Raw genomic sequence first — 124,165 nt, 5'->3', positions numbered from 1 at the left:
GAGAGATCAGCTCCTGTCAGCTGTGAGACATGAGTGCACTGGTGACTGGTGGGAGGGGTAGGAGTGTGTTTTCTTTCGAATTACCCTTCCCACTCCCTTTTCTCGTGGGGTACCTATGATAGAGTCCTGCTGTTAGCAGGGTACTTGCACAAAATTTCTAACCCTCTTGACTCAGAGCCTGATCTTTAGCTGTAACCTCTAATTTTGAGTCTGAGGTTAATGACTACTTGCTTACACATAAGAAACGAGCAGTGTAAGTGCTAGCATCTTGAACAGGTAAAACGAATGTTGTGACTAAGTTTGTGGTTAGATTGCAACAGTGCAAAGGATTGTCTTTCCAACATACGCCATGCTGTTCCCTTTCATTTTACGTTTGTATCTAACTTAAAGATAAGACCTAAATGAAAAATGAAGCATTTCAATAGGAATATTGAGTGCATGCATTTTTTTATGTGCGTTAAATGATAAATGTTGGTAACTTTTTTAATCCAAATGACTCAGAATGAAGCATATTGCTTATATAAATTATTGACATCCAAAGTCCATTTCTTTCAGAGGCGTTTGCTCTTGTTTTGCATAAAATCAGCAATACAAGCACCAATGAAACTTCCCAAAAGACCCACCAATGTTAATCTGTAAAATGGTGGACTTGGTGTTTTTTCCACTAGTCAGTCCACTTTAAGAAAAACATATGTAATTATGCTGCACACTTCTTATAGCATGTATGTATAAGTGATAACATATAAAAAAATACTTTTGAATCATACAGATTTTCAAATTTATTGACTTTGCCAGACTTGCATTTGAATTGTGAAAGTTAAAACTGGCATACTCTTTATTTTGTAGCTCCAGGTACAAATACTTTCTGTCAAATATTAATTTATATTTAAAATCTGAAAATAAAGCTTTGAAGTCTTATGATGACAGCATTTTTACCCATTTTTCCTTTTCCTATCACCCGTTGGCAAAATGGATAGTCATGATTTTTTGCATACAGGGGAACTTAGTCTTCCCCTTTGTTTACAGCATACAGGTTAACTTGAATGTGTAACTATTGCAATAATACTAAGATTAATTAAACTGTTCAGTATTCCTATCTGCTCCCCTGGTACTTGCTGTAAATGCAAAACAATTTGTATCTCTAATACAGCACTGTACATAGCGAGAAGCAATGTAACTTGCCAATACTTCTACCTTGACATAATTGTCAAGGAACGCCCCATGTGTAGAGCAAACTTCAGGTGCAGTTTTGTCAATACACCCATTGGAGTTATATTCACATTGGCTTGTTTAGAGGATTCTGTGGCTGGCAGATAAAGAAACTGAAGGATTACAGTTTGAAAACTCAAATATAGTGAATGAGACCTTTAAGAATAATATAATAATAAGATTTTGATTTAAATTTTATAATTCTGTGTTGGTGTTTTTCTTCTGTGGTGGTTTTACCTTGATGGGCAGCCAAACTCCACCACAATCGCTCCCTCCTCACTCCCCTCCTTGGAAGAAGAGGGGAGAAGGAAGTATGCTGGAAAGGAAGAAAAAAAAATCTCACAGGTTGAGATGAGGATATTTTAATTAAAGGGAAAAAGAAGGGGAAGGAGGGGGAACAAGCAAGGCTGCGCAGAAGTACAGAGGAAAAAAAATATTTCTACTTCCCATCAGTAAGTGATGTTTGGCCACATCCGGGAAGAAGGGCCTCAATACACGTAGCAGTTGTTCGGGAGGACAGACCTCTTCATAACAAGAGCCCGTTCTGCCCAACTCCTTCCCCTTTCCCACCCTTTATTGCTAAGTGTGACACCACGAGGTAAGGAGTGTCCCTTGGTTAGTTTAGATCAGCTGCCCTGGGGATGTCCCCTCCCCACCCCTTGCCCACCTCCTGCTGGCTCGAGGGGGTTTGGAGGGTGGCTGGTTGCTGTGCCAGTGCTGCTCAGTAAGAGACACAAGGCTGGTGCCATGACTGCTCCAGATAGAGGTGCAGGCAGAGCAGCTACAGGGAAAGTTAACTCCATCCCAGCCAGACCCAATGCACCTTCTCAGACCGGTATTTTGACACAAGGTATGTTGCATTGCCTTCCTCTAACTTAATCGTACTGGAAAATAAAATTTCAGTCATTATACATATTTCCGGTCATTGTCTTGCACATACATTCCAAAAGCTGCTTGCTGAAGTAAACATTTTGAACCTGTACCCAAAATAACACCAGGTTAGTAAACTCACACACCTTTTCCTTCTAGGAGCAGATGTACTTTGGACAGACAGATGAATTGCATCACTAAGAATTCAAGTGGCTATTTTCTTTCATTCTTTACGTACCTTAGCAGAGGAGACAGAGTTGCATCACTTTCTCCAGTACTTTTCCGTAGGATAATGCATCTAATTTTAATTTTCCTTATCCCAATCCTCCTTACTGCTAAAGGTTTTACACATCAAAACCTTTGTCTGTCTTGGGCAAAAAACAGGCAGAAGCTAGCTGGAACCTTTGACCACAGCTCCCACTACTTGCAAGCGTTCCTTTACTCAGTCCATAAAAAGGCAGCGTTTAAAAGGGAGTTGTGGAGACTTGAAGAGGCCACAGGTGAATTGCCCGCTGGTACAACTCAGAGTTTTGCCTAATTAAGAGCAATAGGCATCTCACATACATTTATTTCTTAATTGTACTAATTGGCAGAAATACCAGGATATTAACCTATGTGTGGAGACAGAAGGCCCTGAAAATTATTGCTAATACAAGTCTGCACATCTTCATAATGACTTAGGCTTTAACATGTTTTTTTATCAAGGTGATAAGGTCACTATGAAATTTGTCTGTCTTCCAGCTGCTCAAGTTGATGGCTGCCATTGGTAAGCACTAGTGTGTATAACTATGGGTGCTGTAAAGAATCAAAAGTTATATTTTCACATAGCATGACTTCCTCCCAAATGCAACCCACTCATTCACTGCCTATATTGTCCATTACCACCACTCAGATTTCAAACATGCAATGCTACTTCAGTACCTGTACTTTTTTGTTTTACTTCTCTCATAATATTCCCAATGATTTCTTACCTAAACAGCAAAAAATTCTGTCCAGATTAATTTTTCATCATTCTGTGAATATATCTCATAAAACTCATTCCCAAGTCTTTGCACTTCCTGTTTGTTAGTATAGTAATAATAATGAGCTGTATTTGTGTTTAATTAAAAACACAAGCAGTATTTTCTCCACTAGGCTGCATTTAGAACACTTTCCTGAGATACCGTGTGATCTTATTAGTGGATCTTCATGCCTTTCTACCACAAGCTACCGTTTCTGTTTCATATTATCAGGAAAGATCTTTGTGGTCTGGAAATCACAGTGTGGTAGGTACTCTGCGGCATTTTGGTACTAAGTGAAGTTATACCATCAGAGTTCTGTCTTCTAAACGCTTCAGGTTTGTTTGCTTTTCATTTAATTTAAATCCTTTAAACAATTCTTTTCTTTTTTTTCTTTTTCATTTAGGTTCTTTTTCATTGGTTGACCACAAATAAGAAGCTGCTTCGAGTGCATTGATTAACCTATTTTCAGGTAAGTGGCTAAAACGTTATGTATGCAATATCAAATATTGACAAAACAGCAAAGTTTAGTTAACCATTGACTCTGTACCTGACAGGATCACAGCATAATAATTCATCATATTACCTTTCAGAGAATATCAGAAAATCAGAATTTCAGAGAATATCAGAATATTACCTTTCAGAGAACTCAGCATGGTGTATCTGTAGTAAATGCATCTCCTGAATATATTAGAAATAACACAGAATTTTTCAGGCAGGACTGAAGTGTCACTGGAGAAAGTCAACATGAAACTTATAGCCATTAAACTACTGCATTTTATAGTTACTAATGCCAACTAACACTTCCATCTGGTTTAACTGATTTGATGAAGTCAGATTTTGGCAGCGTGAGCAGAAGGCTAATAAAGGTCGAGTATTGGTACTAAGTGACTCACTTTGAAACAATGCTGTTGAGTTCATAATTCAAGTAATTGAAGTAATGAATGGGATGTGATCAAGCTTGCTGACTAGATCAATAGAAGTGTGGTTTTACATATACAGTGAGTCAGATGATGCAGCCTAATGGAATACAGCATTCCTGGGATGTTGAAAACAGCGCAGTTGAAACTCGCTAGTGAATGGTTCAACAGAACACAAAAATCATTAGCAACTTTGAAAGAGCTTAGGTGGGGTGTTATAGAAAGCTGAAAAAATTGAGCTGATCTCATACTGTAATGAATATGGTTATCTATGTGCACAATTATTTTTATCATAAACTCAGAAATAATGATAGAAACATCTATTGTGCCCAAAAGTGTAATTTGGTCATAATCTCACCTGTGATCTCTCAATAGACCACATCTTCAGTTTGCGTGTATATCTCTGAAAAGAGCTGGGAATATTTTAAGATTGTGTTGGAGAATTGCCAGTACTCCTTGGATAAGTTATTTTAAGTTAGCTGTATTTGCTACCAACTTTTTAGTCTGTTACTCCTAGCCAGATTTTTTTCTAAAGCTTTCTAGCTTTGATTACCATGTACCAGATTTCATTGCACTTTTTGTGCCTTAAGAAAACAAAACAAAACCAACCAACCAACCAAACAAACAAACAAACAAAACCACACACACAACACACACAAAACCTTCTCTAGTCATGAAGGTAATGTCTAGATCAGAAGCAAGTGAATGATTAGGCTTCTGGGTAATGTCTGCATCTGGTCAGGTACAACCATGTGGTTAGAACATGCTCCTGATGATCTTGAAATCCTGTAACATAACCTGGTAATACTTATCACAGTTAAATGACTTTTGAAAGAAACTTCCCTAGCAATTTGCTGTCTTCCTTCTTCCTCATCTTTTGTTCTCCACTACAGCTATAAGAAAAAAATAAAGGCTTTGTATATTTTCTGGTGCTCATTGTTTTGGAATCTGTCTCAATTGGCAGTAAAAGTTCTTGTTTTCTTATCAAGGTTCATTGTATAACTATTTTAAAAAAGTAAAGTAAATGCATTTCAAGGGTGTGCCTCAATTTGGTATGTATCTGAGGAGCATAAAAAAGGTCCAACTCCATCTGCGTCTTCAGATTCTCTTTTTAAAAAAATAGCGCAGTGCAAGATTGTATTTTACCTGCATCAGTTTCTTACTCTTAAATGTATAAAGAGCTTCAAATATCAACTAGCTTTTTGGCAGTCCATTATGACAGTAATTTAATAGCAGCCAAATTTAATTCAGGTTATTTGATGTCTTCATTTTTCTCATTTCAAAGTATTAGTGCCTTCAGTTGTAGGTTCATGTACCATGGGTGTACCCCAAAATTGTATTCAGTTACTGTGCCTAAAGTTCATAATCTATTTTCAAATGACTTACTCATAAAGTAGATTAACTTAGTTTCTATAGGTAGAAAGCAATATACAATCTTGTTTTTTTAATGATATTAATGTGTGTAGTCTAAAGGCACTCCATATTTCTGTATCCTACTTGACAGGTCCTCCCAATAAGAACTCACTGCATATAATGCCATGCCTCGCCTAATCTACAGTCTTTGAAAGGATTGATTTTTGAAAATAGGTTGTTATTAAAACTTACAAGATCAGAAGCTGGCAATACAGAAGGATGGGTGAATGAAACGGAGAGAGCAAACTAGAATCAAGGATGCTTTTCTGGGAGAGGAATTATGAGCTGAAGACCTCCTTTCACACATATGCAACCTACATTAGTATCAAATGGCATCATTTTTGAAAATGAGGATTGTATTCATGAGATGTTACTTAACTAGTATAGTCAAGAAATCTGTTCAGCTCTTCAAACATTTATTGTGAGGTTCTTTATTGTGGTTCTTTAACCTTAAATTTGTGTACATGGCAAAAATAGGAGAGGAATTGCTTTTTAAATTCTCTACTAAAAAACTTAGTACTCCAGAAAATTACTTGAATATTCTGTGAAAGCTAGGGATAATATGCAATGAGAATGTTTGTTGTATTGCACAGTGCTCACTGTATAGTTATGGCTATCAGCACAGCATTCCTTTCTGCCCACTCCCATTACACTATAAGAACAAAAGAACAATTGTGCTGGGACAGAGCCTACCTAACTCAGCATCCTGTCCTTGGCAAATGCTAAAAGACAATACCTAAAAATAAATAAATAAATAAAGTACTATAAATGGTATTTTTTTTGCAAAGTATTCTTATACTTTGCAAAAAGAATAAGTGACACTGATTTTGTATTTAGTAACCCATTGTGGATTTCTCTATCTAGAAAATTTGCAGAGTTGCCCTGCAGAATGACCTTAATACACTGGCTAGGTATTGTAACAGCACATAAAATCTCACCCCCATCATATGTCTTTATACTGAATTTTAACTTCAGCTGCAAGATACTGAGTGCTAATATGTCCTAATACTTGCTGCTGGGTGCTATGCAAGAGTCATGCCCGAAAAATTGTAGAGACTAACTGGCTATTGACATGGCACTGAGGTAGCACGTGAACTGAGTTTTTAGTCATGCTCACTACATAATACCCAGCAGTACCTTAAGCAAGGTAATCAATAATCAAGAATTTTCTTATCTAGCCCAGTCTCCAAAGAAGGGATGTGTGTAATAAGATTGGCTTCAGAAAGTGTTTTTCAGTATGTGCTACTGTAAATACAAGGTAAGTGACAAGATCTGCATGCACAATATTAAAATTTTAAAACAGTCCTTTGTTGCCGGTAGAGCTTTGTGATTGTGTGTGGAGTTCAAAAGAAAGTTCACTTCTGAAGATACTATTTTTATTGTGGGAATTTCAGTGTACCTTAAGAACATAATTATTATTCCTGATCTTCATCTATATCAAAGTGGTTTTCTAGATAACTGTACCTGTGCTGCAGGATGCCTTAAAGCTGAGTCTAAGACTTTGCATTTCACTTAACTTCTCCGGGGGGGGGGGGGGGGGGTGGACTTTTAGAAAGCCTGAGGATACATTTGATGCTTGTGTGATGGTAGATTGCTACAGAACAGCAGCAGTTGTTTTGCATCTTGATGTAGCATCTTGATAGATACAGGATGACTATATACCTTTGAAAATGTGGAAGATGGGAAGTCATTTTTAAAATGTATAAATAAACCTGACTCCCCTTCCATCATAGCATACTATCTGTCCATGTGAAAAAAAAATAAAAATAAAATATATATATATATATATATATATATTATATCTGGTATGGAGAGAGGGGAGGAAAACAACAACAACAACTCAGCTCTGCATCATGCAGCTTTTATTCCATTGTTTGCCCTGGAGTACATCCTTAGAGATAAACTACAAAATGAACTGTGTTCATATCTTTTAGGTTAAGAGCACCATAATGCAGAATGCTTCCTTATGTCATGTAAACAGAAGCATAAAGCATTTTTTTTTAAATGTAGTACTACAGCATATTGTTATTTAGAATTACCATGTACATGCTTGCTACTATTAAAAGAGAGAAATCCAGATCTAGCAGTCTTTTGGGACTTCTTTGTAAGTTGTGACTACACAAAGGCTCCAGAATTTTTCTGTCTTGGCATTGGTGACTCAGTGAACCTTGCACACTGTGAAAGTTTAGGAGAATGCTGCTAGAAAGAGAGGCACTCCTAAAGTGACCATGGGGCTATGGGAAACGGTGTGCTAAAGGTATAGCCAGTTACACCAATTCGGAATGATGTTCTTCATCTTCCATGAACTTGTAAAGGCAGTTGAAATTCTGTAAGGCAGAATGAATCACACTGACTTGTGCTGGTACAAATTTGGTGGTCTCATTTTGCCCTAGCATATAAAATATATGCCTAATTAAAGTCTATAGTTCTTTAAGCTTCTGCAGGATGCTTTTCCTAACCGTTTGGCTTTGATGGAGGTGTTTAATCAACATGAAGACCCCATAAAGACCATCTACCCTATTCTGGGTGCGTTGGTCCCTGAGTAAGCTTGATGTTTGACTGTCGATAATCTTGGCAGCTGTACCCTTGATCAAAACCAGTAAGATGTAGGTGAGGATTGAGGACTGCGAACAGTCGCAGGGGGAACGTGAGTGCCAGGGGGCAGCAGGCACGGGGCACTGCCCTTCTTTGGGGCTTTCTGCGCCATTTCACCCCAGCCTGAGGTACAGCGGTCGACCCCTGTGGAGCTGTAGGGCTCTGTGATATAGGACTCGAGCGTCGGATTCTGTGATATAGGACTGAAGTGTAGGACTCTGTGACACGCACGTATCACAGTACATGACTCTGTGGGACGTCTCGGGGAGCAGGCAGCGGGTGTGTGACGGGCACTGCCGCAGCTCAGCCTCCTGACGCCGCTTATTCCCTCGCAGATATGCGAGGCGGCGCAACGCTCCGCCCCGCGGCCGGGGCAGATTCCTGTCGCATTCCTCTTGCGCACACGCTAATTCACCGCCCTCTGCGCCTGCGTTTGTGCTTGTACGTGTCAGGCCGCCTGCGGAGGCCGTCCGCGGGGCCGCTCCCCGGTCAGGGCCAGGACCCGGACCCAGCCCCGTCCCCGCCGCCTCCCTCAGGCGGACAACGGCGCCCAGCACACAACGGCCTCCATGCGCATGCGCACCTCCCCCTCTCCCGGCGGAGCGGCGCAGGCCCCCTGGCGCCTGCGCGGCAGCGCCGCGTCCACCCGCTGCCTGCGCGCATGCGCGGCGGCGAGGGGCGGCGGGGCCGTGTGAGGGAGGCGGCGGCTGCTGCTTCCTCCCCCCCCCCCGTCCTCCTCCTCCTCCTCCTCCTCCTCCGCCCTCGCCACTCGGCGCCTGGGGCCGGGCCGCGCTCGCCGGGGGCGGCGGGATGATGATGGCGTACTTCGCCGAGAGCTTCTGGGTACGGCGGCGGTGGGGGGCGCGGGGTGCCGCGGGGGTGCCCCCCTCAGGCTGTGTGTGTGGGGGGGGGGGCGGTGTGTGGGGGTGGAGGGGGGGCGGGGGGGACGGACGGGCATGGGGAGCGGCGATCCCGGGGCCAGCGGCGATCCCGGGGCTCGTTTCCGAGCCGGGCAGGACGGGTCCGGGTGGCTGCGGCGGCGTTGGGGCTCGCTGTGCTGCCTCCGTGCGCTGCCTGCCCGGCGGGCGAGCTCCCCGGGACACGCACACGCAGACACGCACAGACACCGAAAAAAGAGGGAGAAAATACCTCGGTCCTCCCCGTCTTCCTGCTCCTGCACAAACAATGGTGATCCCTAACGCCCAGGGAAGGCTGCTTTCCCAAATGCGACGCGCTGGTACTCCAGGGCGTAAGCCCTGGTTTCGTGTTTTGTCTGCAGCCCTGCTGCCTTTTTTTTTTTTTTTCTTTCTTTCTTGCTTTCTCCTTCGCTTTGGCTCTTTTTTTTGTTGTTTGTTTGTTTTTTTCGACAGAACGGTAAAATCGGGTGAAAGGAGCCTAGGTTTGCTCCTCGCATGGTGTGTGGAGAGGCTGAAGTTCTGCCATGGGAGACGAATATTAAACTAACACCCGAAACCTTTTAATCTTTAAAAATAAATAAATAAATGTTTAAGTTAACGTAAAAAGTCAAATTTTCTTTTCAAACCTGATATCTCCTCCTACGAGTAAACTGAAATACAAGCTTTTATCCAGCAACCTCAACTGAAATAAAATATTTTTTTCCATTTCACTGCGTTAAGTACTATAACTTTTAACTTTTTAAACTTTTGGCTGCGTGCTTATCTGTGGCTAATTTCGGTAGTAAGTCAGTAATTTTGTTAAATCGATGAAGATAGAGGGCCATTCTTCTATGTTGTTTCCCTCTGTGCCTACAAAAGTGCTACCAGCAAATATGAGGCAGTGGACGTCTACCCAACACTTCCCACTCCCCCTTTGTGCCCTGCAAAGTCCCTGTCTTACAGCTCGCAGGCCAAACTCCAACCGTGGGTTTAGAAACGGGTGCCAAGAAAAGGAGTTTTTCTTCTGTTGGCGCAGGTATTTTTTTCCTGCCTCCAAAAATGACGTCGAGTAGGACAGGAAGCGTGTTCTTCTCACTTATCTTGCAGTGGTGGCAATGACAGTATACAGGGTCTTAAACTGGCAAAATTTTATGAGAAACCTTTGTAATACCATGGACAGAGTTTTGTTTTGTGTAAAAGTAAAATACAAAGTGATGAGGATGGCCACCTCCTTGCTGATGTGGGCAAATATCTTTCTAGAAAAACTAGTGGCTACACATATGTATAATTTTTAACATCAGAAAGTATGTCCTCAAAAAAAAGCGTAGGTTTTTGCGTTTTGAGTGATGAGGCTTGTCTGGCTTTTCAGAATGGGTTATTGTTCAGAACTGTTACCACAAGGCTTTGGAGGATTCAGGGTACCATCTATATCTGCTTAGAAATGTGGGGAGAAGGCTGAGATGGAAATTAGAAGATTGCTGTTGAAATTCGCTGACAGTGTGATGACTGAAAAAAACAAAGATAGGTCTGTAAATTGAAAGAAAAATGGTATTGCATTGAACTTTGGAAGAAGTGTCGTCTATTTCTTGCTTTTGCCATCGCCTTCTAGGTAACACAGGGCACAATATTCTACTTTTCTGTTCGTCCTTTCTGTCCTGTTCGTCACCTATGGAATGGGGTTAATTATACTTCCTAAAGCGCTAATGTGGAATAAATCCAAAACATTATAATTAATACTTAATTGCATTATGTATATGCTGCCATCGATTCACAGCTGAAATGGCACATTGGAAATGGAACTCTGGGTCTTGTGCTTTGGAAGACCCCCTCCCTGCTTCATAACCTGCAATAATTGGTAGGGAAAGGCCTAAGAAACTTGAGGGTTTTACATGATTTATTTGGTAAAGAGGGGTGGCATGAATATATGTGCGCTTCTTACATACTGTTTAGGCTGCTGTGTTCTAAGAAGTTCTTATTGGTGTTCTTCTGTAGATGAAACAAATTTTAGCTTCTTTACTGTAATAGCCTTGAAGCTTATTAGGCTTCCACATTGTACTGCTTTTAAAAGAAACTGGATAGTTGGAATTTATTTATTTTTTTTTTTGGTAGGGAACATAAGAAAAAATTACTTTCTCTGTGGTATTTTTGGGCCTGTCATTTGTTGACTGCTTCTAAGAGGTCATTACAAGATTATTTTCAGGACACGAAGTTGAAGTTTAGAGGCCTGTACTGTCACTTGGAAAATGTAGGGGTATGCTGGTAGAGTGTGGTGCTCCTGAGCTTTTCAAAGTCAGTATCATATAGGTTTGTTTTTTGTGTGTGTGTGATTTATTGGTGTGTTTGTTGGTTTTTTTTTTTTTCATTTGTTTGTGGTATCAGAAATTATGAATGAGTAATGCAGACTATAAATGGCTTTGATTCTTATGACTGAGTTTCAGGCATTCAAGTCACATGGCCAAACATTCCCCTCTCCTAATTAGGATGTTGTCATAAAACTTGGGTGCTCGCTGCTATGTATGTGCTATATCAAAACAATGATGTAATTTAAAGGGAACACTTTCCTAAGTTATTTCCATTATAAATAACTAGGTTTTGTCACTTTGAATACACTCATGCCAGTACAGTAGAAAAAAATAGCATTCATTATCATTACTTACTGTTTTCCTAGCAATGCTTAGGAAGTGTTGCATAAGCTTTGACATAAGTTTGGTTTTAAATTGCCTGGTGCAAGCGATACCCCCATTAATTGTAAGTCTATTAAACTGTTTCAAGTCAACCAAAATAAGCCACTTCTAAGCCAGTCGGTATACATCTGTAAATTGTTTTAGATTAATTTGATTAAACTGATTGAAGTTTTATGCATAGCTGAAGCTGGTCTCTGCAGTGGTGCGTGTGTTAAGCGTTGGGGAAGTTCTGTGGCATAAAAATGCACGTTTAAGTCAGCTTTGACAATTTCTTTCTGTTTTATCTTTTTAATTGCTTATGATACATGTAGCCTTTGAGAAGGGCTGCGAGGAAGGTTCCTTTCTTCTCAGGGACTTTTGCAACATGTAAGGGCTGGCTGTATCCGGGGCTGGTAATCTCAGCTTTGTGAAGAGGCTTGCTCTAATAAATCTAAGACATATTCTCTTACGCACTTACGGGCTATGATTGACACCGAGACTTGTCGCGCTTCCATCTGGAGGCCCATTCATATGTTTATGCAGTACAACTCTTCAGCTTGGCGTGCAGATGGATGCTCAGTTTTCAGGAGAGCTGTTGTGCAATGTTTGTTCAGTCCCCTCCCTCTTCATGTACTTGTTTAGCATGAGTTGGCAATTTTCCATCTTCTTGTCCCCCAAATATTTTTTATTACCTAGATGTAGAGGAAAAAACATCCTTCCTCCATTGTATGCCTGGAGCTTCTATGGAGCTGATCTGTATTTAATTTACTGAAACTGGAAGAATGAAATTTAAATTTCCAGGTTGCTTTGTGTTCAAACTTCTCAAAACTTTCAGAACAGAGGAAGATACTTTGCCTGTCTAAACGTCAGGTGACTACTTTTTGGGTGTTTCCATGCACTCAGTTCTGTGTAGCTCTTTCAGACACTCAGTGATCCAAAATTACAGCTTTCAAAAGTGTAACACCATCACATGCATCAGAGGAGTATTTTCGTGTAGACTATGTCCACTAGATTAAGCAGTTGCCTTAGTGGAATGCAGGAAACATTACTTACTTGCAACTGCAGTAAGCAGTAACTGATTAAACAAAAGCACAACAATGTATATCAGAGCATCTAAAATTCATTTAAATTTACCTGAGGTTAGCTGGGCTTCTGTAGCTTTATTTCTTTAAAGTCATACTTCCTTATGAGTTCACGAAAAGAAGTCCACAGTACAAACGGACAAGCCATAGCAGACAGTGTACATCTAAGTTTGTGGATGAAGAGCAAGGTTTTTTTGGTTAATTTTTCATTTTAGGGTGAGGGGAATGAACAGCCAGTCTCCAATGCACTCAAATATGTAAATTAGTTGTTAAAATAAAGTATTTTGTAACCTGTTTAACTTGTATCTTATGGCTGAAAGGTTGTAAAAGTTGCGTCTAGTTCCAGCTAATGCTTTATTTCACCCCAGTTGAGGGAGTTGTGCTTCTCCCTGTGCTCAGTTATGGGAATGTCTACAATTTTAATTTGGCCTATCAGTGCAACTCTGAGACTTTGATACAGAAACATTTTTTCTTCCAAAAAGGCTTATAAATTGTTAAGATTTATCCTTGCTAGGGGTTTTATATGCATACTCTTACATTCAGGGGTGTGGTTTTCTTACATTTGCGTCTGATAGTAGTATGGGCAGTACTTTTAAGCGTAAAAGTAGCTGTAGGACAGCTTCTCTAGAGCTGACCCGTAGAAGAGGCAAAGAATACAAACTTTCCTATTCTCACCACCAAAACTGAAGCAAATGACTCTGTTTTCCATATTAATTATTTTCTAGTCTTTTCCTATTTAGTATTTATCTAGCAAGAGAATTTCTTTCTGGTTAGGTGTTGTTGATATTGCATGTTTGCCACAGATGGTTGTAAGGCTTAACTTAATTTGGAGATTATCCGGTTTTCATTTTTAGACAATTTGAAGTAGATTAGAGACCTAAAATTCTTAGGGCTAAAAAGAAAACCCGTCTTTAAGTTGAAGAAGCACTTTTAAATGTTGCGGTTTGAATATATGCCTGTTTCCTGGAGAATAAGCTGCAGGCTAGATAGACTATTAAAAAAATAAAAAGGGAAGTCAACAGATTATGATTAAATTAATGAATTAAAGTCAAAAGTATAGCTTTCTTATTCTGTTCTATTCCTTCAGTGTAATGCGATATTGCGATCATGTGTAAAAGTTTGAACAGGGGGTTGAAGGATTATCATGCATACTCAGTCACTACTCACATGTGGTACAAAAGCATAGGCTAAAAGGATGGTAATTCACTTATTGTCAAATGTTTCTTTACTTGCCAAACTTAGTTGGAAAAAGTTAAACTTTGGCTGAATCTCTCATCAAGCTTCTAAAGTCTGACCAAAATTAAAAACTACTGCATGTGCCTTTTGTTGACTTGTCCACTGAGTTTTGCAGTGAAAGCAGCATTTGCAGCTGTCCTCTTCTTGCTTCTCACACTGGCCAAACCAGTAGTAAATACCTGACCAATCGCGGAAACTTTATAATCACGTCAGTAGTTGGGAAGCATTTGTTTACATTAGGGAAAAGGAGTGTGCTTTAACAGAGTATTAGCTTTTTATACTAGTACACGTTAATGTTGAACAGTTTTAGTCCAAAGCAGACAGAACTTGTGCTTAGACAAGTTGATTGGAAACATAGGAAATAAACAGTGCTAGAGATGGCCCAAAAATTTCTGGTTATTTTACAAAATGTAGATTTAGATTTGGAATTATCTCTATGTGTAGCAAACTAACTTAGTCTTTTTTTTTTTTTTTTTTTTTTTTTTTTTCAAAGTCTGTTAAGTAGCTTAGTAAAACGGAGTTCGTGTAGTCTGTTTCCTGTTATGTACAAGTCATGGAAATGCTGAATTCTGACTTCTCCGTTGCTGACAGGGTTATTTTCATTTCCATGAGAAAACCATTGCAGATAGTTCTCCATGGAGGGAAATGGAATGACTGTCTACCCTCTCTTTCTGGGAGTGTTGTTTATTTTGTGTATGAAGTTAGTCCGTATTCTTTATTGTGGGCTTAGGTGAGGTGCTTGCTTGAATTTTAAGTCTTACGTTTTCTGATGGCTTGCTGTCAGGAGACATTTATGTCGTATCTGAGAAAGAGCTCTCTCTTGTGGTGGTGTAAAATGGGAAACCTCCACAAGAATCCCAGCTTCTGAAGAGAGAGTTCTGTTAGCTCTAGGGAAAAAGGAAAAACTGCTAATAAGCTTAAGTGTAATGTAATGGGGTCATCCTCAACAGATGGTATTTTAACCCTGGAATGACATTCAGAATAGTTTTACAGACTGATCTGGTAGTGGGTTGCATACAACCTGGTATTTCTCCCAAGAAGCTGCTAGTAGAGGGATGTGCATCTGACTTCACGGGCAGTCTGTTATGGGAGGGGATGGTAATTGCCTCTGAGCAGGAGTGGAAGGTCTCACCAGTTCCTTTTACTGCCTGCTGCATTTATTTATTTTTAAGACAGTTCGTATTGGGCTTTCAGTGATCCCAGCAATCACTGTTGGCATCAGGAAGGAGCACATAAAAATCATAATGAAGAATAATTGGCCATACCTGCAGTTCCCATGTTTGATGCCACATCTGTGGAGGTTGTTAAGGAAAAAAAACAACACAGAAACACAGAAATTAACAGTGTCGATGGTATATACGCATGTTGGGGGCAAATACTTGTATTTTTGTAAATTGAACTACATTTTTTTCTCTTAGCTTCAGCATACATCTGTATCCTAAATGCAGAGCCTTAACTGTGATGCTCTGTATGTGAGTATTAGAGCTACCCTTCTTAAAAATGGAGTGGTTATGGGTAGGCAATATAGCTTTTCTTAAGCAGAAAAACACCTGCTCTCTGCACTGAGATATCATGCTTTATTTAACATAGGTACACAAATGTCTCCCCAGGCATGAGTAGAAGATAATGTAGTTTAGAGAATTGTCCTCAGGTTAATTATCAGAACTCTTGATTATGTAACTTGTAAATAATCAAGCAGTTTCAAAGTCTAGATGTTAGTGCTTTTAGGAGGAGCCTGATACTGGTAAGATAGGCTGCACTTGGTGTTGTATTTGCAAGTGAAAACATCTTCTGGCTGCACCAGATTTAAACTGCATGGGACTAGGTCACAGTGCCTGCTTTGGTCTTGCTGCTTCATTTAATCTTGAATAGACTTCTCCCTTAGCCTTGGATAACTACCTACCATATATAAAATATGTGGCATTCAGAGAGCTGCTTTCATTTATGAAACTAACTGTTCTGTTTCTCTGTTGTTCTGTCTGCTGTTCAACAAGACGTTAGGAACAAGACAAGAACTGATTAGAAGACTTCATTTAAGTGGAAAACTAAGTTCCTTACGTTAAACTACACTTACAATTAGGGAACAAGATGGTGATGGAAATTGGTTGGTCTGGATCCTTCAGTTCTGCAAGGATTTGCAGAGTTACGTTTCTGATAGACTGTCAGCACTCAGGAAGGCTGCAGCCAGAAGTAGGGTCATGGCTATGCTACCCTTCCTGTGTTTCTAAACTGGCAGGAAATCTATGGAGCCTCCAGTGTAGGAAAGATTAAAAGTTACCCCGTTAGGAACAGTCACACTTACAGCAAGCAGTGTGTATTCAGCACATTTTGACCAGTGAGTTGGTTCAGGTAGGAGAAACGCATTACAATAAAGCAAGGAAAGAACACACGATAAAGGAGAAATGTTTTATTTTTTTCTAGAAGACGTGCTTAATGCTTGTTTGTGAAACCTCCGGACTGGGGCATGACAACAACTGTTAAAATAGAGTTTGTTTTTGTATACTAATTGAAAATATCAGTACCTCCTCAATTACAGAGTTACTATGGTGTTTTATAATGTGGTGGCATTCATCGGGGTTTATACTGAGTAACTACATGAAGATAATAAGGTGCCTGTTAGTGCACCTGTAATCAAAATGATCCTGAGCTTCAAACTGCAAGGAGAAATAAGTAGGAGTGCAACTGTTTGCTACTTGTGTTTGCAGCTATATGGCTTCCTCAAAACTAATTTGCTGGCTTGCAGTCATTTTATCAGTGTTTCTTGTTTGATTGCAGATTTCTTTTTGGCTAGTTTTTCCCAGTGCCCAGAAGAACTAAAGCAAAAAAATCCCGACTAGTAATCTGAATGAAATTGCCATTCACTCGCCTGTTCATTGTAAAGAAATGTATTTGTGTCTACATGGTGTCCTTCAAGGGAGCTTGCTGCATTAGTGCTCAGACTGATGCGTGCTCCGGGGGCCTGCTACTGCGGCGCTGCGAGCTTCCTCCAGCCACCCACCCGCGGCTGCTGCCGCTCACTTCTGTGTCTTGAGCAGCAGCAGAGATGTGGATCTGAAGCTTTTGGAAGGGAGGAGGGGCATGGACAGCTTCACAGGAAAACTCTAGGAGTAGCAGTGCTATTGTACCATGCCTAGCCTCGCCTTCTTTTAATTCCTATTGTTGCTTTCTCCTGTCCACAGGAAGTTCACTGTAGTGCCAAAGGCGATAAGCTGGCTCACTTTCTTAATCAGTGTTTAGGACAGTGTCTTAATTTTAAGGGTGAGATATGTTGTAGTGATCGAAAAACATTTTAAATTTTAAAACTAGATTTAAGAATAGACAGAGGGAAATTACAAAGGGAAAAAAGAGATTAGCGATTTTTACTGATTTTACAAACAAACAAGCAACAACAACCAATCAACCAACCAAACAAAAAGACTCATGATCTGTGAAGAACTAGACTGGTAGGAAGTCCAGTGATCTCAAAGCCTGAATTTTAGTTCACAGGAAATAATGAAAGTTAGGAGAGAATGAAGAGGGTGTTCAGTATTAAGTATGTATTCACTAAGATATGAAGCAAAAGCATGCAAGAACTGTAGAAGTTGAAAAAGGAAATGGCTTTGAATGTAGCCTAAAAATATGGAAAGGAGGAGTTGTCGGTAGAATCATAGTAGAGGCTGCTGAGGGTGATTTTAGTTCGTTTTACATTAAGAGAACTAACAGCAGTTACTAAAAGCTGAACCATTAGAAATCATTCAGTTCATGAAACTTGAGCAGTTATTAAATTTTATAGGTTCTATACTTTGTTCTGTAATTGCTTTAGCACATTGTGTTTCATGGTTTTTCTGTCTTTTTATTAATCCTTAGGGGGAAAGAAACAATGGCTTTGACGTTCTCTATCACAACATGAAGCATGGACATTTGTCAACAAAAGAATTAGCAGACTTTATTAGGGAAAGGTAAGTATTCGTCTTTGTTGATTCTGTGTCTTTAATGTACTATTTTTGGCCTTTGTTTCAGTTTGCCATGTGTTGCAGTGACATGCTAAATATGTAAACATCAACGAGTGTTTCAAGATCTCTCATATCCTACAAGAATATCTAGGCTTATTCCGTTCACTTAGAACCAGATAGTGACTCTTAAGCATTAATTAATAAGCTACCAGTTTTTCAGGTTTGATTTGGAGAAGAAAAAAAATAGGCAAAAATCTGGAGTATCACTTTAGGGGTCCATCAGTTTATTTAAATTAATCACAATTTTCATCATGGTTGGAAGAAAAGCAATAATTTAACAAGTACAAATTATCAGTCTTCCAAAATTTTTGACCATAGCTGTAGAGTTAGGGTAGTAGCAACTGCAATTATGATCTTTAAAAGTTGTCCTTTCAGATTAAGATGTTGAGAGATCAAGTTCTTAAAAGAAAAGGGAGTGGTATATTGGGATAAGAAAATAATACGTGGAAAATAAGCCAGGTTCTTTATGGGATAGAATGGAGAGAAATGAAATCTGCAGGTATGACAACTTCCGTAACAGTTGACTTACTGCTGTTTTCACTCTTCTTTATGGAAGAAGACAATTGCTGCTACTTGGAATGCAACAATTTGTATTCTAGATGAAATTAATTATATGTCTGGTTCAGAATTTTGTCATATTCAGTTAATGACACCACCTGACAGATGGAAAAAACTCATAAAAGACTAACTTGAGAACCTCTTTCAGTGAAGGTTTCTTGCAGTAAAATCCATCCAAAAAGCAGCCTTTGTTTTCTGAAAATTTTCATCAGAATTTCTGTTGTGGCCTGCAATGACCTCAGCAAAATGTAACCACTGTGGTTCTGGCAGGTACTCAGTGACACTGACATATGTATAGTTGCAAGGTGAATTGGAGTGGAGAAAATGACAAGAATCTTTCCACTAAGTAGGTGAATTGCAGAGTCCCAGTGTGATACATGTAGGCAGGCTCGTCTCTGAAGGTGTATGCAAACCAGGGAATTTTATGTTTCAAGAGTCTCTGATTCCAGAAAACACATTATGAAACAAGACAGGGTTCCAGTGAAATCCTGCTTTGGAGGGATATCACACTGTTGGTGTTTAGTATGAAATGTTCAAGGCTTCTGAAGCTGATATTTACGTCATCTTTAATCGAAAATATTAAATGTTTTTCATGTTGACTTAAACCACCAAAAGTGGTATTTTATTTCAGAACTGCTTATCTTGACTTCATTCTGTTCTGTATCTTTGTTTATTGCAAAGTAATTAAGAGATGTTGTCCACAGTTAGCTGTTCCCCTCCTTCCTCTGCACAGATGAACATAGAATAGAATATTATTTTGCATTGCTCCTTTCTGCTGGCAATATGGAAGTGGACGAGCAAGATTCATTAAGTGCCTCCAACATTTTGTGTTTTTATGCCCTACTTGTACCTGGGCTGTACTGTTTTCTGGGTTGTTGTCTCTGAAAAACAAACCTGCATATGTTCACATTTTCTGCCTTTGGGTTCCTTTTGAACGTAGCGAGTAGTTTTATTCAAATGTGGAAACACCAGAGAGTTAAAGTTGAAAATTGCTGGATAGGTAGAGGAGACAGATCATGAGTTACTGATAATACTTTAAAAAGTTAGAGCACTTAATCATTGTATCTATGTTTGTAATGTGTTCATTTGAAAGAACACAGTGTATTTTTACTATGTATGCTGTTAAAACTGGATATTCCTGGAAGAAGCAAAAGGTTTTCCCCTTGTCTGGGTCCTGGATTTAGTGGGACACTTGAAACTACCATGGTCTGTCTGACCTCCAGACTGCTGCCTGTAGCAGCTCATCCTTGTGGGCACTCGAGTTTCCATTCTATATGCAACTTTCTAAGCTTATTAGAAAGAGATAATTTTCCTTTGTTGATTTACCAAGTGAATTGCAATTCAGTTTTCAACAGTGTTTCACTGTTTCATTTTTCTTTTGGAGTACTTGCTAATAGTAAAGTTCTTACAGGACTGAGGGACAGTTAGACCTTTGGATGGCTCTTTACTACCTTTTTTTCTGGATATGATACTGCTCTGAATAGCAGAGTTGCTTAGTTAGTAGTTACTGCCTTTGAGGACATTCAGAAATGTGTTTCCTGAAAGAATGAGTATGTGGGGGAGCACTCTGCTCAGCACCATTAAATCTTTGGTCGGGTGTCTTTCTTCTGAAAGATATGTGTCTTAGCTCTATTCACGATAAAGTGCATAGACATGCTGTTTTTAAAGGAGTAAAAATGTATAAAGATTGGTTTAACCCACGTTTCTTTCTTTTCTTATTTAGAAATACAGACTTTGCATACTGGGAAGATTTTGTAGGTCAACTGCGTGTTGTGTTTGTATGGATCTAACACCTAAAATGAGTATATATAATAAACTGTTCTCAACTAGGAACTGAATAGGTATTGTGTTGGCTTTTCCCTAGAAGTCTTTCAAACCTTTTTCTGCACCAGTTGTCTATAAATGGCCTAAAAAGGAACTCCTTGATCAGGAGAAACTGGCAATGCATGTATTCCAGTTTAAATGTTTAATAGATCCTGACCTAAGACATTTTCACATAAGTAAAATCTAATTTAACCAGGCATTTATAGTATAGTAGAGACTTCACAGTGCTCTGGGAAGTCAGTTGATACAACAAGCGCAGATAAATGTGCCCAGCCAGTCAGCAGCATCTTTTGGTTTTTATTGTTTGTAACTGTTGTATGCTGATAAAATGTGTAGCAAGTTTCATAACTTCAGAGTTGTGAAGATAGTTCATTAAAGTATTCTGTAAATTGTTCCGAAGAAAAGAGCTGTGGATTTTGGTCAAAAAGCATGTTTCTTTTTGTTTGCTTGTTTGTTTGTTTGTTTTTAAGTGTGGAGCTATTAAATCTAGAAAAAAATGATAGAAGCTGTTGATGATTTATCAAAGCACATTGTTCAACATGATAATTAAAGAAACATCAGTATATGTACTTTTTGCAGTGAGTAAGCTTTCCCAGCCTTGAAAACTTAAAACCTTTTTCCGATCATCAAGAATACTTACATGTGAGGAAGGAGAAGAAAGTTATTTAATTTATTGTGGTGAATAAATTTGTAGTTGTTTGTAGGTGAGTTTTAAAATGCAGTTGAGTTGCTGCATTTTACGTTTTAATCGCCGTCTCCTAGTTGATTGTCCAGCTGAGTAGCTTGATATTTTTAAAGTTTAGTAGGCTTAAATACATCTATCAGACTTTCAGGTGACTATTACTACGTCATTTCATATTTTCATAAGAACTGAGTATTGACTTAGGGTCAAAAATGAAAACAGTGTGCACCTTAACCTTAGCAATAGGAAGATTGATGTGGGAAAGACTTGAAAGAGTCACTGCTATGATACATCGCGCACGATAGCTATTCAATGACAGCTGCCCCAACAAAGGCTCTCAGAGTTCCTCCTGAGAGGAATTAATGGTGACCCTTGGATTTTGAATCCCTTGGCTTTTGAGAGATTCTTCTTTAAAAAAATAAGTATAAACAGTAGAACACAATACATTTTGCTGCATGTCACTTCACTATTTGTCAGACTCAAATGTCACTATGCATGGAATTTAAAACAGTGAAAAAAACTAGAAAGGCTACACAAGACCTCATTATATTTATGGTGAACAAATACGATCACTCAGTAAGCATTCAGTTTGTTTAATGTTTTATTACAAATTTACTCGATCGTGCTGCTCTGTAAATCTCAGGTGTTGAGCTAGTGTTAGATGGGTGATCGTGTCACTTTGTTCTAACTGTTACTAAAGACAGGAAAAAGCAGAGAATAAAGGAAGGAGGGTGCTGCCTTTTGCGAGTCTTGAGTCCTTCAGTTTTACTTTCTCCCGTTCCCTTCAACATTCTGTCACAATGTACTTAGATTTTTTTTTTTTTTTTTAATATTTCTTTGGTTTCGCATATAGTTTTTGAGGGATCATTAAAATGGAACAATTTTCATCTGAAGAAACAGTCCTGTACTTTGCATTTTTAGAATTCATGTTTATCTGTCTTTAAGTATCTTCAAAATTTCAAATGTGTTTTTGGTTGCTTTCTTTGACAGGGCTACAATAGAGGAAGCATATTCAAGGTCAATGACAAAACTAGCTAAATCAGCGAGCAATTACACACAACTTGGGTAAGTAAGTGTGCACAAGAGAGAAAAAATTAACTACATACATGTTAAGAAGCCAGTTTGCTCCTGAATATTTTATTGGCGATCTTGAAAGTAGCATAACTTTGCCACCTTTAAAAATGATTGTTAGTCCTTCAGCTAGTATGCAACCATACAAAATATGCAGATAAGACAAAAATAAAAGACCGTATAGTTCTTTATTTAGATATTAAAAAAAACAGCCACACAACAACACAACCAAACATGAGGAGGGCTGTTTGTTCCTCTGTATTTCAGATTGAGTTATTTTCAGACAAAATAGTATGACTTTCTATTAAATGCTCTCAAACCTAATCGTTCTGAGTAGAGAACATATTGTCTACAAATGTGGCAGTGAATTTATTTCTGTTTCTAGCTGTGGTTACTGCAAATAATATAAAGGCCTTTAGCATCATGTAAGAAGTCTGAGCTGTAGGCATAATCTTTCTAACAAAAAAAAAAAATCATTCCATTTTTTAATACATACCTCAAAAAAAAAAAATAATGAAATTACAGAATGAATCTATTGAAAAGTCACATTCTTAACATCTCTGAGGATAGAGTTAACACTTCAGAAAACAGAAATACAGAGAGCTTTTATCAGTAGATTTAGCCCTATTACAGTATGCACATAAAAATTCTTATGTTAAATTTTTGAGCTATTCTTGCATCATCTGTAGGAATATCCTTGTCGTTCTCATGTGTTGATGACAGAGAAGATTGAGTGGATTGAGTAAACTTTTATATTTTACCTGTGTTGATTCTAAAACAGCAAAAACTGAAAAGTTAGCATATAGTACATTTGAAAGATATAATAAAGTTATTTATAACATAGCAGTTGGTGGGGTTTTGTATGTTTGCTTCAGTTTAGGAGCACAGCTTAACTTCTGTAAACATTGATACATTAGCACTATTTAAAAAAAGTTAGCTAATTGAAAGGAAAAAAATCCAGATGAACATTACTTTTTTTTTTTTTTTATTTTTTTTTCCCCTTCAATCCAGAACATTTGCACCAGTTTGGGATGTTTTCAAAACCTCAACAGAAAAACTAGCAAGCTGCCACTTGGATCTTGTGCGGAGATTACAAGAGCTAATAAAAGAAGTTCACAAGTATGGAGATGAACAAATTAAAGCTTATAAAAAGGTTATTTTTTTTCTTATGTGTGTCCAGTGACTTGTTAATATTAAAGTTCAGAAGGTTGGATTTTGATGACTATGTGATATTTGGCAGACTAAAGAAGAAGTTTCAGGAACATTGGAAGCAATGCAAAGCATTCAAAGTATCACTCAGGCCTTACAGAAGTCCAAGGAAAACTACAATGCAAAATGTCTTGAACAAGAACGTTTGAAAAAGGAAGGAGCAACACCAAGAGAAATCGATAAGGTAATTCTGTGACATCTTAAAATTAATTGGGTTGTCAAGGTGTAACACATTCACATTGTATTAGTGAAATGCTTAGAAAGGGCTAAAAGCGGTAAACCATAGCTATTTTATAATGTACATGATCCTTTGAATGCTAGGTTTTGTTTACACTTACTTCCTTATCTGTCCTCTCTAACTGCACCGCAGTTCTAATTATACTGTATTACTGCCTCATATGGTAATTTAGTTTATTGGGTTTTACTGAGATTTCATATAATTGTTTCAGCACCTACTACATTTTTGATGCATTTTCTTATGTAAATATTCAAACACTCAATGCCCTCTTTTTTGAATTAAGGAGTAGGAAGTTTTTAACATTGTCCTTTCAACTGAGACAAAGTAGTTAATCGTCAGAGTATTTGAATATTCCATTGAAAAGAAAAACAAGCTAACATTACTTTCAAAGCTAATTTAGGAGCTTCCAATTACATGGATCAAAATCCCTAGGGATGAGTGTCTTGATGCTGTATTTAGTACTGTCCTTGGGTCATGGGAGAGTTTGATCCATTCACAGAATCATTAAGTGGCTGAGGCTGGAAGGGACCTCTGGAGACTATCTGGACCACTAGACCTCTGCTCAGAGACACAGCCAGGACCCTAGGTCCGTGTCCAAGTGGCTTTTGATGATCTCCAAGGAGGGCGACTCCACAACCTCTCTGGACAACCTGTGCCAGTGCATAATAAAGCAGTGTTTCCTGATGTTCAGATAGAACCTCCCGTCTTTCAGTTTGTGCGCATGGTCTTTTGTCCTGCCACTGGGCTGCACCAAAAAAAGCCTGGCCCTGTCCTCCGCATCTTCTCTTCAGATATTTGTAGGCATGGATAGATAAGATCACCCCATGCTTCCTTTTCTTCAGGCTGAACAGACCCAGCACTCTCAGCCTTTCGTAATAGGGGAGGTGCTTTAATCCCTTCATCTCTGTGGGCCTTTGCTGCATTCTCTCCAGTGTACCTGTGTCTATCTAGCAATTGGAGAATCCAGCACTGGACATAGTGCTATAGGTGTGGCCTCACCAGGGCTGAGTAGAGGGGAAGGATCACCTACATCAACCTGCTGGGAAAACTGAAACTTTCTCTTGATTTCAGGAAACAAAGTAGAGGGAAGTGGTTATGTTTCCCTGTCTCTATACTTTCTCTCTGCCTATTTCTTTTGCGGTTATCTGGTCTGTTCGTGTTAAAGTGGTCATAGTACCTTTTTTCTGTAATCTTGGTGGAGCAGATAGGGTTGGTTCATTGATGACAACGGTGATCCTGTTGACAATATTCTGATTATTATTAATTTAAATCTATTTTCCCCTGATTTGTATTTCAAATAGCAATCTGTGTTGGATTCTAGATATGAATCAAAAATATATGGAACAGCATATGTTTTCTTGCCAGTATATTCAAAATACATTTATTTTTCTGAACTTCTGAAAGTAGTTCAAAACTTTTCAGTAAGAAAAGCTGACTTGATGGAAGGCTTACTTTTAAGATATAATCCATAATCCCTCCTCTGGTCAGAAACAAACAAAAAAAAATCAGTTTTACCAATAGTTCTGTCACTGCAGAAGAAAGAGAGGAAACACTGCAGGACGAGGGCCATTTTCTGATTTTTTATGCATCTTTCCTTAGATAATTTTGTCCAAACAATAGAGCAGCATGGTTGATACTCAGCTAGTACTTCAAAAATGTTTCTGGTGGGAGCTAGTAATTGTGACTATCACATCCCTTCCATCATGTCTTTATTAAAATTTACACTTGTACTGTTAGAATCATGATGCAGATTGTTTTCGTATATTTTTCTTTTGGCAGAGAGTAATTTTGTTATGTTTAGCGGAACATCAAAGGTGTTTTTCTAAAAATCACACAATACCTACTGTATCACAAGACACAGGATCTGTGCCAGTATGCTAAGAGCTTATCATTAAGTTTAGTATTTCGAGAGATACTTTATCAAAGAATCTGAGGAGGCATGAAAGCTTTCAATTTTAATTGCAGCTGATAGATAGTGTTAGCTTGTGTAATAACTTCCTGTTTTTCTCTGACATGGTAACTTCTGTATTTATAGTGACTTGACAAAAAAACTCTTGACTAATCTTTATTATTTCAGTTACTGTAAAACTGCTAAGTAGAGCTCTAGCAATTGCTGTACCTGAGAATAGACACATCCTGTTTTCAGAAGAGATTAGTAGCTAATCATGCAATGTTCATGTTCCATCATTGTCTGTCTTGCTGTTTGTTTTCTGTATACAGCAGACAACACTCATGATTCTGCTCGTAGTTAAACATGATGACAAGAGGCAGAGAACATTTTGTTTATATCAAAATCCCATACATGCAGGGTTCGGTTACATAATCCTTCACAAAATAAACTTATTTTTGAAGTCTTTTAATTTGGCATTTCCTTTTGTTTCAAATGATCGAGTTCAGAATCCTCTCATTTCAAAGCAATCATAATTATTTTTAAAACCAGGTGTTTATAGAGCATCTTGTACTTTCAATAAAGTAAAGCATATTTGGGAAACAAGATAGGACAGTTTTCTTCTTGGGAATTCCCTATGTGAATATGCAGGAGAAAGAATCATGAAGCAAAATTCAGGGCAAGTTGTAGGTCAGTCTGATACATCCTGTCATGCTGTCCTTAATGCCTGAAGGATCCATATTCTTTGTACAGTAAAGTATTCTCATGCTCTGTTGTGCTGGGTTTGGAGTACTACAAGAGCAAGGTCTGCTTAAGCTTTCTCAGTAAGTTGATAAATTGAACTGCACCTTCAATTCCTCATCCTTTGAAGTCCCGTTTGATGTTCCCCCGATAAACAAGTGCTAATGGTATATTGCTACTCATGATTTTGGGTTATTTTTTCTTGGAAGAGGAAGAATAGAATTATCTCCTTCCAGAGGGCATCTCTGTATTAATTGATTTGAACGTTATAGATAGTGGTCAGCTTTACAACTACCGCAAGTGAGTAGTAGTTGCTGTCTTTAATCTGGGACTGATAAAATCCCTTTGAAAGAGGAAAGGAAAGCTCTTCAGAACTAGAATAGTAAACATTCTATCTTTACTCATGTCACTGACTGACTATTTCTGAATTGTTACAACTGGTGGGAAATTTCATTCAGATAAAGTAGGTATTTTGAACTTCTTTGGCAGAAAAAAAAGCTGATGAGAAATAACATTTATTTATTTATTTATTTACTTGGATATAGCAAAAATATCAAAGTTCAAAAAACTTAATCTCCTGTCATGCTGTAAAATTTGAAAATAACTTCCCTACCAAAAATAGTTACTTCGTTCAATTTTTTTCCATGTCATCTTGAGATTCTCCTATATTTCTTTTTATCTTTTAAGAATATCAAGTCCACAGAAAGAAAACTTTGGTGTATTGTAAACAAATAATGAAAAAAAATCATTATAATGCTAAAAAGTATTATTAGAAACAAACCTGAGCTGCATGAATCTGTCCATCACTTTGTTCTGCATTAACTTCACTTTCAAATATCTTCTTACTCAGTTTTCATTATTTTTTCCACATTCCTTATTTTTTTCTTTTCACTTCTAACAAGTGCCTTCTTGTTTTTTGTTTTTTTTTTTTTACAATTGACTCTTTCAGAATTGCGCTAAGAACTGTTTACTCTGAATTTCAACCCTGCTTTTTTCCTGTTTTTTTGTTGTTGTTGTTGCATATCTAAATATTTTATGTATAAGTGAAATAGCTTAATTTCAGCAACACATGCTTTAAAATGTTGATCTCAAAACAACCGTATTATAAATTAGTCATTGATGATAAGAGGAAGGAATTTAAATGAGGTAGTTGCTTTGTTACCTTTTATACGTGACCTATGCTAAGCAGCATAATGATTTTATGCAGAAATCTCGAACAGTTTGAATCGAAGTTATTTGTTGGTAAAATTTTGTTATGACACTTTACTGTTTTGATATGCCCCTGAATCTTTTTTATACATCATCCTATGCTTTCTCTCAATAGCGGCTTTAAAAGCCTTAGATATGATCGAATTGACACTTTTTGTACTGATCCACAGGCAGCAGTTAAATCGAAAAAAGCTACAGATACCTATAAACTGTATGTGGAGAAATATGCTACAGTTAAATCTGATTTTGAGCAGAAAATGACAGAAACTGCACAGGTAAGTGTTGTATTAAATAAGACACTTTTAAAATAAATTAATATGTTTTATTTTATCTCTCTTTGGAAATTGATGTAAACTGTTCTGTCAAAAGTAATAAGTTTGAAAGACAAACTATGGCCACGTGTATTGTGATGGCAGTGTCCTTGAATAACACACTGAAATACTAGCACTCCAGAAAGACATTTTGAAGAAATTTTTAGTAAGAAAACAAAATGAACTTCTGTATATGTTGTAGATGTATTGTGATGATGCAGGAAATCCTGTGAATTGCTGATGAGCCAGAATTTGTTCGCAGGAGTTACAATACTGTGACCCATTATGGTTTTTTCATCATCATTCCAGTAAAACATTTCAGTAACAGCTTGTTAAAGAGTCTTCCCTTAAGTGCTTATCTGAGGTGGTCAAAAGCCCTTACCTCTATTCAAATGTCAAATGAATGTTTGTTTGCTTTTTTAAGGTGTTTTAATCTGTATTACAGAGGATATCGTGTTCTCCATATGCTTGAACATTCTGTTTCTTCTTATAATTTAAAGTTCTTTTTGAAATCTGTTGATAGCAGACTGTCCCAGATTTCAAAAAGCAAAATGCACCATTTCTTCTCTTTTTAATATTTTGTTGACATAATTACTTGTATATGTTTTTGGTTGAAAAAAAGCTTTTACAAGATTGGAGTTCTGGTTTTGGTTGGAAATTCTTTGCTCTTTTGCTTAGTTTCAAAGATTAATTTTTAAGCATGGGTGGAATTACTAAGGAAATTATGTCATACTTATTACATGTTATTAATGTAGAAGTGTACAAGTGTTAGCATTTTCCTTAACTTCCTGGAAATTAAGAATTAAATTAATAATTCAATTAATTGAATTTTACAGTACGGGAATTGTGTAGGTTGATACAGAAAAATCTGTGCTGTCCTAAACTATAAACTGCTTTTCTACTTTGAAAGCTTAGTTAGAACTTGATCTAGTTCATCTCTGAATACATATTCAACACAGACGTTAAAGAAAAAATACCAAATATATCATATATCAGAAGTCTTCCTTGCAACCCCCCAGTCCAGTGATTTGTGACAAAAAAATGCTCGGATATACTACTGCAGAAGTCTGCCTTTAATGTGACTTATATTAGGAGTCTTGATACCCTTATGTTGGAGAGTTTCCAATAGGCATCTTGTTTGTGCAGTATCTTGACTAGGTTCTGGTAGAGGAGTTATGCCCCAAGCTTTTCTTGTAAGTTTGAGTTGACTTTGGCTAAGATCATTCTTTTCCTCACCTTGTAAAAATGTGAATCTTAAATATTTTGTTTGTTTGTTTAATTGTGTAGGGATGATTGCAGTTATTCAGTGTTATAAAAGGTTTTATTAAAAAATAAAATCACTAAGGAAATTCATGGGTACTGTAGTAAAGGTTCTAACTCCTGTTGTCCTTCTCTATATCATCCCCGATTTGCTAAGCTCTGTTTTCAATACATGTTTTAAGTTAGTGTTGCAGTCCAAAGCAGTAGTTGTCCTCTTTCTGGTCTTTTGTCATGTATTTGTTTGAGAAACAGCCTTGTAGAACTAAGCCAAATAAAACTAATGTATGAGGAAGGTTAACATTAACCCAGAGGAGATTTGGGGTCTAGTTTATTAAGAGACGACACAAGCATTTGTGCTGGCACAAAAGAAAAGGCAATGTGTTACCAGGGGTGGAGGCTTGTGTCCTTAGGCTGCCTTGAAGTGTGTAAGTATGACTTTAATGAACTGGCCTTGCTAAATTGCCCTGTAAACTTTTCACTAATAAGCAAGAAAGCTATGAGTAATGGAGTTCTTATTTAGGCTGACAGGAGATAGACATGAGGAGTATTTGAAATGGGTTTTATTGTCAGTGAATCATTGAAGGAAAACGTAGAGACTTTCAGCAAGCAAACTAGCTGGGCTACTCGTGATGTGCTAAAAGAAAAGCCATTTGAAGAATTCAGTTCAACAAAATAATAGGAAAAGAAACGACTTATTTTTTATCTAGAGACACAATATGAAGATGCTTTTTTTTCCCCCCTTGATTATGTTATTAGGTAAGTATTAGGTACTTAAATATGACTGAACTTTAGAGAGGAAAAAAAGGTTCTACTGTAGTAAATATTGTAGCTGGGAAAGCATGATAATACTTCTTGCTTTTTTTTTTTTTTTTTTTTCTTTTCCCCCAGTACAAAAATGGTACATATTTACTTCTCATGGCAAGCCATACTTGTCTGAATGTCTTCGGTTATTCTTTAGCTGCAATAACCCTTTTACTCAAACTTTAGATTTCCTTTAAGATGATAAGAGACAACTGAAAACTTTTAATACCTTTCATGGTTGTCTGTGTTGGAACTGAAAATTCTGGCTGTCTATTCAATTGTCCTATCTATTCAATTATTGTATTTTAAGTGTAATAGTGTAGCTGCATCTAACGTTTGGTTGCAAGACAGCTACTTTAAATATGATGTGATAGGAAAAACAAGAAAACCCGTGAATATGTTTAGGCCCCCTCCTAAGTTAAGCACAACCCAGATTATCTTAATTTAGAGTATATTTCACTTGAAATACACTAGTTCAATAAACAAATTAGGAGTGTGGTCATTCTCTGCTGTTTCATTGCAAAAAATAGTTGGCTTAACTTCAGTCTGTCTTGGGCTGTTTTAGATAAAATTGTTCTGAGAACACTAACATCTTGAATTGATTTGGCTTTATCCTAGGTAATCATGTAGTAATGTCTTCACTTAGCTGTCCTTCTTGCTAACCCTCTGCCCCTAAATCTGTTGCATAAATTTTATTCTTTTTTTTGTCATTTACTATCTTATCTGAAGTTATCAAAGTGAAGTGATTTGTGAGACATGATTTTGACAGGTTAAATTTTGAAATACAATCTTCCTAATTTTGAATTGCAAGTTTTATTTTTTGCTGCAATAAGATGGAAGGTTTATTTGTGATTACAGAAGAATGATAATATAGTTAATTTGTCATTTAGAAATTGGTTTTAAATGAAATTCCTTATGTTGAAAGATTTTTTTTAAGTAAAGCTGTGATTGCATTATATAATTGCTCTGCAATTGCTAAGAAAACATGATGTCTCATTTGCAAAGTATTCCAACTTGTTAGAAGCTTTTCTAAAAAAACGTATTAGCCAGTCAAGGGAAAGCCTTCTCTCTTAACTAGAATTAAGTACAGTTGACTGTTCAGATAACTTTGGTGTTAAGCAATCTGTGTATATACATGAAGTTAAAAACATAGTAGTAATTCTTCACATTATAAAACTGAAAAGGAGAGAATGGTTACAAAATGGATTATACTTAACTGTCTAACTCAGCATACACAGTGTAAAGATAGTCGAAGATTTTTCATTTTTAATTTAGCAAAAAACACTAAGAATTGTATTCTACTTGTCTTAGCATTCATTATAGATACATTTCAGTATGTTTCAGCATATCCTTTCAGAACAGACGAAAGTTAAATAAACAATTTTGTTAACGATTCTATCTGTGACATGAATGGATATGGTTGTATTGCAGTGCTGAGATATTCTTTGATCAGAATCATTGTGTTACGTACTGTACAAGCCTTCAAAGACTTTATTACAGATAGAGCAATAAACAAGAAATAAGGAAACGGAGAATGGCAGGAGTGGCTTGAGGGGAATCATGGTATCCACTGATGTAACAGGCAAAAATCTCTGAATGGCCTGTTGTTTTGATATGCATCATAGAGAAGAGTTTAAAAGAGAGTGATACATCAGTATTGCACAATTTTATGGGGATCTTCAACCAAACCTGAAGGCAGCAGTGTTGGTATAATCTCAAAAGTTCACTTTTAGTTTAGGTAAACATTAGGTGGTGGAAGTAGGCTGGAAGATCACATTGTGTACAAGTGCTGGCATCTTGTACTGACTGACAGCATGTGTACTGACTGACAGCATGTGTAGACATGGACCACAGATATGTTTGAAAGCAAAATAGTGCAATTTATCTAAGCAAGCAATTGGAAAAAATAATATCATATAGTAGTCTGTGGAGTTTGACCCTATTCTCTGTGATCAACAAGGAAAGGTGCTGGGGAAAAAAAAAACAAAAAAAAAAACGGTTATTTTAGTCTGCTTATTGATGGCTAGTGAGTCATATATGAGTGTGGCAAAAGACAGACTAAGAGTTTAGAACGTACAGATATTTGACTTGTATGGAGTTATACTTGTGTTTGTGAATCAGACTGCCAGAAGGTACAAAATGTAAAGATGATCTTCAGAGAACCTTGTAAAAATAGAGAGGAATAAATGGTGCTCCAAAGTTTGGTCACATTTGAAAAGGCAGTTACAGAGGTAGGAAGAGAATCAGTAGAGACCATGAGTAAAGAAATATTTCAAGATGACTATGGCTAACTTGGGTAAGATGAGGAAATTTTTCTTTTCTTAGAGATGATCGAAGTGCTCTTAAAATGATGGAAGTGTGGGTAAAGTGGAACAGGGGAACAAATTCCAAACAAACTGCAAAGATTATGTATGTATTGGGATCAGAAGCAGAGGGTGTTGAGGAAGTACAAAACAGATTCAGAAATAGGACTTCTGGAATTAGACGAAAAATCATGAGATCTTTCAGTAATGGAGAAGAGAGATTTTTTCTTCAACCCTATTTTCTCTTGGTAAAAATTGGTCAGATTTTTTTGAAAAATCAAGACAGGTGAAAGCTGAAAAAGGAAGTAAAAAGCTCAATAATGGATGTATATAAAAGCTCAGAAGGATGTATTATAAAGTACATTATTTTGTAACTGTTAATTTTACACCTTCCTTTCTTAAATACTGTAATCACTGTGATAAAGATCTGGGGAAAAAAAAAAGATTGTTTTTTTCTGTTTAGTACATTTAATTATTATGATATAAGGTTTAGCATTTCAAAAATTATTTTCATTATGAGTAATTGCTTGCATTGGTTGACAGAAATTTCAAGACATTGAAGAAACACATCTTCTTCATATGAAAGAGATTATAGAATCATTGTCAAATACCATAAAGGAAATTCATTTACAAATAGGAGAGGTAATTTTTATATTATCATTTGTTTATTTGGATTATGCTACATATTTTTCCTAACTACTATGGAACATTCCTTACTGTGTTTGTATAACTCATGCTTGTGTAACTATAAGACTACATCTTTCAAATGGCAATAACTTTTAAAAATACATTAAGAAGGAGATAAATAGTAACAAAACACAGAATTTAAAAGACTTTGAAGCAGATTTGGTTCTTTTTACCACAGATATCAAATACTGTATCAGTGCTGAACTTGATTTTCCGAAGTTTGAAGATTTCAATATCTACTAAATACCCATTTTGGTCTTCTCAGAAGTGTGCAATCTATTCTCTTATTTAAGCCTCTTTGATCCATTCAATAAAATTTATCAGCTCTGATTTTGTTCACTGTATTGGAAATCTTTTTAATATCTAAATTCAATATGAGCCAAAAATTTTACTGCTTCCTGTTGCATTTATAAATTCAGTATCACAAATGCTAAAGTCTGAACAATCATTAAATTTTGTGCTAACAGAAAATAATGTCTTTTGACCATTTGAAGGATGTTTAGTGTATTTCAAAGCTCTGTTCATTAGATATTAAATTAACACTCATTTTACACATAATAGGGGTACTTCCTCTTTTCTTTAACTTAAATATAGAATTATATCGTCTGAAAAGTTTCAGAATTTCTGATAACGCTGTTAGGGAAAGGCCTCCAGTAACAGTATTAAAAGAAGCTTTTGTAGTATCTTTTCTTCAGATGCAAGTTGGTCTAACTAATAATCCTGGTAAGTAGTCCTCAGTTTTTTTGATGTCTTGTGTTTTATTTGTGTATACTTTGCTTGAGTCACTTGTTCTCTTAGTTTTGAGGTTTTCTGCTGGTGAATGATGGTGACAAGGTTCACTCTACCTATTCCTAAAACATATTACTGCCTTGTTGGAAAAACTTCATATTAACGACACGTTCCTTTGCCAGACCAAAACCATTACAACAGTAATGCTTTTACTCAAGCAGGTGGGAACTGTGATAATACAGTGGTAACTGTTCACACCCTTAACTGGTGCTGGCTTAAGGGGACAGTTTGTCTTCCTGACATTGTCGTGGGGCTTGTTGTTGACAATTTCAGAAAAGCATATATAGAAAAGTAGTTTAGATAGAAGAAATGGAAGTAGATCATAGACATCAGTCTGTGTTCTTTCTTTCCTTGTTTGTATGTCTATTGTGTACACAGTCACCAAAGCTAAAGCAATAAAAAGGGATTTGTTGATTTGTGGAAGTTAATATATTTTAGAGGGAAGAATTTTAAACTCTAGAGTTTAAAAAAAAAAAAAAAAAAAAAAAAAACACTTTCTGAAGTTAATTAAATTTCTTTAATTACTGTTTTTTAAATTCCTGTTGTTTGTGGTATTTTGTTTTTGAAGGTTCACGAAGAGTTTATTAATAACATGACAAATACTACAGTTGAGAGTTTAATACAGAAATTTGCTGAGTCAAAAGGAACAGGCAAAGAAAGACCTGGTAAGAGATTAAAAATAGAGGAGCAAATACTAATTTTAATACTGTAGATTTTCTCTCCTAATAAAAAGGCAAACCCTATTTGTTAATATGCTATTGTTGTAACATACTTAAAATTTCAAAATTCTCAGAATTCATTAGCTTTGATATTAAATGTTTCATAGAAATTTAACAACATACAATTTATTTATTATGTATTTGTAGGACTTGTGTTCATAAAGCATAACAATTTCTAGCTCAGAGTCCTCCAATGTGGACTTCTGAGGAAGCTTTTAAACTATACTGTTCCTTGGGATGTTGGTGAAGTTTGTCCAGAAAATGAAGTTCCTTGCACAAAACTACCTTTATTCAATGTGCTTCAGCACAAATTATATTTCCAAATTTAATACAAATTTAGAGATGTATTCAGAATAGGTGTCTGTAAAGCTGATTATAGAGTTGTTGTAACAGTTACATTGGTTTATTTGGTTAGTTTACAAAATCATGCTTTTTAATAGATTATATGTAGATTGTTTTCTTCTTTATCAGCAACGAATTTACAAGTACTTTCTGAAAGTACTGCTTGTTGGGTGTGTTACGTTTCCTGGACTGGCATAAAAGGACAATCTCACATTACTATATATCTACCATTACAGGAAAAATACAAAGTTGAGCTTACTATTCAGGCATGGGAACATGGTCACTAGATGTGTGAATGCAGAAGTTTGGTAGTACTGTTTTTCTTGGTGTGGAGTGTTGGGAGTCCTTGTTAGCATCTCTGCCTTATAGTATCAACGCATTTTTTTTTTCAGAGCAAGGATGTACAGAGTAGCTTAGATCTTAAGTATTTATATTGAATTGTTAAATATGGTTATTAGATATCTTACAATGCTTCTATGTTGTGTTTTTAATATAACATTGTTACGTATACATGTTACCCCCCTCTACCGACCTCGCAAGCAATGCCCCCCCCTACCAACCCTACAGGCCCCACCTTCCCAGGTGCCCTTGCACGGCAGATTTGAGGCCCTGGAACTTGAGAGACTGGTGGGTGAGGTTGAGGTAGAAAGTCTACACAAGAGTATGCCTAGGGCGAGGAAGTTGACTCCACGCTTCAAGACTGCCTCCACCAAGAAAGATAGAAGGGTGATTGTTGTAGGCGACTCCCTTCTCAGGGGAACAGAGGGCCCTATTTGTCGGCCTGACCCTACCCATAGCAAAGTCTGCTGCCTCCCTGGGGCCAGGGTCAGGAACATTGCCAGAAAGCTTCCCAATCTGGTTTGCCCCTCTGATTCCTATCCTTTTTTGGTAGTCCAGGCTGGCAGTGATGACACTGAAGAGAGAAGCCTGAAGACCATCAAATGGGACTTCAGGGAACTGGGACAGTTAGTGTATGGAGCGGGAGTACAGGTGGTGTTTTCGTCCATCCCTACAGTGGCAGGGAGGGGTGCAGAGAGGACACGGAAAGCCAACCTGATAAACACGTGGCTCAGAGGCTGGTGCCAACACAGAAATTTTATTTTTTTTTTACCATGGGGTGCTTTACTCAGCACCCAGCCTGATGGCCACAGACAGGTCCCTATCTCTAAGGGGAAAACGGATCCTGGGCCAGGAGCTGACAGGGCTCATTGAAAGAGCTTTATACTATGATGCGGCTGAAATAAGACTTGTTGGAGGTGTGCCAGGGGGAATAATGTCTAGGCAGGGGAGAAGGCAATGGCCCAGCTGAAGTGCATCTACACTAATGCACGCAGCATGGGTAACAAACAGGAGGAGCTGGAAGCCATCGTGCGGCAGGCAGGCTACGATTTGCTTGCCATCACAGAGATGTGGTGGGACCACTCTCATGACTGGAGTGCTGCAATATCTGGCTATAGGCTCTTCAGAAGGGACAGGCAGCACAGAAGGGGTGTGGTGTGTGTGGCTCTCTATATCAGAGAGAGTTTCGATGTCATGGAACTTGCTGGGAATGATAAGGTTGAGTCCCTTTGGGTTAGGATCAGCGGGGAGGCCAACAAGGGAAGCATCCTGGTGGGGGTCTGTTATAGACTGCTGAACCAGGATGAGGAGACTAATGAGGAGTTCTACAGGCAGCTGGCAGAAGTTGTGAAATCATCGGCGCTTGTTCTCGTGGGGGACTTCAACTTCCCAGACATATCCTGGAAGCACAACACAGCCCAGAGAAAGCAGTCTAGGAGGTTTCTGGAGAGCGTGGAAGATGATAGCTTCCTGACGCAGCTGGTTAGTGAGCCTACCAGGGAAAGTGCCCTGCAAGACCTTCTGTTCACAAACAGAGAAGGACTGGTGGGAGATGTGGTGGTTGGAAACTATCTTGGGCAGAGTGACCATGAAATGGTGGAGTTCTCTATTCTTGGCAGTCAGGAGGGGGACCAGTAAAACTGCAGTCTTGGACTTCCGTAGGGCTGACTTTGAGCTGCTCGGGACACTGGTTGGTAGAGTCCCTTGGGAGGCGGTTCTGAAGGGCAGAGGAGTCCAGGAAGGCTGAGCGCTCCTCAAGAAGAAAATCCTAATGGCACAGGAGCGGTCTGTCCCCACGTGCCCAAAGACGAGCCGGCACAGAAGAAGACCATCGTGGCTGAACAGAGAATTGTGGCTTGAGCTTAGGAGAAAAAAGAGGGTTTATAATCTTTGGAAAAGAGGGCAGGCCACTAGGGAGGACTATAAAGATGTTGCGCGCCTGTGCAGGGACAAAATTAGGAAGGCCAAAGCTCATCTGGAGCTCAATCTGGCTACTGCCGTTAAAGATAACAAAAAATGTTTTTATAAATACATCAACACAAAAAGGAGGACTAAGGAGAACCTCCATCCTTTACTGGATGCGGGGGGAAACTTAGTTACAAGAGATGAGGAAAAGGTGGAGGTGCTTAATGCCTTCTTTGTCTCAGTCTTTAGTGGCAAGAGCAGTTGTTCTCTGGATACCCAGTACCCTGAGCTGGTGGAAGGGGATGGGGAGCAGAATGTGGCCCTCACTATCCATGAGGAAATGGTTGGCGACGTGCTACGGCAATTGGATGTACGCAAGTTGATGGGGCCGGATGGGATCCACCCAAGGGTACTGAGAGAACTGGCAGAGGAGCTGGCCAAGCCACTGTCCATCATTTATCAGCAGTCCTGGTGATCGGGGGAGGTCCCAGTTGACTGGCGGCTAGCAAATGTGATGCCCATCTACAAGAAGGGCCGGAGGGCAGACCCGGGAAACTACAGGCCTGTCAGTTTGACCTCAGTGCCAGGGAAGCTCATGGAGCAGATCCTCCTGAGAGTCATCATGCAGCACTTGCAGGGCAAGCAGGCGATCAGGCCCAGTCAGCATGGGTTTATGAAAAGCAGGTCCTGCTTGGCAAACCTGATCTCCTTCTATGACAAAGTGACGCGCTGGGTGGATGAGGGTAAGGCTGTGGATGTGGTCTACCTTGACTTCAGCAAGGCTTTTGACACCGCTCCCCACTGAATTCCCCTCAAGAAACTGTCTGGATAGCTAGGCCCAAAGAGTTGTGGTGAATGGAGTCAAATGGAGTTGGAGGCCAGTCGCTAGTGGCGTCCCCCAGGACTCGGTACTGGGGCCAGTCCTCTTTAATATCTTCATCAATGATCTGGACGAGGGCATTGAGTGCACCCTCAGTAAGTTCGCAGATGACACCAAGTTAGGTGCGTGTGTCGATCTGCTCAAGGGTAGGAAGGCTCTGCAGGAGGATCTGGATAGGCTGCACCGATGGGCTGAGGTCAACTGCATGAAGTTCAACAAGGCCAAGTGCCGGGTCCTGCACCTGGGGCGCAATAACCCCAAGCAGAGCTACAGGCTGGGAGAGGAATGGTTGGAGAGCTGCCAGGCAGAGAAGGACCTGGGAGTGATGGTGGATAGTCGGCTGAATATGAGCCAGCAGTGTGCTCAGGTGGCCAAGAAGGCCAACGGCGTCCTGGCTTGTATTAGGAACAGCGTGACCAGCAGGGCTAGGGAGGTGATCGTCCCCCTGTACTCAGCTCTGGTGAGGCCGCACCTCGAGTACTGTGTTCAGTTTTGGGCCCTTCGCTACAAGACGGACGTGGAGGTGCTCAAGCAAGCCCAGAGAAGGGCGACGAAGCTGGTGAGGAGTCTGGAGAACAAGTCCTACGAGGAGCGGCTGAGGGAGCTGGGCTTGTTCAGCCTGGAGAAAAGGAGGCTCAGGGGCGACCTTATCGCTCTCTATGGGTACCTCAAGGGAGGCTGTAGCGAGGTGGGGGTTGGTCTGTTCTCCCATGTGCCTGGTGACAGGACGAGGGGGAATGGGCTAAAGTTGTGCCAGGGGAGTTTTAGGTTGGATCTTAGGAAGAACTTCTTTACCGAAAGGGTTGTTAGGCATTGGAATGGGCTGCCCAGGGAAGTGGTGGAGTCACCATCCCTGGAAGTCTTTAAAAGACGTTTAGATGTAGAGCTGAGGGATATGTTTTAGTGGAGGACTGGTTAGTGTTAGGTCAGAGATTGGACTCTGTGATCTTGGAGGTCGCTTCCAACCTAGACGATTCTGTGATATTCACTCTGTGATCTGCTAATGTTCGTACATGAGTGGGATGAGGCAAGATTGTGTATGGAACATTTGTCAGACTTTTCCAGTGTGTCTTACATTTTTTTTGGTAAAGAGGAAGAAAGAAAAAGTATACATCTCAGGGATTCATGTTCAGTTGGACTGAATTCAGGATGAAGACAGGTGAAAATTCAGTATTCAAGCCTCTTTGACTAGCTGTGGCCAAGATGTCACATGTAGGGGTAGCTGTCTTACATTCAGGATCCTGACTCCCTGTGTTACAAAGACCTGTGCTAGTGTATTCTAGAGCACTGTGCATTTCAGGCAATACACTTTTTTTCATTATTTTTTTTTTTTTTTTGTTAGACGACATAGCAATCACAAGAAAAGTAGCACTTCACCTTTTAATTCAGTGGGAGAAGTTGTACACAATGTACTTATTTGCTGCTTTACAGATTTCATCATATTCTATTTGTATTCTCTTGAGTCAAATAAAAACTTTTGCCATGGCAAATCCTATTTTTTACAATTCTGTAACTATTTTAACAGCAAACAGGTTTAAGGAAGGATTATGTTTTTAGTGTGGAAATGTATGCATATTGATTTTTATTTTTTTTTTTACAGAGTGAGATTATATTGATATTAATTTTGCAAAGCTGCCATAGGGCAGAGAGAAAGCATAGGCAAATTCAGTAGCAGTAGAAATTCACAAGAAGTTGTGAGGTGTCAAAGATTGGTCTTAGTTATAATTACTGCTTCTATTATAGTCATATAGCTTTGACAATTACAGATATTCCAGATACAAAGTGAGGTATCACTTCTGTAAGAATAAATGAAAACATCCAGTGTGGGAGGAGCAGCTTTTTCTTAGTTCAAAAATGCTTTTCCACAATTGAGAACTGTTCTTAATAGAAAGACATTTTTAACCATGAAGCAAATTCTATAAGTCTTTCTGTGATAAGAATTTAGTAATTACGCTGCAGAAGGAGATGGCTTCTCAGATAAATCTAAGTATTCAATGTATAAAAATGGTACTGACTTGGAGTACAAAACAGATACAGAAAAAATGTCTTAGTGCTACTTAAGATTCTGGTCCTGAATATTTTTGAAAGAAACAATTTATTAATCATCAGTAGTATGTAGGCCTTCGCCTTCCCATATTATTTGCAGACCAATATACTGAATCAGTTAGTGGAACATTCTGAAATACTGAATTTTGAGAACAACAACAACAACAAAGGATAGTGTATAACAAAGTATTTTAGTTTATTTCAGTATTTTAAAATTGTAGTTATAGTACTTTACAGCAGGGTTCACTTTCCTATTTCTACATATCTAAATATAAATATGAATCTGGAAGGAAGTACTGTAGAAGGGCTGTTTATTGTGTGGATTAGGAATAATTTGTAATGTTTCTCTGTACATGAATTATTTTCTTAAATTCTCATCTGCTTAACTTCTCTTTGTATGATCATATCCCTTATACCAGATTATATGGGCTCCCTCTGGTGGCCAATTTCTGATACCTGAAGTCTTGATGTACCGCAACAAGTAGAGTTTGACACACATCTTCTCTAGTACAAATAAAATTTATTTCGAGCAGTAATGCTTTATGAGTTTTCTAAACCTTATTTATGGACTTCCTTACTTTAAAGCTTTTTTTAACTGCTACCTAAATAACCTACCTCTTGAGCTTTATCTCCTAATTCTTATGGAATTTACTTCAAGTATATTTTTAAAAGATATACAATATTTGAAGAAATTCTATTCATAGTTTTTCATACTCTCTTTCAGTGGAAAAAAAAAAAGCCATGTATATTAAGTTGCAATTATTTTAATTCAAACTGAAAGAAAAATCACTTAAACGTAAAACCTTGAAAAACAGAAAAAGAGATGGCAGGACCCTTCAATATACAGTTGCACTCCAGGTCAGAGTTTAATACATTCTCTGAACTATTTTCTAAAGTTTATTTGGTCCTGCTGTTAGGTTGAATAGTGGGTTAGGTACTGTCAGCTGAAAGATGCTTCTGTTGTGCAACATTGATCAAAACCATTGTTGTCCACTTCAGATGCATCTGCTTTCCATTTGTGATGGGTTGCTGCTCTGTGTTCCTTGGAAAAATCATTTATAGCGTAGCAGAAAACGTCTACTTTTCTTCCACCCAAAGTAGATGTTAAATCTATAGCTGAGATGATATAAATTCCAGATTATCAATGAGTTTTTGTCTTATTTACTTAATCTTCTAATCGTCTATAAAAATCTGGTTTGTTCCATTATGAAAAGTTGATGCATGAAACAGAAACTGTTAGGAAGTATGAGCTCATGTTCTTCCAAGATCTTATGCCTGAAATTGGCAGGATAATATATACTGTGTGTAAAGATAGTTGTGAGTGCCAGTAGCCAGCTGTAGCTGGTCATGAATGATTTTCAGTTTTTTACAGTGTTCTCCTAAGTCTGTGTGTGTCTGTCCCTCTATTAGTTTTAGCCCACTACAGAAGCTAGCTTTGAAGGCCAAATGAGAAGACTCAGCTGTGCTACATTGTCCAAAAACACACAAACAATAGCCAAATCTAGACTATTTGTTTTCATTAATTTGTTCTGATGTCCCTTGTTAGTGGTTGTTGGTAATTTATTAAGTTGTTGCTCTTATTTTTTCAATTTTCTTAAAAATTTAATAAAGACAAAAGCAACAAAAAAACAACAACATTGTAATACAGACAACAATGGAGAGACAAAATCCTTTCTGGCTCCATAACGCTCCAATTAAACAATTATCCGCAGATGGCAATTGCTACATATACTGTGCCATTGTTGAATGTGGAACTGGGGGTCAGTTTTTTCCTACTATTAAAAAAAAATAAAATCATTATTTTTGTGCTAGCTTGATCCATCTGCACAATCAGAATGAGACAGAACATGATTTTCACTGTGACCCTACATCCTTACCCTTGCAAGCAAATGAAATGTGAGGAAGGGGAGTCAGCTACGTACACATTGTCTTCTAACTGTACCAGTCACACATCTAGAATTTATGCTGTTGAAAACAAAAGTACTTAAAAATACTTCTTGTATCCTTTCACATACTGTTCTCCCAATAAACTTGACCTTTAGAGAGGCTACAAGTCTGCTTTTGTTAAAGCGTTGTAAAGTGAGTGTCAGCAATCCACAGGCTCTTTCTACAGAAATAGTTGAGCTTGTCAGTTGTCCACAATTGCTGGTGATCAGCTGTCACTAGCTCTTGCACAGTGACATAGCTGTACATATAGCATAACATTTTAATTTGTCCTTGTCGTTTTAGATACTGGGAATAACAGTCTATGTCCTTTTAATTGAATGATGCTTCCATATATACCAGGATTCAGAAAGCAACAGATGTATTGTCTTTACTCCTTTTCCTTCTTCTAACAGTCCCAGAAAATGACAATTCAGTCAATAATTAATCAGCAATGCTGATAAATAAATGTTTGGTCTGGGGCTTTTTAGAGCTGATGAAACGTATTTTTCTTTATTTGCCAATGCAGGAAAAAAATGGTCTCAAGGCTCCTGGTAAGTCCAATTATCAGGAAGTATAAGGTCATGGATATCAAATGCATGCATAAATTCAGAATTGTTATTTATTTATTAATCATTTTGAAATTCAGCTCTCTGGGAAGGCTGTGAAGTAGTCTAGACTGACTTAAAACAGCTATAATATCAAGACCTTCAATGCCTCATAAGGCAGAGCATATCAGAAAAATATATTCCAGTGTCCTCAATGTGCTGATGATCCTTGTCTGCTCTGAGGCAACACATCTGGGAGCTCTGTTTCTGGAATGCTAGCATTTGAAGCCTTATTTTGAAGCCTTAAAAATGATTTATTTAAGCATGACATTCCTGCTGAAAGCAGTATGGAAATTTCACAGGCTGCAAAACTGTTGACAAACCATTATGTTTACTATTTGGATGGCAATCAAAGCAGTTTAATCTGGATTCCTTACAAGCTCATTAATGCTGCCGGCATTGCCTGTTACCAGAATTGTAAGGCATCAAAGCTTCAATTTAGTAAACATTTAAAAAACAAATTTTACCTAGGCTTTAATTCAACTGAGTACTGATTCAATTAACTCAACTGAATTGTTGTACGTGTGATTAGAGTAATGTTTTATGTGGCTGGCTGTTGGCTCTGGTGAGTTGGTGCAAAGTTGAGGTGCGAATTTATGAGATGTTGTTTGGCCTTTGCTAATTGTTATGTGGTCATTTTAGACCTAAATGTCCATGGAGCACTACTTACGTGCTTTTCCCAAAGTGAATGCAAGAGCATTAATGTGAGCTGCACCACAGCTGTGAAGCTAGTCCTAAGTAACCAGTGTAGTGTGAATGCACAGTAGTGCTTCCTCTTTGTTAACATTACTATTTAAGTTACTATGTTGTGTAAAACTATATACTTTCTATCATAAGAAGAAATGAACAAGGTGTATAGGGTAATGTAGACCAAAAAAAAAAAAGTGTTTGGAACAACTGTTTTATGTCTATGAAAATTCAGAATGAAGTTAAGTCCTTTCCCAGAGATTGAGAGGCAAAACAAGGGTCATGGAATATTGAAGCTTGCTTTGATTAAGGCTGCTAGCTTTTCATGTATTTGAATAATAAACTCTGCTTTGAGGGAAAGACTTCAAACGGTGCTGGGTGTGGCAGGCATTGGTATTTTCCATGGGTTTGTTTGATAACATAATAGTTTGTAGGTTTTATAAAAAATACTTTTCTAGGAAGCTAAACAACAAAATAGGTGGAAGTAAACACTGAAAATGTCTAATACTAATTTTTGAACAGCTCTGCGTGACATCTTTAAGATTCTTTTCCACAAGGAATTATAACAAAGCAACTGTTTATTTATGTTCTTATAATTTTTTTTTTTTATATTTTCTGTAAATATTGTGAATATTTTAATACTGCCAACACTTGTGAATAGATGCATCAATAGCCAGAAGTGTCTCAGTTTTTCAAAGCCTGTGCCCATACATAATTCTGTACAGAAGGCTGACTGAGGAAGGAGTTTAGTTTATCAACAATGACAGTGCCCAAGGGATTCACAATAGTATTCTCTGTAAAGGAAGACAGTCCCTTCATGCATCCTAGTTCCTATCCTAGGTCTCTGTTAGATTTTGCCTGCAAAAATTAGTTCCTGTCATAGATAACAAACCTGCCAAAACTGCCGTAGACTTCAGGAAATCTTATCTGCCAGCATAGACTTTAAATAATTAAATATATCTAACTTGCAAATTTGATTTAAACAAAGAGAATAAATTATTATTTGTAACGGTCTGGAGAGTTAAAACTACAGGTTTTGCTGTGAAAATCTCTTAGTGCCTGTGGACGACTGGTAGCATTGTACTGGATTTGTCAGCCAACTGGAAATTTAACGTTATTTGGCAGGTTGGGCTACAAATGTGGTGCCTTGAGGAAGCTAATTAAGCTTTTCATTTTAGAGTGATTGTGTTTTAAGTAGTAGAAAGAACAATTCATATTAATAACAAAAATTATTCTTGGTGTGGTATCTTTCTTGAATGTATTACATTCACAGACACACACATTCAGAAGTCCACATCTGAATTTAAAAGGTGAGTGATCCTTTCCTGGTGTGTGAAAAATTTGGGTTCATTCCATCAGAGAAAGAAACGTCCAATTCTTCTGAAATACTTAGGGAAATCAAGAGCTGCCTGTGATAACTAGGAAGAAAATCTGTAAAAGACCAACCACAAGATTAGCTGAAAAAGAAAACAGTAGAACAGCAGGAAACCAACTTCAATGGTTTGTCAAAAAAGCAACAACAAAAAAAAACACACACCTAAGAAATAGTTGAACAGCAGTAAAAGTTTATGTAAAGATAACCTTTAGAAATGCATGTGCCATGCCATCTGGAACCATGCCCTTGTTGTTTTTTCAGATTCATTACAGTTCTGCAGTATATTAGTACAATTTCTTCTACAGAGCTAGCTAAAACACTGAAATGTAGCGTAAATATATTTTAAAAAAGTGGGAAAAGGGAAAAATGAAAAATACCACAGAAACTTTTAAACAACTGTAGATGCAACAGAAAAAGAAGCTTTGACTCCCTTAGAAGTACTGTCAGTTTTTCTTAGATTTGCCTGCCTCAAACAAACAAAAAACAACAACAAAATAAAACTGCTGCAGACTAAGGCAAGTAATTATTACAGGTTGTGGAAGCAAAGAAATGTCAATTTCAGTAATTTAAATACTGATTAGGTAATAAACTCCTCAGAAAATGAAGTAATTTGCAGGATAGGTACTACTACAATAATAATATTTATGAAGAGCTTTTAAACACCTGAGTATAGAAATAGAATCATGAGGCATGTTTTGTACTAATATAGCAAATGAGACCTGTAATTTATTTATATAAACAGTATAACATATGAAATTAATGCTGGAGGAAGGGGGTAATTGTTTAAGACATTTTTCTTCTAAGGTAGAAAATGTTCTGTGGACGCAGTAAACATTAAATGGCCTTTTCAAACATGAAATTTTCACAAGAAGCACAATTGGAAGTATATTCTCTCTTTTTTCTTTTATTTTCTTTCAGCAGGTACAGCTTAGCAAAAACAAACTGAAATGTGGAAAGATTTGGAAACCTTATAAACATCTATGCTGTAGTTCATTCTTACTAAACTAACATTAGAGAAAAGCAACATCTTGAATCTTGTAATTTAAGTTATTGAGAAAAAATATGGTTTCCCACTAGGGAAGCAAATAGAGGAGTCTCAAGTAGGATATTTGATCATGAACTTTACCTTTCTAATAAAATTAAAATAAATCCTAAGCATACAGTCTTCACCCACTTGTCTAACATACAAACTTACACAGTTTACACACTAAATAGTATGCGGTCATGTTTCTAGTAGACAATTATTGGACAATATTTGACAAGTCTAATAGACCATTAATTATTTCTCGTAATTTCATTGACAGTAATACTACAGCATGGAAGTGCTTTATACCAGAACAAGCTATCATTGGACATTTTTTGCAGTGAATTGATTGAGTGAACTAGATCTGTGTATTATACCCTTTCTTGATCGAGAATATCATTTATGATTTGGAAATGAATTCTCAGTTAATATACGTTTGACCTCCTGGGTCCATGGTGGTTGTCAGAAAGTGCAGAATCTCATCCCCTTTTTCTTCAGTATCTTTCGATTTTCTTCCTAATTGCCATAAATCATCTTCCACATCCAGAAAGCCTTCTGCATGAGCAATTTCATTTTAAATAATCGATACTGATTTTTCTGCATTTTGGCATTGCAAGGTGCAGGGGGGCACCTGTTGCTTGAATAGCTGTACAGATATTTGCCATCTTGTTTAGCTACCAAACTAGATTCATATGTGCAAAATTATCAAATGCTACAAAAATGGGAATTTCTTGATGCTTTTTTACATATACATCTGTTTAACACATACACTTTTCTCTCTGCTGGTTGGTTTAAATGTCTCTTAGACTTGCATTCTTCATACCTAAGCCCAAGTTTAGCCATAACAATAAAACTTCAAATTCCTGTCTTATTAATGATGTTCATAATTTAAATTCTTCATGTAATGTTATGGATTTGTTTTGAAGACTTTTCTCTTATTAGTTGCCTAGTTTTGTGGGAAAGATGGTCTCTAAAAAAAACAGTGTAAGAAATGCTGTTACTAGCACTAAACTTCCTAAGCTTTGGAAATTTAGTTTCACACTGTGTTTCTCAGGTTTACTGTTGTAGCTGATACACTTTAGAGGATTGTGTAGTGCTACATCGTTTTTGATAGTCTGGTACAGGAAGATTAGATAGAAGTGGAAAATCAGGATCATGTCACAGACATTTGTCCCTTTGCAGCCACTGACTTTGAAACTGTCACATTTGCCTGATATTGCTTAGATGCTTTTAATGTCCAAAGAAGGATTTAAAAATAAACAAAAAATGGTATTATGCATATTTAGTTTCTTTAAACAGTGAGACATATTTCATAGTCAAACTTATGCTGAAAAAACAGACTAGGAAGAATTTAATTACAATTTTTTTGTGTGTTAGTAGCACTGGAAACTGTCACAGAGTAATCAGTAAATTCCCATTTTACAGTTAGGGTGGAAAGGTGATTAAGCGTCAATTGTTTTCTTCCTCGCCCTAACATCTGAATCTTCTGTACATGTAAATTGGATAGCACTATAAAAGTGCTACAAAACAAGAAAACATGTATTTCCCATGAAGATGTTTTTATGAAGATGTTTTTGTCTACCTGAAAAAACATTTTTCTGTCCGATTTCTTTGTTGTTGTTCCCTTTTTCTCCTCTCTTTTAGAAACAGGTCCTGGAAAAGGTTTTAACCTCCTAAGATTTCATCATGGATTTGAGTTCAGGACTTAGAAACCATACCCCTCTTGGCTTACAGGGATATTGTGCAACAGTTACAAAGAAGTGATTCTTTAAAGAAGAGGGATATTATTTAATGTACATACAATGCCTTGTGTTAAAAAACATCTTAGCTGACTTGACTCTAAGAAGAACACTACTTGAATGTGTCTATGCAATTTTTTCATCATTACGTACTTGCATGTTCTGCCTGCAACAGACGAGTCTTTCATCCTGCAGGCAGACAAAGCTGTGTGTTGCATATGCTTATTATTATAAACTAGGTGTTTGCAGTCCTGCCATTTTATTGTCCCGAGGCTTTGCTGCTTTCAACCAAATTTGATGCAAAATTAGAGGTTGCAAAGATTAGGTAAAAATGAGGATACAGGTAAAGAAGGACCCAAATATGTCCTGCAATATGTCCAGTAGCTAATACTGAGAGTCAGCAGGCAGCTGAGTATGTGTTTGTATGTTGGCCAGCTCGTGGAGAGTCTAAAACCTGCTATATCTCACATCCTGTTCGTTACCCAGCTGAAAAGAAAATATAAAATGAATTTAAATTGCAAAGTAAGAGAGTAGAAGAGGGTGAGAAAGAGTCTGGGAGTATCAAGAAAGGGACTTGGGAACATTGTATTCTGCAGATTGTTGTCTTAGCTGACGTTAATTTTGTCACTCATTTCTTGAATTTCATGAAACTGCTGAAATTTTCTGTGTTTGTTGTTTTCTGGTGTTGTAGGATAGTTGGATCTCAAACTTTGAACTGCTTTGAGTATGTGCTTAGTGCCTCCTGTTGAAAATTGTTGAGTTATCTGAGCAATAAAAATTAGTTTATTTATAACTGAAGATGTTTGTCACCTTAGAGAAAAAATGTACCCCTTTCTGCTGATCAACATCTTAATTGATGGTAATCGTTTTAAAACTATGAGGATAATGAAGGTTTTCTAGTTCGTTGTTGCTGTGTAAGCCACAGGGAAATCCTGCCCCTTGAGAGTAGCGTGCTTAGTGTACTTGTGGAGTTGTATACACAGTACCTGAAGTGCCTGAGATGAATGATGTTTCCTTTGATCCTGTGAATAGCGTGAGGGGCTAAAAGCACCGCAGCAGAATCAGGGTTAGAACAAATCGCTTGTTGAGTGGATGGAGGCAAAGTTTGCTCTCCTTTTATGTTAATCTGTTCATCTAAAAAAGAAGTCATTTGGAAGTGCTACTGCTGTTGCTACTGATAAGCACAGTCGTCTATGCTGGCATTGTCACCTCTATCTTTTCAATTTTTTTAGCTGAAGTACTATCACCATACTATAGTTTTGTTTTTGTTTTTTCAAAATGAGCATTGAAAAAGAGGATTCAGTCAAGTCTCAAGCATCTCTAGAAAGCTAGGCTGATACATAAGCCTGATTATGTAAAAAAAAAAAAAAAAAAAGCTAGTCAGAAATTGGGTGATTATTTTAGTGGAACTGTATAAAAATTATTTGTAGAATTAGGTTTAAGGATACAGCTTTATCACAATTTCAGTATTTTCTCACAGTCAGGCTTACATTCAGGTCAGTTATTGTATTTTATGTCCCTTATCCTCTTTAGTGAGATAGAGCTGACCAAACCCATGAACTAATGTTTGTTTGAGACAGTCTGGTACTAATACGATTAATATACACAGATACATTATTTACCTCAAAGACTAATGCATCTTTATAATGCATTCTTACAAATAAACTATGTTTGATTTTTTGTTTGTTTGTTTTTTCCAATTCTAGATCAGAAATCCTTTTCCATGGAAAAATAAAATAAAATAAAAAAGATAAGCAATAGAAAATTGCTTATCTTTCTTGGACAGGCAATAAAAATGTGAAGTTGATGTTAGAAACAATTTTGGTTTCCTGGTTTCTAAATTTGATAGCTGGGATCAGGATCAGATGATGGCAAGAAAAAGATTGCTTATATGTTTGTGTACATACAAAATTGACCTTTGTGATACAGCTTAACATCTAAACACTAAAAGCAGTCATTTGTTTTGACAGCAGAATTAATTGAGGCTAAAACAGTCGAAATTCCACTTGTATCAAGCTGTTCATTAGGAATTGCTCTCTGGCTTTAGTGCTGTCAGAAAAATAACCTGTTCTGCTATGATTAAATAGCAGAATGATGGTCGGTCCACTGAATTTGAGAGAGAGGTTGAATAAACTTTCTACTGCGGAAACAATTCAGAAGTGACACGCTGCAAGGGGGGTCAGAATGTGCATTGATATCCAGCTGAGCTGTCAACTGGCACTGGGCCAGGCACGCAAAGCTTTGCCATTTGAAGCAGCATGTGAAGCATGTGCAGTTTAAAAAAATTGTCCTCCTTTCATGCATGATTTACTGTCAAATAGAAAAACTTTTGTTTTTATCAAAAACAAGAATATTGGTTGTTACTGTATATGTAACTACAAGTGCAGATTTACAGAGTTTTTTTAAAAGCTTTTGGTTGAAAGAGATATGCAGATTTACAGAGTTTTTTTAAAAGCTTTTGGTTGAAAGAGATATGTTAATGTTTATATATGTGCGTGCGTTATGTAAACTGTTTCCTTTGAATAGAGGAAAGGTCAGAATATATATATATACTTTTTTTTTTTTCTTTGAGTGACTGAGGATTTCCAGTTATTGGAAATTAAATGTAGTTAATAAAAATACATGTCTGGGTGGGAGAGCGTTTCTTTCTGTCATGTGTAGCCCCCTTAAACTAAAAAGGACCAAAAGCAGATACAAACGTAAAACAGTTGTTAGTTGATTTATTGACTTCTTGATTTGTTTGCTTTATTTATTTTTTTAGCTTGGCAGGATTTTCCAGTTCATTGGTATACTTACTGGGGGCTCTTTTCCAGAGAATGACATAATATTGTTTGCCTTCCTAGTGATAGTAGTTGGCTTTTTTACCTGACTTGTTTATTTAAGAATTCAAACAATAAAACTTTTTTTCCCTGTTATGCAAAGTGCAAATAATTTTGTTTGTCTGACCTTAGCAAAACCTTTATTTCCAGAGTCTCCCTGACCGTATACTATGGGTAGGTTTTATAACTGGTTTTCAAGGCCTTGACAAAGAACGTAACTGTCTTGAAGACTATTGGTGTTACTTTGTACATAATTTTGCTAGCAGGCATAAGGGTTGTTATTTATAAACTCTCTTCTGTAGTTGCCTTGAGTATACTCTGAAAAAACTGTTCCCACAGACATAGGATAAATATGTAGTAGGTACTACATTAAAATTAACAGTGCAATTGTATCAGCATAGTTACATTTTCTTCATTCATCTTTGAATAAGATTAGTATCTCCTTATTGTTAGCCATCCACTTTGCTTTTTGGTGTTGTGGAAGTCCACATATATGCCTCCCATAACAAGAGAACTCTACCTATATTTTCTGAATAGTCTGGGATATGCGTCCTGAGCTACAGATTCACTGTTACTTTATTGATGCTAGTGTCACTCATTGTAAGCTATTAGATTAATTAAAATCAAAATTTTCAGTTTCTTCAAATTGCCATTTTCTGTTTTAGCAAACCAAAGCTTCCTCATTTTCAGGAACCATGAACGGACCCACTCGTGATTTATTTGCTTCAGTCTCTGGTCAAATAGCAGCCCTCTGCTTTCATGTGTCTGTAAAGCCATTGTCCATTTGCTTTTCCTTCCTGTCTGTATCTGTTCCTGCTGATGCCATGCTGTGAGCTGCAGCAGCCTACTTTGGAAAGTGTTTTAGGGTGATGCTTGCTGGGAATGTGGATATACAATTAGAGGAGCTTACTAAATTTTGAGGCCCCCTTCATTTGTAGGTGCTAAGTTCTCGTTAGCATCCTGCTAGCTAGGTATGTATCCTTAAGTGACTGAAATCCCACAAAATACTCATATTTCTTTCTGTTGTAAATGCTAACCTTCATTTACACATTTTTTTGTTCTACCTAGGGTACATACAGTATCAAATAGTTTTTTAAGTTTAATGTACAAGTATTTCAGATATATAAATCATTGAGTTACCATTCCATAGCTCAAGGTAAGAACGAGCAGACCAGACTGCGAAGATATTAAGTGGAGCCTGAAACTATCCATCTGTAAACCAAAAGAACATGAATGCAAAGACTTTTGTAAAGGGCAGTCTCAGCTATGAATTTTTACTTACTCTGATAAGTGTCTTAAAACGTGTTTTTGATTTTCATAGTCCTGGTTTTGTTCTAATATTTGTTTTTATTCTTCTTATGTCCTTATTCTTTTTGTGTTCCGGTGAATGCTTGAGAATAGTCTCCCATCTGAATTCACATTAGTTTCTTGTCTTTCTGTGAGAAAAAGTACAAACGAAATCTCAGTGCTTTGACTGTAGTACTGCAGATTATTGTCATTATTATTTCAGTGTGGTAACACTTTTCAGTGCTTTGGGCTACCATGTGGCTAGGACTCTAGAGATATCCATTAAAATGTGTCCCTTCAGTCCCTGTCATCACCAATACCTGTTCAATGTGAAATGACTGCTTTTCTTTCTTCGGATGTTGTGATGGGCAAGTACAAGTACTTGCTTCAGAAATCTCAGAAGTTAGGTTGTGCAGCATTTGTTTCTGTAGACAAAGTATAAGTGCCATTAAGTTAATCGTGCAGGTTTTGAGCTGAAATCTTTGTTGGAGTTAACCTTCTGTCTGCACAGCAGTAGCTGGGCACAAGTCTGTTAAGAAAACTTCTTTCCTCCTTGTGAAGATGTAGTGCATGCACATCTCTGTGCAGCTGTTACAAAAGTTAGTGTGATAGCAATACACGAGTTTGCACGCTTTGATATGCAGCTATCTATTACACCTATTTGGATATCTACATTATTGCCAACCCATTAGGAATTTTTGAGGATTTTCAAAAGATTAAGAAATTAGGAATTAGAAAGATAGAGGTTATGGTTGTTCAGGGAAGAAAGCTTTTTGATTTAGTGTGTGGGTTTTGTTTGTTTGTTTGTTTTCAGTGATAGCACGGGTGCTTTTGTTATCCAGAGGCAAAAAAAATACAGTGGATAATGTAGTGGAACTTCTTAAGAAAGCTTCTGGTTGGCTGCATCTTGTAGTGGGAGATGATGTGGCAACAGTGCACACTTCTAGCTGAAAAACAGTATTATTACTTCTTTAGGCACAAAGCTCTCTGCCTGCAAGAAACTCTAGTTATTTTGCGGACTACCAAATGCTCATCACAGCTGTTCCATTTTCTAAATTGGCTCACCATATAGCACCACATAAAATATCTATTTCTGAAATGTTATTTTGGCTTTAAAATAACGCTCCTAGGGCTAAATGTGGTGTTCTTTACAGCGGGCATGTAGGGAACAGAACTGTTTTGGAGATCTGAAGTTACGGAATAAAACTCCAGAAAAATAAGAGCTACTACAAATTTCGTGCTGTTCTGCTAAAAAGTGCGCAATGTATGAATTTTACCCTTGCTTGCCTTAGCTACAAGTATATGATACACTGTGTCAGGAGAAGGTTACATACAAATTTTAGGGAAAAAAGAAAAAAAAAAGCAAACTTCTATGGAGTTTGGAGGAAAAGGATAGACTGTGAGTGAATATTTGTGATATTTGTGAACTTGTTAGTGACAGGCATAAGCATCTTAAATATCTCAGATTCCAAATGGTAAAGAGCCTTACAGAAATTTGAATTAAATGGAAAATGTAAGTTAGGATAAGAAGAAGCTTTAGAATTTTAACTGGTTCACAGAATTTTGTGTAAGAGAAAGCTGTTCTCATGATTTATCTTTCTTGTAGTATAGCAGCTAGCAGACAGAGAAAGGAAAAAGCATGTGGGGAGAAGGGTTTTCTGTATTAACTGCACATTTTGAGGAAGCATGAAGTTAGATAATTACAGTCTCTGACTATTCTTAACTAAGAGTTCTTAATTCTTAATATTCTTAAGAATGTTTCAGATTGTATTCTATAGACATATGCGGAAAGAATACCCTTTTGAAAGACTGTAAGCTCAGGGTGGTGGGGATAGGCCAGTTTGTGTTAATTCTAAATGAACATACTAATCTGTTCTTCACATCCGTGTGTGTTTCGGTACTAAGTAAGAGTGTTCATTTCTTGAAGTAAAGAGCTTACCAATCTGTAAATAAATAAATAAATAAATAAATAAATAAATATCTTCCTTCAAAGACAAACATTAGGCAAGCGTGGTGGACAAAATAGAGAAACTTTGATGTGTTCATGTTTTCATGTTGATCAATCTTTTTTTTATGCTTGTGTTTGAAGTGAAAGATATCTGAAATAAGGATGAGTTTTACTGGAACCTTGAATATATATACATACATATATATATATATATATTAATCATTAGAGTAGAATTAGAAGTCTGGGAATCTGTGTTAGTAACTGGTAATGGTAAAGAGAAAGGATGGTATTCTGAAAAACCTTTAGTATTGTTTTATTCTAAAAATATGTTTAAGTCCCTGTTGTTTACAGTTTTTTCCTTCTGTTTTTGTTTTGGGGAAGAATGCTTGTGGTTGGTTTGGCTTTTGTTTTTTTCCTGGCTAAATGGAAATATGCATAGAAGCAAGAAATAGAAGCAGTTGAATCCCTAGCAAATTGATGAAAAATAGATTGTCTGAAGTGAAGTACTGAATAAGTAATGGATCTGTTCTTGAGCTTTTATGTCTTACAGTATTTTTTCTGAATTTTGTCCTCAATGTGTTTTGTACAATAGTGTTTAATTAACTAAAATAAAATGGTGAAATTGTTACAGGGATTTGACATTTCTCTGAATCAGTGTTTCTTCTTTTTTTTTTTTTTTTTTCTGTTTTTTCATTTTGTGAGATATCCAGATTTGCTGACTTTTGGAGCACAGTGACTTTGTTTTACAATGAATTTCAAGGAGAGCAAAGGAGAAATGATTGGAAGAGCAGTCTAAAATGTCAATATATTTACAATATATAGTAGAATGAGAGAACTGTTTGGAATTTGCATTTTATCTTGTTGTGGAATAATTAGACTTCCATTTAAGTTATTTAGCAATTGAAATTTAAAGGGTAGTTAAGACTGGCATTTGAAATTAGTCTTGATACTCTGCTCTCAAGAGCTTCATCTGGAGCCTAAGCAACTACATTATGATAAATGAGGTATCGATGTGTCCTAGTCCTAGATTCTCATGCTACTGCTGCTTTTACAAACACGTTTTTTGTTTTGTTTTGTTTTGTTTTAACCAGCAGGGAAAATATTGCAGACTGTGTCATTGCAATAAACATAAGTCATTACTTAGAATTCTTTTTTTTTTAAATCCAATTCACTAGATATCTGCAAGATTTCAAATTATCTGGTAGCTTTTATCTAGTATGCCTAAAATAATTCAGTTTGTTTAACATTACCTAGGATGGAGCTACATAATCAGTTTCTCATTTATATTTTTATCTTTTTGTTTGACATAAGTGTAACTTTTTTTCATCTGCAATTTTGAGAAATGCCATCAAAATGTGGTGTTTATGTTGAACACAGTTTTACACTTCAAGAGTTAATATACATTTTAAGGGTTACTTTACAAATATAACCATTTGAGGTAATTAACTGAGTAAATCAAATGCAAATTAAACCCAGTTGTGTAATTCACAATATTAATTCACAGCTAAATTATTTTTTTCTTTTGTTGTGGCATCTATAATTGCAGTACAGTAATTTGCTATGTTGTACTGCTTAAAAAAAAAAAAAAACAAAAAAACTGAAGCCTGTAGTCATCTTTCTTGTATATACGATCTGTTTATATCAACTAGTTACTTTAAGACTAAGGGTATCACATTCATTTTGAAGTGAGTGTAAGTGAGAATGATGGAAAATGCTCGCAAGCACACCTTTTATTTTATGTGAAAACACACTGAAAATTACACTACTCTTGGTTTTATGGTAGATGTTCCAAAACAATCTTGATTTCATAATAAAGATAAATAAATTAGAGTATTTACTAGCACATATGCTTTGGGGCAGAAGTGAAAATTGTTCTGTATTTTAAGTTTCCACAATCTCTTTACTTCTAGTTGCTTGTAATTGAAATTTGCAAGATCTCAGTCTCATTTGCAGCAGATGAGTAAGCCCCAAAAAAGAGTATGAGGAAAAAAAAATAGCAATCTTACAGAATTGGGAACGGTGTTGTTTTTTTTTTTTTTCTCTGTATTTATAATGAGTGTATATGTGAACTTCTTAAAATGGCTCATAGTGGGGCTAAACAAGCTCTAGACTTAGACAGATTGAAGAGGGTTAGCTTTACCCTTTGCAATAATACCTGACCGCTACCTTGTGTCAGCTCTAATGAGAAGTCACAATAATGAATTTATTTAGATACTACACTTAAACGGTGCTCACACATCACTTTTCACTGTCTAGGTAATTAGCTATGAAGAAGAAACAGGAACTAAAAATACAGTCAGGAAAGGTGTGAATCTCAAAATTAGACTTACAGCTATACTTTTTGGTTTTCAATTTTTTTTACATAGTTCATTTCTCATTAAGAAAAGGTAAGCCTAAAACTTTACACTAATGCTATATTAGAGATACAGTTTTGAATGAGAAAAGGAAACAGAATAGTTTCATGTGGCTCTAAGAGCACAGGCAGTCAACCTGTATTCAGGCAGTGTGCACTAAAATTTTAATTTTTCACTATGAAAAAGTGAAAATATTTAATGATTTGCTGTATATGTATGATTTTACCATCTGTTTGACCATTGACAGAGCAACCGTGGTTTTCCTTTACCATTTAAAGTCATAATTATGATTATCTAGTAAATGATTATCTAGTAATTTCAAGAAATATTAATAGTGGCTAAAGTGTTTGACCCTCATTTGAAGTTAAATTTAAGCTAATGTTTATCTTCATTGCTATTTCTTTGAGGTCCTATTGAATTTGAAGAATGTAATACATCCAGTGCTGTTGAAGGTGAGTTATTGTAGTGTAGTTACTCATATGACAGTTCAGTGGATAGCACCTGGAACTCTTGATTAGTGAATTGTATTCAGCTTTTGAATTTATATAACTTGAAAGTATTCCAATCAACTAAGAAACAGTTGTTCTTTTAAGAAACAAACATAGAAGAAAGTACGACCTACAACACTTTTTGAACTAATGCATTATGTCAGAGAATTTTAATGTTTCTTATGAATGTACTTTGGCTAAGACCTAGTCTTTGCAGAGGTTTGGATTTGGTTCACTTACAACTGTGTAACTCCATTAACAAGTGTCAAAATATGGCCCAGGCTCTTCCCATTGTTGTCATGTTAGTTGTACCAATTTTAATGCAGTGTTATGGTCACAAAACCTTTCTTTGTTGGGAATTGTTTTGCTTAGGGAATTGTTTTAAGTGGTTAAGAACAGTTTTACTTGCATACACTGTGTATTTATGTTAGGGACAGAGGAGTCAACAGTATAGCTGTAGTGTCCAGCAACTTCTAAATTGCCAAGATTGCAGCTGAAACTTAAATCTTTTTTGACTAAAATAAAGGGGATCAGTATTCAGAAACTACTCATATACTCTATTTGTTACTGGATTGGACTGGATAAAGCACATAAAGGACATAAATCTCACAATAGAATTTTAAAATAATATTGGAGCAATTTGTGTACTTACAAAAACATAAGATGCAGCTGAATTTACAGCTACCCGATTTGAGAAGTTTAAATTACTTCACCCTGAAAATTTCTCAGAGCAGAGAGGTTCCTTATGTGCTATGTGATATATTGTTGTAAAGGGTAATATAATGAAATTTTAATGATGCATTTGAACTATAGGTTGCAAAATTTGGGAAACCAAATTGTTTCCACCATTCTGCTCAAAAGCTTGCTGTAGATAGTATATAATACGGGGGGGGAAAAAAAAACAAACAAAAAAAACCTGTAGACTCATTGGATCAAATGCTTGCACTTAGTTGTAGTTAGTCATTTTGCTTAAAGATTGACAATCTACTTAGCTACAGCAAAAATGGGGAGAGAGGTAGAAATGATAGGCTGATGAAATATTCAGAAGTATGTATTTTATTTTTATTACATTAAATAGGAATAAAAGATTTTTTTTTCTGTAGTATACCCATATGTATCTAGTGTTAAAAATGGGGAAGACATGATTCCAGACTCAATGGGATCCAGCCTTAGTGCTAGCTACAGCACTAAGGAATCATGAGCTGGGCCTCAGCTGGAAAACCTAGAGACATTCTCTTTTTTACAAAGATCCTAGGTTTGGGGAGAGGTGGAGACTTGCAGCTACTAGGAACATTCAGGAAAATAAGAACAGGATGCTGAACTGCAGTAGCTGATAGGGACAGTTTGAGCTTCTGATCCAAGTTCATTGGCTATTCAGGATTAGCAGGGGAAATGGCTTCTCTTGAGTTTCCATGAGCTGGGTCCCTTTCCTGAGAACTAGCAGTGTGTCCATTTATAAAAGAAGTGGCAGTGTAGCATACTGAATGTTGAGAATAGCAAGTACAATGCAAATCAGTTTTATAATGACTTAAATTATTGATGTGTTGCTTTTTGGGTGGTGTGTTACTTAACAATATACTGGAATGTATTGCAGATAGCTTATGTTCCCTTAGTTTCTCTCCATACTACTTCCACTGCTAGATTTTTCTATCACTTGTTGTAGCAGCATTTAAAAGGTATTGACGTTGATATGGACAAGTGTTTGACACAGCTAGATATATACTCATCTCTTTGATATTTGAATAAGAAAAGGTTTTGTTCCATAGGGATAAAACCACGGAAGAGGAAGCCTTTTGGTTTATCAGGAATAATGAAAAAAGAAAAAGATACTGAATCTGTGTAAGTATGTTCCCAAATTGAAGCTTTGTCTTGTATGAAAACTTGTGAAGGTACGGAGATAAACATGAACTGAACTGATGTTTAACAACTGGTTTTATAGCTAAGTTAGAAAAATGCTAACAATATGAAAACATCACAGCTATTTAAGAATTTTGTAACGGAGGCTTTTAAAGGAAATAATATACTTATTAATCTACTGATGTTTCATTCTTTTCTTTGCAGAGGTAAGTAGTTCTCCTTAGTTCTACATTTGAACATTGTAGATAATGCGATTTTCACATGAACTCCTAATGAAATAATAGCTGTAGATGTGGAAAAAGTGCTATATGTCTGTTTGCAGATCTGAAGCTTCTGTTATTCTTCTGTTAGGAAAGCTTTTGTGTATGGTACAGAATGTTTTTCCAGTAAATGATGTGCACACTCAAGTCAGAAAGATCATCATTTTAACTCATGATTGATATCCCAGCTATACCCTCTGCTATATTCACTCTATCTCCCAGGAGTTGAGACTATCCAGAAAGTGAGTCTAAATAAAAGTTCTTGCGTGGATTGGTAGCATTCCATGTATTAGTAATTACGGTTACTGTATTACAGGGTATTTGGTTCTAAATTTCCAGAAGTATTTGCTCAATAGAAATATTTTATTCAACAGAAATAGCTTGCAATTTAACAGAAATGTAACAATATAGAAACATTTTCAAGGTGGCAACGTCTGTATACATTCTTTTTTAATACAGTTCTGAAAAATTCATAACCTAAGAACTGCAGATGTTAATTATTTACACATACAAAAAGTGCCTTATAGCTATTTTTCTTTTGGTGTTTGATTTAAATAGTGATACGCTTCTAAACCATCCTTTTTCTTCATGCTGTCAAGGAAGATGCAACTGGGGCTCAAAGGTGTTATTTGCTTTAACTCATTTTTCTATATTTCAGTTCTTTCTGTGATTTAATCTTTCCCCACCCTCTCTTGCATACTTAATTACGTTGAAGTAAATGATGAGAAAAATGTATGCAGTATGATTTTGGTCAGCAGTAACCTAAAAATAAAGTTACAAACTTTTTTCTGATGATTTAGTTTAAAATATTTAAAATAATGTGTTATGAATGATGATACTAGAGCTTAAAAGGGTTTTTGTGCACGTTTTAGAAGTATGAATTCTCTCTAGAAAGTTGTTTACTACACTTCTTTTGTGATGCAAAATTCACCATGTAAAACAGCACTATGTACATTCATTAGCCTTTTTTCCCTGCATTTACTGCATTGCAAAGTAGTGATTTTGCATATTGAGTTTTGAATACTGTTACACGATTGAGTTCTATAGCTGTCAGCTTTTCGGTCCAACAAAAAAATATTTTACCACTACATGGGTTGTTAAACAAGCTGATCTCTGGTATTTTTTATTAACTTGCAAGCCAAGCATCTTCTTCCATCCATTCTTTGGCAGATGATGAATGAAATTTAATATGGCCCCAGCAAAGACTGAAGGTTCTTAATATTATTTTTCTGGAGCCAGTAAAAGGCCAGGAAGCTCCAAAATGATTCGTTGTAGGTATATCACTTAATGTATCCTTGCTCAGAAGTCATGTTTTTGCTTGACCCATCACAGAAAGAAATTGTCTTTGGTACGGATAGTTGAAAATTGGCTTCTGTACTGTTCGAGTATCTTTGTGTGCTTATCCATTGGGTCTCAATACTTTTGTGAAAGCTGACATTTTCCAAAGAAATTATATTTAAAATTCAAAGATAATCTTGAGTGTTTCTTCCAGGTAAAAATACTGTTTTTCGTTACATAGTGATGTCACCAGATAACAAAAACGAATGCAGCCAGAAATGGGAAAATAAGTTCCAAAACTTGATTTATATATATATATATTTTGTTTCTATATTTGCACACAACACAAAAAAGAATAGATGTAGAGGTCAAACAGAAAGAAATATAACTGCATGATACTGACTTACTGTACACCACATTCCGTAGGTTTTTACAAAGATTCTTGCACTAGTCTAGAATTTCTATCACATATTTAGAACTTCATGTGGTATAATATTTGTTTTTCAAGTATAGAGGATCCATTAAGTTCTTAAATAAAATATTCTAATAGTTATTTATCATCTATTTTGAGTTTTACTGCTAGTCTGTATTTGCTTGATTTCATCTTCTACTGATGATCAGCTTACAAACTGTGCATGATAGAGCTCTGTATCAGCAACTTCGCTGCACACAGAGAGTGCTTTCTTAATTTCTTGTTAAACTGGACTGGAAGTCTGCTTAGTTTGTGTAGGACATGCTTTCCAGACCTAGAATAAATAACTCATGCTTTGTAGGCTTTTCAGTTTATCAATCTCTGAAGTGTTGACACCTAAACCAGATGTTGTGCCCAGTAGTGTTTTTACACAAGTAATTGTCATACACTTTATGCTCTTGCTGTACAGGTTCAGTCAAGGGTTTTGCTAATTACTGCTTTGCATGATTTATTTGGTTTAGTTTTTAGCTAAAATTTTTAGATTCCCTCACAAAGCCCCCATTTGCTGCAATGTTGCATTATACTAAAAGCATGACCCAGTTCTTTAATGTTAAAAGATTATGCATCTAACAATATAAAAGCACATCCATCTAAAACCTGATGTCCTCATTTTCCACCTCACCACCATTTAGAACCTTTTGAGAGAAGTCTAATACTTCAAGCTGCAATAGCTTTTAAAGTAGCTGCTTCTATTGCTATGAATTCAGTTTAGCCAGCAGAGGGCGGTATGACATAGGACAATTTGATTTCGTTACACACATTTTCTTTTGTGTGCAGCCTTTTAGGGGAGAGGAGACGAGATGAGACCCTTCATCTCACTGTGTTCCCTAATAGGCTGGACTGAATTTTGTGTTCGTGTTTCCATGTCAGCAAGTTTTCAAACCTGTTTTTAAGGACACTGTAGTTTTTACTTATAACTTCTTTTAACCTTTTGGAGGTGATGTAGTTTGCTCCAAAATCTTTTCTCCTCTCTCTCTTTTTTTTTTTCCCTTTCTTAAATTTTTCATAAGTACAAATTTAGGATGTTCAATTTGACAGCACCAAAATGTGGTTGTTCAGTAGTACTAGCATTTACAGAGTTGTTCCTGAGGGTGCAGATTAGAGAGGATTTAATCAGCTGTATGCTACTCAGGTATCCCCACATACAGTAAATGTAATTCCTTCTGGTTTTTTGTTTGTATTGGTGGGAAGAGATCACTGTAATCACTATTCCTTCCAACCACTTTTTAAATTTATTTTTTTAAGTGTTTCTTAAGAAGATACCTTTATTTTTTCCTGCACTTTCTGGTGCCTGGCTGCAACTTTACTTGACAAGCATGAACTAGGAATGAATTTCCAAAAGAAAGAAGATCTGAATTCCTTTAAGAATAGTCTTAATTGTTTGAAGAGCTAGTTATTATCCAAAATGTTTCATTGAGTCTGGTGACTTGTACTTATTATGCACATTGTCCACAGAGACCTGACTCTTTAAGTTATTTGTTCAAAGTAAATCACAGTACTCCTGAATTCCCTTGATTCTTTTTTTCTTTGCTATGAAGTGAGTTTATTTTTAAACCATTTATTGTGAATTTTTCTTCTGTAGTGTTTTCACCATAAACTTTTAGCTTCTTTTTTAAATTTCGTTCAGTTGAATGTGGTTTATTTATTGCAAAAATTATAATAGACTTTGAGAGGCAAAGGGGTTAACTTCTATTATTTTCAATTAATCTGAAACACTGAAGTAGAAACAGAACTGGATGAATAAAGTCATTTGTGTGTTTTGTAATTGTGTATATTCTTTATTTTTTTTAATAGGGAGTGTCCAGACACAGACTCAGTTGTAAGTAGACTTATTTCTTACACAAATGTTTATGCTAACATTGTTAAACAGTGCAATTTAAAAAACAAACAAACAAACAAAAACTTTATATATAGTCCTTGCAAAGTATTATTTATGTGATAGAGAATTTAGTATTTTGCTAACATAACTAAAGTGTTAAGTTTTTCTCAGATCATAATCTTTCGCAATACATGAAAATATGCATCTATAATGTGTTTGTTTCCTAACAATTTTAGGTTTAAACAGGATATTCTTACTGCAATTAATAGCTACTTTATTTTGCCAGTTAATAGTTTGAACTGCTTGACTAATAGATTCTGAGTGAGTTAAAAGTTCACTATATTCTCATGTGGACCCAACTTTGCATCATCACGTTCTTCTGCTTTACTACTGTCTCCCTGGAGAACCTTTCTGAAATTAATGGAGTTCTGCTTGATTGATGGCAATAGAATGTAGGAATATAGTTTGTAAAATACTGCTTTAAATGTAGAATTTCTAGATGCACGCTTTTTGTGGTCTGTCTTTTGTTGCTCTTAATTGATCTGTGCTACATCTTAGAATTTTATTTATTAAATTAAAATAAGTAACAGTTACACGTGTTAATAGTTTTTTATTTCCTTAATTAAGTCTTTTATTTTTATTTAAAGTCATAGATGTTGTCTTGAATTATATGTAATGGATATTGGAACTCTCTGTAGCTACAGTAGGGAATAATTTACAGAATGGTTTAAGTGACTTTGGATAGACTGATTTGATTTTCAGTTAATTTATTTAGATGCCAATTATCTTAAACAATTTTAGTCTCCATGTGCACCTGTTGTGGATTTCTCATCTTTTCATATAATGTCTGTAAGTTTTAGTATGTAGTATAAAAACTTTTTTTTTTTGAGGAATTTAGTTTTTAAAGAAAGGTAAAATTTGCCACATAATAGAACTGCATGTGTATGCACAGCCCTCTAAGAATCATATGAGACAATTATTTTATCTTGTATAAAGTCATCTTAATTTAAAGCAAGTTTATCAGGCTTTTAATGGAAATAATGTCTTTTGACAGTTCAGGTTGAGTCACTGGAGTGAAGCACAACCGAGTTTGACTTGCAGTATTTATTTTCTTCCTTGCTTATTTTGGTCTCTATGTTTTTAGAAGATAATTAATTCAACTGTAAATGAGTCTGACATTCATTCTGGCTGCATGAGGCACACCATATGATCATATAAGTTAGTTGTTCTGTCTAGATTTAATTTATATATATATATAAAAAAAAAAAAAAAAAAAAAAACACAAGCAAAAAAACACTAGCTTTCGTAGTGTTTAACAACAAAACTGATACTTTCAGTGCCGCCTCTTCTTTTTAACGCCCACAATTTTTTGATTACATTTGGAATTTAAAAATTGGTCTATCATTTCTTCTTGCTTTTTACAAACAAAAGTATTATTCTGAATGGTAGAATGCTTTAGTAGCAGAACCCATTACTGTCATGAAAAACGATGCAATGTACCATAGATGAGATTCATTTCACCCCTTAAAATTAACTTATCCTGAGTGTAGTCTTGTACTTCGGGTTGGCATCCTCCTCTGGAAGGTGACATTTCATATGTTTTTTCACTTTTTCTTGTCTTACTGTAAGGCATCTTTTCTGTTTCATTTTGCAAACTTGGTCTAAGTAATTATTGCTAGTAATTACTGTACCTGGCTATCTCTATGAGGATCATTTGGTATACATCTTCACAATACATTACATGTTTCAAGAAATTGAACTTGAAATAGAATTATTGCAAAAAGAAAAAGGAAGTATTATTTTTGTTTGATTGCTAGAAAAATACTGAGGATGAATCCTTAGAAAATTCAGCTTATTTAAGGTGTCCCGTACTAATGGTTAATATTTTGATTTTGGTCATGTTTGGTCAATTACTAAAAATCTCAATGTCTGGCTTTTATATTATCATGATCTTTTTCTTAAAATTGGCTTTTATTTTTTTGCCAAGAATTTTAGTTGTTTTTCACTCAAGAGAAGGGAGTGTAGGAGAAGTAACCACCTTATAGATATTTGTAATTTTAAACACTGAGGTAAATATATTGACTTTTTAGAAGCTGAGTAACCAGCAAGAACTGACTTTCAATACTGTATCTACCAGTTATCCATGGTTATATCAGTTATCTACCAGATCCATTTTTTCGTGGATCTTTGAAAATAGATACTAAGTAGCCAGTTCCATCAGGGTCTTGTCAGTAGTCCAAAATGTATAATGCAGTATATTCTGACCTGTATTCTCTGTTTTTAGAAAACAAAACAGCAAGATTGTCCTAAGAAAGGTCTTTTGTACCAAAATGAAAGTTCTTAAAGTGCTTATGTGCTTATACTTAAAGCTATGTGCTTATACTCATCCTTTTTATGCAGCTGTTAGATTGTATATATTGGAAAATATAATTTTATTTCAAATGAAAAAAAATCATTAATTGATATCAAGATTTTTTTTGTAGTTGCTATAACAGGTTTTTATGTGATTATGAGTTTGAAGGCAGCTGTGTACTTAGAACTGTTTTCTGTTAAAGAGGTTGAACACTTCAATAAGCATTCTCAGTTGAAGTATGGATCACAGTATGTCATGAGATATGAAACTCATGTGATATTATATATCAGGCTACACATATAACTTCCATCAAGTAAAGCCTTAATAATTAAATAGAAAGCTGTGTGTACACTAGAAGGAGACAGCAATTGAAGTTTGGTTGTGTGTTTATTCCCTAGCAAGTTGCTCCATGGGCAGAACTAATTGTCTTGTTTCCCATGAGTTTGACATGTCTGTAGGTGTATAGGAAGATCTAGTAGAAATTTTCTTCTAGGAAAGCATTTACAAGGTTCCACTTACGTCCAGTAAGGTCTGAGTTTGGATTGCAGCCCTTCCTTTGGTTGGGATACTAGCAGACCTCTCTTCTACTTGACTGCCTATTTTCATGAAAACTGTAGTAATGTAATTATCTTTGAGTCCTCTGTTCTTTCTGTCAAATCCATTTCAAATTGTCCAGTAAGCTCAAAAGTAATTAAGAAGGGAATCACAGATGCACAGAACATAGTGCCGAACCCTTTTTCCTTGGAAAATGGAATGCAAACAATATTGGGGCATCAAAAAGTTTTAATTAATCTAATATGTAAAGGGTATAGCATAATTAAGATTCTATGTAATTATACATCATTTTTATTCCTAGGGAATGATTGAATTTGGAATTGTCATTAATTTGTGGAACACGAGTACAACCTTAATTATATCTGGATTGCTATATTCAAATGCTTTTCTTTTTATTTGTATTTTGTAATGTTCACTTCTGATCTGTTTTGAGTAGCTGATGATGATACAGAATATGAACCTTTATAGTCACAGTGCAGGAGGGGAGCACTATGAATACTCATTTTGTTTTCTTTGTGCATCTCTGGCAGTGAAAGAAAGTGACTGGATGCTCTCTTCTTTCATATCTTTTGTATACACCCTGAAGAGAGGAGGCTGAGAATGTAATGTAAAACAGTCTTAGCCATGAGGATGTACCTGGGTCAAATTTGCATCTTAAATATGTTAAAAGTAGAGAGGCTCTTTTTTTTTTTCCTCTTCTTCCAGGATATAAGCTTCAACTGCTCACTTTGAGTGTGCTTTGAGATTGTTGATCTGGGTGTACAGAAAGAAGTCAGTCTTCCTCAGTAAAATGACAGAAAGTTCATCAAGCAAAAAAAAAGAAACAGTGAACTGTTCTGCTTAGTAATATCTTGAAGCACACCTTGAGGAAGACTTGAAGATCAGTTAAGGTTCTTTGTTTTTTGACCCAGTAACCAAGCCGTGAGTAGTGCTGATGTTGCTGAGGAAGGGACAAATAAAGTATCTAGACTGTAGCTGTCTCCTCTCTCATCATTTGTGTGTACCTTGGATGAGCCAATAACGTGGTAGTGGTTTAGGCATCTTCCATTTTTAAATGCCAGATGGGATAGAACAAAGAATTTGAGCCAAAGTATTGACCCAAACTCTGAAAATGGCAATAGAATTTCCATTCCTTACGCTTTTTGTATAGGTAGTTTTAGTTTGTTATTTGTTATGTCCTTTTGTTATATTTCTGTTTTAAAAAAATATTCATCTCAGAAAGTGTGTAAAACATACTAATGTAAAGATCGAGTTATAAAATCTAAAATTGTACATATATTTCTTCGAAACTACATACTAACTTAATCAGTAATGTGTTGTATTACATCTGCAAGCACAGGGAAAAACTCTGTGCTTTTTTGTACCAGTATATTTAGTCACTTAGCGGAACCTCTGAGAATGTGAAGCCTTCTTCCTAGGAAGTACACTTTCCAGAGACTTTCAGAGTTCAAGTCATGTCCATATTGAGCACTTTTTTCTGTGAATGTAATAAATAAAGCGTTTGGGTAGGGGGATAAACCTTCATCCCCACTCACATTCATAATTAGCTCTTATGGAAAACCAAAATTTGTAAAGATCTTCTTCCTCTCTGCTGAAGTTCGAAAATGACATGTATACATGGAGGTCATATTTTTTCTCCTCATTTCATTGCGGTAGGCAAATCAGGTCTTGACTATATTGCATGCCTGGTATTTGAAAGATGCACCATGATCTACCACCTTACATATAGTTCTGTCTTTGTAGAAGTGTGGAGAAGGCTTAGCTTGGTAAGTGTAAATGCCTTCATTAACATCAATTTTGTGAATATGTAGCTTATCTAAAGGGCTGTGTCTTCTAGTACTGTTACTAAATGTAAATTAGTAAATAACGGTCTTGTGTGTCAGAAAATAAGGAAAACTGACCACCATGAAAACAGTATTTTGAAATTACTACTTAATTTTAAGTAAGACAGTGAAGTAACATTTTGCTTGTATATGACACAATTTGTCAGTATAAAAGTTCATTGATTCACCATTATCTGTTAATAGTTATACAAAAATGTGAATTCAGTATCTCATTAAGGAAAACAGAAGGCATTTTAAGAATGATAAGAATTTTGTACAAGATCAAAATCAATCATGGAGGAACTTGGAAATATAATGCCTGATGATTTCTGAAAGCTTACACTATGGAAAGTCAGAAGTTTTAAATTATATATATATATATATATATATAAAATTTCAAAATAGAAAAAAAGAAGTACAAATAAAGTTCTTTGGAAAGTGTTAGGGAAAAAAAAAAAAAAAAGAAAAGCAATCTAGTCCTGCAGGTGTAAGAGCAAGGACTTTTACAGTTCATGTGTTCAGAAGTTAGGCTGTACATTTTCCATCTGTTTTGAAAATATTAGTTTTAACTTTTTGTCTGAAGTTATACAGGCTATATGCTAAAGTAACATTGCTGAGAAATAGCTGCTTCAAATATCTTCTCAAGATCAAAAATATTTAGATAAAAATATTAAAAAAATTGCATACTTAAAGTTAAGATTTTAGTGCTTTGTACAGATACAATTTATCTTAGAGATTACTCAATAAGCTAAAATAATGCAATGAAAATATCTTCTTCAAACTGAGTTTTTTTTTTCACAATTATAAACCTAAACAGACAGATTTGTCAGCTAAGTTGTTTGTGCTGTGTGTCCCGAGTAATAATATCTTTTACATATATGGCCTGGCTGGAAGAAAAATTAAATGTTGTCTATTTGAAGATTGTTGTTTTTCAATTCATCTTAACCATGAGTGATCCAAATCTATTGAAAAGTGTCTATTATGACAACTAAATCACTTCAGAATTCAGAAGTTGTAATAAGAACATGTACCTACCCTCTAGCTATATGTTTTTGTTCTGTTTACTTTGATGTCAAGTTTCATTAGTGTTTTTTGGCATATAAACAAGGTCGGCCTGAGGTCAAGCGTAGCAAAGAACCCTGATTTGAGCAAGTAGAGCTAAGGTACTGGACCGTGTGATCCTACTCTTATTACCTTTTTTTTTTTTTTTTTTTTTTGGAGGGGTGGTTGATGGTGTTACTTTTCTTTTTGTTTTTATTTTTTTTTTTAAATCAAATGCTGGTGAAGGCAGTGTTCCAAATTCCAAGAAACTGCATCTAGATGTTCTGTATTTAAAAGTTTGTGTTTAAATATATTTTTTGCTTTAGTTTGTTACGCTGTTTAGTTTGTTATGCTGTTTTAGTTTGTTATACTGTATTGTATCTCCTATATGTGATCATATTTTTTACTCCTTTTAGCATAAAGCTTGCTCTATGTTTAAATTCATTACACTTAATTCAGAAGTGTTAAAAAGAAAACACTAAAAGTGTTTAGAGAGCTGTACAGAAAAGAATGTCTCTTAGTAAAATATGAGACACCACATTTGTGATGCCTATAAAATGAACAGAAGAGCAACTATATGTTTGTCTTCCTCTGTAGTTCTAAAGCTATTCAGGTTGAATATTTCTTTAAGCTTGCCTTCAAATTTTAGGTGAAGTCAAGTGGCTGCTCGCTAGCCAACTGGCAGTCTAGTATAAGTTATTTTCTTGTATCTCATGACTTGTATCAGAAAGATATATTTTGGCCATAATATGTGTTTCTTTTTCAGTCAAACTGCTTACCTGTACCTGTTTTCTAATAGAGAAAGGATTAACTTATTGATACATCAGAATAAATCACTTTTTATACGAACCTAGACATTATTATGTTTTTATAAATTCATTCTAAATCATTCTAAATGATTTTTAGCATGATTCTCTTCTATTTATGTTTAAATGTGTGGAAGACCTGAAAAACTGAAATGGTTTGAAGTTCCTGAATGATTATTAGCTTTGAAAATCTAGGGCAGTGCTGAGGATGTATTTTTAATTTTCATCCATGCTTTTTAACTGATGTGCATATTCTTTGCTAAAGCAGGCTTGCTGCCTTATCAAGGGGGAAAAAAGTTGCAACCTGTATAGCCTGCAATGCTTTTACTCACTTACTGAAGTATTAACTAGTGCTTAGTAGATGTTATGTTCCTGCGCCATCACAGCCTCAAAGGGCTCAGCTGAAAGAATTAGAAGTAGCAACTAGGAAAATATTTGGAGCCAAAAACCTGTAGACTTATTTGACACTCAGCAATAAAGGTAACTTGCTACTGACCTTTTTGCTAACCTACCAGTAAAAACAGTTGCATTTAAACTGCCATTTTTCACAGGAAATTCAGAGGTTGTTTTGCTGCAGCCTGTTCTGAGGTATCTTGCCTGTCACTCTACTTCCGAATTATAGACCATAACATGAGATAACTGCAATAATTATTGGTGAATAGTGATGATTTTCATGAGCTGTCATAATCAAATTTTAATTTGTCATTGACATAAAATCCAGTCTGATGTAAGAACGTTTTTTAGTTACTTGTCAATACCACTTTTTTTTTTTGTTTGTTTTTAGAACATTCCTGATGTAGATGATGAAGGATACAGCATTAAACCAGAAACAACACAGGATATCCTTTTTACTATTGTTGTACCAAATTATTTGATGTTGTTACAGTTCTTTGAAGAGTGCAAGTACTGATTAAAGCTTTAAGTAAAGGAAGACGTCATTCAAGCTTTTGTTGCAACTTTGTAGTCTTATGCTCATAGCTTCTGCAAACTATACAAAATTTTGTCTGGCCAAGATTTTTTGTGTATAAATGTTAAAATTTAGATCAGACATCATAGGAACTGTAAAAGGATGCTCTTTGTCTGGCAGTAAATAAAACAAAACAGTAACAGAAAGCCTGAACAAAAGCTTTAAGGTGACCATGAAGATCTTTCTCCATGAAAACCTTTCAGAGAGTTTGTGAAGTAGAACTCTTTTAAGCATAATGAACCCACATATACCCACACCCTTCCCACATTTTTATAACACCATTAGAAAGGTTGGGAGCTCCAACATTCTAGAAATAACATTTCTTTATTATGTCATTCCACCACATGCTTTTTCTAATTGGTGCTTCCAGCTTTTATTTTATTTTAGTAATTGTTTTGATATGTAGAATACATTTTCACTACGAGTAATTTTTTATGAAGACTCATGATTTATTCTGCTCTTCCTTTGAAGGAAAATATTTTTGTCTTCTTTTGTTCTCCTATCAGAAGCAGAGGCAGGCTGTATTCAGGAGCTGAAATCTGGCTTGCTATAGATCTAAGCAAGCCTATGGTGTTAGCAAGATCCTTAATTTTTGGAAACGTTTTCACTGATTTTTTGTAGGACTAGAAATAAAAGGTAAATTTACACCTTACATTTATCTTAGTGACAATTTTTAACAAGTTGAAATCACGTTAAAGTGAAACAGTTCATCACAATTTCTGTTTTCATCATCCCTGCAGAATATGCTTCTGTTGCACCCAGAGAAGATTCCTGTACTGAAGAAACAGTCATGTTCTCTCTCGTTTAGAAAACAGATATAAAAGTGACAGAATTATCCAGTTCTGTGGAGGGCTTTATTTCATGTTTTGCATATATTTAGGAAATGCAGTGAGTAACATCCATTCTTTGAAAAAGATTCACCCAGCCAGACATCATTTTCTCCACTATTCCTGTTGTCATGAAGAAATGGAAACAGCCATACATCTAGTGACAAAGTTCAATGATTTGCAATCCCTTCACCTTCAGAAGCTTTTGACCTGATTCAGGAAGTCATCAGTTCCTTTCTTCTTTTCCTCCCACTAGTATCCAAGAGTGGATATTTATTCTGCTGATGGGAACTCTTAAGATGATTTGTTGGAGGACATAAATTTACCGTAATGGCAGTCTATCTTAGTAAGGCCAATCTTAAGTGTTGGAAGAACACTCATCCTAAAAATTACTGGCTGACCTTTCAGTTCACGTCATTCAGATCAAAATAATTTTTGACAGTAACCATTTAATAGACCTGCATGCAACAGCCTGATTTGTAGTATATGAGTCATAAAACTGAGTAACTTTACAGGCAAGGCAATTTTGTGAAATGAAAAATGGCTTGTCTTAAAATTTTCTTTTCCAGATGTCATCCATTTTTGATGACGGATAGCCTGTAAGATGGAGACATTTGAATTTTTCTTCACTAGATCTCAGGGATTCTTTAAGTTAAATTGGATTTGTATTGCATTTATGGTTCAGGGTTTTAATCTTTGTCAGGAAATACTTTCAAGAGATTTCATTCAAATGGCTGGCATTTTTTCAAATGGAAAAAGAAAAAAAAAAAAAAAGAAAGCAATGTATAGGGTATGTGTTCTCCCCCCACGTGGCAAGAAAATTTTGAGTAGAGAAAATTTTTTACCTTGTTTCTTGTCAAAACAAATGCATCTTTTAAGACTTAGCATAGGCCTTTCAGAGGTTTTCCCAGTGCAGTATATGTACATAAAAAGGATCAAGTCTAAGTTCATCTATATATTTCGCTTGTGTTGAGGGCTCAGTTGTCATTGTGATTCATTTTTAAGGAATGTTGACATTGTTTTAAGTAGCTGATTCTGGTGTTTCATTTACTGTGCAGCCTCCTGTGTAACTGGCATGCTTTGTTGCAAAATTGTCGTGCCACTCTGCAAAAATGGCAAGTTGTGGTGGCTGCTGCTGCTTCCTCTGCTGTTATGGTTGGTACAGGTACCATGGCATTCCATTGCTATTTAGAAAGCCTAGTGTTTTCCCTTACTTGCTTTTTAAGGATTTCTGCAGTTCATACATTTTTCATACATGCATTAGGATCCTTAGTGGAATCTTACAAATCATTAATTTAACATACAGAACTGTTGCCAATGCAAAATCTTTATTTTTATCTGGATGCCTTCAAATATGCTCATTTTCACTTATAGGATGTAGTAGTGCCTTTCATAACAGGGGTACCATTTTGAAGACGAGTGGGATATGAAAACTGAATTTTTTTACTCTGTCTTGTGGGATCTATTTGAGATGTCTGTATAACTCCACAAATAGTTTAGGCAGTACTGTTTATCGGTTGTGTATGAATTTGTAATTTGTAAAGTAAGTGAATTTGTAGTACTTCCACCTTAACTGAGAAAAACATACCAAAGAGAACCACTTCTATTCATCCAGTGATTCTGACTCTGAAGATGATGAACCCAGGAGGTTCCATATAGAAATAAAACCTGTACAGCCAAATAATAGCTCTCAATATACCATGCCTTCCTTGGATGAATTAAAAGTATCTATAGGGAACATTGCCCTTTCTCCAGCAACATCCGTAAGTAATGTTGTTCTTTGTATTTATAATGAATAGAGAAGAAAAGTGATAAGAAATCTTTACCGTAAACATGTAATTTACTGTCCAGAATTTATTCTAGGTTAAAATTTTATAATTTTTTTTTTACTGTGCATGTGATTATCTTTCATGTGGTTTATCACAATATAACATTAAGTAATTTTCTCAGATTTTAACTTTTCTTAAGTCTGAGAAGTGCTCAATCCTTGTCTTTCCACCATTGCCACCACAATGAATTTGAATAAATGTGGAGTTAAGCTTGCATTGCATTGCCTACTTATTTAACTAATGAGTATTTAATAATATAGAAACCTTTAAAATTGATTATATGATGTAGGTACATGCAATTCTTAAAGAGCATCTTTACTGTATGTATTCTGCCAAACCACAGTATTATTCTTTATACCAAGAGATGAAATTAGAAATAAATAGCTTTGAAATATTCTAGTGCAATAGTCAGAGTAGAATTAGGATGGCTCTGATTTCAAGGAAAGTAATACTAATATATTAACAATGATTTTTCTCTTTTTTCACCCATGTTTTGAAAGCAGAGACACAGTCCTGTAAGTACAGAATGGCTTTTTATTCATGTTTTCAAATGAAAATCTAGTAAGTCTACTATGTGAGGGAGTTGAGAAAATTTTAGGAATGTTTCTATTCTTATCTGTCAGACCGATGCAGCTTTCATGTTATACGAAAGCTGTGAAATTCTACTGGCCTAGCCTGAAAAGAAATTTGGTAATACTGTTCCCTTTGTCAGTTCTGCAATCTTCTTTCCTGCCTTTTCATATACTGTATGACAGGTTTGCAGTGGTTGCTGTGTCATGGCTCTGGTTCTATTGTTTTGCAAGTTCCAGAATGTTCTGCCTGGCACTGAAAGTAAAATATCATGGAAGATTGAGTGGAAATACGAGCCCTGGGACTATTAAGTGTTTTATTTGGCAAATGTAACAACAACAACAACAATAATATGTTTTCTTTTGTTTCAGGCACAAATGAACAGAAATTCATCCAGTAAGTACAATATTTAACTTTTAGTCTATTTATGTTAGTTTTTCAACTTAGCATGAAAATAGATTTTTTATTTTTGGTGCCTTTGTGATATTTCTTTGGTAAATTCAAAGTGGTAAATTCAAAGGACAAAATTAAGTTATGTGGTCTAAATTTCAATACCGTAGAAAATATGTGAAGATCTCAGTTTCTATGTACTTATTTGTTCCCTGTTCTGGGAATCAGATGAGGCTGTCTGTGACAAGTCCAAGAGCAAAGGGAAATGACTCTTGTGCAATTTCTTAAAACCCTTCCACCATCTCTAGTTAGGTGTGATCCACAGATCTACAAATCCACTAAGTACTATCTTTCAGAGAGAAAGTATATCCTCTAGGTTTTTTGTATGTGTGGTTTTCTTTTTTTTTTTTTTTCCCAGTTAGAAAAGAGAACAGGTTTGCTGAAGAATAAAGTTGGTGTAAACAGAATAATATAAGGATGAAATTTCAAGCGATCAGTACTTTCTCCCAAAATGTACTGCTCTGTCTAGTCCTTTCAGAAGGTATTTCAGGATATCTGAATTTATGTTATCAGAGATAATGCATCTTCTTTCCATTTTAATAATCTGTGATAAAGTTTGAACTGCAGTGATAAGCATTTACTACTTCTGTGTAATAAAGCTGAAAGATTTTTATTTTAGTGTATCACAGCTTTGGTCATACTACTCTGTCCTTTGCTTAGGTGAGGAGTTAACAAAATCAAAACTTCCTGCACCAACTAATGAGTAAGTTCAACTTTTATATTATGTTGAATGAAGTTTGGGGGGAATTTGTTCTTATTTTGATCCAATACTTAGAAACCCCTTGGAAACTTCGACTGCTGTTTTAAGCATATCTTGTGTGGTATGAGTTAAGGACTAATCGTGTAATGATTCCTGTTCACTTGTTTTTGCCCTCCTAATGCAGTTGCTTTGTTGTGATGTCTCAATTGATATTAAAAATTACATAATCAATAAATACTGTTTTTTATTAAAAACTTATGTTTAAATTGCCAAGGTTAGTTTCCTTTTAAGAGCGTTTAAGATTGTTCATATATGTGTTTGATGAAACAAATCAGTTTGTAAATATAATTCTTAATGAAAATGAGGATAAGTACTAACATAATGATATATACCCAAACGCTAACTGTTACCAAGGTGATAAAGCAATCAGTTCAGATAGTTTACTTATGTGTGAGTTCCTTGACCTACAATTTGTAAGTACTTTTTTATTTTGAGATGCAAGGACTAACTAATGTAGAAGATGAACTATCCAAGTTGTAATTTGATTGTTTTTATAAGTATATATGCCTTTCACTTATATTCCTATTGTAACTCTTACTGTAGAAAGGGGAACAGTGACCTTCTGGCATGGGATCCACTCTTCAGCAGTTCTCTTGAATCATCCTCTTCAGCCTCCTTGGCATCCTCATCCTCCTCAGGTAAGATATTTTATAGTAGAAAATGTTTTCTGCATATTCTTCAGGGTCTTCTGTTGTTGCTTTTTTAGTCATTGCAAGGGAATGTGCATAGATACGGAAGTGAAAGAACTTTTAAAAGCACTATGTTATAAGTAATACATGACAATAATGTAGTATGTCAAGCTTTCAGTCTAGGGAGCAAGTGGGAAGAGAGAACACAAGAAACCTTAGGAAAATTCCCTCTTGCTTATGTTTTTATCTCCTTTTCTCCCTTTCCAAAAAATGACCATCTATTCTGGAGGACTAATATAATCTATTTTTTCAGCTGGTAGGGTTGGGAGATGAAATGGAGGTTGTTGAACAACTGTGACCCAAGCTGAGCTTGCACTGTGAATAGGGATGGGTTGCTTCTTTCCAGGGAAGCCTGCTGAGCTGTATACTACAAAGCCACTCTAGAACTTTGCAGTAATGAACCTGCTTTCTATAGTAAACCGTGATTCTGTTAGGAGATGTGTGGGCAGAATCCAGGGAAAGTGGGAGAAAAATGGCAGGACTAAGACTGAAACAAGGGGGAAGTTTGTGGCACCACCTGAGAGCAGGTGAATTTTACATATATGAATTAAATATGCTGAAAAGAAGTTGCATTTTCTCAAAGTAATCTGTTTTTTTGGTATCATATTATTGCTTTGGTCTGGTGTTGAAGTCTGTAAAGGAAAGGAGAGGATACTTAGTTTGTTCTGCTAGTGGTTGTTAGTGTCCATGTCCGGGGTCCCCATCACAAGAAGGATCTTGATCTATTGAAGAGGGCCCAGCTAAGAAGCTGGTCTGAGTGCTGGAGCACCTCTCCTATGAAGAAAGGCTGAGAAAGCTGGAGATGTTCAGCTTGAATAAGAGAAGGCTCTAGGGAGAGTTCATTGCATCTTTTCAATACTTACAGGGGGCTTGTAAAAAAAAGATGGAGAACAACTTTTTGCTCAGGCAAACAATCACAGGACAAGGGGGGGTGTTTTTAAAAGCAACTTAAAGAGGGGAGATTTAGATAAGAGGTTAGGAGAAAATTCTTCACTCAGAGGATGGTGAGGCACTGGAACGTGTTTCCCAGAGAAGTTGTAGATGCCCCAACCCTGGGGGTGTTCAAAGCCGGGTTGGACAAGGCCCTGGGCAGCCTGATCTAGCAGGTGGTATCCCTGCCCATACTCCATCCCTGACTCCTACTTCAGTCACAGGAGCTGTCCCACTGCTATCCCAGCAAGTTCATAGCCCCACAAATGCATGCTGATTTCTAATTCATTGTGTATATTCCTCATACCATGTTCATTAGTGTACAGGCATTTCAGAAAGGTGTCCCAGCATGTGGAGTTTCTAGAAGGGTTTTCAGCAATCTGTCTGTGGTGGTTCCTTGTAGGCATTTCCTTGCTTATGTGCAAGTGATGAAGATGACCCTTCTTAAGCCCCATTTTGTTGATTTTTGTAATCTGTTCCAGTCACATGACCGTATGCTGTTTGCTCAGCAACCATGTTCAAATCCCTCACAGGACTGCTGGTTACTCTTTTAGTCCCTCATCATCCTTATGAGGCCAGCCATCCTATTGGTAAAAATGTCTTTGTGCCATGTAGTGAGGTGGATCCAGTCTCTCCCAAGCAGTAGCTGATCTGTAAGCAAGGTACCATGGTCACAGAACCTGCAACATTGTCACCAGCTGTCAAGTATTGAGTGCCCTGTTAGTGCCCTTCTGACACCCTTTCCCCTCACCAGCAGGATTGAGTGGAATACCACACGGGCCCCTGTGCCTTTGACTACTGCCTTCAGAGCTCTGTAGTTGTTTTTGATACTGTTCATATTTCACCTAGCAGTATCATTTATGCACCACATGGAGGAACTGCAGGGGAGAGTAGTCAGTGGGTTGAACCATCTTCAGCAGTCCCTCTGCCATATCCCAGATCCAGGCCTCCAGCAGGCAGCAAACCTCTCTAGTTGGTATCTCAGGTCAGCAGACGTGTGCCTTTGTCGCTTGTAGCAGGGAGTCAGTCACCCGTTATAGTGATTTACCATTTCTTCCAGGTGTTCTTGCATGGTGTAGGATCAGGTGGGCCATGTTCACTGCGTTAACATCCATCTGGCTTCTCTTCAACTGCAAGGGCAGTGAACCTCCTCTGTAGCTGTAAGCCCTTGGAAGGGGCAAAAGCCTTCCTCTTGGTGCCAGAAGTCACCAGCTTTCATCCTTCCCCTTCTCTAGAGGTTGTGCTTTAATAGTGGGGGTGGACACTGCCTGCTTCTCTACTGTGGTTGGGGTCTGAGGCTCTTCAAGCTGTTGTGTCTCAGAGAAGATCTGTCTCCCTTTCATATTCTCATATGCTGCACAGCCTGCTCATTCCCTCCTGTATCTCCTCCACTTGGTGGCATAGCTCCTCCAAGACAGCACTGCAGCTGTCCTGTAGGACCAGGGGATCATCTGTCCTGGCATCAGAGAGAGGCTACAGGCACTGCCCGCAGCGTGGGACTTGGAGGGCCACATTCACCATCTGAAGCTCTGTCTGCAATCAGATATTTATTGCTACCCATGAGTAGGAGGGTAAAGCAGGTTAGGAAATGTTCACACAGTCCTTCCTGTCAACAGAACTGGAGAGAGTAGCCTCTGGCTGATGAGCAGTGACAGATCACTGGGATCAGTAGCCAGACTTCAGGAGGATTCATCTGCACCTGGCCTGGTACATGAAAGTGCTTAGGCACAGAGCCCTATGTTTGATTGAGATTGTTGAAATATAATTCCTCATGGGTGTAAGTCAATTTTAGATATGAAAGTCTGTTTTAGATATGAGAATATCTAAATATCTACATATTTTGCCTTTGCAAATTTTATCTGATGAATAATTATTTAAAGGATTGTTGTTCAAGGAATTAAGTATGGTATTTACATTAGTGAAATCATCCATGGAGTTAAATAGCAAGTGAGCGTGCTAAAGTGTTATCAAATTAGTAGTACATTTGGGAAATTTTTTACTTAATTGCAGTAGTTCATATTGTTGTTTAAATCAAATTAGCTTCTGATGTTCATTTACCTGCATCTTAGTTCTGAAGACCTCAAAAAATACATACTTTGATCTGAACCTATTTTGAGACCTATGGAAATCAGTGTTACCTTCATCTTGAATGTTAGTAAGATAAGCTTATAAGACAAGATGCTTAAAACTTTTGAAAAAAATATTAAAGTATATATAATTATTTACTTATTTTGTATACAGAATATGTAAATATGATCTAGCATGTCCCATGGATACTTTTTTTACTGTTAAAATATTTCATTAGATACTGTTTTGTAACTCTGTTAATCATTGAACACCTAAACCACTGTGGTATTTGAGCAGGCATTGGTTGCGGAATAGAGGTAAACTTTGGTCATCCGTGAATAGTCCTGTTTTATTAGATGTTTAAACTAACTTTGTTATCTTAAACAAACAAAACAGACATTTTTAGTGAGCTGTTGATACTGTAAAAATGCTTTTTGTTTATCTTCCCCATTTTCATAAACAGGTATTTTTAAAATAGCATTTCCACATTGCTTTTGTATAGGATTTGTAGTAGTATTTCAAAGTCTTTGAATGATATTTTAAATATCTGCTAGAAGGGGAAATCTGTTAGGTCTCTATTTGGGCTTAGGGAATGTACTTGTTCATGACAGAAAGATAGCTGTAGTGACTTACACTTCTGACGTGAACTTTCAAATGTGTTGCTCTCTTTAATTCTCTATGCCACTCTGCTGTTGCTCCTAGCTTTGCCAATCTGCAAGATGTTTAGAGTTGACTAACCTTGCATTTGCTGCTTCTGTTGTCATCTACTGCAACAGGCAACAGCCAAGTGCAGGGAATACTTGTGGGAAACTCCCATTTTCCAGCACCCCAAAGACTCTGGGATGAGAGCAAAAATAAACTGAGGCAGGTGATGCCTCATGCATGCAGTCACTCACTAGAATACAGACAGAAAAATATTAAACAGGATCTCATGACATCATTGTCTTCATTCATTTACTGAGCAGCCGTTTGTGTTAGGCCTTTCCATTACCAGCATGGAGGGTTTAGAAGGAACATAGAAGGATAGGTTTGATTAAATAAGTTTGAAAGAAATGCTGTGGAGAAGAAATAAAAATGGATTTGGACACCAAAAATAAAAGAAAAAGTCAAGGGGAAGTTAAACCACAATAAAGAAGAAGTCAGAGGAATAAGCAAAGTCATGAGAATAAAGGCCTTAAGAGGAGAAAAACACCATAAATTACTTATTGGCCTATTTAACAAATGGAAAGTGACCTGCCTGAAAGTATGAACAAAGTAGCTATGATATGTGGCTGTTTTTTTCTTGTTGTTGTTTTTCCTTTAATTGTAAGTAGTGGGATTTTTAACCTAGTAGAACAGTTTGGTTTTCATTTTTTTTCTTCATGCTGGCTAGTAATCATCATGCAATGATTATTGAATACACCTTTTAAGTCTGGATTTATATTGAGATTTATATTGAAATTTTTATCATTTCAGTGTTGCCTCTAGTTTCAATTCTTCCCTTTTTCTTCAGCTACTCTAAGAGAGCACAATAGGAGTTGCTCTTCATCTACCAATGATTTGCCTGGGTGTAGAGTATCTCAGTCTTTTCTTGGACACCAGACAGATTCTGGGTCTAGAAGCCCATCCTCACCAGACTTTACCATTAGCACTTTGTGCAAATCTGGTGTTACAGAAGCACCATCAGGGAGTACTTTATCCTCTGTTTCATGGTCTCTGAGTCAGTGGATTTCCTTTGCTGATGAACTTCTTACAAGTAGAGACACAAGCACAGACAAGAAGGAGCCCCCAAAATTGCCATTCACAACTGAAAATGCCTGCCTTGCCTCTTCTGCTTTGCTTGGGAATTCTTCCAACAGCTGTGCTTCTGAGGATCAAAGTGACCTTTCAAATAATGGTATATGCCATGAACAATTACTCATTGAAGAAACTGGCACTACTGCTGAAATTTCTTCCACATCATCTTCAGCACTACTGGAATATAGTTTAGTGTCTCCTTGTGTTCATACAAATAAGGGTATGACAAGCATGCATTGTGTACTGCTCTTTGCTAATAACTGACTCCAAAGCTTTGGACTGATTTTTCATTTCATTATTCTTGCTCACCCGGTGTTAAAATTAACTTTGTCTTCTTAACTTAAAATGTACTAAACAAACTGCTTGTTAGCATCAACTTCCTCAAAAGTTAGGACATCAAAATAAATGTTCAGCTTGACATCGTAAGAAAAATTTGAATTATTCAATTAAAAGCATTGCTTTTTCTTAACTACATGAAGCTTAGCTTTTCTAGAAATATGAATGTACTTACCTGTGATGTCAGAGAGCAGTGAGGTCTCAAAGATTAAATGATTTAATTTGCAAAAACAATTCAATTCTTAATCAGATGCATTCTGAACCAGCTTCGTATATAATTTCAGATTAAATAAACACATTGGAATAAGAATAGTACTTTTTTCATACCTGTTATTTTGAAGCGTGTATGATATCGTGGTAATGCTATTAAGAGGGCAATAGGAAAGAGCATTTGGGCAAGTGTGCCGTGTTTCACTGAATACCTTTGATACTGCAGCAGATTACTCAGTGTTCAGTATTCACTGCCTTCCTTGGGCACAACAAGATTTTTAAAGGAACTACTGATATCTCAGAATTGAATTTGTTTTGGGGACATTTCAGTTTGCAACTTTTAAGGTGTATGTGGTCAGTATTAGCCTAATTTCTTCCAAGTCAGCAATGAAACTCCCTTACTTCAATGGGGGTAGAGTTATGCTGAATGCCTGAGAAAATTCCATGCTTGAAGTTGTGTTTTATATAACATTAACTTAATTATTTAAGAAAGAAACATTCAGAATAATTTGAGGGAGATGAAGTACTGGAAATGTAACTATGTATAAGGGTTTCATTCTATTTTGAAGTTAATTTTAGATGGGGCATACTCACTCGATGGCATTTAACATTTATTTTGAAATGCAGTTCTATTCAGAAAAGTGACTGTGTGAAAGTGGCATCTTTGTACTGCTGCCACCGTCTGTTAGTTGCACCTGTTAGAAGGACATGGGGGCAGTATTTTTAATTACTTTTTAGTTCTGACAGATTAGCTAAGAGATAATAAGGAGTTACTGTGTTCTTGCAAACACCAGCGTAATTTACTGAATTATATTTGTTGCACTGGCATTTACATATTGGAGTCAATATGATTTCAAAGAGCGTAATTTTAAGCAAACAGTTGCCCCATTGTCAGCCAGGACCAAATACGAATTTCCACTGAATTTTCCATTTATGGTGAGGCATGAACGATTGTTCTGTTTTCTGAATCCATATAGATTATACTCAGAAAGGAACTCAGGGAAGACCATCTTTTTACCTATAAACCTCCAAGAATAGTTGATATAAAATCATTTGAGAGCTATGAGAAAGCCCATGATGCCATTTTTAGAGTCACTTTTCAGGGTATCATATAGCCCTATTTTAAAAGCATTTTTGATTAGTGGTAAATCTTACAAAATGGAACTTGCAAAGTAGGGACTTTGAATAGAAACGTAACTTGCATTTATTTTATTCAAGTGCGTACGTATTTTTGTTCAATGTGACCTTTCTAATATTGATTTCCTTAAATTTGCTTTCTTTCAGCAAGACCCACAACTCCTCTTTCTGTAGGCACCATTGTACCCCCACCAAGGCCTGCCTCAAGACCAAAGTTGTCTACAGGGAAACTTAGTGGAATTAATGAAATAGTATGTATTGATTTTTTTAAATTCTCTTCTATAACTCAATGTCAGATATACCATTAATTTACACTGTCACAGTGAGGTTACCTTCCATTTTCACCATTGCCAAATAGGCATGGAAGTTGTTTGCGGTAAACATTATAGTAAAAATAATTTTTAATTGAATTAGAAAGGCCTAAAACATATTTTTTGCATCAGCCAATTGTTTTTAAGTGAATAAATAAATAGTTTGAAAATGCAAAGACAGTATGTTTGTGGGATTAAGGTATTCAAAATGTGAAACTCTAGCAAAGTCGTTAGTAAAGCTCCATTGATTTAGGAATATCACCAAAGCTCTGGGGAATGAGTGGCATTAAGTAGATCACTATCAGTTGTGTGCTGACACAAGTAGCCATGCTGTGACTTCACCCTGTCCTTGGTGCTTGTCGTTGGTGAAGGGAGGTGGCAGATTGCAGCAGCTGCCCATCAGGATAGTGAGAGGTCATCTCTGCTCACTGCCTGCAGTGCAGGTCCACCTGCCAATAAAGATTTTGGCAAAGAATGCAAGTACTCAGGCAGCATATCAAACCAAGCCATGCTTAATATCTTTTCTATGAATATTATAATTCCTTGGGTTTTGTTTGACTTAGTGACTTGAAAGAATGTGACTGTGGTAATATCCTCTTCCTGTCTTTCAAAATAGCAAGATACATTCACCATAGAATCACAGGATCACAGAATTTCTAGATTGGAAGAGACCTCAAGATCATAGAGTCCAACCTCTATCTCACTATAGACAAAATTCTGATCCTACATGTTCACAAAATGGAAACATTTTTAACTATTTTGCTATTCTGTAATATTGTAAGGTCTATTTTGAGATTGTTTTCTCATTCCAATATAAAACTGTAGTAATTGCTCTTAGGCAAAGGAATCTGCTCTTCTTATCATCCAAATTGAAGTGAATTTAGCTGATAGCGTTCTGTTATAAAGTATGATTCTGCTTAAAGTTACATTCATTTTATACTGTTGTTTTAGAAATCAGCTATTATCTCTGTACAAGTGGAAGACTGAGTTGTCTTCATTATATGTCATGTACTGTTACAACTCCCACAGTCTGTATAAAAGTCATACACTCACTGACAAGAGTGATAGAACTGAAATAAAATAACCATTGCCCACACAAAATAGATGTTTCAGGAGTTTCAGTACCTTTTAGATAGGTTAATCCCCAAGTGATCATTGGTTAGTTTAAACTGATGCTTTTACAGTCAAGTGATTTACAAAGCTATTCAAAGTTTTTGGGTAGATGGGACTTCTGAAGATCTTTATGACAACTTCCTGTCCAAAGAAGGTCCAACTTCAAAATTGAATCATTTTGTTCAGGGACATGCCAATTTTTGAAAGTTTCCAAGGAGGGAGATCTCACAACCTCTTTGGGCAAGCTGTCCCAGCTTATCAGAAGGAACTTCTTCCCATACATTCAACAGAAGTTCCTTTGCTATAGCTCTTTGCACATCTGAGAAGAATGTGACACCTTTTAGCTGGTAAGAGATTGCTAGTAGATCCCTCCTTAGGCTTCTTTTCTCCAGGCTTGGGCAAACTTAGGTCCTTCAGCTCTTACTCTCTCTTATGTTCCCCAGACCCCAGCTATTTTAGTTGCCTTATGCTGGACTTGCTTCCAGATTGCTAGTAGCTCTCCTTTAGCTGTGCAAATCTGCATTTGGTGCACACATGCACAGGGCTGTAGGCTTAAATTCTGCTGCTGTAATACAGTTCAACTATTGACAGGCTGTTACACAATCAAATATATTAGACTTCACTACCCAGGGGAAAAAACAAAACAAAACAAACAAACAAAAAAAAACAGTATTAATAGTCTATGAAATAGTAGAGTTGATTTCCAAGGAAAATGTGTGTTCTCTGTTTTACACTGAAAACTAGGATGGATAAAGTATTAAAAGAAATAAGAAATGCTTTGAAATGTATTGGGGAAGATACATTACCCAGCTGGAGAAATAGAAAAACTCCTCCATTTACAGTATTTTTTGTTTTTAAAATCACTTTGTCTATTTAATACTCCTGTGAACTTTTGTGTTCAGCCTAGGCCATTCAGCCCTCCATTGACCTCTAACTCAAGTCCACCACCTGCAGCTCCCTTGGCACGTGCTGAGAGCATCTCCTCAATATCCTCTTCTGCTTCCCTCAGTGCAGCAAACACACCTACAGTTGGTAAGTTAAATTAACCATATTAACTTAAGAGTGGTATAATTCCACCACTAAGTTTCACCTCTTAGGAAAACCATTCCTTGGAGTTAGTTGTTCCACATGTAAGTCTAGTGTAGGTATTTCAAGCATCTTTTGAAATACCTACTGCTATGTGATACTGAGACAGGACAGTGTTCTGTCCTGCCAGGAGAGTGGATTTGATTAGATTAGGCCATTGATGCAATTATGGCATGTTCCTTAGTGAAATACTTTTCAAAGTTAAAATATTCAGTGAATTCGTATTCGGTGTGGTTGTATATGCGTTCATTGAGCACAATATGTTATTGTGCACTTGTTTGGACTATGTTATTTTATAGGTACAGAAATACTTCAGGATACTGATAAATCTGAATGAATATAAATATTCAAAACAGAGTTATGTTATTTTTATTTTGTTTGTTATTCTGTAATTGCAGTTTCAAAAAAAAATGCATCTTCAAGTTATTGCAGTATTTTAACTAAGCAGAGCTAGTTGGTAAAAACAAAAGAACAATAAAAAAAAAAGTCAAATTAGTTTCCACATGCTGTCACAAGTTTCAGAAGATTTTCTCATGATTTTAAAGGGAAGTCCTCAATTTTTATATTTGGTTTTAACAAATGGTAAGGAGACTTCTGAGGTGTTTTGTTTGCTTTTTTTGTTGTTTTTTTTTTAAAGATGTTCTAACTTGTTTTGTTAGCAGAAGCATAATATTTCATTTCTGAACACTATTACCACTTTGTTCAAAGTGAAATTAGACTCTGAGTTAACACTCAGTTGTCTGTGACTGGTACTGATGCTAAGGATTTCTCAGCCAGGCTCAGCATTTCAGGAGTATCTGCACAGCTTCTAGAGGGGAGTTCCATAAGGAAAGCAATGCAGCTGTTTCCTCACTGTGCAAGACGTAGGCTAGTAAGGTCTGACCAGCCTTAGCTGCTGTGGTGGTGGCACAGTTCAGCGTCTACCATTTTCCCAAACCCTGAGAATCATCATAGAAAGATAACTGATATTTTGATTGTCAAAGTCCATCCAGGCTCACTTCCCCAGGCCTCAGCACTGGTCCCAAGGAACTAGAAGTTGGTGGCAGCAGCATCAATAGCTCCAGCTCTCTGTGTATGCATGTGTGTGTGAGGAAGAAGGTAAGGAGGTGTGTGCTGCCACAGAGATTTGACATGGTTGTTAACCTGGCCTACCAAAAATGAACAGGGCCAGTTCACTGCACTGTGTGTTTGAATTAAATAGACCTGGACAGATGGGAAGGGCAGTGCAGATGGCAGAATGACTTTGGGGCATGAGGATACTCTGCACTACTGTCTGTAGTCTTCTGGCTTTTGCACAATCTAGTGTTTTAATCACCCCATTTGTTCTGCAAAATGGAGAGCTGGCTCTTGTCTTGTTCCATGTGAACTTGTAGGTATGCCTAATCGTATGTTTCTTTTATGCTTTAGCTTTATTTTCATTTGAAAAGAATTTATATATATATTATATTATCATATGTTTTTGCTTGAAATACTTTGTTTTCTTGCAATGTCTTGTTTCATTTAAATGTAATAGAGGATGATCTTTTGATTGGAACACTTCATCCAATAGAAAGGCTTTGTGACGCACTACCAGGTATTGTATTAGAAGCAGACTTACATGTTAACTAATCATTCTAATGCACTGCACCTAATAAAATTGTATTTCTTTTGGAACAAGTTTCTCCAGCTATTTCTGGTGTCTGGCAGATACAAATAGCTTACCAAAATCATCAAAACTTTATTTAACCACTTCTTTGCAGCATAGTCTTCTATCTGTTTCTCCAAACATGCTGACACCTGGTATCACTTCTTTAGTTTTGCTTTACTGCTTTTATTCAAAAAAGGGGAATACATTTTTACTCTGACAGCCCTTATTCTCATAAGACAAGTAGGTAAAAACATTTTTTTATATTCATATAATACAAAGCTTTGAAGATACAGATAGTAAAGATAGTCTTTTAAAATATATATATATTTTTTTCAACAAAACAGCTTAGCCAATGTTAAAATCACCTGAGTTTATTTCTGAACTGAACTGAAACCCTTTGGTCGAGTTATTTATTTGGCCTTTTTATGACCAATAATACAAGCTTTTATTCAGCAGTTTGCCACCCTCCTCAACAGCGTCAGTGTCACTGTGTGTCAGCACAGCTGATGTGCTGTTAACGGTGATCAGGACATCAAGGCCAGCTATGCAGGTGCTGCAGAACATCCTGCAACTGGACCCTTGAGCTGTGCTGCAGTCTGAGATGCAGCAAGTCCACCTTGGCACAGCTCTGTGTCATCCTGTCCCTCTGAAAGGGTGCAGCAGACATCGAATGCCACGATGCAGGATAGTGGTGCATTGTATTGTTAGGCTTATATTTTCAGCTGCAAGGCAACAAAACAATCACATTTAGTGTTTGGTTAGACAGTTTTATATGTTTCACTTCATAGTTTTTAAGGAGAATGCTTAGATTTCATGAATCATAAAGGGCGATGAAGATTGAGAACTGTGGAAATAAGTAGTAGTCCCTAAGACACACCTCAGAGAAATGCTTATACATACATATGTTTGCTTTGGTATTACCAGAAAAGTGTAAAGTAGCCTTGTTGTTACTAATAAATTTCCCTGTTTGGTGAAGAAATCAATGTTTGTCTTTTGCTGATAGGAATATAATTTATGTATTCACATTACTCTTGATTTTAAAATTTCACTCTAAAGATATCTGCAACACTTTTATAAAGAAAAGATTTAGATACAATTTATAAATCTGTAGACAATCTGACATAATATGACATAAAATCCTCTTATGGGTTCTGCAGTTGTTTGTTGTTCCAGCAAGTGCATACTTTGACTTAGGTGGAGAATACTTCTGGAGTTCGATATTTCATCAGACAGAATTTTGTGAATGGGTCTGGTTGTTAATACAGACTTTCAATGCCAATTTCTTTTTTTAGGTCATTATTTCTGCATTCCCAAGACTACTGAAAATTACAGCTTTTATTGCTAGCTTCCATGGAGAGAAACACAGCACTGGAAACATGATCTATGTGTAAAGAACAAATAAAAATGATCTACTGTTTATATTTTAAAACAAACAAACAAAACAGCATCATAACATTTCTTTCATTGAAGAATCTTTTCTTTTTGAACACTTGTGACTAGAGCAGTACTATGCATCTAAGAGAGCCTAAAGTTTGCAGTAATACTTCTCATAGCATGGAGAAGTATTCTGAACATTTTCATACCTCAGGCAAGAAACATGACGGAGGGCAAGGTATGAAAGTAGCAGAATTAGACAAACTCTCCTGTCTTTTACTGTTCTGTTGTTAATACTTCTTTCTCTTATCTCTGTATTTAAGCATAAAATCACATAGTAGACCTTCTGTGAAGAACAAGGTCTCAAATTCCTTTTTCTTTATGAAAGAGCCCAGAAGGTACAGCTGCTATTTTAAAGTAAATAGGAGATCAGTTTGCCATTAGCAATGTTATACAGAAGCATTTTCTGTCTACTTCATGGTAGGAAATTCAAGTTTCTCATTTTGCTTATGACATGAGAAAGACTGTGCCTCCTTTAAGATAGATATATTATGTGATACAAACCATTCCAGCAGTGGTACAAAAAGTTAGTAAGATGCTCTCTACTATGCAGCTGCAGTAATAAAACAAGATTAAAGTTCCAGTATTGTGGATTATGTTAAGTAGCTGGCCACACACTGGAAAACACTGATAAAAGTAATATCCCATGACAACCATTTTTTTTCAGTTGTATGGATTTTAAAAAGCCATAGCATGAGGTCTGAGTTGATTTTTGTAGCTATGCATTTTAATGCTGTTGTGTATGCACAAGCACCTATGAAGGCTGATGCAAGCCTGATAATTATTTTTCTTGCAAACTGCTGTGTATTTCCAAGTACCTCCAAGGTATTCCCAGAACCCTTACTACAAAAACAATAGAAAACATAGTAAAATATTTCTCCAGCAATTTCTGCTTGGAAATTTTAACCTTTGTTGACTGAAGTCATTAAAAGTTCACTTATGTAGAGTAATATAAATATATATGCATTTAAGTTCATATATACTGTAGCTGAATTCTTTGCATTTCCCTGACCATTGTATCATACATTTTTCCATGCAACAAGCATACAGTAGGGTTTGTTGTTGTTGTTTTTTAAGTATTGTAGTTAATGTCCAATGTCCTTTCGATCTGTTGACTTTAGTGTTATCATTAGCCATTTTAATGCAGCATTCCTCTAGCTCATATGTATTTCCTTGTGTCTGTCCATGTACAACATGTCATATTGATAGTCCTGTTTTCTTAGGCTGCTAAGCAGTGTTTTGGTGGTGTGATTGTACTGTACTATGTTTATATTTTTCTAATAACTGTTCAAGTACCACTTCAGGCCCTACTGTGACCTTGATGGTAGTAACATCTTGTAAAAATGACAGATACAGTCAACCATTCTGAAATCTATTGCTAAGCTTTTATAAATTAAACCTATACACTGTATGTATTCTAGGTGTTTCACGTGGTCCCAGCCCTGTCAGCCTTGGAAACCAGGACACCTTGCCTGTTGCAGTAGCCCTTACTGAATCTGTTAACGCCTACTTTAAAGGAGCAGATCCCACAAAGTTAGTTAAATAGTGAATTGTTTTGAATGTAATAAGTTACAATTAAAAAAACAAACAAACAAACAAAAAAAATGTTTATACTTGTAATGTTTTGGGGAAAATGCATGTGCATTAGAAGGGGGTTTCACTTTTTTTTTTTTTTTTCCCCGAGCGTAAGTGACAACAGTGGCTCTTTGCTCTCTATTGTCCTGCATCCTGCTAGGAGCTCATATATCCCTGCTTTACAAAAATAAGTTCAGTGAAAATATTGAAAATGAGAAAGGTTTTTATCATAGTCAGCTAGGTGCTACAAGTAAATTTGGGCAGCTCTATAAAGCACCTCATTCACCCTGTCACATCCCTTGCTATGCTAGTAGGCCTTGCCTAAGCATAGTTGTGCCATGTTTTCAAAGCCTGAATAATATCCACCAAGACTACTGTATGCTTAACCAGCTACACTTTTTTCTTCACTTTCATCTGACTTTCAAGTTGAAAGTGATGGTACATTGTTACAGTGCCACATTACCCTCATTTAAAATTGACTTTCTGTTTTGAATTCAGCTCATCAGATTGTGCAAGTACAGTGATTGCTTTAAAATCAGTAATTAAAACCACGTAGTTAATGAGTTGCAATAAAACTGATGTTTTCATTCTCCTAGATGTATTGTGAAGATCACTGGTGATATGACAGTATCATTCCCAAGTGGGATTATTAAAGTCTTCACCAGCAACCCATCTCCAGCTGTGCTCTGCTTCAGGGTAAAAAACACAAGCAAACTAGAGCAGATTCTTCCAAATGCACAACTTGTATACAGGTTTTGTATTTTTTTTTTAATATAATAGTAAACTATGTGATTTCTAAAATTTCATTTGTTTTATACGTAAATCGGAGTTCTCTGCCATCTTGTTGATTTGCTTAAACATAGTTTAATGCTATGAACTAATCTTGTTTAGCTCAGTTTCTTTCTACTGCCACCATTAAAAATCTCAGTCAGGTACTGAAACTTATGCTAAATAAAACAAGAGCCATAAGAAGTACTTTGCAAAGGCAGCTGTGTTTTTGCATGCGTTTTATACGTGAAATGGTTTAACAAACTATTTGAAAAAAATATTTTTTTCCCAATCAAACTATATGAACCATCTAACTAGTTATGAAGAAAAAAGATATAAAGAAAAATTACATATCGAAACTAAGAAATTCTTATGTTGTCATATAAATTTATTTATGTAGTAACAGTGGTATGATTAAATGATGAAACAGTGGCTTTAAGTGGAAGACAAATAGTAGGAGGTATGCCTAACATCATTTGTTGGTTAATACTGTATTTTTAAGCTGTATTGTTTCTACAGTATATTCAAGTCATTATGTGACTATATATATATCAAGTGTATAGCAGCATGCTTTAGAGAATTCTTAAGAAAAAAGGCTGGTGATTGAATAGAATAATTGTTCAAATCACAGCATTTTAGCTTCTTTTCAAAAAAAAAAAAAAGGACATTTGTAAAAGCTGTAATTATTTGTTCCATTTAGAGAAGAAATTATTTGAAAACCTGTTAAACACTTCTAGATGGTACATTTTTAAAAATTACTGAAATAATTGAAACAAAACATATGCATCCATTTTTTCACATTTAATTTCATTGTGATTGTTCATACTTAATGTTTCAGTGTGAAAAATGTATTTGCTGCTTTTTGACATGAAAAGTAAGTGTTCATCCATATTTTACTAAAAATGGATGCAGCATGAATTACAATACTATGTTGAGAATCAAAGTCAAAATAAATCGAACAGACTACATATAGTGTGTAAGTCACTGTTCTAGATTCAAACCATTGCAGTAATATTTACTGTGGTCCAGATGCACATTTTTAGCTTTTGCTTTGCACACACATTCTGCAGACCTGCTTAGCAAATGGATGCAGGTCCTCACTGTAGCCACAGAGCTTCAGAGAAGCTTTTTGATTGATAAATGATTTGTATTTTGTTTCTGAATCAGTATTCTTAAAAATTTCATCCTTATTCAAAATAAACATGATGCAACCAGAACTGAAAATATTCTTGACCTGCAAAACAGCTTTTCATGTTCCAGTAGCTCCAGACCAGCATTTTGATTGTGCAGTCATGTTTGCTCTTAACTACATAGAGAGATGATATAATAAATTGCTTCATAGATTGAATGTAACTATAAGTACCTAAAAGGCAATTCTTTATAATAATTTGAAAATTTTTTAATGGAAAAAAATTAGAAAGCTTATGCTTTCTGCTGATGTGAAAGTATAGTAACACACGTATAGCAGAAATCTTAGTGTTGCTATAATATAACCAAACTTAATTATGATTTTAGGTCTAACTCCAAATTGGATACCATTCCTTTTCAATGACCCTTTGTATCCCGACCTCATGCACATCCTCATGGCACCTGATAATATTGAGTTTATTAAATATAAAATCCCAGACTAAATCTTGTGGTGTCAGTTGTCAGTGCAGAAAACTCACTGCTCCTTGAATGGAAGGAGAATTTTACTAGATACAACAAGCTGATAGTTTTCCTTAATATTAAAAAGGTATAATTGTGTGTCATAAAGCATTATAACAAACTTTTGCTTGAAGAAGGGAAAGGATCAAGTCTTAATTATTAGACATCCCAAAAAGAACGCTCAGTGTTGTATTCTCAGCCCTACCTTTCTTTTTCTTTGTAGTGATCAGTCGCAAAGTGATTCCAGTACTAGGGATTTTTGGATGAACATGCAAGCTATAACTGTCTACCTCAAGAAGTTATCAGAGCAGAACCCATCTGCATCCTATTATAATGTGGATGTTTTAAAGTATCAGGTAAACACATTTTTCCCTTTGGAATTTTTTAATGAACTCTGGCTGATGTCTAATCTACACAGAATTTATAAGAGTTGTTCTTTGCCTGATAGCATACAGATGAACGGTCACCTTGCATCCAGATCAATTCTGGATATGTCACTGTTTCCAATCCATAGGGTCTGCCCAGGCTGAGTGCATTCCTGTTATGCCTTCATGTCATTCCCTTGGATTCCTTTGGATTCATGACCTGTTTCAGCTTGCTCACACCTTACTCCAAATGTGAAAACTTTGAACACTGTTTCTTTAGGTACTTGTTAGCAAAGTCTTAAGTTTTCCATGAATTTAGGCATTTTTCAGGTTTTTGTTTGTTTGAGTTCGTAATTCAATTGATTTGCTTTTGTAATTAATTAATTTTGGATGCTGTAGCTGATCAGGTGTAATATAAGAGAGTGAGTGATGTTCTGACCCCTCAGAAAATATGGAACAACTTCTCCTGGAAACCATTCTAGGCACACAGAGGACAAGAAGGTCATCAGGAGTAGTCAGTATGGATTCAGTAAAGGGAAGTCATGCTTCCCCTTACTTGATAGCCTTCTGTGATGAAACAGCTGGCTTAGTAGATGAGGAAAGAACAGTAGATATAGTATGCCTGGATTTCAGTAGGGCGCTGTATCCCTTAAGATCATCATGGAGGAGCTGGGGGAGCAGACAGTAAGGTGGTTTGAAAACTGGCTAACAGCCAGGCCCCGAAAGTGGTTATCTGTAGTGCAAAGTCCAGTTGGAGTATCCCAGGGGTCACTACTGGACCAGCCTTGCTTAAGATCTTCATTCATGATCTGGAGGATGGGGAAGATTTTGCTGTCAGCAAGTTTGCAGATGACACAAAGCTGGAAGGAGTGGCTGATAGGTCAAAGGTTTGTGCTGCCATTTAGAGCAGCTGGCTGAAGAAAAGGGATGACAGGAACTTCATGAAGTTCAACAGAGAAGTGCAAAATCCTGCACCTGGGAGGGAAATAACCCCAGGCACCAGGACATGCTGGAGCTACCCAGCTGAAAAGCAGTTTAAAAAAAAAAACAGGGATCTTGGTGGACACAGCTGAGCATGAGCCAGAGCATGCCTTGCAGAAGAGAAGGCTGATGGTATCCTGGGCTGCATTTGGAGGACTGTAGCCAGCAGCTTGAGTGAGGTGATCCTTCCCTGGTGAGCTGGTGAGGCCACAGCCAGAGTCCGGTTCTGGGCTCCTCAGTATAAGAGGGACATGCACGCACTTGAGAGTCCAGCAAAGGGCCACAAAGATGGCTCAAAGAAGGGACTTGGAGGATCTCTCCTGTGACAAAAGGCTGAGACAGCTGGGATTCATTCTTCAGCCTACAGAAGATGGGGGTGGGGGAGATCTTATCAATGTCTACAAACACCTGAAGGGAGAGTGCAAAGAGGATGGAGACAGGCTCTTTTTAGTGGTGCCCAGTGACAGGACAAGAGGCAGTGGAAGCAAACTGAAAACACAGGAGGTGTCACCTGAACATTGGGAAACCCTCTTACTGTGAGGGTGACCAAGCAGTGGCATGAATTGCCCAGAGAGGCTGTGGAGTCTTCCCCCATGGAGATACTTCAAAGCTGTCTGGACATGGTCCTGGTCTTACTGACTCTTGGTGGCCCTTTTTGAGCAGGGGATTGGACCAGATGACCTCTAGAGGTCCTCTCCAGCTACATCCACTCTGTGATTCTGTGGGATGTTCTCACTGTCAACTGAAGACCTTAATGGAAATATACAGAAATTACATGTTTATCTGAACGGGAGAACAAGAATTTCCTAGGCCTACCAATGCAGCTATTAATACCAGTGTAGTTTTCCACATCCTCTCAGTATAGTTCAAAATATTGCCATGCTGAATCTATAAAAAGAATGTTAGATTCACAGAAGAACAGAAGAAGATTCACAGAAACCCTAAGATTGAAGGAACAGAACTGTTCTTTGGATTGCAGAAATGAGCGCTGTGGAAAGAGGAGTTGTGAGGCCTTTACCACTGGGGAAAAGTGAGGCATTGGCATGCAGTAGCCATGGCAGATGAAAATAGCCCTGAGTTGCCAAGGAAAGGCAAGATAGGGCACAGGGAAATAGAAGGTTCCTGAGGAAGATAAGGAAGGTGGTAGGGGTATGCAGCAGGGCAGCAGCATGATCTCAACCACAGGAGCAGAAGCTTCCAGCTCTCCTACACCAGGAAAACAATGCTTCTAGTATGTAAGAAGTGTTTTGCTGTCTGCCTATCCAATGACAGGTATTTCCTTTTGCTGCTTGCTGCTTGGGGAGCTGAACTGATGGGAACTTACACAACTGGTAAGGATGTTTGCTCCTGGTAACTTATTTCTGTGAGTTAGAGAACAACACTAAAACAAAACTATTCGGGCTTCAGAAAGGCAGAACAGGAGAAAGTCTCATGGGCCATAGAGAGTCTAAACCATCTTTTAAAAATAATTTATTTTAAAATTAAAAGAATGGCAATTACTGTAGGCTGCAACAATCTTTAGAATTCTGAGATTAAAGGCTCAGAGGTCAATTGTTCTTCTGATCTTTTGTCAGAACTTATAGTTATACTCATTACCATCATTCCATAATTCTGCCCAGAAGGGTAGATATTGTAATTAAGCTGCTTTCAATGTGTTTTTTTGTTTGATTGTTTTTTTTACAGGTATCTTCAAATGGCATCCAGTCCACTCCCTTGAATCTTGCAACTTACTGGAAATGTAATGCTAGCACTACTGATGTGAGAGTGGATTATAAATACAATCCAGAGTCGATGAATGTGCCTAGTATGCTGTCTAATGTACAGGTTGTAGTACCAGTAGATGGAGGAGTAACAAACATGCAGTCACTTCCACCTGCAAAATGGTAACATTCATACTTTTATTTCTATTATTTCAAGTTCATTTCATTGTATTCATTAGGGTCATAGCCTAAAACATTTTATTGGAAGAAATGGTTGAATTTTTTTTCTCTTGATAATGTACATAGGACATTTTCTTGTCCAAAATAGACCAAGAACAGCCAATTCGTACAGACTAAAATGAGACTATATTCAGCCATTCCAACTGTATAATAATACAGGTCTTCATGAAATTTCTAATGTTTTCTTTTGGTCAAATAGACAGCATAGTTATTCTTAATAACATGCTTTGCAACCAGAATCTCTTATTGGTTAAAAAAACATTATATAAATACATAATTTATATACTACAACTTCCACTCCTTGTTCCATAACGTTAGTGTCACACTCAGGTTCCACATACGTCAGTATATTTATACCCTCTGATCATTGTTCCTTGCAACATACAGATTTATCCTTCTTGATTATTTTAATTTAAAAGTTAGCGTTTGGTTTAAATTGTTTTAAAAGATAACTCACTAAATGGAAGAGTACTTTATAAGCTGTGCAGCATTGCCTTTCAGTTCGAGAGTTGTCACAATTATCACCTGACTTGAAGCTACCTGCCACCACCTCCTAAGCCTGCAGACCATTTACAGCAGCACTTGAAAGTGAGACATAAGCCTTAGATAAGTGGTAGGAAAAGGCAGAGAAGTACATCCATGAGTGAAAGGTGACCAAAATTCAACCACTGCACCTGTGGTTTGGTAACATTAAATTACTCCCCCAGGTGTAATTTAATTCCAGGTTGTTTACTTCCAAGGAGGTCAAGAGTGTCTTTATAACTGAGGAAAACATGAAGATTAAGAGAGAAAAGAATGCCAAACTTCGTTAACCTTCCTATAAAGCAAGGTTCAGAAGAAGAATAAGCTTGATATATTTATCATACAGGTTTTGATGTTTCAGGAGGCAATCCTCTTAAATGTGTTGATTGGACAATGTGATAATACAGAATCATTTTAAGTGGAAAAAAATCTACCAAGACTGAATCTTTCTAGATTTTCTATTTCTAGGGATCAAAACTTGTAATCAGATCATCTTAAGCTTTTTCTACTGGAGCAGATTCAGTATCCTGCCTGCACAACATGATCAGTTTCTCCCAGTCCATGTTTCTTCCACAAAACCCTTTCATAGTGAAAACTAAGTAAAAACAGGAACATCTCTAGTGCTAGCTAGGAAGATTCAACACTTAGTGACAGTTTCACAGCAGATTCATCAGAGTAAGGGGCTCAATCCCAGCTATTCTGCCTTTCAACTAAGAAACCACCCAAAGCTAGAATTTTAAGCTTTGCAAGTTGATAAAAAATACAGTTGTAGTGTTTGTCATGCTACATTTTTGGTCTACTGGGTTGGGTAGTGGCCCGTTGTGCTTTTTTATTTTTATTTTTAATAAAGTTTTTTAATTCTGTCTCTGGCAAATGACTGGTATCATCTGTGCTGCTTATGTGAACATTTCATTCCTGCTATGCCAATGTCAAAGACAATTTCATACCCGTCAGCATTTCATGCCACTCACAGCTTTGTGTTGTTGATTTTCCTATGATGAAACAGCTGCAAAGTGCTCAATATCGAAATGTCTTATCAGTTTAGAGACCCCAGTTTTTGGTGCCTTTTTCTTTTCTGTCCCTGTATATAATCAGAAGTTAAACTGTGTGTCATAAACTTAAACCACATGCCACTTTTGCCAGCTATAGTTTTATTAGAATGGAAATGGAATAAAATTTACACAGCCAAGAGTCTCACAAAGGAGAGAGCAATCAGCATTGTTCCCATTCATACTATCACCATCAAGCGTAAAAACTCATCTTTAAAACCATTTCCAGTGTATTTGGCCTGTCTTTGCCCTTTGAAGACAAATATTTTTGAGTTGTCAACCTAGGCATAGGACAGTGTAAACTGTATAAAGAGGTCATGTACACATGAGCTCTGCTACAAACTCAGGTGCAGTGCATTTGTTTGCTTTGTATAGTTTTCCACAAACTTATACAAAATAATCAAGCATTTTCATAAACATCCATTTAGAGATGTAGTTTTTATGTGCATAGTCTTTTAAAGTACTAGTGTAAACTTACAGAAATAATTATCTAAAAATTGATGCTTGTAACTAACCTGTAACTTTCTCTTACAGGAATGCAGACCAGATGAAAGCTTGTTGGAAAATATCTAGCATTTCAGAGAAGTCTGAGAATGGAGGCAAGTTGATTTTTTTTTGTTTTGTTTTCTTCTACAGAAAAATGGTAACAATAAAAATGTAATCATTTTAGCCTCTGCACCCTTATGCATGTATACACTTCATCTCATGCTGTATCCTGTTTACCAGTGGCTGGGAGGGCAGCATGAGAAGCTGAAAAGGCCTTGACTTAGCATAAGCACTGCTCAGCAACAACTGAAATATCTACATGTTAACAGCATTATTCTGATCCTAAATTCAAAACACAGCATCATATGAGCTGCTAGGAGCAAAATTAACTCTATCCCATCTGAAACCAGCACAAGTAATTTAATCTTAAAAGGAAAAATATCGAACCCCCTTAAAAGCAGTTACCAGCTCTGAAATAGAGTTTAGATTTAGTAAGGAAATTATTACATAAATGCTATTTGAAAATGAGCAATTATTCGAAGAAAAAGGATCACTCACTCTCTTATGTTTTGCCACACATTGACAGTTGAGATACAGTAGCAAGAGGTAAGTGGAAGAAATGAAAAAAAAAAAATTAAAAAAATGCTGTGCTGAAACAGGCTCAACTCTAGATGATTCCTGACCAGCATTTTGAGGGTCTTAATTTTTGCGTACAGCTCTGAGAAAAAAAAAAAAGACTGTGCACATCTGCTCAGAGTGGTAGGTTATGTGGCATTTTGTGAGGTGTCAGTAGGTATCCTCCACACAGCTGCCTTTCCCTTAAGTCCAATTGATGTCACAGTCCTTGAAGACTTTGTAGTTGCAATATTTTTTCTGAATTAGAAAAGTAGGGGCAAAAGGGAAGCACCTCATCCACAAAGCATCTATGTAAAAAATGGCCTTGTGGCCCTTGGAAGAGCCTCTAGTCCTGTTAAGAATTTAGTGAAGAGCATTATGAAAGCATAGATTTTCCTGTAAATATGTCTGATTTCATATAGGAACTATAAGCCTGGAAAGGGAAGCCCTCTTCAATTGGTGTAAAGGCTGCAAAGTTGTGGTGGTCATTTGAACAAAATCTGAGGGATGTTGATCTGACAGAGGTTGTTGCTGTAGTCTGGTGTACTTTACCGTTCACCGACCTCACAGTTCTTTGCCATTCGTCTTCCATTTTGATTATGTAGGGATAGCTTTCTCTTTTCTTTTTTTTCCTAAACTATATTTTCTTTTAAAAGAAAAAAAAGCCATACTAAAACATGAATGCAGCCAGATGAAAAACTACTGAACACTTGCAGAGTGACATAAAATGGACTGCTAGTGATGCAGATCACATCTTGTTTGTGTCCAGTAGACTTCTGCATATCCCACTGGTTCTGTTACATTCCCTTGTCTTCCCACCATCTTTGTTTCCCTTTCTCTTGAATGCAAATACTTAATACTCACAATCCAGTGTTTAAGAGGAAGTAATACTATGCCAGGCTTACACTTACAGAAACAACAGAAGTTACAGAAAGACTTCATATTAGGGCGAATGCCTTGAAGTCTCTTTATTGTGGTGCACAGGGTGGTAAAATGTGCTTTTTGTACAATCCAACACATCAGATGAGTGGTGAATCACAGAGGTAAAACACAACTGACTTTCAAAGCTCTTGAATATGAGAATCCATTTACCCAAACTATGACATACATAATAAAGAAATGGAGTGGACTTTATGGCATATTTATCAAGTTACTAGCTCTCCTCATCAATTAGCTATTCCTATTGACTAGGAATAGCAAGTTGTTTTAAGCAAGTAAAGGGACTTGACTTTTACTATTCCATTATTTATTATTTAAATCTCATTATTTTTCCGCTAGACAGTGCAAGAACAAGAAAATGTTAAAGAACTAGAAAAAGGGAGCAGTAGCATGTTTTTTTAATGCCTTGCACTAGCTACAGAGGTGTATTTAAAATAATTTTGAACTACTGCTATTTTATAATGGCACTGAAGTGAGGTTCACCAATGTCTATGAAAAATCAACTAAAGTTTTTTGGGAAATGTATTTAATTAGATCTTGTCTATGTTAGAAGAATGAGATATTTTTTTTTCCTCTTGGTACATTACTGTTTTTTATAGGTTCTGGATCCCTCAGGGCAAAATTTGAACTTTCAGAAGGACCCAGTAAACCAGCAACACTTGCAGTGCAATTCATAAGTGAAGGAAGCACCCTTTCAGGAGTAGATGTAGAGCTAGTAGGCACTGGCTATCGGCTTTCCCTACTTAAGAAGAGATTTGCCACTGGTAAGATGTTGAAATGGTTATGTATTGAAATTAATATATGATGTGTATTCTGTAGTGCTAAATTATGGATTATGAAACTGTTAAACAACTGATGCGTAATTGTGTTTTCCTTAAAACACGTCTGAAAGTTGTTTCGCATTTCTTTTGTTTTTCCATAGTCAGTTAAACTGCTCACAGGAAAATACTGACAAAATCTATTTTACCTACTGAATGCAAAAAAAAACTACCTTTATTTTTCAGGACGGTATATGGCAGACTGCTGATGAACCTGTGAAAGTCATTGGATCAAAGGAGTGCAAGAAGCTCACTCTGCCCCCTCTACTTCTCAAACACTATTTTAACATGCATTAATTTTTTTTAAATGTTGACCTACTTTGAGGCTGAACTACAGAACAGAAAATGCACTTTTGAAAGTCATTTTGCAAACTTTTTATTACTTTAATAGCACTGAAGTTAACTTCAACACTGTCTGTAAATGATCAACTGCAATATTGGGGAAAATTTGTTAAAATTTTAGTAAATTTATATAGAAGTCAAAATGGTAATCAATAGTTGTAATGAAAGTATGAAATTGTATGTTATACGGTAAGCATTAAACCTTAAAACGTAGGAGAGCAAGTAAGAAATATTTGAGCTTTCCATAAGTAATATCAGATTCTTTAATTGCCAGTTTTTAAAGAAAACAAAGGCAAACTCATGTAGTTTTTCCATCCACTCATGCCATAAAACCATTTGAGTTAGAGGTGTATAAAAATGTAACTTGATTCCCATGTATCATATATTATTAACATCTAAGTTGTTTTATATAGGTGTTTGTTTGTTTTTTTCTGAAGTGCAATGTGTTATAAAATTGCAAAAGACAGAAGAGATTTACTTCTGCAGTTAGTAAATTTTATGGGCGTTGTGATTGTTTGAATTAATGCTGTAGATTTAATTTATTTTTATATGAATTGCATAACATTTGTGCCTTTAAAAGAAACCTGTGCCTATCCAGTTTGTTATTCATGTGCCTCACTTCCTTTTTCAAAGTTTGGCCCTTCATAAAGAAAGCATACTGTTTTTATAATACATACGACTTTATAAAAATTCCTTTGACTGGGATTTAAAAGGGAGATCTGCAAAAACTGGAGATTGTTTTAAAAGAGGTTTAAAATACTGGATTACTTCCTTATGGGGTAATTGCAATACATGCAGCCATAGTAGAGGGAGATGCATCATGCAGGACATTGAAACTTCGATACAGAAACTTTAATGTCACCAAAGATGAGAATCCTGAAAAATCACTGAAGATTATAACAGCACACAGACAGCATTTCCCTTCACTTTGATTGCACGTCTTTGGAATTTAAGTGCTTTTGGAATTGTGTGAAGTGAATGTAAACATAATACCTTGGGAGGAATAGCATTTCAGAAGGGTATTTTATGGCAGCAGGATGACAAGTACTGCCCTTTTTATTAGCTTAAATTTTATCTGTAACCACCAATTTTAATATTTGTCATCTACTCTTTCTTATACAGCCTAAGCACAGGGAAGTGACACATTAGTAACATTTTTAAAGTAAATTTCTAATTTAGAAAATATTTTATGTGTTTTTATTATCAAGTGTTTTTTTCAATACAGAAATCAAAAGTATTGGAGCAAAATAATTTAATAATGTGCAAGTGGGGATTTTATATGACCATTCACAATACCAGTATCTATTTTAAATTGTATATTAAAACAATAAAACTTGCTAGAACTAATTCATGCAGAACCGGTAATAAATTGGACTGCTGAAGCTTTACAGTAAATTAAGCTTTGCAGAGGCTACATAAATTCTAAGGTATACTATACACTTTTGCAGATGAGATTTCCATTATTAGCATTATGGGGATACTGTACTTTAGACCTGATTGGAAGAGTATATCTGGCTTCTAATTTGATGATCTTACTGAATGATGAATTTCTAACTCACATAAAATGGTACAGTCAATTTACTGGAATCTTAATTGTAATCTGCTTTGCAATCAAATGCTCTTTAACATTAATATGTTTTATTAGTGAAAACCCAAAACTGTATAGCTGTTTTTAATCAACCGTTACTTTCAATTCTAAGTTAAATGAAGTAGTTATGTTTCAGCACTTTTAAACTAGTCTTCATTCAGGTGATTATACATACATTTGCATTGGGTGCAGGTTACAATTTTGAAGCCATACAAGTTTATGTAGACTTTTTGTAAAGAAATTCAAAAACAATGTAAAAAATACATGTAGCTGTCTGATGAAAAAAAAAAAAAAAAAAGAAAGAAAAAAAGTAGCAAGCTGGTTCTTGCTTGTGTATACAGCAATATCCTTTGTAGCTGCCTCCTAAAAAAATAATTTGTAAACACAACTCTAAAGGATCTGAATTTTTATGAATTGTTACTACGTCAGACTGTAAATTAGAGCATACAAGTTTATCTTGCAAAAATTGTAAATACTTCTGATTTTTCATAAAATGTAAGTTTAAAAAATGTTGCACCCATAATAAACATGTAATATATAATTTAAATACTGATTTATATTGCTTATACTTTTGCACTCAAAGCCAGAGAGGTACAATACGATAATAGAACAAAAATATGCCTGTATTACAAGTTTGTGAAGTGTTAATTGATTTGCAAGTAATAAGTAGTAGAGGTAATATATGATCTATTTTCTGTACTTTAAAACAACACAAAAAAGATGGAAAGATGATTTCTGCAGAGTTACATCTTTACTAAACTGGAATGCTTGGGAAGATGTCTACAATGTCTTCTGCCTTTACTAAATTGATGTACTTAACTAATTAAGGTCAGACAAAACTGCAGATACGTTTGTCAGAAAGATCTTGACTTTGTAGAGATGAGTTAGCTTGTAGCTGCTGTCTCTAAATAGTGCCATAAAATGCTATACGTTCCCTAACTTCCTTAATAGGCATATATTTTGTTGAGTGCACAGGAAAAAAGTCCATGTCGAGGCTAAAGGAATTCTTTCTGACTTATGTTTCCCCACTCATAACAGCAGGCAATTCAAGTACTACTTCCACAGTCTGAGAATAGATAACCCCTCAAAGCTTCAAGCACAGAAACAAAGGTTGAAGCTGAACAAATGTATGCTTGTCTGTTTCTTCCCCACTAGTCCCACAGTCTGTGTAGTTTCATAAGTAATGATTTATTGAATTGACTTTCTCAGCTGGCTGGATATCATTTCAGTAAGTACCATTCTTGTCATGCTGGCAAGTAGTATAGTCCAAGGGTAGGGTTTGATTGCTATCTTCTGCTGCAAGGCAGGAATGAAGAATGCAAGTGCCCTTTGGCCACTGCCCTGTGGCCAGACCAAGTGGTCCGTCTAGCCCAGGACTCTTGTCTTCAGCAAAGGCAAAAGAATGGACTGTGGCAAGGAGAGCTCATAAGCCTTTTCCTTGCTACTCACCCAGCATCCTCAGTTATTGGTTAGGGATGTGAAATGGTTCAGCTCTGCTCAGTCCTTCCAGCAGTCATTTAGCCCAAAGTGCTGGAGATCACTGCTCTGGCACTTCTGTTAACATTTGACTTGTTATTGTAAGCCAGTGCCCAGGTACTGCTCACAGCTCCTACAAACTGGATTTATACTGCTCAAGCTGGTTTGTCATTATCTAAGTGTATTATCAGGTAGTTTTTCAGGGATAATCATCTACCCCTACCACTGCCAAATAATATTTAGGTAGTGCATTTGAAGCAGATGAATTATTTGATTATCAACTAGAACAGCATGGAAGTTACAAGTGTGGTGGTTTTTGCCATCCAACTAGCCAGGAAGGTCTTGCATCATGCCAAAAAGCATTACATTTCAAGCCTTGCATGTTTGAGAAGCTTAAGATAGGCATCTTAATATCTCCATACCTTTTGTTTTCTTGGAATTGCTAGATAATTGGTTTCCATTTCAGTTGCCATGAAAGGACAAGTTTACTTTAGAGCAAGCAAGAAAAAAAAAAAAACAAAACCAAAACCAAAACCAAAACCAAAAACAAAAACAAACAAACAAAAAAAAAAAAAAAAAAAAAAAAAAAAAAAAAAACAGAAATTCCTGTAAGGATGGAGTAAGCTAAAAACAGTCCAAGGTACTAAAGCAGCAAATAGCATACTTAATGTGTAGTGCCCTTGATTGGACTGATTACTAGGCCTCTTAATTGAAAACCTGATTTTTATCTTCAGCTGTGCATATTATTACACTACCACATATTCCTTCTCAACACTGTGTGACCTCTGTGTTTACTGATGTGTTGATTTTTAAGTTCTTCCTTAGTTAACTCAATACCAATAGATATCATCCAGCCTGTAAAGAATAATCTTAGAAACAAGAGGCAATTCCTGAATTACTTATTAAGAATTTAATATTCAAATGGTGCATTTCCTATATTTGCTTTCACTTCAGTTTGAATCCATTATATCTCTCTTAATTTGGGATGACTGTTTCAATTACTATAACCTAAGGAATCATTTTGTTTGCCATTGTCTCAGATGTATTTCTTGCTAAAAGCCTTGTTATGTGACTTGGCATTTTTTTATTCTTAGAACTCAGATATTTAAAACACAACAACAACAACAACAAAAAAACAGGATAATAATCATGTCATAAATTACGCCAACTTCACAATTATGGTAACAGTTCAACTCTTCCTCTTAGCATCGCCTGATTTCCCTTCCTGAAGGTCTCATTTCTGCTCCAGCAAGCTATCAGTGGTTATGCATTGGCTCACTTCTGCTCAGTTCTTTCTTCACTGTTAAATGAAGCAGCTGATTTTTGCAATCGCTGATTTCCCCTCCTGCTTTGCAATTAGATACAACCATTATATAGTATCCATAGCCTCCACTGCCTTCCTTTCCCCTCCCCACTACTGTCATTGCTGGGTTATATCGATAGTCATCAATGATACAGAGTTACTAAGGCTGTCCCAGTGTTATTACTGATTAGCAAAAAATGATTAGGAAAAGTCACCGTTTGCCACAGGTTGAACAGAAGCCTTCCAAAAATGTCTTGTTTCTTAAACGTGTGACTCTAACCTCAACACTAGTTTTTAAACAAAAAACGTGCTGAATTTTACCCTTAAGGAATCATTCCTAACAAAGATTCACCACACCTCCTATTCAAGTCATCAGAAAGATGAATGTGTGCCTGAACCAAGACATTGCAGGAGCAGCATCCAAAAGTTCACCATTTCCACTATTCAAGAAGTCTGCCAGCCATTATTTCAGCATCTGGGTCTAATCTTTAGATCTTGCTCATGCGTCCAGCAATATCCGTTGTCAGTTTTGTCCTCTTCACTGAAGCTGTGAAGTATGCACATTAATTTATGGTGCCCCAAACAGGAGATTGGAGCATGAAGGTCATGGAAAGAAAGAAAAATAGAACACCATTTGACGTAGCCATCAGAATCATACGCTATACCTCATCTTAAGCTGCCTGGCTGGATGGCACAAGCACATAGTTCTGACAACCAAGTCACCATTATTCATGTTTGTTATTTATAATCAATCCAAACTAATATTACGGGCAGGTAGTACTTTAAAAGGTCAACTTTTAGATTTTACTGATCCTTATAAAGCAGCAGTCCCATGATTGAAAGGTATAGAGTAATTAACAACTAAACTGGCTTAGACTACAGCTTCACGATGGGCCAGTTCAATGTCCTGGCAGTGCCAAAAGACGGACACCACACTTGTCCACTTCACCAGTGGCATGCATCGTATTGGCCTGTGAGTCAACTTAAATCACCAACCAGACATAATTCAAATGCAGGAGAGGGAAATAAAGAAGAGAGGGAGATTGTTGATACGTTATCCAGCTGAACCAGCCAGCAGCAGGGTCTGACCAACACCGCACACGGGCATTTCCCCACCCAAAAGCAGAGAAGGGGCAGGGAGCGAGATCTCCCCTTTCAGCTGCAACGCATTGTAAGCCTGGCTCTGCTGCTCACTGAGCCACAGCCAGAGAGGGGAACTGAAGCAGCTAGCTCAGATGGCAGAATGGGAGACTTTTCTTGATAGTGTCTGTAAAACCGGGAGTTATAAACTGAGAGATTGATAAGAAAAGCAAATAAACACAGGGGGTAGGGAAGTCCATGTAGGTAGTTTAACTGAGGGCAATGGAAAGGAGTTTGTTCTGAAAAACAACAAAGATCCTTTAATTTCCACTGTGTTACTGGACCCTTTCTAAACTGAAATACCAGAATCAGTAATAACAAAAAACAGCTTAAAAAAAATGTTTAATAATTATTTTGTACATTTCTTAAATGACACCTAGGCTATGTAGTCACATGGTGAAAATACCTTGCAATCCAGCAGTACCTAAGGGAATATTAAAAAATCATCAAGCTACATTTTTTTAAACCTGCAGATCAGATAAATGACATCCAAGAATTTAGGAAGCTGGATAAGCCACACTATGAACGATTAATTTTCCCTTCAGTGAGCCTTTAAATGGTTGGAAAGTATTAGAAGATTGTAAGAAAGCTAACACTGCATCAGTACAAAAAAAAAAAAAATAAAGTCTAAATAATTGTAATGTAGAATTTAGTAAGAAAATTAAAATATAATTAATTAGTATTTGTCATGGATGTACCAAATAAAGGTCTTAAAATAATTCAGGATTAGGTTAAAAATCTGAATCATAAGGCTGATAGGGTCAAAAGAAGAAAAAAAAATATATAAGATACTGATTTCATAGTACACAACGTTTTTGTTTATACCTACAACAATACAAGCACACAATAGATTAAAAACTGAGCCTTAAGGTGTAACAAAAAAAAGAAATCAAGTGCATTTCTGATGGATTCCTGCAAACTTCATAATGCTCAACATTTTTCTGATTACCTGAAGTTTTAAAAAAATAAAGGTTTGCAGATGACAAAAGGTACAAAAGATAAACCAGATCTCATTCATGTGCAAATAGTTTGGACCACTTTGACATCACACACAATAGGTGTGAGGAGGCTTTAGGATCAATTAAATAAGGATAAAATGTTCTCTTGCTTTCAGATAACTAATGACTTTTCTAAACTGTTTTTAAAAGGCATCCAGTGCCACAACTTCTGACTATAAACCTGCAAATCTTCACAGAATCACAAAAGAACTGAGGCTGGAAAGGAACCCCAGAAATCATCAAGCCATTTCACCTGCTCAAAGCATGGGCAAAGACCTGAGTTCTTACCTACTTAATGAACTCCATTGAGATAAAAATGTCATTCTTAACAACAAAAACATCCATCAAAGACTGTTTTGTGGAAACCATCATTCCACCATCTACCAGTGCAACCTCCTCCAGGCTATATTGGCTTTCCATTAGCTTCCATTAGTTTATTGAGCATATATTTAGCTGCTACTCCTGTCTTACTCGTTCACCCCTTTTCTTTGTGCGTACCTGATTGAAGCTCCATTCTCAACAGTTTCCTTGTGTTTTTCTTCTAAAGAAGAAGCCAATTGCCTGGAGAAGCCTTGGTTTAACTCTCTTGACCTCAGTGGAATAGTGCGGTACATTTTTCACGTCTATGAAATGGAATTTCTGGCATCTTTTACTTCAGCTGGAATGACTGCAAAAAAGACACAGGCTTCTGTGACAGATCTGCCTATATGAAGAGTTTTGGAGACAAAGTTAACTTCAGAGTGACCAGAAGTTCCTGCCAAAAAATAATTCCTCAGTTTCACTTAGTCCAAACTACCCCGCCTACATCCTTTTCTAAATCTCATTCATCCACAGCAGAAGCAACACTCTCTATCCTACCTATTAACATGCTTAGATTTTTTTAATTTTTTTTTTTTTAATTTTGACTGAATGCAATTATGTTGCTTCCTTTTCCAAGAATCTTACTACAGTCTTCACTCATCTTCTCCCAGTGCGTTAGTGTCTGTCTCATACCCTATGAAGCTCTCATGGAAGATGAAGCTTTCTGATGTGACACCAGCCCATATTATGGGATGAAAGCGAAACATTTTTATCCCTTAAATTATAGCTCTATCCACAAAATAGACCTAAACTCTATACACTGCACTGTAGCTAGGTGCAGTGCAGAGAAGACACAAATGTTGGTAGAAGCAATCTCCTTGTCACTTTTTTCATATGCTTCTGCAATCTTTATCCAGATAACACAAGTATTATCAAAAACTGCCTGCTTGGAGTCATTCATGGTATAAAACTGTATACTATATCTCAGAATAAGGGTACAATCACTATCAAGAAATACTTCCTTGTGGCACATATCCCAACCATCTCCATTTCTCTCCACCTCAAGGCGTTCAGAAATTACCTCTGATACCATTCAGAAATTGCCTCTGGCCAGAAGCTTCCTGAATAAACAAGAGAAATCTGAGTCTGAGAAATGCCAAGTGCCTGTGGTGCTGCAAAGCCATTTGAATCACTTGACACATGGGGAGACACGTAGTTCACAGGTACCATTAGAGTTATAAAAAAACCTTTCAGCATCAGTACCTGGATATGTGCATGCAAAGTCATACACTTGCCATGCTCAGAAGAATCGGTAATCCGCCTTTCTTCTTTGATTATGATGTCCAAAATATAGGAGAACAAATCTTTAGACTGTACAGAAGTAAAATTTCAGCATTTATATCAAAATAATTAGTTAAAGCATGTGAAACATTACCAATAAAATAAAATAAAACACTTCAGGCAAGAATCCTCAGCTAAATAAATAAATAAATAAATAAATATGCTTCATTGATAGTCAGGTAAAGGTTTTGGCCATGGTTAAGTTAACTTTCCCTGGTTTTTGTTTTGTTTTGCTTTATTACATTAGAGATGATCTTAACATAATTTCATTCGACTTACTTTAAAGCCAATATGAAGAATATTAAAAAAGCCATGGGACTTGCAAAATGAGTGAAACAGGGCACTAATGGTGTGAGTCTATTTCAGAATATCAAAGCCTGAGGAGTGAACTCGTTACAGTTTACATGAACATAAGTAGAAAGACAGAACTCCACGTACGGCAACACCACTCTAAGAGAAAGGTGAACTGAACCTGTATATGGCTAACACGGCTATATGCTGTATTTTTTGGCTACTTGAAGCACCATTAAACACTACCAGAGATATGCTTTGCATGAAAGTGTGTCCAGTGTGAAGAAGTTTACAGCCTGGTTTCATCAGCAGGCAAGTTGAACTTTATGTAACTGTTTTTATTTGTCCTCAAAAAAACAGCTGATCTGGCACAGCGGAACTCAATGAAATCTGGATTTCCCTACAATAGTCCTCCTCTCTGAATACTAAGTAGGTTTGTTATAATGAAATTTTTGTTGTTTGAGAGCAACCCTCCTACACGTAATCAGCGGTAACTTAACCATGTGGTTGGTTCATAAAGCAGCAAACTCCACACAGTATCCTCTGCTCTCAAGAGCTTCATAAGCACTAACTAATGCCTGCTCTGATTCAGTCTTTACTGCCAAGGCCAGCCCTGAGGAATCCCAGACCCTTGGGACACAGGAGAAAGTCTGGAGAAAGGCAGACTTTCTCTTGGCTGGGGAGGATCGGGTTAGACCATTTAGGCAAACATCATATCCACAAACCCATGGGCCCAGATGGGACGCACTCACAAGCACCGAGGGAACTGGCAGATGTTATCGGTACGCCGCTACCCAACAGCTTTGAAAGGTTGTGGAGAACGGGGAAGGTGCCTGAGGTCTGGAAGAAAGCCAATGTCACGCCAGCCTTCAAAAAGGGCAAGAAGGAGGACTCAGGGAACTACAGGCCAGTCACCCTGCCTCCATCCCTGGACAGGTGATGGAACAGCTCATCCTGGAGGTCTTCTCTAATCATGTGGACGAAAAGGTGATGAGGAGCAGTCAGTGTGCATTCCCCAAGGGCAAATCATGCTTAACCCATCTGAGAGCCTTCTGTGATGGCATGACTGGCTGGGTAGATGAGGGGAGAGCAGTGGCTGTTGTCTGCCTTGACTTCAGCAAGGCTTTTGGCACTGTCTCCCACAACATCCTCACAGGTAAGCTCAGGAATTGTGGGTTAGGGGAGTGGGCAGTGAGGTGCATTAAGGACCACCTGGATGGCAGAGCTCAGAGGGCTGTGATCAGCAGCGCAGTCTGGCTGGAGGCCTGTAGCTAGTGGTGTCCCTGGGGGGGTCAGTACTGGGTCCAGAACTGTTCAATTTACTCATCAGTGGCCTGGATGAAGGCACTGAGTGAGCCCTCAGCATGTTTGGTGATGACACAAAACTGTGAGGTGTGGTACACCAGAGGGCTGTGCCTGGGTGTACCTTCTGCAAGTCCCATTCAGAGAGACCTGGACAGGCCAGAGAGCTTGCAGTGACTTGCCTCCAATATATTGTCCATATTCCACTTAAAGGCACCTCTCTGGAATAGTCAGGAGTTGGAGTAAAGTTTGTTTAAAAGTTTGTTTAAAAGATGAGCAAGAAGACAGTGTTTTCCCTCGAATCACACTCCTATGCTATTCTCCTGGCAGCATCTAAATCTAAATGTTACCTTCAGCAGGTACCTAAATGGCACCTCACTTCAACTCTGGGTCTGCCCAGAGTTGGGCAGGGGGACACAATTTCAAAAGCAACACCAACCTGATACTTCCCCCAACCACAGTCCAGCATGGGCCAGTTTAATTGTTTCAAGTTCCCAGTTTAGATCCTGGCTGAATCCCACAGACTAGGGACTCTCACATCCATCCTAAACGTCCCAGCCACTGAGCTGCTACACATAGGAAGAGAAGAGATCCACAGCAGCATCAGAGCCTCAGCTGTCACTCCAGCACCAGAGGAGCTTGTGACTCCCACAGAAAGGCTGGGAGGAGCAAGAGGGGAGAAGTAGGAAGGGAGGCACCCCAAGTGGAATGAAGATTCCCACCTGTGTCAGGTTAAAAACGTATTGATTCAAGAATACAGATCCATCTTTGTATCCCACTGTGTTTTCTACCATGCTCCAGGCTTCAGTGCAGGCAGGCGGGCAGCCAGTCGGGGTGTAGGTGTCTGCAGCCAACACCTGCGCCGAGAGGTGCAGCACGTAGCAGCAGGCACGGGGCTGACCTTCATTTCCTCATCCCAGTGCCGTGACTCTTCAGTGCCACAGGTGAGGGGTTGCCTGCACCGCCAGCTGAAGGACCTGCCACACCCTTCTCTTAAAATCCGGCTCAGGCACGATAGGCAAACACGACAAATTAAGATGCAGACGTGAGATACTGGGCTACCTCTACAGGCCAAAACAAAGTTACATGGTTTTTGGTAGGGTGACCGTGTAACCTTTAATTAAATGACCTCTGCTCTCTAAATGTCTTCATTTACAAACAGAAAATTGAGCTGAACTGCCACATTCACACACTTCTCAGAGGAACAGAGGGAAGGGTGGGAAGGAAGATTTATGGAGGGGCAGTGACAGCCAAATCAAGAGCACTACTGGCTTGCCCAGGCCCTGAAGAAAGCAGCCTTGTTGGTATTTTGTTGGGACTTTTCCAGTTTCTCCTGCAGGAGGGGCATTCACAGGTGAATAGGGTGCGTTGCATGAGCAGAAGGCAGCAGCAGTTGGGAGAAGGGTGTCAATGTCTAGTTCACTCCCACACTTCCAGTGCTGCCAGCACGCTGCACTTTTCTGCAACTCTTTTGTAACCATCTGCCAAACAGCTGCAAAAGAACAACTATTTCAGGGTTAATTAAGCTTGGTCCAAAAGCTTACTGGCTGTTGGCACTGATGCTTTTGTCCTCAGCCTATAAATTGACAATTCTAATAAAACAAGCATCTTTATATCCTTGTGTTTCTAAGTATAGCTCTTTTGAGTCTACCAGAACTTAAATAAACCAAAACACACAGTCCTCAGCTATTCAGCTGAGCTTCAGAGTAACTGTGCATGCTGAGTGCTTGCTGTGAACTGGCTGTACAGAACTCAATGGGAGCTGGAGAACTGGGTTTCCCTTGGCTTCTGTGCCATCATTTCGTTTGGTCCACACTGTCACAGTAAGCAAGTTATAATGTATAAAGTACAATTTGCTGCACATTACCTCCATGTGTTCTTCAATAGCTCTTGTTTCAAAGCATACCAGTTAAAGGTCGGATTTCACTGAGACAAAGCAAGTAGCACCAGCCTTGATTCAAGGATTTTGTATGGTTTCAGAAAAACAACTGAAAAACTTCCAAGTGTGGAGTGAATTATAAACACAGGATGTTTCTCTAGTGGGTGCATTCTCATCAAGCCAGATTAGAATAGCCCGGGCTCTTCCACTGTGCTTTCGGATACCTAAATATTTTCTGGAGAGTGTATTTAGTGTTTTGAATTGAAGCACGATCTCAGCACATCGTGTATTTTGCATGTATAATCTCAAAAGAGAAAAGATTACTCCAACAGCTGTGATTCTTGTGACCAGTCTCATATCGCTCATAACAAATTAACTTCTCTTCTGCATTGTAAACTTATAGAAGACAAAATATGCTTAACTTTCCTTACAGTACTTGTCTTCATTTCTAGAGACCCTCCTCATTAGGCAACCGAAATCACGCAAATGACTTTGTCATTTATGTGTGTTAATTTAAAAAATAAAAATAAAAAAGGTGTGTGTGTAGCAAGTTAGTAATTTTAGTTTGTATTTCATTAGATTATTGCTTTAGTAGTTGCTTCCACCACAACAGCCTTGACTAATTCCCAACCAATACAATGTGAACAACTCTATTTCCCAGCTCACTATCCCAAAATGGTAAATCTGCCTTTCTGGTGCCTTCACAAGTGCTCCTGACTGCAGGCCTGGAAATTGTGTCAAAAGCTAAACACCCTGGTAGTTCTGGGTTTCCTGTCACACTCCAGCTGCGAATGCACTATAGCTTTCCATAGCCCTAGGACTACTTTCTATGTCAGTCCAAAATACTTTATTTTCTCCATTAGTGTCAACTTTTATAACCACTGTCTTACAACCATGTCCAGATTTATACAAACAACTCTCTCTGTACTTTCTGGTATGGGGAAAATCAGCTTACCTCCACTTTTGCCAAATATTACCACTTGGTATCCAGAAATAAAATATGCATAACTTATAGTTAAACAGAGTGACTGTCTTCCTTTTTTTTAAAAAAAAAAAAAAAAAAATCCTTTTTTTTTAAATTAAAGAAAATAATTTAATAAATCTGAAATTCCTAATATGTGTTGGCACAAGTATTTACTTAACAGGAAAAGGGAGAGATTTTATAAAACAACAGTGATCCTCTCAGTTAAGGATACCAGACAACTGAAGAAAGTTCAGCCTGACAAGACAGTACAGAAATAAGCATCACATAATATATTATTATTACTATTATTAAAGCTCTGTATTGGACAACAATAGAACTAGAATCAGATAATAGAAAACTGTCACATAAACATAATTAATCTCCTTGTGTCAGTGTTGCCACACATCATAAAACAGTCTGACTGTGCATTTTGATGCTCCTTCTCTTTTTTTCAAGACTTCAGCTTCAGCTTGTGTTTGTAACAAATGATGCTCATCTTCTTTTGTTTTCTTCAAGCCATTTTCCCCTTCTTTCTCCTTTACTGAAATACTTCACTCTTCACTGAATACAGAAATAATTACTTCCTCGTCTCTCCTTACTGTGGGATCCTTCACAACAGTGTCTCAGTTTTCACAACTGATATTTGCCTTCCAGTTGGTGGCAGCTGAGTTGGGACATAAAAACATAGAAACAACAGAGGGTCAATAACATCCAGAAACCTATAACTCTAGAAAATTTGAACCCATCCTTCTCTCTCACACCCTACATGTAACATATTAGTCATACTTAGTAAGTCCCCGGTCTTTAACTTTTCACTCTTAGTTTTCCTTATTTTTAACCCAAACCCAGATCCCCTCCAAAAACATACATATCTCCCTTTCTCTCAGTGTTGTTATCTAGCAAAACTATCTCCCAGCAAACAAGACTTTAACCAATCCCTTTTCCTCCTGCTGTCTATTTCCCATGCATCGTTCCGCCTTTCACTCTTCCTCTCACTTTGACTCACTTTTTGACCAAGCTTCCCTTGCACCTCACTAGCTGCCAGTCTGGGCCTAACCAGTGGAGCAGCTTTAGTCCCGTGGTCATTCAGGTCCAACCACAGCTACATGCACTTGCAAGTGGCACATCCCCACCTTATTCCCTTAGCCCCTTGTCCTCTTGCACAGCTACTCCCACTTTTCTTTGCCTTTCCACCTGAGCCTGCTGTTCACTGTTGTGCTCTCACGTCTGCTGCCAAAGCCACCTTTCTCCTTCACGCTGCCTGCGCCTAGGAAGCTGGAGAGAAAGCATCTCCTCACGTCCATTTTCACTGCCTGGACTGACTCACCACTGAGGGAAATCTCTTACTCCTAGGCTTGGCCTATAGGTAATGCCTTGCAACTTCCCCAGAATGCAGAAGTGTGTTTTTTGTTGTTGTTTTTGTTTGTTTTGGTTTGGTTTTGTTTGTTTTTGTTTTGTGCTTGTTTGTTTTTGCTTTCTTTGTTGGTTTGTTTGCTTGCTTGCTTTAACTGCAGAATCTTACTGAAATGGCAGGAGGGGCAGGAAATGTGGCATCACCTTCGTGTCACCCTCAGCAACACCAGGCACATCCAGACCACGAGAAGCAAGGGGAATCCAGCCCCAAACCCAACACCTCGGGTCAAGGACACACAGAAGGCTGTGACCCAAGGGATCCTGCGATGCCAGGTGTGGCGCAACCCTCCCGGGAGCAAGACTCATCGGCCTCACCCCAAAACCACCCGAATTTCGGGTGTGCGCCAGACATGGGCCACGTACGCAGGGCTGTGAGGGGCGAGCAGCATCCCTCGCAGCCGGGCAGCAAACACAGCGGCGGGGTTTTGGGAAGCCCATCCCGGAGGGAGCCCCTCAGCCCCGGCGGTCGCCTCAGAGCCGCGGGGCGCCTGACATGGCGTCGCCCGCCCCCTCGCCCTCCTCACGCCCCGGGGGGCTGCCGGACCCCCCCCAGGGACAGCGGGGGAGGCTCAGGGAGACCGAGGCGGGGCTCCCGGCACCGGGGAAGGCGAGGAGGAGGAGGAAGAGGAGAAGAAGGTGGAGAAGGAGGCGGTGCCGCCGCAGCCACCACCAGCAGCGCCGCCGCCGCCGCGCCCCAGGGCGGCTGGACTCAGCCCTGCCCCGCGCCGTTGCCACCCAGGTGCGCGGAGCCGGGCGCAGGTGCTTAAATAGCGGCGGCGGCTGAACAACGTAAGCTGTCTGGCCAGGTAAGGGGCGCTGGGAAGGACGGAGGGAGGGAAGGAAAGATGGAGCGAGCTGCCGGCTGTGCGCAGCACCTGCTGCGGTGCGGGGCCGTGCCGCCATGTCGGGGTCCCGCTGCCCCCTGAGAGCGGGCGGGAGGGAGGGCGCGAACATGGCGGGCGGGCGGCCCCCACGCTGAGGGGACGGGGGGAAGGAGGGATGGGGACGGTGCCATGGGGGGACAGCGGCGGCTCCGGCGGAGGGTGCCGGAGGAGGTCTCGTCCTCCTGCTGAGCTCCGTGGGGTGCTGTGTCACCCGGCTGTGCTGCTGTGGTCGCTGTGGGTCCGGCTGCCTTCTGCCTCTGACCCACCTGTGGGTCTGCTGCCACCTGGCTCTCGGCGCTACGCACGGGCTGCGCTCGCAGGGCATCGTCCTGCCCCTCTGAGATCCTCTCTGGCCTTTGGGAGACAGTGTGAGGTGGGGTCTTTGGTGGGATGGTGCCTTTCCTGAATGGAGTAGAGCGTAATTGCTTTGTCCATGTGTTGGCTGTGTTTTAGTGCCCAAGGGCAGCATCAAGAAACTCACACAGGAGGGCTCTGGACAGCTTGTGGAGCTTTAGGTCTTCTTGATGGTCACAGGCATCAAAGATCTGTGAGTCTCCTTGCCTGTGCCTTTTGCCAGTCAACGTCCATCAGATCCTAGAATTTGCCATAAGCTGCTCTGCCTTGTGTCTGAAGAAAGTCACCTCTGGTTTTAACTGTGTGCTTGGACCTCACATCTATTAATTTTCTACCTGCAATTTTGTACCGTTTGGACCATTTGTAGACCAGCTTCTATTCTAGCCATTTCTCTCTGTAGCCCGCAGGGATTGTAGCTGGCAGCTTCTTAAAGGAGTGTACATGTAGTTGTCTGGCACGGGATAGAAGCCCTGACACGTTGCCGGCTTGTAGTGAGAAGGATCCCTGCTGCACACGTGCCTGGAGACTGTCAGGATTACCCTGTTTTGTGTAACTTCCTACTGAGGGTGTTTTCCAGCACTCTTCCAGGGGCTTAGTCCTGTCCCACCTTTAACACTCAGAACTAACAGAGTGTTACCCTTCTTACATTGTGAACTGGTATAATCATTTTGTCAACTCACATTGGTAGAGTTTCTCTCTGTGACATCCACTGAATGCTTGGAGATTGTTTTGTGCAGCCTTTAAATTTTGCAGATCCTTCTTCTGGAATGTCAGATGCTATGTGAGAACAAAGTCAGGCACTAATTAGTCTGCTTATGTATGAGAGCAAATTGGTTAGATTAGCATCTGCAGAGTTGCTAGTGCTGGTAGTGTTACTGTTGCTTGATAGTAGGAGCCTGATAGTACTTTCAGTTTAATTGGCATTTGCCTGTACCTACACAAGTGATTAAAAATTGTGTTGGGGTGAGGGGGTGGTACATTGGGGGGGGGGAAAAAGATGGTAAACTCCAATTTACTTTAGGTTGACCAGCTGTGCGCACAGAAAGATAGTTCTGCTGACTGTCAAGAGAGCAGTTTAGGGGAGAAATTGTGTTGTGATAATTGTAGAAAATGTAATAGGTACAGAGTTGTATGTAAATGGAGAAGGGAATTATACAAGGAGTGAGAGGCAGAGCAAGAAGAAGGAGAGAGCCCTCTGGAGTTGTGACATGGAAGTTAAACTGAGCAAAGTTTGGAGGTTTTCCCTCCAGTTAGTTTGTCCTATCAGGATTCATGGTTTTACTTGAAACCAGAAGGAAAAAACATAGAATGGCAGTGGCAACTTTTGCAGGAGGAGGTCAAAATTGGAATTAGGGGTGAAAACAGTTAAAAGCAAAACATCTGAAAGATGGCTTGTGAGTCCATTGAGAGTTGCAGCTGTGGGCTACAGCTAAAAGAGTTAGATATTGTAGTTTCTAAGTAATTGTATAAACTACACCTGGTGATAGAATCATTAAGTTTGGAGGAGACCTTACAAGATCAGCTGGTGCAATTATCCCCCTACCCCAATATCACCCACTAAACCATATCCCTAAGCACCAGGTCTGACCTTTCCATGAACACCCCCAGGGACAGTGACTCCACCACTTTCCTGGGCAACCCGTTCCAATGCCTGACTGAGCTTTCTGAGAAGAAATGTCTCCTCATTTCCAACCTAAATCTGTCCTGGTACAAATTGAGGCCATTCCATCTTGTCCTAAGAGCATGGTCCTTGTGCATGAAAAGATTTGGGTGCATCTGCAAGTGAAATAGCAGAAATAAGGCCTACTCTGGGAGACATAAAACAGAGAGACAGAAGTGTTTTAATTCTTCCAGTGGTTTTTTTTTTTTTTTTTCTTTTAATCCTCAGTTCCTGAATTCATATGACTGCATGAGGATATCAAATTGGGTAAGGGAGAGTAAGCATATAGCCCTGGTGTTTGCAGTAGAAATCTTAGAAAAAGTGAACTCTGAAGGGTCAGACAGAAAGCAACCTGTCCCCTTTCTGTAATCAAAATTTGGATTTTTAAATTCTTTGAGCAGTCCATAATGTGGAAGTTGTATCACACATGTTACATCCAGAAAATACAACGTTATTTCCTGTTCTGCATACCTGTCATAGGCCAGGCTTACAAGAGAATAAAGCACTATATCGTTTAAGTTAAGCTCATAACCAGACTTCCCTTACGAGCCACATTTCCAGTTCCTCCTTCCCTCATACCTAACTGTCTCTACACTGTTGAATTTTGTTCCAGCGGTTTCTGACCTGTTATTTAATGTCTGCATTCAAGCTAGGGGTGAATAGGAAGTGAAAACTTCCCCTTGTCAATATGCATTTGGAGACATCTAATCTTGTGGAAGTATTTCAAACACATAGTCAATATAAGCCTTGCTTCTGTCTTAAAGTGCTTCTTGAAACACAAGAAATATGGCTTAATCTTTCATTGGGTTTGCTATTAAAATTTGATGGTAGCACAAATGAAAATTTGTCTGCCCTTGGATTTTGCAGCATAAAATCTGTGGCTTTCATCTTCAAAGCCACAACAGACTGTTCCAAATGTTCCTTCTTTTGTGGCCTGCGAGAATTAAGAAAATATGCACATGCTTCATTTCTAATGTGTGTTTTAACTTAATCTCATAACAACAAGATTAGTGGAGGAGAAACAGGCACTGTGTTGGAGCAAAGAGAACAAATCTCTGGATTTTTCTTTTCAAGGACTAAACACTTGATTTTTTTTTTCCACTTCACATTGTTTCCTTTTGTCCTAATTTTCTTGTACTTATTTCCATATTTTCTTCCCTAGAGGGAATTGCAAAGAAAGCATTCAGACTTTTCTCTAATTATAGTGTATTGCTGTTATAATGGTTAATGTGCCTCAACAGCAAAACATCTTAAGACAGTTGTGTCTAAAACTGAGCTTTGTGTGTTTTTGTATTTCAGAGGCCCTTTACTCAGTTTAGTACCCTTGTAGGTCAATAACTCTGAACCAGCTCAAATCAATTATGAAAATGAGGAACAATTCTAGTCATCAGGGAGCAGAGGTAATTATTAGGAAAAAAAAGTAATTTAGGAAGGACCAGTGAAATTGAGGAAGGGGTGACCAACCTAATTATTTTCTCTGTTCGTAAATATATCTGTCAAATTGGTGTGCAATATTAGAAGTACGCTTGGGTGAAGGTCTTCAGTTTGAAATCTATCAAGATTTCTTTATTTTTCTTTTCCTACCCTTACTGCCCTGCATAGCAGCTTTTTCCAAAGTGAAGTCACGAGTAATACTCCTACAATGCTCAATACTATCAAGGCATCAAAAGCAGTGTGGCCAGTAGGACAGGGAGGTGAATGCTTCCCCTCTGCTCTCATGAGTCCCCACCTGGAGTCCTGCATTCAGGCCTGGGGCCCCCAGCACAGGGGGTGACATGGGAGTATTAGAACGAGCCCAGCGTAAGGCTGTGATCATCAAGGGGCTGGAGAACCTCTCCTGTAAGGACAGGCTGAGAGATGGGGCTGTTCAGCCTGGAGAAGGCTCAGGGGACACCTTACAGCAGCCTTTCAGTACCTAAAGGGGACCTACAGGAAAGCTGGGAAGGGGCTCTTTGTTAGGGAGTGTGGTGATAGGACAAGGGGGAATGGCTTTAAACTAAAAGAGGTTAGATCCAGATTAGATGTAAGGAGGAAATTCTTCCAGAGTGGGGAGGCCCTGCCACAGGTTTCCCAGAGGAGCTGTGGATGCCCCATCCCTAGAGGTGTTCAAGGCCAGGCTGGATGGGGCTTTGGGCAACCTGGTCTGTGGGAGGTGTCCCTGCCTGTGTCAGGGGTGTGGATCTAGATGGTGTTTAAGGTCCCTTCCAACCCAAACCATTCTGTGATAAGGGAGCGCCCACTAGCAGTTTTTCAAACCGTTCATAGTAAAGAGAAGTTATTCTCAAAATAGAGAAGAAATACTTGGTATAGCTTATGAATGAACTGACCAGAGTAACGTGTTTCATTAAGGCCCGTCCCTTACTTGTGCTGCTTGAGATAGCCAGACAGGGGACTGCTTCCTGCAGTGGTCGTCCTGCTGCTGTGGAACAGCCTGCTTCCTTGCCCTCCAGGTCTTGTGCTCACTGTGCCTTGTCACCAGCATGCTCCCTGCCTTCTCCCATGCTGCTAGAGGTCCTGTCTGATGTTCAGCAGATCTAGTAACTTCATGTGTATATCTGTACACCCCTTTCTTTAAGTGGGATTCTGCTCTTACAAGTTAAGTGACTCAATAGATTGCCTTATATTGCAGACAGATAATTAGATAATTATGTATTTGAGTGACTAGTGGGTTTTATGGTTATGTTTTGTTTTCATCCCAGTGGGGCACTGCAGTTACTGGGGAGTGACACAGAGCTTGTTGTGGCTGACACATGTTCGACAGTTTGCTTCCAGAAATCACAGAATACTTTGTTTTTCTTGTGGAATAGCTGTTGTTGAGGCATTTGTAAGGAGGAGTCAGTCTAACTTAACTTGTAGCTTCCAGTTGTCTCAGTTCATAGCAGGGCAGTAGAGGAGATGCTGAAGATTACCTGAAGCAGCAAATTAAGCCAGTTACCTGCTTCCATTTTTGACAAACTGCTCCAGTCTGATGTCCTTTGTGGTATTTCCAAGTCACAGACAAAGCCTGTCCTGGGAGACTACTGGTGCAGGGAAGAGAGCAGTGCTGAAACACTGCAGTATGGGCAGGATCAAGTGCCTCCTGCTCCCAGCAGGAGACTGTTTTCTCATGGTGCATCTGGACTTGTGATTTTTCCAGTCTGAAATTCCCCGTGGTTTCAGGTTAGCTCTTGATAGATGGTAGCTGCTTGGACAGATCTCAGTGGTTGCAGCTGTCAACCTGATCCCTGTGTCAGAGTGGTGCAAACTTCCCTATTAGTAATGACATAAGTGAATTTTTTTTCTAGAGCTCACTGAATGGCACTCTGTCCTAATTTTCATTCAGGTTTTCCCTGCTCTGGTATGTCAACATCAGCAGATTGTTGTCTGCATGCACAAAACTGTTACTGGCCTCAGCACTAGCTTCTGTGTTCTGGTTACTTCTGAATTTGAACTCCCACAGGCTGATAGGTCCAGAAGCCTTCTGGGAGCCTGTGGTGTAAAAACCAGATCCTGAGAGAACCCTGGTGTTTGTGTGGTCATTACACCACAGGAGCCACCTTTGTTACTTCTTTTCAAAGCTTTCTTAGAGTGTAGACAAAGAATTTGGAAACAGGGGAGGTTGAAAGGAAGTGTGGGAGTGATACACGTACCAGCTCTGGTTATGGAATCAGTGAAACTTGAAGTACAATCTTTAACATGGCTTTTTTTTTCATTTTCAGAATGGAACCAAAAATCCTCTATGTACTTGCTCTTGTGGTTAAGTAGGACAGGAAGGTGACTTAGGGAGAGAAGCTGCAAAGTCTCTAGTGGCTGTGGAAAAAGAAACAAGATGTACATGCTTTGAAAGGTACGTATTAGAAGATTTACTTGGTAAAAAGGGCCAGTAGTCATCTAAACTCAATTTCATTAAGGTTATTGCTTTCAACACTTGTCACTTCCTACCATATGCTACAGAAATTTCTCCTAGCTTTGTGTTCAAGGGGAAGTTAACCTCACCTTATTCCAAGTATTCAGTCTTTTATGTTAATGTCCCCTTAATCATAAGACTGTATTTCTAAAGAAATAGTTCATTAGTTGTATATCAGCAGTTGTGGGGTGTTACAGTTGTTTTCAGCCTAACTCTGAAGTAAGTTTTGACCCATTGTCTGTATTCAATGGCAACAAACTTCATTAGGCCTTTCATTCCATGACTGCATTACTGCAAAACAGAAAATATACTAAAAGCATGCAATTCGAATAGGTTGAGGAGCAAATGTAGCAGTAAATATTATGTAGCTAGTCCTGCTATTTTTTTTCTTCTTCTGATTTGTGTATTTTCATATTTACAGATCGACTGTAGTTTTCTGCAACTGAATGCTGGCAGGAAAAAATCTGCTTGATTATTCAGTTGTAATGCCTCCAGTGGCTGTTCCTGCACCTGGAGGTGAAAGAAATAATGGACAACATGAGAAAGTTACTTTTTTCTTCTTTGTTTTTGGAGCAGTCTTTCTCTGTGCTGGATTTCTGCTTTTAGTCTTTATTCTACAGTCATGCCCATATGAAACCTTCACGGACTGTAATGGGGTTCTTAAGGCTTCTGGGCCTGTGCTGGTTGTAACTGGCTTGGTTTTTGTTTTATTGGCAAAATCAAGGGCCAGGCTGCATATAAGACAAAGACAATTGCAAAATGAGCAAGTGTATGGCCTTGTTTTCTGTCGAGGGAGCTGTCAGTTTGCCCAGTTTCTCATCTTTGGATTCCTATTTCTGACGAGTGGAATGCTAATTAGTATCCTGGGCATTTGGGTTCCTGGCTGCAGCCCTGGTTGGCACAGTGTGCTGCTCAACCAGACTCACAGTTCTGATGTGAACCTCCAGGGTTGTGGATTCCTGTCGCTTCAAGTCTTGGGGCCAATGATTGTGTTTACTGGGTTGTGTTTCTTCGTGATAGCTCATGTTAAAAAACAAAACTTCGGTCTCAGCCAAGGGTCTATTGAAAATGAAGAACATCCTCAGAGCCCTGAATCTTTTCAAGTTACAGCAGGTGGGTAGATGTGTGAACTTCTAATTTGAGCTTGCTTTCTTTCCACTAATGGCTTATTTGTTTATGAATATTACTTGTTTGGGCTATAGGCATGTTGTTTCTGTTCTGTCCAAACAGACAAAGTGGAGTCTTAGAGTTTAAGTTGCTTTGTCTTTTGTTTTCTGTACAATCAGTTCAATTACCTTTTTCACAATGAGAGAACCTCTTGGCATTAAAAGCAGCATCTGATTGTCTATGGAAAAAAAAAAAAAAAACAAAAAAAAAACAAAAAACACATAGTCTGGCACAAATTAATCTAATCTCACTTCCTTTCCTAAAGAGTGTAGCTGACAGTGTAAATCATAGGTCTAATGACTTCTGTGACTATATTTGAGACTTACATGTATTTTAGCATGGAAGATCTGAACCCCCTAAGCAGGAGAGTCTGATTCATAGGTCTTGTATTGTATTCCCCTGAATAATGGCCAGATCTTGCAGTTAATCTTTCTGATGAAAGATGCTTCTGTTAATTGCAGAATATACTGTGTTTAAATAGTCTATTAGGAGGAAATGCTGTGATCCTGAGTATCACTCTGATTTTAAAGCCCCGTGAATACATTGTATACATAGATTATTCTGATAACTCTCTAGTTCTCAGGAAGGATTGATGGGTCAATCATAGTATTGCTCAACTGTAATCTGACAGGACTTGAGGTCCATTATGCGCAACTCTTGGCCTTCTGTCTGTCAAATTAATATACTGACCTGTAGCCTGATTATAGCTCAGAAAATGTGAGGGTTTAGCATCAGTTTTCCAGCCACTAGAATAAATGAAAGGGGCATAGAGAAAAATCAGATTAATTTATTGCCTTTAAAAAACAAAACTAGTGGATTCCTTTTATGCTTCCATTGGAGAGTAAAACTCAAAGGTAGAACAATGAGGCCTGACTGACACAGTCACCACTGTGGCAGAATGTCACCCCACTAGATAACACCCCTTGCCTTACTCGGTGTCTTCAATGCTTCCTGACCTGTCCCTGCAAGCTGCAAAGAAAGAAGTGCCAGGCAGCAGTGAATGTCCATATAAATTATTCAAGCTCAGTGACTGATACAAACTTTGTATTTAGAAAAGAATCCTGAAATATGAAATTGAAATTGGCAGGTACGCTACACAGTACATTTAATACTGAATTATTTATCTATAGCTTTGTGGTACTTGTGTTAATAGTGTGCCTGAGTAACTTGGTAGGGAAACTGTCAAGGCACTCAAAATCTACATGAAGTAGTAATCAGAACCATTCATGACTCAAATACTCTGTTATAGCAGTGAAATAGATACAGGCAGATTCATAAAACTTCTGTTTTAGATACATGAGGAAAAACAATACTTTTCTACCCTTAAATTGAGTCAATGGTAACTGTGGGTTTTGTATTTCCAGTTTCTGAAGACAACCAACAGCAAAGAGGTTTATCTCATAGCTGGAAAACCACCCAGCGGAGTTCTCTAAATGAATTCTTCCATCTATGAATATGCTGTGTCTTCAGTCAGAAATAGTATTACCCCAAAATGCATCCCCAATGTATTTCTGCAGCTCAGAATATATAATAAACTACATGTAGGGTTACTGCACTCTATGTTAAAAGGTAGACAAGTAAAAATACTGTAATTTAAAAGACAGGAGATGTTCTAGGATACATTTAGGAAAATAAAACAGGGGTGCTTATTTTTTCAAAGGCAGTAATTGGTGTTTTTTTCCCCTAGTTGATGCAACAATGGTATTCCCACCTCCACCACCACCTTATTTTGCTGACCCTATGTCACCATCTGTGACACCTTGTCTTATGTCAAGTGGTTTTCCTGCAAGTGAAAATCCTCCACCATACGAATCTATCTTCAATGATGGGTAAGACTTTTCTTGTCTGTTTTTGGAAATGACATTTCTCAAGGTATTCAACACATGCTCTTAAATAACTGTGAATTAAGTCTCTCTAATAGGCACTACAAACTTTTCTACTCTGTTGCTTAACTACAGATACCTTATTTACTTATTTACTGGCACAAATCCTACTATAAAAGAGGAGTTGGGAATCACACTACCAAGCGTCTTCCATAAGGGTTAAAATTTTTAAGTTTGTCACAAGTTAATTTCATCAATAATCTTATATTAGTGGCCTTATTTAGCTACTGCTAGATCAGATTACTTCCGTAGACTCACCAAGAGAAGGTGACCCTGCCAGACTTTAGGAAGCCTCTGTAGAACCAGTGTGATGAACACTTCATGACACCTGTCCAGAGGTCCCATGACCCTGGGAGTGGCACTTTAATGTGTACCGTGCTCCCTGTGACTCTTATTTCATGGCCTTGTGGAAAGGCTCTTGCTGGTCTGCCCTGTTCCTGCTGTGACTGACAGCGTGGTGAGACAGAAGGATGCCTTGATACTGTGGAGGAAGAGCAGGAGACTCCAGGGAGCTTTAAAGGGAGGCTGCAATGCCAACTTCATAACAAGGTGTTGTACCTTCCCCATGTAGCTACTCCCCTATGCCTTGAGCAGAGTGTGACTTGCTAGATGCTGCCACCACCAGGCCTAGGTAGCAAGAATAGCTGATTGAAGAGTCTCCTGCATTATACACATTTTCAGGGACATTTCCCCCTGTGGCTTAGAAGCAGTGGGTTGCTATCGAGGGTGAAAGAGGTTACTGCAAGGCCACATACCAGGAGCTTCAACCAGGTCTGGCCAAAAGCTAGGTACCATATACCCAATTTATTCTCAGGCCCTTAACGATTCAGGACTGAGGAGGTTTTACCCTTTGGAAGGGCCAATGAGTTTGGTTTTAATCTGTGGGTCAGTAGCTTGTGTGAGTCTTGTTCAATGGGATGCCTCTGGTCTACAAGACTATGCAGTATATGAAGCACCATCACTGCAAGAGTCCCTGTACTCCAGATTTCTCTGCTCACATGAGGTAGTGAGTTCCATGACCAGCTGTATTAGCTGTGTGTCTGGTATCAATTCTACATCAGAATTCTATCTTCGCCTTGAAGCAAGCAAGCACAAACCCTTTTCATGTCCAAAGACCTAAGTGCCACAGAGGAGGAGATGGCTTGTGTTAGAATGGTGCCTACTCCTTCCTGCTTATCACACTGTGAAGTTGTCAGTGGCTTATTTCACTCCTAAACATACATATTCAGTGGACAAGAGGGGATGGCCTCAAGTTTGTGCCAGGGGAGGTTTAGGTTGGAAATGAGGAGACATTTCTTCTCAGAAAGAGCAGTCAGGCATTGGAATGGGTTGCGTGGTGGAGTCATTGTCACTGGGTTGTGTAAGGAAAGGTTGGATGTGGTTTAGCGGAAGGTATTGGTGATAGGGGGACAGCTGGACAAGATGAGCTTGGAGGTCTTTCTCAATCTTAATGATTCTATGAATGCTGTTACTGGGGATGAGGTGACTATGCTCAGTGTTTCCTCACTGAATGCGGAATTGGTGGGGGTATGGATGTACACACAAAACTACAAGTTGGCTCTGGGAGTAAGGCATAAAGAAAGAGGAGTTCTTCCCTTGTCTTGGGAAGCAGCTGAAGCAATATGCAGAGGGCCACCTCCAGGGTGAGTTGAGCAGCATGCTAGAATAGTGTGGATGCAACCAATTGGGATCTAGCTGTGATGGTTAGATGGAAGCACTGACTACTTGACTGCTCTCCTTGACTTCCGCTGAACTTAGTAGTCTGGTGTCCTGTTGCTTCTGTTTCTCTGGCTCTGAGCAGGAATGCTACTCCTTATGTCCTAACGGGTTGCTGGAAGGCTTATAAAAATTCAAGTTTCCTTTCATTTAAGGTCTCAAGCAGCTAGGGATTCCTATTTTAGTGATGCAATTCTAAGTCTAGTAACAGTCTTTTATAACAGAAGAGAATAGACTGGTAGACTGCAAAAAGGAAGATACA

At 37.5% G+C, this 124,165-nt stretch overlaps 2 protein-coding genes across 6 annotated transcripts in view; both read left to right on the top strand.

Annotated features, from left to right (window-relative positions):
* The first annotated feature begins 8,689 nt into the window (after nucleotides 1-8,689).
* Nucleotides 8,690-100,499, top strand: FCHO2 (FCH and mu domain containing endocytic adaptor 2). 4 transcript variants are annotated; one of them, XM_082782512.1, is made up of 27 exons: nucleotides 8,690-8,848; nucleotides 17,729-17,820; nucleotides 21,929-22,003; nucleotides 23,021-23,162; nucleotides 23,250-23,402; nucleotides 27,465-27,569; nucleotides 32,513-32,611; nucleotides 34,014-34,110; nucleotides 55,848-55,892; nucleotides 57,695-57,767; nucleotides 61,590-61,614; nucleotides 68,977-69,034; nucleotides 71,574-71,749; nucleotides 72,316-72,330; nucleotides 72,757-72,781; nucleotides 73,496-73,538; nucleotides 74,139-74,233; nucleotides 80,888-80,991; nucleotides 83,067-83,196; nucleotides 84,764-84,823; nucleotides 87,733-87,844; nucleotides 88,483-88,638; nucleotides 90,525-90,657; nucleotides 93,331-93,530; nucleotides 95,693-95,757; nucleotides 97,798-97,962; nucleotides 98,203-100,499. In XM_082782512.1, exons 1-27 carry the CDS (start codon nucleotides 8,816-8,818, stop codon nucleotides 98,223-98,225), a joined length of 2,499 nt encoding a protein of 832 aa, XP_082638638.1. In that variant the 5' UTR covers nucleotides 8,690-8,815; the 3' UTR covers nucleotides 98,226-100,499. The 4 variants fall into 4 exon arrangements, with proteins under 4 accessions (XP_082638638.1, XP_082638635.1, XP_082638637.1 ...); XM_082782509.1 differs by having other exon boundaries at nucleotides 8,691-8,848; nucleotides 72,319-72,330; XM_082782511.1 differs by lacking the exon at nucleotides 84,764-84,823 and having other exon boundaries at nucleotides 8,691-8,848; nucleotides 72,319-72,330.
* A 12,531-nt stretch (nucleotides 100,500-113,030) lies between these two features.
* The window catches only part of TMEM171 (transmembrane protein 171), an 11,756-nt gene continuing 621 nt past the window's right edge, over nucleotides 113,031-124,165 (top strand). Inside the window, exons 1-4 of one of the 2 annotated variants that reach the window (XM_082784215.1) lie at nucleotides 113,031-113,159; nucleotides 118,950-119,077; nucleotides 120,085-120,250; nucleotides 121,992-122,133. In XM_082784215.1, the coding sequence (XP_082640341.1) occupies nucleotides 120,121-120,250; nucleotides 121,992-122,133 (272 nt within the window). In that variant the 5' untranslated portion in view covers nucleotides 113,031-113,159; nucleotides 118,950-119,077; nucleotides 120,085-120,120. Of the gene's footprint in view, nucleotides 113,160-118,949; nucleotides 119,078-119,558; nucleotides 120,251-121,991; nucleotides 122,134-124,165 lie in introns of both variants that reach the window. The other variant, XM_082784214.1, reaches the window with a different exon arrangement.

Source organism: Aythya marila (genome assembly GCF_965140915.1).
Source record: "Aythya marila genome assembly, chromosome: Z".
In the NCBI taxonomy this organism is placed as follows: Eukaryota; Metazoa; Chordata; class Aves; order Anseriformes; family Anatidae; genus Aythya; species Aythya marila.
This window is presented reverse-complemented; position numbering and strand designations above follow the sequence as displayed.

Coding starts and splice junctions, on each gene's coding strand:
- FCHO2 (XM_082782512.1), top strand. CDS start 8,816: ATGATGATGGCGTACTTCGCCGAGAGCTTCTGG. Junction 17,821..21,928: donor GCAGACTTTATTAGGGAAAG/GTAAGTATTCGT, acceptor TTTCTTTGACAG/GGCTACAATAGAGGAAGCAT. Junction 88,639..90,524: donor AATGCACAACTTGTATACAG/GTTTTGTATTTT, acceptor TTTTCTTTGTAG/TGATCAGTCGCAAAGTGATT.